Below are 133,601 nucleotides of genomic sequence, written 5' to 3' on the forward strand. Positions count from 1 at the left end.
TTGTGAACACAATATGGAAAAATCTACCAGTTTGGATATCTTTGTTCCACAGGTTTCCCTGCCAACCCTAATGCTTATGATTACCTCATGAGAGAACGCAGTTCACCAAACCAAGCTATAACTGCACCCCAGGGGCGAATTTGTTAAAGACAGGCTTGTTTTTTGAGCCAGAAGAAATAGGTTGTTTATACGATTTTGGGAAGTGACCCCAAATGCGGATGAATGCGGATCATGATTTGTATTATCTTGCAATGACTCAGTTAAGCTAATCACAATGCAACTTTCTTTAACCAGGCTTGTCTCAAGACTTGTTAACTTATGATTAAACTCCCAGTAAAACATGATGGATAACTGATAATACTTCTGTGGCCTGTTTGATTTTATTTTCCCAGGACGTCTGTTTTCTCGTCCGCAGTGGCCACGTGAGTCACAAAACGGGCGGTTTGGGCATTGCGGCGAAGCAGAAGTAAAAACAGCCAGCCACTGAATTAGTCCTAAATGTCAATTCATGGAACGATGGTGCACTTTTTATTTGGGCACATGAGTAACCATTACAAAAGTTGGTTTCCAATGGAACCGTGTCCAGCAAAAACTCATAAGCAAACCAAACTCCGCTGGGAATCCCATAGGCTTGTCATGGAGGGCTTTCACATGCATCCTGTTCTACTTTTCTCACTTAGGTCACCCTGCCCTGGCACCCAAAACCAATTCCTTGCCACTGTCATGATCCTATTTGTTCTGCCCGACTTGCCAAACATCATAAAGAGAAAGTAAGGGAGATTTGTGATGCAAATTAAGGAAGACTGCAAACACACAAAATGATGTAATGGTGGATATATTAGTTAAGCTCATCACTTTTTTGGTCTTCACAGACATTTCTCACATGTCTGTAAATATCACAGACACCGGTATTGCATTACAGGTCTCAGGCAAACAGCGCGTGTTCATTTTTCCATCTACCTATCTTAATTCTGACTCGCAGCTTAGAAGACTCAGGAATTTCCTTATTTTCCGTGTGGAAAGGTCGGCTCATGAAAGCCAATACTCCATGGAATACAACTCATTACGTCTGGCTTCTTTATACAAGCCATGTGGTCCTCTTTAACGGACAGGGTTCACTTAAAGCTGGACGGAACAGACCGGCCACCAAGTTTAAATTGTGTTTAATGCAACCCCCTTGAAATGCTGAGGGTCCAGTATTTTTCTTTCGAAATGAGCTGAAAGGTACATTCAAAATTTACAACATGTGTTAACTATACTCAGGGGGATCAGTGCTTCCTAAGATCTTTGGCACATTAACAGTCGCCGCAAAAGCAAATTGGCAGCAGTGCCATAAAAATTGGTGCTTTTTGGTAATGTTGGATTTGTTATGAATTTAGCAAATTATCTGCATCATGAGAGATCGTAAAACTTATGTTCAAATAAAGACTTTCATTTTAGACAAACTTTGAAAATTGTTCAAAATTATGCTTATGATGTTAATTAAGTTTGTATAAGACATTAGGCTAGCTGCAGTCTTTTGAGTTTGAACTTTTAGTTAAAATGAATTTCCATGCTGGTCCAGTATGGTTTATGCTGGTTAGTGCTTGTTTGGAGCTGATCTGACCACTTACCCCTGGTAAATGGTGGAACTACATATGGTTCTGAAAAGCACTTTCTCCATTGACTGCCATTCATATGAGCCATTTATTCTGATATTCAATTTACAAATATAGGTAATGTTTTCTCATTTGTACAAAATGAGCAAACGCTGCAAACTCTTGAGCATCCCTGTCACAAAATTTTTTTCTCAACTTTCTCTGGGGCAGTACTCTTTAAAAAGGACCTAATATTTAGGTACAGATATGTATACATTTGGTTACAATATCACTCTAAAAAATGTTGTGTTGTTTTAATCCATAGTTGGGTCAAATACAAACCCAACTGTTGGGTTATAAACAACTTCTTTGCTGGGTAGTGGTTGCCAAACCATGGGTTGAAACAACCCAACATTTGGGTGAAATAACCCAGCACAGGTTTATTTATAACCCAACTGTTGGATTTCTCCACCTTTGAACCAACAATACAACCGAACATTTTTTATAGTGTACGTTTTGAGGTTCTCTATAGGACTCTTTAAGTACAAAGGTGTAAGGTTTGAAAGGGTATTGCCCCAGTGACAGCAAGGGACCATTTTTTTCTGACAAAAAAACAGCATTTTATACAATGGACCAGCACCCAAATCACAAAATGTTCTGGTGATCAGCAATCCTGGTCTTTTTAACATGGATGAACGAACAATTTACTACACAAAGCTGCGTGAAACCAAGAACCTTGGCTGACAAGGGCGTTTGTGGCAATGAGGCTGGACACCAAAGAAAACAGGAGGGAATGTTGCCTGCACACAGTTGGCGTCTTTGCTATATTAACCACAAACACATTGACTCATGTTGTGTCTATAGGGGAAATGTTCTGTAATGCAAAGCCTTCAACATATGGAGAGCCGGAGATACCAGAATCTCCATATGTTCCTTAGCCATGGAATGAGAGGATGTCTTCTTGTGTCCCATGATGCTTTGTGTGAAAAATTCTTGTCTTTAAGAAGGCAACAATCCATTTTATATAAGATCCGCACCCAAAACACCCTTGCTGTATTGGTCAGCGCAATTTTCATTTATTTCTATGCATGTCTTGTAGTTTATGTAGTTTGGTGTCTTTTGTCTGGCACTGTTTGCTCTAGGTTATACACATGGACTTTATGTGGTTAAAATGTACTTTTAAATCTGTGCTTTTGGTCTTTTTCTCTAACTGTCAAAAAGATGATCTCCTGTGAATTTATGAAAAGTTTTGATGTGTTTTGGAGGCACAAAAGTACATTTCTTCATCTTACGTTTTTTTTTCAGATTTCGAGTTGGGTGTGTAAGTCACCAAATCCAAACCAAAGCCCTTTCAAAAAAATCTATTAATATGCATTGATGCATAATACAAGGATGGTTAGATGAAGGATCATGGATGGATGAATGTGTGGATATCTATCTATTATAGGCAGATATATAAACAATATCCACCTTTAGCATATAGACAGAATTTTATTGAATTATTTGTGTTTAAACCAAATTTTCTAGCAGGTGTTACAACAAACCCTTTGTTTGTTACAATTAACCCCACCTACTGTATGGGGTAAGTTGTAACGTTTGAACACCTGTCACTATTGGTGTAACTGTACAACAACATTAGGTCACACAAACAAACTTTAAGGGCCCTATCTTGCACCCAGCGCAATTGACTTTGTCAGTGACGCATGTATCATTCGTATTTTGCACCGGCGCACAGCGGGTTTTTCCCTCCACAGACGCACGTCGGCAAACTAGGGAATGAACATGCGCTCCCTGGGCGGTTCAGCGCAAAAAAGGAGGCGTGTTGCGGCGCAAACCATCCCTGATGCTATTTTGCAGTTTTAAAAAACAATTGCGCCACTGACCAAAAAAAACTAGTCTAAAGTCAGTGGCGCGTTGCGCGTGGTTCATTATGCTATTTTAAGGGCGCATGCTTGACCATAATGTCACTTTGCTTATCTAATCTACAGAGATGCAACAGTTATTTTTGCTAATCATAAATTGTTACACTAAAAAATATTAATACACGAGATAAGGGGAATCATAGTGGTGAGCATTGTGGTGATAGTTTGTATTTATTGTGTGGCTGCATTAAAAAAATTCTCATGCAAATAACAATTAAAATATTTTCATATATACCCTTATTGATTTGCGCCTGGCGCAAGAGTTATTTCTCCCGAAGGGAAAATAGCAACAGCGCCCAAGATCCACCCACAAAGTCACATGCGCATTGCGCTTCGCACTTGCGTTTCAGATCGTTAAAATAGGGCCCTAAGTGTTCATTTGTAGCGGAGATGTGTGTGTTGATTGTGTAAAAAAAATATTCATCTAACTTAAGTATTTTTTGGTTGAAATGACAATGAAGTTTCTTGACTTGACTTCTCATACATGTTTCTATTGTAACATTATAAAATGCTGTGAAACAAATAACCAGATACTACATAAAGACATATTTTGCTGTTAGGGCAGGGGGGCTCACCCAGATTCCCGTAACCAACTTCAAAATCCCAGTGCCCAGAAGTCAGCTGTGAACTGTCATCAGAAATCATTGCAAGCCTCCCCATGGGCAATCCATCACCAGTTCCTTCCCAACAGTTGCATCACTGGTTTAGACATCATGGGTCAACATAAACATTTATATTCTGTCATCATTTTTCGTGCTCATGTTTTTACAAATCTGTATACATTTCTTTATACGAAGGAAGATATTTTGAGGAATGTTTGTAACCAAACTGTTCATGAGCCGTATTCACTTGAATAGTAGGAATAAAGAATACTACCGTATGGAAGTGAATGGGGCTCACAAATATCCCTTAAAATATCTTCCCTCGTGTTTATCAGAACAAAGAAATGTTTATAGGTTTGTAAGAACATTCCAGTGAGTAAATGATGACAGAATTTTCATTTTGGGGTGTACTATCCCTTTAAATTGATTTTCATTATGTCCCACATGAGGCTTTCCAACAAAATGCTTGGAGTAAAAGTAAACTTGTACTGTTTTAACAGTGAGTCATCCATCCTTCTTTGTATCATTTTGTATCACTGTTTGACTTGTTGCTCAAACAAAATATATCAAGCAAACTTCTGTGTCAAACATAAACTTCTGTGACTGTGTTACAGAAAACAGTCTGTGACTGCCCTCTAGCGCTCAGGACCGTTTAACAAAGAGTGGGCAATAATTTGGAAGGAATTTCAAAACAAAAAACTTTATTTTTCCATTATGTCAAAGTTCACACATTTAACTCTGCTAGCAGAGTTGCAGTTATAATCTTTCTCATAAAGCTCAGCTTGTCAGAGTATATCCAGTATCTCAAATATAACTCCTGTATTCCAGCACCACCAGAGACAGCCTTAAAATCCACTAGAGCAATAATTTTACTTGTCATAAATGCGATCTGACCAGCCAGGTGCTACAGTTATGTTTCTATTAAATAGAAAAGTAGGAACTCGTGAGGGCACTTCTTCGAAAACATGCTCATGCCTTTTTATCAAATAATCCAGACTTGCTCTGTTCACTTTAATATCTCCACATAACCATTATCATCTTCATTTAACCACAATTAAGCTTGCTTGCTTTTTATTGCTCATCTTTCAGTATACACCTACTCTAACCATCTTCACATTCACGTGCCACAGTTTTTCTGTAAAGCCCTCATTTCTACAGTAGATCAATCAAAAACACAAAGAACACCAGGATCTACATGATGTTCATAAATTAAATGTAAAAAACTAAAATATGGAAGACAAGAATGGTAGATTACATTGTTCCTGACTTTGCAGCAGCCTGGATTTGACTGATCGCCCTCGTGTTGGATTGATTGGTAATTGACTGGTTTTTGGTGGACTGGTTAGAGATAGACTGACTTGCGGTTGAGTGAGATGCAACAGATTGTGACGTGATGGATTTTGTGGTCTTGGCCTGTTTGAATGTGGTGTGAATGGTTTTCTTCCTTTTGACGTTGAGGATCTCCATGGCATCGGGATTGACTTCAGGCTGCTGGAACTCCTGTGTGGTTTCTGTCTGCTCTGTGGTGGACTGCAGCTGCCGTTGCTGGTCCTGGAACTGCTGTTGTCTCTGGAGCATCTGAGGAACAAGAAATTAGGATATCGTAATTTCATGTTTCTTGAGTTAAAAATATTTTTGATCTTGCACCGTTTGACCAACTCCCATCAAATACTTTTGTGTTCTGTAATTATTGACACACCTTTCCTTATTTGGAAGTGTTGTATCAATCCAACATTTTACAAGCACTTTGGTTACACACCAGATGTGGTACGTACTATTACATAAGTAATACTTTTTGTCTCACCATTAGTTGTTGATACTGGGCGATAGCCTCGTCAGTGGTCACACCTTCAGCAAGGCCCAGTTCTGCAGCCCGGCGGGCCATTTCTACTTTATGTGAGCCTGGCGGGGTCCAGCCTGCACCTTTAATCCAGTTCAGATCTGATTTGTAGTTCACCTGTAAGTATAGACATAACGTCAAGTTTATGCTACATAAGGACAACTGTAAGCATTCCAAAGCTTTCTTACATCACTCTGAAGTTTGTACGCCTGTTTAGCGTGTTTGACATTGAGTTGATCAGGATCGCAGGTGTAGTCATGAAGATGCTGGCGATAGCTGTGGTTGCTGATCTGAGCCTGGCTCTTCTTAGCATGAAGAAATGAAGGTTGGTCAGCATGACTCTTAAACTGAGAGCGTGTCTCCTGAGACTGCTTCTTGTACTGGTTGTTGCTCTGAAGCTTCCCAACAGCCAGCGAGTGTCTCATCTTGGGGTCATCCTCAACACTAAGGAGACCCACCTGATGGCCCTTATCCTTGGCAAATGCCTCCTTATAGCGGAACTAAGAAGAAAATGCATTCATTCAAAATGCTGTACATATATGGCTATGAACTTTAGATTTCTTAAAGCTGAAAAGCTGTATTTTTATGTTAAAATGTATATATTTTTATGGACCTAAATACCTTTAAAGCTTAAACGCAGAGAGAGCTACAGGTATCAACATGATCTCACGGAAAGTCGTGTTATAGTCATGCAAAAAATTTATAATTTATTTGTCTCCATGGCACGAAATTCTGCTTTTTTCCCTGCCTTGAGCACAAATGTCTTTTTCGTGACACGTTACAAGAATTTCTGTAAATAGATTCCCATGTCTGTTGCATGACTTTCTTTTTCATTGTTTTTTTCCTATTTTTAAATCATTGTCGCTTGGGGTTGGGGCTAGATTTGGTGTTTTGGTAAGGATGTACTTTTATGTATTGGTTTCTACATGTTTTTCTTCTGCTTTTAAAACTATTCTCGTCTGGGGTTGGGGTTAGAGTTGTGGTTTGGGTTAGGATGTCTAAAAATGTAACAGAAAGTGATTCTAACCCAAACCCCAAGCGACAATGGTTAGAAAATAGGAAAAAACAATGAGAAAACAATACATAAAATAAAACGAAAAAGAAAGTCGTGCAGCGGACATGAGACACTATTTATAGAAATTCATGCGAGTGTTACAAAAAAGGCATTCATGCTCAAGGCACGGAAAAAATCTGAATTACGTGCCATGGACACGAATAAATGAATACAATTTTGCGTGACTATAACACAACTCTCCGTAAGATCAGTTTAGTTAGGTTAAAAGGATAGTTCACCCAAAAATGAATGAATTTTGTCCTCATTTACCCTCACGTTGTTACAAACCTGTATAAATGTATTTGTTTTGCTGAACACAAAGGAAGATATTTGTAATGAAGCAAGAAACAGAAGCACCATTGACTTACATAGTAAGGAAAAATACTACTAAGTATGGAAGTCAGTGTTGCTCAAAAACGGTTTGGTTACAAACACTGCTCAAAATATTTCCTTTGTGGTCAGCAGAACAAATAAATGTATACCGGTTTGTAACAACATGAGTAAATGATTACAAAATTATAATTTTTGGGTGAACCATCCTTTAAGATTCCCAAAAAAGTACACAAAATTTTTAAGCATATCGACCAGCCCGACACTGGCTCAACAAATGATGTGATATTGGGCTGGGACTATCTGTTTGCTTGACCAAGGTAATTTTTGCAATTTTGTTATTGAATTTACAGAATTCAGCTTTAAAAACATTGAAGAACATGTTATCATGTATAGAAATAATTGTATTAATATGAATATTTTGACTTACATCACTAGCAATTTCTCTAGAAGCCTTGGCTGTCTGGAAGGGAATGGCGTCTAACTTGAGGTCATAACCAGCCGATTTAACCTGCTCACCTGACATTTTATAAACTTTCTATAAAGTGAGAGAGATAAAGCAACATACATACAGTAACTGTAGAGGATGCAAAATGAGTTAACATTTACATTTTACAGTACGTAACATTAAGTGTATCTAACCACAGCAAGCTTACATCACTAATCTGCTGAGCGTTGATCCTCGCTCTGATGAAGTCTGGATGATCAGGGGGTAAAGAGCATCTGTGCATGGACTCAGAGTCTCCAGACTTATACAACCTCTGCAAGAATGACAGGTTATTACTCTCCACTCTTTAGCTACAGTAAAATAGACACTGACTGATATAAACCTGTTGAATTTTACCTCACTACACTGCATGTAGCTGTTCTTTGCATGGAGGATATCCGGTGAATCTGCCACCTGGGTGAACTTCAGACTGTCAGGATGTTGACGGTACTTTTTCTACAGAAGCAAAGCATTTGTTATCAGGCATTACGGTGTGAGCGTAATGAATTACAGTACGTAAAGTAGCCTATGTACTTACATCACTAATAAGATCTCCGGCTTTCTTGACATAGTCTAGCTGAGCTGCACCCACTGTGTCCCAAGCCACCCCTTTCATAAAGTTCAGATCTGATTTGTACACATTCTTAAAAAAAAACAAAGAGATTATTTGCTAAGTATTTATAGACAATACATTGTAAAAAGTAATGCCAATAATAGATTTAATAAAAAGTTACTTTTCTAAACTGCTTGTAAGATTCATGTGGTCTTTCTCACCTGGCTCTGTAGGTCGTATGCCTTTCTGGCCCACTGGACCTTCATGTCATCAGGTATGATGGTGTAAGAGTGCATGTGAGTCTTGTAATCCTGGTCACTGGCTAGGGCCTGGGCCTTTTTGGCATGGATCAGGTTCACCATGTCTATGGGCAGCTGATACTGGCCGCTGGTGGACATGGCGTTTTTACGGTAATTCTGGTCGCTCTGCAGACGGCCCATCTCCAAGCAATGCATCAGATGTGGGTCCTCCAGAACGCTGCGAGAGCCGATGTGCTTACCTTTCTCCAGCAGATGGTTGTGCTTGTATTGGTACTATCAAAACAAATTTGACTAGATATTAGTGAGCGTTTGTGTGTGAACTGTCTAGAACAGAAGTCCTCAGTCTTTTTCAGGCCAAGGACTCCTTATGGATAGATGGGAGGAGCAAAGACCCCCAGAACATGTATCAAATTAAAACTGGATTTACATACTTTGTTTTGATTTTTTTTACACAGATACATACTGTTAACATACTTCATTACATTTAAAATGTATTGTATAGATATAGGAACCTTCATTTCGTTTATTATCATTTCTGTTATTAGCTCATTAGTGCATTTTTGTTTGATGCCTAATTTCATTTTTACTCAAAAAAGTTATTTCGTATTGAAACAATATTTTAAGGACCCACAGTAATACCACCACAGACCCCCAAAGAGGCCCGGACCCCCTTGAAGACCCATGGTCTCTAGACAGTTAAGTCACCTCAAACATGACTGTGATATGGTTATGGATGTTAAAGGGCACCTATTATGGCCTTTTTACAAGATGTAATAGAAGTCTCATGTGTGCCCAGAATGTGCCTGTGAAGTTTCAGCTCAAAATACCCCACAGATCATTTATTATAGCATGTCTAAAATGCCCCTATTTGGGTGGGAGCAAAAACGCACTGTTTTCATGTCTGTACCTTTAAATGCAAATGAGCTACAGCTCCTTACTTTCTTACAAGCAAACAGTGAGCACTTTAGATCTGATTTATACAGTCTGAGACAATAGTATCAAGTGGATTGACTACAACTCACTGAGGGTAGAAACTATGGTAATGCAGGACTGTAAGTGGGCGGGGCTTTATCAATGTGACCTCACATTGATAAGATATGTCTAATGATACGGCTTTGGTTTAATGATTTAAAAAACAAGGAGCGGGTGGATTTTATTAACATAGGGTGGTTGTGTTCACACACTGCCAACACACATTATGTCCACACATCTTTTTGTATAATAGGTGTCCTTTAATGAAACGGCTATCAGACTTGTTTTTGCCCATAAATGTTTAGGGGTGTAAATTTAGAGAGGTTATTCTTACATCACTAGCCATGCTGGTAGATGCTTTGGCAGCCTGGAAGGGGATATCCTTCATGGTGAGTTTATAACCCTGAGCTCTGAGTACGTGCCAGGACTCCTTGTACTTTACCTGAAATAAAACAGAAATAAATGATGTTTTGAATATTTCTAAATGCACCTCATGCAATTTCCTTTTATTGCATGACTTCATTTAAAAACATATCTTTTATCTTTCTACATTAACTGCAGAATAGTTGATTTTATGATATCCATTAACACAAAAATAGGTTTCGAAGGCTCAGCTTACATCACTGAAGTTAGCAGCGTTAATCTTGGCCTGCGTGATTTCGGGTCTCTCTGCTGTAATGGTGTAGTTGTGCCTCAAGTTCTCCCCCTTTTCTTTGTACAAGCGCTAATAAAACATCAGACCACGTGATATTATAATCTTGTTTTTCACTGTGCATTAAACTACACAGTGGCAGTAGTATGCATGCCCTTTTACCTCATTAGTGACTTTGCCACTGATCTTAGCATGTACCATATCTGGAGAATCTGTTACGGATGTGTGTTTGAAAGAGTATGGTTGCTGGCGATACTTTTTCTGTAAAAGGAATGTACTATAAATATATTATTAATTATATATACTGTATAGACCACCATGCAGGATTAAGCTGTTCACCAGCCATACCTCACTGAGTAGATCTGTGGCCCGTTTGGATCCCTCGATCTGTAAAGCACCCGTGGCAATCCAGGCTGCACCACGTAAGTAGTTTAGATCAGAGCGGTAGATTTTCTGTTGCATAAACAGAGCAAGTTACTTTCATTCATTGGAGGGATGACTAAAAGTAATCAAGGTGGTGCAGTGCAGGTATATTGAGTAAGGCTTACCTCACTTTGCAGTTCATATGCTCTCTTGGCAGCCTGTACTTTGAGGTCACCGGCCACTGTTGTGTATTTGTGCAATCTCAGTCTGTAGTCCTGATCGCTGACCAGAGACTGAGCCTTCTTGGCATGCAGCACGTCCAGCATGTCCATGGGCAGATGGAACTGAGAATGCCCCTTAGAAGAATCCTTTTTGTATTTGATCTAAGTAGAATGATTATATGATCACTCGCATACTTCATCCAACTCCAAATAGTTTAGTAAATACTTAATAATTGCTTTGTTTACTGTAAGGGAATACTTACATTGCTGTGTATCTGTGTGGCATGCACAGAATGGGCGATGTTTATGTCATCCTCAAGTCCTTTTAGGCCAATCATCTTTCCTTTACTTTTCTCAAACTGTGCCTTGTACTTTTGCTAAAAGTAATACAGTTATACAGTTAGACAGACACACAGATAGATAAATAGATAGTAGTTTGTTGCCATTGTGTCCGCAATACTCACATCACTAAGGATATCGGTAGAAGATTTGGCTGCTTGGAATGGAATAGCATCCAAGCGTAACTTGTAGCCAGCTTCTTTCATCTTTGTCCAGGACCCTTTGTAATGTGACTGTACACAAGAAATCTCCTTTTAACCACTGAATGTGTAAAGTAAATTGCCTTTGTGTGTTTTAACAGCTTTTAAAATGTAAACAGCAGGAGATATGTAATGGATTCTTACATCACTGAGGTTCATAGCATTGATCTTTGCCTGCACATGCTCGGGTAGGTCTCCAGATAGCGTGTACTTGTGCATTTCGCTTTCTCCCTTCTCTCTGTACAACCTCTGTATGAAGAAGATATTATAGTGTAGTTATATTTATTGTGTTAAAAGTAGTCAATACAATAGTCAATCTCACTTTGTCAATTGTGTGCAATTCTTTAAATGCTTTCTTTTATTATAGCTACATTGTGCATTTTGTGGTGTCAGCAAAGCATTTTTATGTCTTTCTAGTATGAAACCATGTATCCTCTAAAATGAAAGAGTTTACGTACATCAAGCACCAGTTTGCTGGAGATTTTGGCTTGCACCATCTCTGGTGTATCCTCCACGCTAGTGAACTTCAGAGCACTCACGTGCTGTCTGTATTTATTCTGAAAAATACACATGGCATTACATACATTTGTAGTAAGAATGATATGTTTTAACTATTTGTTTAACCATTTTAGAATATCTGCATCTAAAAATTGTCATAGCTGTCACCCAAGGGAAATCTTTGCATTTATTAACATGCTAGTAATGAGCTTTGCCTCTTTAATATACACTTGGGTCCAACAGTCTGACACCTAAAGTGTAAATGTTTATGTTTTTTAAAACGAATGCTGTCATTATAAATTTTTATTGACCTACAGAATAGAGCAAAATAATGAATTTGACATCATCCTGTTTATTTTTAAATAAAAAAACCTTAAGACTTTGTTTCCCTCACTGTACATTAATAGGTAAAACAAATATAAAAAAAATCAACCTGATCTCACGAATTTCCGTGTAATAGTCACTGAATATTTTGCTCATTTATCCGTGTCATTTTCACGGATCTCCGCATTTTTCAGTGTCTGTCCCACGGACTTTCTTTGCCGTGTCAGTTTCACGTATTGGTTACTCAATTGTTTCTCCTATTTCGTACCATTTTCGCGTGGGTTTTGGGTTAGAATGACTTTTTTGTAACATAAAATGACATCCTAACCCAAAACCCAAATCTAACCCCAAACCCATGTGAAACTGACACGGAAAATAAAGTCTGTGATACAGACACGGAAAAATGCGGAGATCCGTGAAAATGACACAAATAAATTATCAAAATATACCACAGAACTTTGTGAGATCATGTTAAAAAAAAATTGGTCTGGATTTCACAGAAAGGTTTACACTTTGTCAGCAATATGGCAGTTACAGTATGAATGCCAATAACACAGAATAGTTCACAGAAAAATGTAAATTCTGTCATCATTTACTGATCCAAACCTGTAGTGTATACATTTCTTTCTTCTGCTAAATACAAATGAAGATTATTTTTGAAGAATGTTTGTAGGCAAATAGATCTGGTGAACCACTGACCTACATAATAAAAAATAATACTATGGAAGTGAATGGTGCCCCAGATGTGGTTATTAACATTTTTCAAAATATCTTCATTTGTGTTCTGCAGAACAAAGAAATTTAACAAGGTTTGGAACAACTTAAGGGTGAGTTAATGATGACAGAATTTTCTTTTTTTGATGAACTATATCTTTAACAACAGTATTCTATTCTATTCTTAAAATTAAATATTTAATATTAATCTCTTGTCTGTCTTTGCCGAGTAGAGGGTTCTTCTAACTATACAAGGTGCTGCTGCATTGAGGAAGTTAATTTTTATACATCCTTGTTAAATATAACCCCAGCAACTAACCTCTGAAGTTATTTATAGCATTACATAACTGCTCATCTGTTTCCTATATACCGATGCTATTGATGGTTTCTGATTTTAAAGGGGACATTTCACAAGACTTTTTTTAAGATGTCAAATAAATCTATGGTGTCCTCAGAGTATGTATGTAAAGTTCTAGCTGAAAATACCATTTATAATTTATTATAACATGTTAAAATTGCCACTTTGTACATGTAAGCAAAATGTGCTGTTTTTGTGTGTGTCCTTTTAAATTCAAACAAGCTGATCTTTGCACTAAATGGCAGCGCCTTGATTGTATAGTGCAGATTATAGGGCGGTATTATCCCCTTCTGACATCACAAGGGAAGCCAAATTTCAATGACCTATTTTTTTACATGCTTGCAGAGAATGGTTTACCAAAACTAAGTTACTAGGTTGTTCTTTCTAGGTTAATAGAAGCACTGGGCACCCAATTATAGACATTTAGTCATAAAAAGTCAGTCTGTACCTCACTGGCCAAATCTGTTGCCTTTCTGGCCTGCTGTACATCAAGGGATCCAGAGGTCTCCCAGCCGACTCCCTTCATCCAGTTCAAGTCGGAGCGATACTTTTTCTGTGAATAAAACATATCAGTTGTGATTCCCAAAACAACGTGCTTTCATTTCAATTAAGCCATGCCATTAAACTGCATTTGGGATAAATCTTATATCTAAGTCTTACATCACTCTGTAAGCCGTAAGCTTTCTTGGCCCAATCCAGTTTCATATCAGAGGGTAGGTCGGTGTACTTGTGTAGGAAGGTTTTGTAATTGGTCTCGGTGGCCAGTTCCTGGGCTTTCTTTGCATGAGTGAGATTCATCATGTCAAGTGACACACTGTTTTTGGTCTTGTTGTCCTCGTACTGTTTCCTATAATTGAGGTCACTATGGAGTTTAGTGGCCAGGGTGTTATGGGCTAACTGAGAATCACCAGACACAGCGTTCACGCCGATCATCTTCCCCTTCGTCATCTCGTATTCTTGCTTGTACTTAACCTAGACACATTAACCGGGAGCATTTACATGACAGTCTGAGTTCCATAAATGTCAATCATTGGTCATGTGTGTTAGCAGGGTGTACATTCACTCACATCGCTGGCGAGATCTCGTGTTGCTTTGGCTGATAGTATGGAAAGCGTATCCATGCCCAGTTCAAAGCCCCTCTCCCTCTGTTCCTCCCAGCTACTCTTATATGCTTTCTGTGTTGATTAAAAGCAGGAAGTGGATGTTAGTCACTGTGCAGTTTATTTGTGTACCATAGATATAGTCATGATTTGGTTCATACCCCACTAAGAAGTTCTGCATTAGCTTTGGCTTGTTTGAAGAGAGGCTCATCTTTGCTCATGGTGTATTGGTGGATTATCTGCTCTGTGCCCGCCTTGTATGCCAGCTAAGGGGCAAAAAAGGGCCAATTCATGTCGTGTGCGCTTCAACCAATGAAAAGGTAGAGATAAATATCAATATCTTACCCCGCTCTGTAGCTCCTGGCTCTTCTTGGCATGTTTGATGGAGGGGGTGTCTGCAACTTGTGTAAATTTAACACTATCCGCCTTCTGGCGATACTTTGTCTGCATAGAGGTGAAAAACACAAAATTAAAGCAATGAAAGTAAAGATCAGTACATAAAAGATGTGTAATGATGACCAACCTCGCTGACAAGTTCTCCTGCTTTTTTGGCCTGTTCCACATCCAGGCAGCCGTCCACCTCCCAACCCACTCCCTTCATCCAGGTTAGGTCTGATCGGTACTGGTTCTACAAAAAACAAGTCAATATCCCTATATTAGACGTGTGTTATGTGTTACCGTACTGTTGTAGTCCTGTATACTGATAATCTTACATCGCTCTGTAGTTGGTAGGCCTTCTTAGCTTGCTGCACTTTCATGTCATCAGGCAGGACGGTATAATCGTGTAGTTTCTTCCTGTAGTCCAAGTCACTTGCCAGGGCTTGAGCTTTTTTAGCATGGCTCAGATTCACCATATCCAAAGGCAGGTGGAACTGGGACTGAGTCTCCTTAGATCCCTTTTTATATGCAGTCTGTTAAGCAAAATGTTATGGCTTAGTCTGTATTATGAGACTTATATGGTATTTGTGTCATTGTGTCAGCAACCCCAAGGATAATGTTTAAAACAAGGGACTTACCTCACTACTCAGCTTGGCCACCTGAAGCGAGTGGAGGGTTTTGGTGTCACTGACATCCATACCAATTGCTTTGTCCTTGTTCTTCATATATGTCTCCTTGTACTTGATCTATACAACCCAAGATATTTACATGTATTAATCAGATATTTTAATTGCGCCCTGTGAGCAAAATTTGACAGTCTCTAGGTATTCCTGTAGCTCAGGCCCCAAAAAATATGGGTTCAATCCATTGGGCAACCTTCTGATCCAACATGGAAGTGACTAAAATGCAATTCATAGACTGGCCGCTAGAGATGGTCTCTAAAATGGAGTCAATCCCATAGACCCCCTATTATTAAAATGCCCAACTTTACAGCAGAAATAAATATGTTTACAGCCTGGTACAAAACGTGTTTTTGGTCTATTTTGTCGCTGCTAGGTGGCCGTTTTTTTTGTTATCTGTTAAGTGACGTACTACCAAGATATCGACTGCAGGCTCCGCCTACTTTGGGCTTCAAAAATGCTCTTCACAAACCTATGGGTGACATCACAGACACTACGTCCATATTTATTTACAGTCTATGGTTCAATTCCCAGAAAAAGCACATAGTGATAGAAAAATATACAAATTCAATCCATTGCAAGTGATGCTTTGAATGCATTGCCAGTAGGGATGCACCGATAGGATTTTTTGGGCCGATACCAATTTAAACATCAACTTCTGGCCGATACCGATATTAAACACTTGTATACAATACTACCTCCTCTTGATATTTCTGCAGAACACTCGTTGCAAATGCCAATTTTTTGGTCTTTATCCGAGATTTTGAAGAAAGCCCAGACCGCAGGCATTTTCCCGAAATACTCTAGAGCGCATGGATCACGTGAATGAGTAATCTCGCATGATTTATTACGCTATTTATTATTTTTTCCCTCATCGCACGTCTGACAAACTATAATTTATACAACTTATTTTGTTTTGGGAAGTATTTAATTATTTTGATAATTATTGTTAAAAATGCTGGATTACGCAACAGACATGCAACTCATTGCCTTTATGTGGTTAATTAATAAACAATCGGTATCGGCCTTTCTCGTGCTGTTGCCGATATGCCGATGGTTTCAAATCCATCAAAAATCGGCCAATAAATATCGGCGGCCGATACATCGGTGCATCACTAATTGCCAGTGGCGGGGGTGACTTTTTTCGAGGGCGCACGATGGGAAGTTCGTCACAACATGTATGTAGCTCGTCACGTGTGTGGTTCGTCATCTTAAAATATGTGTTCGGCACATAGAGACGCTCGCGTAATCAGAGTTTAGTGTTAAGGGAGTGTCTTGCGCTTATTTTATGAACGTGAGCATCTCTTTTATCATAAACGGTTTTGACTCGTGTGCAGCAGGCACTTATTTTGACAAAACATGTGATGCACATGCTTCACATGACGCAACAAACACATATTTTAAAAACACGAGCAACACACATGACACTCCGAACACATATTTTGAATTTGTGCCCCTCGGAAGAGCAGTCACGAGCTGCCACTGTGCGTTGCTTTAGATAAAGGTGTCTGATTAAATTTAATTAAAAATTTATACATCCAAGGACAATTCATATCAGATAAGATAAGTTATATCAGTTATCTGTCAGCCTCTAATTTCTAAAAATATCTCATTTCAATTAACTTGGACAGATTCTTACATCGCTAGCCAGATCTCCGGAGGCTTTGGCAGCTTTGAGCGTCAGTGTGTCCATGCCAATATCGCAAGCTTTAGATTTGTTTTTCTCCCAATCCTCCTTGTATTTGATCTGTAAGTGTTCACAATGCAAAGATCACAATGCAATCAACACAAAGCTATGTGTCAAGGTTCTGGTATTTGTGAGTACAGAATAGACTTACATCACTAACAAGCTCTGCATTGGCTTTGGCCTTCTTAATCTCCGGTGTATCTTGGGATAATGTATACTGCGTCTTTGTCTTCTCATAGTCAGCCTTGTAGTTCAACTGTGTGAAGAATGATATCGATTATACACGTGGCACTAACATTGCACGTTAGATTTAATGTCCTAAAACACTCTTAACTGATGCTTACATTGCTGAGTTGATGAGCATTGATTCTGGCTTGCACAATGTCAGGAGTGTCCGTAACCTGGCTGTATTTCAGTTTGTCGATATGTTGTCTGTAGTTTTTCTACGTGAAACAAAATAGATTTAGCTTATCTTAGTTATCTAAAGTTGATTATATATACTTAAATGGTCAAGTTTAAGGAAGCAATAATATGTTAAACACAATTCTTCTTTTATAAACAGTTCATGGACTGTAAACAAAATGGTAGACTTACATCTTTAAGTGGCTCCAGTTTTTTCTGTGACTGGTAGGATGGGGTAATAGTGGCAGGATAGTTGTACTCACCCTGCACATTCTTTTCATGCTCATAATCTGATTTGTAGGCAATCTAAAATCACAGAGTACCACAGTATGTACAGTAAACACTCAGCACTATGCCAGAGATTTGTAATTTAAAAAAGAAGGGCAGTCAAAAGATTAATCGTGATTAATCGTATACTAAATAAAAGTTTGTTTTTGCATAATATATGTATGTGCACTGTTTGTAATTATTTTGTAAATATAAATACACACACGCATGTATGTATTTAAGAAACAATTACATTTTATATTACAACATTTATATATATATCTTACACAGCTAAATTACCAGTGTTAAATGTACACTGCTGGTGTATATATGGGTACCACCAGGTCTGGTGGTACTCATATAAACACCAGCAGTGTTAATTAAATTATATTTAATTGTATATATAAATTTAAATATATAAATGTAAAAATATATACATAAATAACATGTTTCTTAAATTTCTTAAATATATGTGTGTGTGTGTTTATATATACATAATACCAGGGTCGGACTGGGAACAAAATTCGGCCCTGGCAATTTCCTCGTGGAACGGCCCACCACTGGACCGACGACCCCCCCCCCACTCCACACACAAGCCCACCGATACCAAAATCGCCCCTCTAACCCAATGCTTTGATTTATTAAACATTTATATTAATTTCACAGTATAGTTAAAATTCAACCACCTCAAACTCTCTTTGCCATGAACAAAGCTGACACTGTTTGTCGAAGCACCACAAAAACACTTTACTATTTTTGCACTGTTATATGAAGCAATACTTGTGTAGATGACCCCTTTTATCAAAGTGTAAAGTATATTAATGATAGACAGTGCAGGTCTATAGATTATAAATAGGTCTATAGATTATAAATGTGACCGGTGTTATAATGGTTTATGTAGCTTTCTTCACTTTATATTAGAGCAGAAGCAGTAAAAGTGCCTCTCTTTCCATTTCTCTCTTGCAGATTAAAAGATTACCATCTCTTATATCTAAAATGTTTGCTCAGAAAGCAAAGATGGTTAATTAATAATATTTATAAAAATATAAGAAAGAAAGTGCATTGTGACTTTCAAAACAAGAGCCAGTTGTTATAGCCATAGAAACTAGAGCTTTAACGCATTAGCGCCGACTGGTCGATCAGACCCAGGACCCGAAGTAGCATAATTAAACTGGGACCGACCGAGACCCAACTGCCCCTTTAAAACATAGACCCGGAACTGTACGGGTCCTCTGTGAAGACCTCTAAAGCCGAAAGTATACTCGGGACGTCCGCGTATGCGCGCCGTCCGCATGACGTCATTTTCGTCATCAGGAGGGTCCGCGGCCGGCCGCGCGGACCGTCCGCGTGCAGCCCAAAATTTGAGACCGCGCGGACAGTGCGCGTACAGTCCGCGTACGACAGCGCATGCGCATGAAAATATTTAGACAGGACACTCCACTATAAACAATTATACAAAGGAAATAGACAGCATTTGCACACACACTATCGTTTTTCTTCTTTAACTTTTACTTCTTCCAAGAACAGAAAGCTCTGGAGCATGTTTGTTTGATTCCTGTTCTTTGTTGTCTTGTTGTTTGTTCTAAACTGTGTTTGCAATGGTGGATCAGTTACTTTTCTTCACCTATCCTAATGTTATAATGTACTGTAAATGTCTCAAAATCAGTGCTGCCCTGACAGCCTGTTAGACTAATAATTTGAATAAGAAATCATTTGTATTGCGTATAGTGTCGAACGCGGCCATCCGCGTGTAGCCGCGAGGACTATACCCGGAAAGCTGCGCGGACGCGTGCGCGCGCGAGCCGGACGCGGAAAAAAAGTATACCCGGGCCTTTATGCATACAACTCTGCTCAAGTTCAGAAACATGGACACAACGTGACACTGAACTTGCCTCGGCTCACAGCCAATTCATAGAGAAACAGAGAGCACGCGAACACATACCGAACTCCTTGGAAGAGACACGTGCTCGCCTCGCACGCAAATGTCATTATCAAATAGTGTCATTATTACGGAAGAACAAAAAAAGTTATGCCAGATATATTTGGGCGGTTGTTAATATACCTGGGCGACTTTTTCTCGCGGATCTTCTCCGCTCCCCATTTCTTCTTTTTGGAGCCTCTGTTGTCCATAATGATTTTTCTTAAGTGCAAGGCTAAATGATGCGCTATCATCACTGTATATTTCCACATAAACCCAGCGGCTGCTTGGACAAATCCATTTGAGGGGTGGGGCATGGGTGCGCGATCGTAACACACACTGAACCTGTCATGAAGAAGCCGAAAATATTTTCCTATCACCCGCCCCCAAAGCCAAATGCAACTGCATTTATACATGACGGGCCGAAAATAAATAACTTAAACATTTTGGCATGAAAAAAAAAATCTCGGAGGCCACCGGCCCACATGTCGAGCGGCCCACCGGGCATTTGCCCGGTTGTACAGATTACCAGTCCGAGCCTGCATAATACACACGCAAATATATTATGCAAACAATTTTTTTTATTTTGTAAGCGATTAATCGCGATTTGTCTTTTGACAGCCCTAAAAAAAGAAGTATTTGTTTTATTATTTATTTTTTTGTTTGTTTTATAAGTCAATTTAAATGTATTTCTATAGCGCTTTCACAATTTATTTGTATTTTGTATTCACTAATTTTGTAGTACAGGGAAATATCTGACCTAGCCTGGGAAAACCCAGCTTTTTGTAGATTTGCTGTTTTCTACATAAAATCATCATATTGTAAAGAACATTCTGTGAATCATTTTAACACTCTCATGTTGTTACAAACCTGTATACATTTCTTTGTTCTGATAAACATGAAGGGAGATATTTTAAGGAATGTTTGTAACCAAACCAATCAGAGGCCCCATCGACTTCCATAGTATTCTTACATTCCTCAAAATATCTTCCTTCGTGTTCATCGGAACAAAGAAATAATATAGAGGAAACTATCCCTTTAATTTTGTCAAAGATCTCGTTTTTACAGAATTTGATTTTGAGACTTTTTGAGATGGTATTACAAAATATAAGTACATTACAGTAAAAAAATTTTATATTTATGGCCTGGAGGCCCTGTTATTATATTTTCCATAAGATGTATATATTAGCAGAACTAACTCTCTAGAATTTGTTTTCATCTTTAAGATAATATGGCCTAAAAAAGTTTTTAAATACTTACATCACTGGCCAGCTTTCTGACATTCATGGCATGCATGGTCTTCTTGTCGATGCCGCCCCCTTCATAGTGCCCTTTCATGTGATTGGTGTAATTCTCTTTATATTTATTCTGTGATCAAACCCACAAAAATAAGAAGTGAAACAATATTGCAGCACCTGCAGTATTCACATTTCTGTTAAAAGAGGTTTCGGTGACCAAGTTCTCCATTACCAAAGCAAAACTTAATGGTTTATTAAAGAATGAGTGGAAAATGTATCAAGTGAACAAGTATAAGTACCACTGTACAGTAAATATAGAGTATGCTGTCATACTTTGGATATAGTAGTCATATCACTGATGAGGCACTCACATCACTGGTATACTTGGCGATCTTCGACACATTCTTGAACTGTGGTGTCTCGCAGTAGTTGATGCTGTGCCCTTTGGTTGTCTCGAGGTCTTTTTTGTATTCAACCTGAAAAAGGAAGAAAGTCCGGGTCAGGTACGCAGTTATACCTTGTGGTGACCCCTCATGCAGAGATGCATGTGCACTTTTGGCATCTGCTTGTAAATTTTGGCAGACTGAAGATGTGGTATTATTTGTAGATACGCTGTGGCATGCAGACAGATGGGCTACTAGAATGTAATGATGTCGTCCTGTTGGCTTGTGAGCTGTTTTTTGTTTAAGTCTATGGGTGGCTGGACACAGCAAGAGGGCTCAGGGTAGAATGCAGGTGTGGAGACTGTAGGTCTGAGCCAATGACAGATGTGTTTTTTATTCTCTCTCTCTCTCGTTTGCAAAATGTCAAGAATCTCAAAATGTCAATTCAGAAAACCTCAATGCAATATACTGTAGTGCAAGTAAATCAAATAAAGACAGATTTAGAATTGGACGGATTGGACTACAACATCACCTAATGGACATTTAAGGGTCGGATCTGTAAGTTTTCCTATTTTCCAAATAGGAAGCAAGAGAAATCAGTAAGATAAACAATGTTACAGATAAACCAATAAGTCTGCTCACCTCACTCATGAGCTTGTTGATTTTACGTGCGCTTTTCAGAGTCAGGTTGTCTTCAGAGTTCAAAGTGTGGTATGCAGAAGATCCCTTCATCTTGTTCAGGTCCTTCTTATATTTCAGCTGTAGGTTAAATATGGAGAGACAGGGATAAGGTAGGTGTTATTTAAACACAAAAATACCAGAAAAACTCTGCTGTCCAGGAACTGTCAGGATGAATTCCTGTGGTGTTAAAGAACATCAATCATTTAGACACTCACTGTGCTTTTTACTGGCATGATTGTCTACATCAGTGGTTCTCAAACTTTTTTGGCGTGCGCCCCCCCTTGTATACACTGCATTCCTTCGTGGCCCCCCAAAGAAAATTTATGACATAAAACCTTCCAAAACCTAATATTTAAATTAAACAAAACATAGAAATTACAGCCTTACTGGGGATTACTGGCAACTAGCTGCCAGTCACTTACTGTAGATTTTACATTTATGTTATTTACTGGCAACAGTTCGTTCAAAGTTAAATGAACATGAAACATTTTCGGTCTTTATCTTCTACAGTAAGTTACTGGCAACCAGCTGCATAATTACAGCTAATTTTTTACAGTGTAATGTAGTGCTGTTGGTTAGTAGGCTTATATTTCTGAGATTTAATTGCACAGAATTTATGATCAATTAATTTATTAATTATATATATTATTAATTATTTTATAAAATGTCATAAATCCGCCACCAGTTTTAGAACAACTGGTCTACATAGTAGATAATACTTTATTAGGGGATAAATTGTTGGTGTAAATGAGACCAGTCAAAATGCGTCTATAAATTGCTGTAAATAATTTTATAGGATTTTTCAAGTATCAGTTTTAAATATTAATTAAATCATTTATTTATTTTTAGATTTTTTAAAATTTAATATGTTATAAAATAAATAAATAATGAATTAACATTAAATTAAAATAATAGTTTGATATTAGATTTAGCTTGCAGAAAACCTCAATGCAATATACTGGTCATATACTGTAGTACTAGTGCAAGTAAATCAAATAAAGACTGACTTAAAATTGGTACATGGGGCTATTTTTACTATGAATTGTGAAATTTCTAATATGTGAAACATTGTCTACTCCAGTGTTGGGGTTAATGCATTACAAGTAATGTGCATTACGTAATAATATTACTTTTCTGAAGTAACAAGTAAAGTAACGCATTACGTTATAAATGTATACATTCATATTTGAGTTACTTTTTTCAGTTTAATTAATTTGACTAAGAACTTCTCAGTCATAAAAAACACATGCAAGGCCTGAAAGAGATTGAGCCTCAGCCAAGTAAGAAAAAGTAATGCAAAAGTAACTTAAAAGTAACGTAAGCATTACTTTTTATAAAAAGTAACTAAGTAACGCATTAGTTACTTTTTTTGGGAGTAACTCAATATTGTAATGCATTACTTTTAAAAGTAACTTTCCCCAACACTGGTCTAATCATACTGTAAAAGGAAGGTGATGTTACTCACATCACTGGCTAAGTCATGAGCTTTTTTGGCCATCTGGTATCCAGGAGTTATCATGGCCGGAAAGCTGCCCTTGCCTTTCTGCTGTTCATATTCTTCTGTGTAGACATGCTGCAGGAATGAGACACGGATCGTTACGATGATACGACACATTGTTTCCCAAAGGGAATGCTCTTGATCATTTGATGCAGCCTGACCTGACTGAGATGGTCTGCGTGTTCTCTGGCCAGAGCGAATTCGGCAGATCCGGCATCAGTGCTGGCTTTCCCTTTAATCTCCTGCTCGTATTTCTGTTGATACTTCAACTGCAAATAAACATTGTTGGTTTCACAATCACCATACGAGTGGAGCTGACATACCTGCTTAATGCACGTTACATTCAGACACTTACTTTGCTGGCCATCTCGCCTGCTTTTTTGGCCACCTGGTATCCTGGGGTGAAGTGGGCAGGGAAACTGCCTTTGCCTCTGTGTTGTTCATACTCCTCCGTGTAGGCATACTTTATGACGGAGAGAAATGCAAAATTAGGATATGTGCTGAATGGAAATGTATTAGCTTCAGTGTGGTGCGATTGGCTTACATCACTAGCGATTTTCCCCTGGTTTTTAGCTAGAAGAACATCAGGAGAGTCTGTCACAGTGGTGTACTGTGAGACTCTTTCCTCGTGTCCTTTTTTATATTGCAGCTGAAAGAAAAGATTAGAAAATAAACGTCACAGTAAAGTTGTGTTACAGCAAACAAAGTGTTTTAGTTAATCAAAAAAGTTATGTTATAGTAAGGTTACAATGGATCTGACTGCACAGAGACTAACATTGCTAGCCAGTGTGTTTGCTTTCTTTGCCATTTCATATCCTGGAGTTATCATAGCCGGAAAACTGCCTTTTCCTTTAGACTGCTCATATTCCTCTGTGTATTTCACCTGTATAAGAACATGAAGCATCCCATGTTAAAAACACAATAGAGGAAGTTCACAATAAATGATTTGTGTTATGTTAGTATGGGGGGACAAATGCACCCTTACATCACTAGCTAATGAGGCTCCGGTCTTGGCATGTAAGATTTCAGGTGTGTCTGTCACAGAAGTAAACTGTGTCACACGCTGCTCGTGGCCTCGCTTATATTCCACCTGTAATACATAATTGTAAATTATTTATTTATTATCATTAAAGGAATAGTTCACCCAAAAAAATTAAAATTATGTCATTAATGACTCACCCTCATGTCGTTTCAAACCCATAAGACCTCTGTAATCTTCAAAACACAGTTTAAGATGTTTACAGTTTCTGACCCTCCATTAAAAACGTATGTACGGTATACTGTCCATGTCCAGAAAGGTAATAAAAACATCATCAAAGTAGTCCATGTGACATCTGTGTGTAAGTTAGAAAGTTGTTGAAGCATCGAAGATACATTTTGGTCCAAAAATTACAACTTTATTCAACATTGTCTTCTCTTCCAGGTCTGTATACCGTACATAGTTGTTCAATGGAGGGTCAGAAAGCTCTCGGACTAAATCTAAAACATCTTAAACTGTGTTCTGAAGATGAACGGAGGTCTTTATGACAAAATTTTCATTTTTGGGTGAACTATCCCTTTAAGTACCATAAAGTCTCAACCACTTTACTTACATCACTGATGGTTTTCTGGGCCTGGCTCACCCGTACAACTTCCTGGCTAGTGACGCTGCCGGAGTACCACGACTGTTGGCCCGCAAACGCAGTTTGGTAGCCTTGCTGAGTAGTGAAAGATTAAAAACCAGTCAGATGCCGCACAGACAAATTGCATTTATATAGATACCCCTGTTGTTATTTTTGGGTTACTTACCTGGCTAGCAAGCTGGCTTGCCTTACGAGCCTGCTCGATATCTTTTGATTTCATGTCATAGTGAAAAGTGGACATAAAACGCTCGCCCTCCTCTCGGTATTTATTCTAAAAAAAAAAAATTATTCTGAATGTCTTTACACAAATTCCCCAAAATAAACCCAACTCAATGTAAATGTGTGACATCATTGGCCCCTATTAATTGATATTTGGAAAGGATGGCCATTGCACATGTGAAATGTGAAGTGTCTGGACACTGTCAGTCTTGGTGAAAGCCAACATGGCTTACTGACAGACATGGACAGCTGCGATCCGTCCAAGTGAGAGACGCAGGGACTCTGAGAGGTGGTCCATGTTTATGAGGTATAAATTTAAACAGCAAATACATAAAGAAGCCCTGGGGGGTATCATGTCACAACACAGAAATAACTTGAATGAGAGATGCAGATCTCATTCCAAAGCTGTGGAGTCACAGAAGCCTTTAAGCTTTTCTAAAAACAGCCCCATAACCCAGCACATCATGCAATACCCATGGCCCGTGCTAAAGCTAGGTTTAACAAGCATTGTGACCCATATTCATTTCCTCAAATACTTCGCCTATGAGTTAGGTAGCAATATCCGGTGTTGACCAATCCTAGTTAGCACTAGAAAGCCAATCATATAGCCCATCTTTTAAAGTTTATTCGTTTAAAAAAGAAATAATTTATTTCTTTCAGAACATTTGGTATGATTGTTTCAAATATTTTAATGTTGGTCATTTTCATATTTTTGTGTTCATAGTTTTCATGCTGCTCAATATATGTGTATGTATATCATATATAAATAAATATATATATTTTTTCATAGTAAGATTTGCAAAAGTTTGTGTTTTCTGATGTTTGTTACATCATTAATACAGTAGCTCACCTCACTGACCGCCTCAGTCTGTTTCTTTGCATTGATGTTGACGGGAGTCTCATAGACACTAGTGAACGTATTATTCTTTGGATTGTGCCTAAAAAAGACATATTTACATCAATTAAATTATCAGTCAAATTATAGAGTTTAACCATTAAGTGAGTTTAACTTGTTATATAATGCATTTAAGTTATTTAAAGGGATAGTTCATAATTTAATCTGCGTCATGTTGTTCTAAACCTGTCTTGAGTTTTTTTTTATTCTTTTGAACACAAAAGAAGTTGTTTTAAAAAAATTATGTAACCACACAGTTGATGGTACCCATTGACTTCCATAGTAGGTAAAACAAATACTAAGGAAATCAATCATTTATTAAAATATTTTCTTTTGTATTCAGCAGAGTAAAGAATATGAACAAAAAAATGACATTTTTTTATTTTGGGGTAAACTATCCCTTTAAATATAGACTAGATTTTTAAGTTTTGAAAATTTATTTTAAAAAAAAGAAATAATTAAAAAGTAAAAAGTAAGTATTAAACAAAAAATGAGAAGCAATTCTCAAAAACTTACACTTTGCAGAAAGGCCTTTTCTGATAGCTCTCATAATTATTGGCTGTTAAAACCGTTTTACACACCTCACAGTGAAAACATGCTTTGTGCCAATTCTGAAAGAAACAATAACAATAAAGATTTTTTGAGTTAGCTGATCCAAAACAGTCTGCGTACAATATGGGTAACATGGCTAAACAATTATTCAAGTTGTTAGATGTACAATATCTGTACAAGCTTACCTGACCAATAAGATTGACCTTCTCTGCCGGGTACACCACAAACCCACACCTGGCACACTTTTGAACATTCATGTCTTTGTCCTATTAAAACAGCAACTCCAGAGAAAATAAAAACAACTTGTACAGACAGTCAGTACAGGAAAAGCAAGGCGTCCCAGACGGTCCCTTATTTCCACTTCAGTCTCTGTATCTGTCCTGTGTTAAAGTTAGATCTGCTCTTTGACAGGGACCCTGTCTATAACATGTCATTGGGTGCAAAATTCCCGCCCTCTTTGGGCTCTTGTCGCGCAGCTGACTGGCTGTCCAGCTGTCTGTAACTTAAAGGGGTGAGGGATGTCACTGAATAGCGATCACGGTGTTTTGAGTCGATTAGTCAGTGCCTACAGTCTTGCTCTAAATAGGTGAATGAAGTCACGGGTAGATTTGTCATTGCACGTGGAATTAAATGCATTACGTCTTTACTTTCTTTCCTGTGTATGAGCCATTATTGCTTTGTCTGTCATTTCCTCAAATAAGATATTTTGTTCAGATCTTTACTATTTTGCTAGAATTTAAAGGAGCTAGTTATAAGGCTATATCTTGGTATTCGGTTTGAGACCAATTTCACAAATGTGTAGTAATTTTATGTTTGAGTTTTAAACTTAATTAAGAATAATCCTCCGAACTAATATACGGTCGAAAGTTTATGGTCACTTTCTCCTTTTTTTATGTTTTTTTTTTTCACATTTTATAATAGTATCAAATGCATCAAAATATGAAATAACACAAATTTAAACACTCTCAGAAATAAAGGTACACTGTAAAAAAACTTTGCTGCCTTAAATTATTTTGTTGAATCAACAAAAATTCAAGTTGACTTTTTTCAACTATATTTTATAAGTTATAACAACTCATCTGTAGTTATAACAACAACTCATCTCTAGTCAAGATAAATAACAGTAAGTTGAAATGACTTGGAGGATCGGTGGAAAAAATATCACAACAACCAACCGCGCATCGTACAATGACAAGCAAAGCAGAAGTATCACAGTAACCAAAGAGCTCAGCTGAAGAAAGCTGGCAGTCGGCTGAAATAAAGCTGTCTGCCGGGCGTTTTCAGCCATGTAAAAAAGCTTTGGTGTGCACTCCCCCTTACAGTGTACTAATGTTTTAGGTACAGACATGCATAAATGTGTGCTACAAATATGTACCTGTCAGGGAAATAATATGCACTTTTTAGGTAATTGGGTCTCATTCACTAAGCATGCGTACACACAAATTTGTTGGTAAAATGTGCGTACAGATGTTTTAACTTACAAATCATGATTCAACAAAAACTTTCATAATAAATTTTATTTTAAACGTAAGAACAACTTAGACCACATGTATGCAATAATCATGAAAAATATATATAAAATATAAAACACAGATATATATTATAGCGTTCTTTTTCCTTGTTCATGATTATTGGATAGGTGTGGTCTAAGTTATTCTTACGTTTTTCTGAAACATTTAGAAGAAATGTTAGTATAAACGTTGTTGAATCATGATTTGTAAGTTAAAACGTCCGAACGCACATTTACGAACAAATTTGTGCGTACGCATGTTTAGTGAATGAGACCCCGTGTTTCTCAAACTTTTTGGCGTGCACCACACCTTGTGTAGGGTGCATATCTTTGCACCCCCACAGAAAATTCATTACATAAAAAAATCTCTAGTGCTGATGGCTAGTAGCCTTATTTTTATGAGTTTTAATTACATAGAATTTATGATAAATTAATGTATTTTATAAAATGTCATAATACTGGGGCCCCCTGGCACAATCTCGTGCCCCCCCCCCCCAAGGGGGTCCTGCCGCTAGTTTGAGAACCACTGCTTTAGGTACAAATTTGTACTTATGTACTTTTTCCTGAGAGTTTATGTAATTTCATTAATAGATATATAAAATAAACTGTATAGTGCACTGTTAAGCGACTGTGCTCCTTGTATAGGATTGCATTAGCAGTGCTAAACGTCATCGGTTCAAACCCAAATGACACACATACTGATAAAAATTTACCCCTTGTAATGCACTATGGGCGCTTTAAATTAAAATGATGTAAATGTGAATGTGACTTCAAAGTAGTATATTCTAGTCTCTTATTGGCTGTTTATATATTTTGTATATATTTTATTTTGTCTTATAATAAAGGAAATAATAGTTTAAAAACTATCATTGTAGTTCTGTTAAAATTGCAATATTGTTTAATAGTAAAAATATGAATATGTTTTAATACAAAAATAATTGCAGAAATTTTTAACATTAGTTTCCTACATATTTGTGGGTTACAGCACGTTTCCGTTGTTTAAAAAGCTTTTCTATTGTATTTAATTAATAAACAGGAAGATTCCTCCTACTGTAAGTGTTACGTTTCTGTTTCTTAAAAAAAAAAAAGAGCAGGAAAGTTTGGAAGTGGTTTCGTTTTCTATGTGGCGATCTACAACAGCGTAGATCTTGCCTGGAAGAACTTTTAACAGAATTAAAGCTAATCCGGCAGAAATGTAAGTAATTTATGGACAATAAAGTTACAGTCATGTTATGAAAACATCTAGCTACGCTAAATTTTAATCTTTGTTTAACAGCAGTAGCTACGGATGTTTGCGTTACATTGCTACAATACGCGTTGAAACTTAGGAATTTGACACTTTATTTCCATATAAATATGTTTATATTTATACATTACTGTAATACGTATTTACGTTTATAAACATGTTCGATCGGGTTTCTCAAACGTGAGGAAATAACAAATAAAATTGCGTTAACAGGTTCAACATACTGTATGTTACATCAATGCATACATAATGCTATCGGGTTTAGGTGGATCTTTTCACATCATCGCGAATCATTTTAACGTTTACAACACATTACATAATGTATCGCTAATGTGTTTTATAAGAATTGTAGCATTAATAATAATAGCTACAAACTGAAAATGTGTTTAATTTTTAGCGGCTCGTGTCGCGTTTGTGGGTGTGAATGAGGAAGTGGCAAACCTCTTTTCTGTCATCCTGAAACACCTCGTCACTCCTTAACATTAAAGTTAACAAATCACAGTAACACAGAGGATTTATTTACAATATGAGCTTAAAATAAACAGAGAATTCAGGAAAAAGCTGAATACATCCAATACGTCTTTACAAAGTGAAAGTAAAAGTGAGGATCTGGTTGCAGAGGGAGACACTTCTATTTAAGTTAATATATATAAAAGTTATAAACTGTAAAGACACTTTATGACTATATTTACAATGGTAACAGTAGTTTCTTTTAAAATAACATATTTGCTACAGTTATTATTATGGGTGAATCATTCTAAACATGAAGGCTAACATGAATTAGGTTTGTTTATGCTCAAGTGTATCCATTTTCTTTCTTATCCTTCAGAATGGATCAAGAAACTCTTGAAGCTGAGAATGATGTGACAGAGGACCAAGAGAGCTATGAGGAAGAAGATGAAACTGATGCAAAACCTGACAGGAAAGGAAGATTTTTCCTGTTTGGCGGGTGAGATTTACAGAAGATATAAAGTTTTAAAGGGACAGTTCACTAAAAATTAAAATTTTGTCACCATTTACTTATCTTCATGCTGTTCCAAACCTGCATAATATTCTCTGTTCTGCTAAACACAAAGTTCAAAAATATTTTAAAAGAATGTTTGTAACCAAGCAGATCTGGGGCACCATTGACTTCCATAGAAGGAAACAATAATACTGCTCTTTATCTTAATATCTTCTTTTGTGTTTAACAGAAGAAAGAAATTTATATAGGTTTGGAACAACTTTAGGGTAAGTAAATGATGACAGAATATTCGATTTGGGGTGAACTATTCCTTTAAGACTTAACCTTGACCTTTACTCTAACTTTGAGGCCTGTGAACAACAACACAAGAAAACAGGTATATAATTTAAAAATGTTTCTCTCAAAATCGACACTGAATTGAATAGAATGAAATCTCTCATGCATTTTTGCTTAAAAGAAATCTGTAGACATAACACTTTGTAATAGATATATAAGAAACACGTTGTTCTGTAACGGTACATTTACATGAGGTGTAATGGGTTACATGTGTTGCCAAACTGAATTGTCGGCGCCTCGTCACTGCCTTTGCTTGTGGCAGCAGTTGAACATTTTTCAAGCGCCAATTCATGGGTCAGCCAATCAGATCGCCTAATGCAAATAGCCTAGTGCAGAGCAAGCAAATTATGTTTATGCAAGACCATGCGGCCACTGTGATTGGCTGTTGGCCACGCTTCAGACATGCCTTCCGTCAAGCATTAACGTGTGAATGTACCATAGAGGATAAGTAAAACAAACCTGCAGCATGTGGAAATTCCTTAAAGGGAATTTAAGAATTGAAACACTACTTAAAGTTCACCCAAAAATTTTCTGATGAACAGAAAAGAAGATATTTTGAGAAATGATGGCAAGCAGACAGCTGATTGTAACCATTGACTTCCATAGTAGGAAAAACAAATACGATGAAATTCAATGGGTACCGGAAACTGTGTGCTCACCATCATTTATTAAAAATATCTTCTTCATCATTTATCACAATACTCCCATATTTTTTCCTAAAATGGAATTCAATGGTTACAATCAGCCATGTGTTTACCATCATTTATCAAAATATCTTATTTTGTGTTCAACCAAAAATAGAAACTTATACAGGTTTATAACAACATGAGGATGAGAAAATTATGACAAAGTTTTAATTTTTGGGTGAACTATCCCTTTAAAACTTGACTTGGATGAGGCCCTTAAAGATTTGAGACTTGACATGGACTTGTGACAAAATAAATATGTTTATTCATTCATGAGGTGTCAGGATGGACCACAAATGCAGGCATTAGATATTACAGTTTGTTATAAAATACACTGTTTCTTTAGTGGCCATTATTAGTTTAAACGTAGTCTCCAAACATAAAGTCTATGTCCCACACTAGGTGGCGCCACAGGCTGCTATATAAATGACAGCCATGCAACTTTTTATTTATTAGAGTTCAGGATCTGAGTTTCTCTGTACTTAAAACCTCTGTAGGGTCATTACTTATAGAGATTTTCAAATGGTAATATCAGAATCAAATCTTTTTTTATTTTGATGCTCTAATAGTTTTACTATTACCATTCACTAACCATTTCTTGTCACTTTTTGAGCTTGACTGCCCTGTGTGACTTGACTGGTGTGTCACTTCATTGTTTGTTTGACAGTATAGGGTCTGTCAATGTCCCACATGACCCTTGTGATTTGAATAGGCCTTTCGAAAGCTCTGGTGGGTGGCGTTGGTGCTGACTCAGGTAGCGTGCACCGCCCCTGCCCAGCGGAGCCACCACTACTCTCTTTATAGAGTATAGAGCATGCCAGGATCCTAGCACACATCACATCACCCCACAAGGAAAAAATCCATCCAAAGAGACTAAATTTGGAACAAATTCAGCCGAGATAGAAACAAGCAATACGTTTCAATGCAGAGTGGCGTACCTTTAAATGAAGAGCCCAGGTAGGAGAGCGCTCAGATGGGGTATGAGGTAGGGAGGGACTAGGGTCTAAAGCGGGGGGAACTGTTAGGCTTCTGCCCCAGATCACATGGGACATCTGTGGAACAATGATTCGCTCCACTATGTTGGTGTGTAAGGTAGAGAGTGTGTATAGAGAGGAGCCCATTGTTGTGTTTAGGTAACGTGATGAGTAAGCTCTTCTGGAATACAGGCACATATTCTACATCCAGTAGCCACTATGGGCTACTCAATCTGAACGGTTCTCCTGGAAATTTTACAATGGAGATATGAGACATCTTTGAGAATTTTATTTTCAGGCATGTGGAATATAATCGTATGTAGTTTATATTATGATTAATAATAGAAAATGGCAAACGGTAATAGATTTACGAGGTTTGATAACCTGGTTGGTATTAACTGACATGCAGGGTTATGAGTTGCTTGAGGTTTTGTTGATCATTTACATGTATCAGTGTTTCTTTTTTTTTGTTACTTTACTAAATATATTTTTGTCTATATTTGATAATTGTGCTATCTTAACACCACAGTTTCTCATGTGGTTGAGATGTCAGGTAACAGATGAATTAACAGACTCTTTCTTTCACTCACTCAGTAAGAAGAAGGATGGCAAGTTTCAGAATAAGGAGCAATCTGCTGAAAGCCATTACAGGATTGTTTCACCACCAGCATTCCAGTATAAGATGAGCCATCGGCGTGTGGGCAAGTGCATCATCATCAACAACAAGAATTTTGATGAGAGAACAGGTGTGTTTGTCTGCCTGTATTGAATTAATAAAATAGATTAGCATATCACAAATTTCTTGTTACATTGATAACATACAGGGTGCATATTATGTGCATATTCACAAAAGAAAATATGTATTAATAACTGCTGGTTTAATGGAGTAGTGAAAGAGGTTTATTGAATATTCATTTTATTTACTAATTGATCCCTGCTTCATTTAAGGGATGAATGTGCGCAATGGAACAGATCGGGATGCGGGAGAGCTGCACAAGTGCTTTAAAAGCTTGGGTTTTGACGTTAAAGTCTACAATGACCAGACCTGTAATAATATGGAACGGGTCCTTAGAAATGGTGAGTGTTCAACCAAATAAACTTGAATAAATAAATCTGAAACGAGATATTGAATTTGATTTACGAATACGGCTTAAAGGGACATTCCACTATTTAAAAAAATTTGCTCATTTTCCAGCTCCCCTAGAGTTAATCAATTGAGTTTTACAGTTTTGGAATCCATTCAGCTGATCTCAGGGTCTGGCGCTAGCACTTTTAGCATAGCTTAGCACAATCCATTGAATATGATTAGACCATTAGCATCACGCTAAAAAATAACCACTGAGTTCTGATATTTTTCCTATTTAAAACTGGACTCTTCTGTAGTTACATTGTGTACTAAGACCTACAGAAAATTAAAAGTTGCGATTTTTTAGGCCAATATGGCTAGGAACTATACTCTCATTCTGGCGTAATAATCAAGGACTTTGCTAATATAACATGGCGGCAGCTGGCGTAGTGATATTACGCACTGCCCGAAAATAGTCCCCTGCCTTTGAAAGTAACCAAGGGGGACTATTTTCGGGCAGTGCGTAATATCACTACGCCTGCAGACATGTTACATTAGCAAAGTCACTGATTATTATGCCAGTTTAATATCTGCCTAGAAAATCACAGCTTTAAATTTTCTGTCGGTCTTAGTAAACAATGTAACTACAGAAGAGTGAAGTTTTAAATTGGAAAAATATTTATTATTATTTTTAGCGCAATGCTAATGGTCTAATCAGATTCAATGGATTACGCTAAGCTATGCTAAAAGTGCTAGCACCAGACTTGAGATCAGCTGAATGGATTTCAAAACGGTAATAATCAAATGTTTAACTCTAGTCTAGGGGAGCTGGAAAATTAGCATATTAAAAAAAAAGTGGAATGTCCCTTTAAAGAATTGTGCTACTGGAAAACATTGAAAGCATCAGTCAGTAGAGTAAAAAAAAATCTAAAACCATGTCATGGAAATTTTGCGGAATGTGGTTGAGGTGGTAGATGTTTAAAGGATTGCGTAATGGTGTTTGTTTTTGAAGATAAAAATACAAGAGGGCAGACTAAAGACAGCTAAAGTTAAATAATAGTAAGTATTTACCTTTTTTTTTTTACATATGTGTGGCAGCCTCGGAAGAGGACCACAGTGACAGCTCCTGTTTTGCCTGCGTTTTGCTGAGCCATGGCGAGGAGGGAATGATTTACGGCACGGATGGAGCAATGCCCATAAAGAACGTTACCACGCTCTTCAGAGGAGACATGTGCAAGAGCCTTGTGGGGAAACCCAAACTCTTTTTCATCCAGGTAAGAGAAGCAGAGCCACAGGAGGATTGTGGGAGGAGAAGGCGGTAGAGGAGAAAAAGGAGGACCTATATACAATGGTGTCTATTGTTTCAAAGCTATTTAATTGCTCCTACATAACTCTGTGGTAGAGCATTGCATAAGCAACACAAAGGGCATGGGTTTGATCCTAATAAAAGTATATACCTTATGATGCACAGCAAGTCGTTTTAATGTGTGCTTCAGGTGGATGTTTACATGGTCATGTGTTTTTACTTGCAGGCATGTCGGGGTTCAGAGTTTGATGAAGGCATACAGACAGACTCGGGGCCGTCCAATGACACAACAGAGACTGATGCCAACCCAAGCCAAAGAATTCCCGTAGAGGCAGACTTCCTGTTCGCATACTCTACTGTACCTGGTAATATACTGTAGAAGCTTCTGTAATTTTTCATCTGACCGTAACTTAAACCGTAGGCCTAATTATGGTACAGTAAGTCCCTAAGAGATTTCTGTAATCTTAAACTCACTGTAAGCGAAAGTGTACTCTGCGTGTGAGCTTTAATCCGGACGGCATGCAACACATTGGACTCGATTTACAATAATAATAATTATAATAATAATTTCTCTTACCTTGTCCGCCATCTTGGTTTTTATCTTGTCATTGATCTTTTTGCAGTGAATTCTGAGATTGCTATTGTTGTCTTGGTTAAAATTACGTATCTTAGGGCATGCAGGGAGAAATTGTTACATGTGTGCTCTTTTACTTTAGGATATTATTCCTGGAGGAATCCGGGCCGAGGATCCTGGTTCGTTCAGGCCCTTTGTGATGTTTTTAATGAGTTCGGCAAGCAACTTGAGATCATGCAGATCCTCACACGGGTCAACTACATGGTGGCCACCAGCTTCGAGTCCTGGTCAGAAGATCCCCGTTTCAGCGAGAAGAAACAAATACCGTGTATGGTCTCCATGTTGACTAAAGAGCTCTACTTCAAATGATCTGAGCAGACCACATTCACATGCTGTGCTTCCTCAGACTTGTCTTACCATAGACTTTTAATTTGTTATTTTTAAAGTAAATACTAACCAAAATGTAATCCTTTGTCCGTTTCTTGATCTGCCATATAGAGGAAAACCTCAGTCTGATACTTGAGCAATATATCTATTTTTAACATACATTTAAGCAACATATCAAAGGAATAATCAGAAGGTGGACATTTCTGGACGAGCAGTGAAGACACAATGAATGTGCCAGAACTAACCGGCGAATGAACGACTCACTTCACTCGACCAAGCGGTCACAACATTCAGGGAAGCTGTGTTGTTTGTGTGTGAAACCAATGTTTACGTTGTGCTGGACATTTGGATGCAGAATAGCTCTTCCTCTGTGCTGCTTAATGTTTGAGTTTAAGTGATATCATTTCATATTTTATAAATGACGATATTGCATACAGTATCTGACCTTTGTCAATTGGCAGTGTGAAATATCCATGTTGCTTTGCCGATTTTTAAAGATTGCTGCCACTTTTACTATATGAGATATAAACATTGATAATCTTAATAAAATACAAGTCATTTCCATGGCTCAAAGGCATTGGCTCTTCGAGGTTGAATCTTAAAGCAACACTAAAGAACTCTGGCTCTTTGCTCCCCCTACAGGTTAGAAGCGTAATTGTTCATTACCACTGTCATAAATACTGAGGCATAGCTGGCTCTGATTGGATTGTAGGTCTGCCGTAAAGCAAGTTTTTGTAGTATTCACTCGGACTACAGGACCACTACCCGACGTTTGGAAACTTCTTTAGTGCGGTTTTGGTCGATAGAGGGCTGCAAAGCGAATGTGAAAGTGCTGTTCACCCTGTTTAGAGTGGATGAACGACTGAAACTGTTTTGGAAGCGTTATTTTAAGGTAAAAAAAACTCTTTGGTGTTGCTTTAATTTCTTGTCCACATTTCGAAGATCAGCTATTCATTTCTGTATGTATAAATACAGCTCATTTTAATTAATGTCATCTTTTTGCTTGTATTTATTTGACCAGTTCTTAAGGTTGGCTATAACATTACTTTAATCATAAATGAATGAGCCTAAATTATTACTGTACTACTGAGCCACAGACACAGAGAATAAACTTTTGTTTTTCATTTGTTTCATCTTCTAAATGCTGATTTAAACAGCCTCAAACTATTGTTTTTGCTTTGGATCTCCATTCAACAAATCACTGACTACCTCAGCATCTCTTTCTACAAAGTCCACCAGGTCAGGAAACCTTCCACGGTATGTTCATGAATTTCAAAGGCTTTACTTCTCCACTTCTTCATTTTACAATAAATGTAATGAGTACTGAGAAGACCCGTGGATCCAATGTTTGTTGAAATATAAATTTTGTCAATATTATACATTTTTTTCCACTGCATTTCGATATCCAGTTTGGTAAAGCGTATATTCAGAGTTTGGCTTCTTAAGTGTACTGTTTCGAGCACTATAATGTGACCGTATCTGAAACCTTTTCTGTTTATACACTATTCCATACATTACTTCAATAATAGTCCAGTTGAAGAAGTGAATGAAACAAAGTGAATTCAGCTGCCAAAATACCTGCAGTGCGAGCGCCATCTTGTGCCGCATTCGGGGAATTCAGTCACCGGTCAAGATCAAGCTGGATTTCCTTGTAAGTTTTTAAAACTGTATCTTCTTCAATTCTTCTATTTCATAATGAACGTGCGTCTATAAAAACGCATACTAATCGTAAAATCCGTTAAAACGTACGACTGTCCTTTTCTTCTCATTTTGAAAACTTAACGGATTTATGAACGGCCTTTCATTCGCGTGGCCTTTTTACCTCACCACGACGAGTCACGAGCGTTTGTATGACGCGATAAACTCTTATTCGGGTGGTCATGTCCTCATTTAAAAAAAAAAAAAAAAAACATTATTTCTCTCATGTTTATTTTTTTGTTTCCAACAGAAAAAAAACATTTTTAATTTTATAGTGCAACAAAATATGTAACGACGCACTAGAGTCACAACATAAGGATATGACGTAGCGTTAGATACATGACCTCTCTTACAGGACAAAATAACAGCATTCTTACTTTTTATAGCAGTTAATTGCATTAAAGTTATAATTTACATTTTAAATATAATAATAATTGCCATTATTTCAATTACATTATGTGCTGTTTTTGTAACAGTAAACTTCTCGCAGTCTTTAATGTTTGATCCACCAGGTCAAAGTTTACCCTGTTGTAATGCATCTGAGTAATTCTAAACCTAAAGGTATAGTTCACCCAAAAATGAAAATTCTGTCATCATTTTCTCACACTCATGTTTTTACAAACCTGTAATAAATTCTTCGTTCTGATGAACACGAAGGAAGATATTTTGAGGAATGTTTGTAAAAAAAATTCACTTGCATAGAATTATTTTTCCTACTATGGAAGTAAATGGGGCTCATGGAAGGTTTGTTTTATAGCTTTTTAGTTTAGTTTGACCCTTGGTCCCGAATGCTCTTTAAACCAGATCAAAGAAAAGACATGAATGGAAATGGACGCACAGGGACTTAATGCTGACACATGCCTGTTTTTTAAAAACTATTCATTATACCCTCACATGTTAGTTTACATTCACAGTGCATAACTATTCTCAGGTGCTATTTTCAGCACACTGTAGCGTTTACAAAGTTATAGGCCATTTCTGATGTTTTGTTTTGCACAGAGGCAGCTATTGTATTACTTGTGATACAGTAGGTTTAACCATCTATTACCCATCTGTCCCCATGCATCTATTGTAAAAATGGCCCAGATAAGTTAAAACAAATAATTTCTTGAAATAAGTCTCAGTTAAATATGACTTTTATATGCTTCCCTTTGATAAGGTCAGAAACCAAGCTCATCTGACCCTTTTCCTTATTGGATGTACATCACAAAACAGGGGCAAATCTTGAAGCATCACAAATTAACAATGGTTTCCAGTTTGTTCCCTGGTTGTCATGGCCAGGACAGACAGCCTGGTAGAGGGAATCTGTGAAGGTGCCTGCACAAAAGCTGTATAGGGGTGTCATGGTGTCTGCCCCTAGGAAACAAACCAAACCTCCCTTCGAGCTGGAAAAGATACCTATACGTTGAAAGGTTCTCCCGGTTACGTTGGTGAGCTCATGGGGAACACCGTTGTGCCAGGCTGTGTAGTCACCATTGAAAAACTCGACACACCAGGATGTGGGGCCTCGGCCCATCCAGCAGTCCTCCTCTCTTCCTTTCCTAGGAATGTTGGGGTATGTGAGTCCCAGTTCCCAGTATGTCTTGTCAGCGACCTGCACCTCCCAGTAGTTGCGGACATCCTTGAAGCCTTGTCGGCTAATCGCATTAAGGGTAGTGTCAAAGCGAGAAGGGTTTTCATGTACTTCCTGCCAGGTTTCAGTATACGTGACTGAGTCACCCTCGGGGGAAATAAGAAGTTTCGGATGAGCGGAGTCAGGGTTTAGAATGACTTGCTGGGCATCTGAGAGAAGGAAAAGAATAAACAGAATTCCTGTAGTTAAAGTGGCACAGAATATCACGAGCAGCACTAAGGTCATGTGTTCATATTCCCAGAATGCACAAACCGATACAGGATGCAGATCAAGTTGCAAATGAAAGTGTCTACTAAATGCATAAACATGTTGACATGATATTTTGGCACACACTAAGTGCAACATAATCTTCACAACACAATGGTGCAATTTGATGCTCACAGCTTTGGAAGAGTTTCTTGGTGACAGGAACCTGAGAGCGTATGAACAACAACAGGTTGATGGTTAAACTAAGTAGCTGTTTATTCTTAAACTCATCCATCTGTATGAATTCTGGATCGGTCATCTTTAGGGTCTCCATTATCCTATAAACAAAAAAGCAGATGTAAGGACATAGCATTCGAAAAGCAGGGAGTAACTGAATAGCTTAAATGCAAAACCCTCTATAGTCTGACATTTTTGACAAAGATGGCATTTAGAGGCTTTTGCATCTGAGCTCCTCAAATATTTTACGATTGTTTTAAGTGAAGTGCCCAAAGTATGTATTTGTGATTTAACACCAGGCTTATTAATTACATTTTCCTGTCCTTCTCTTAAATGAAACCAACGTGAAGTTGTTTAAACCAATTACAGGGATAGTTTACACAGAAATGAAAATTCTGTCATCATTTACTCACCCTCATGTTGTACACCTGTATGAGTTTCTTTATTCTGCCAAATACAAAAAAAAAAACTTGATATAAATGATGGTAACCGCACAGTTGACGGTGCCCATTGACTTCCATAGTATTTGTTTTTCCTACTATAAAAGTCAATGGGTACCGTTAACTGTGTGGTTACTATCATTTATCAAAAAAGTCTTCAATTGTGTTCAGCAGAATAATAAAATCTCATACATGTTTAGAACAACTTGACGGTGAGTAAATGATGACAGAATTTTCATTTTTGGTTTAACTATCACTTTTTAACTCATTCCCCGCCAGCCTTTTTTTAAAGTTGCCAGATTTTCACAAAAGTTTCACAAAATGCCTTCCAGGAAAATTCTGCTTTCAAACAAACAACACCATGGAAAAAAAGTTTTTTCTCTAGTAACTCTTAAATATGGGTATTTTTCTTCAAAAAAAATTTTTTGCAAAAAGATTAAATAATTGCATTTTTGTGAAGTCATTTTGATAAAGTTTAGATTCAGAATGATTATCAAACATACACAGAGTGTAAAATCAATAAAATACATAAATAATTTGTATAAATAATTATAAAAAAATAATTTTTATAAATTGGGTAAGTGCGGTATAACAGAACATGTTTTTCATGCATATGTTTACTTAACTGACGAGATAACTCGACAATGGCGGGGAAAGAGTTAAGTTGCTTCCGTCAAAGCTATGCAAGATGTTCACTTCTTTAATCCATATGTTCTCAAACTGCCATAATTGACACAAACCCTTAAAGGCACTTCATCCAAATATAAGTCCAGCACCCCTGTGTACCTTTCTTCCACTTCTGCCATCTGTATGCAAAGGAGAGGGAGATACGAGTCATGGGTGCAGGAGAGCTTCACTGTAAAAAAAATGCTGCAATGCTGCGTGCAAGTCAATTGAACCTACTATTTAAATTATATAGTTTATATAGTATACCATATAGTTGACACAACATATAAACAAGTTGGAATTATTTAACTTCAATTTTAAGTTAAAGTAAAAAAAACATGAATTTTTGTGTATAGAGCAATAACTTATACATAATTGTGAAAAAACAGATAATTTGTAGTAATTAATAAAATTCGTTTTTTACATAAAATTATCCTACATGATGTAAAGAACATTCTGTGAAAATATAACCTTAATATCTTTAATATTGACTGAGTAAGGCCATGTCACAGATTAAAATCAATGATTAAAATCAAGTTTGATGCTTCTAATTTCATAATCATTACTTAGTCATGATATGAACTAAATGTGCACCTTGTTTTGATGTTTCTCCAAATGTGTAGAGAGTTCAGACAGCTGTTGTTCGATTTCCTGGGTGAGGCGGTAACACTTTTCAATGTTGTCCTCAATAGTTTTCTCAATGGCTTCAGCCTCGGCGTCCAACTGGCAAAGTGTTATTTTCAAATCTTCATCCAAAACCCTCTTCATGTTGTCATATTTCTTCTTTATTCTCTCTTTAAGAGTGGCAGTCTTGCTCTGTGTGAAATAAGAAAATCTGTAAGTTAAGGATTTTTGTACTTACAGACATAAGCGGGTGTTCGCCAACTTACATTGAAGTCGTTTTGCTTCGTTGACAGCTTTCGCATTCGGAAAGCCAAAATGTCTTTTTGTCTCTTCAGGTTCTGCTGATGTTTCTTTGTGGTGTCCTTCAATGTGATGTTTTTATAGAGTCAAATATGTATTGTTAATAATAATAATAATAATGTAGAATCAAATTGAATCATTACCTGAGCTTTTATAGTTGAAGTAGTGCCAGTTCTTAACTTCAACTTGATTCGATCTAAGGTCTGGTTTTCAGTTTCCATCCTTTCGGCTCTCTTTCTTCACCAGCAAAGGACTACTTGCCTAGACTCCAAACATTAGGCTTTATACGGTACCCATAAGATGCCAAGGATGGGGCGGGGGCAAGAGGTGAAGTGGTGCATATTTGGCCCATCTGTTGATCCAGTGGCCTGGGAAGCATTCGCATTGTATAACCATAAATCTGGCTGGGGTGATCAGGCATAAGTCCTGAGGACTAAAGGAGCTGTTCTGGACCTGAGTAGTACATTGTGGGGAAACACTTTAATGCCTCTATCACACTCTCAGTTTGATGCAGTTGACCCAACAGCTGAAGTTTGGTTGTTTAGGTCTGGATGCCCAGTTTGATAATGTGTGTGTGGGACCAATTCCAAATAGTCCAGAAACAATTATGGTGCAAGTAGCACCAAAAATAGCCATGACCCTATTGTAATGACTGATTCTATGATTGACATGCATGGGAATTTTTGGATTGAGGCCCATGCCAAACCACCTGCAGCTGCTACTTGTCTCTCTACAGCCGCACCTTTAGAAAAGACAGACAATAACAACCTGAAAGCCAAAATGCCATTGAGCAACAACTCTCCGGCTTGACATTAATGGATGAGGTGCTGTGTCAGGGGACTGTTGTAATAAGCAAGCAGTTTAATGGCTTTTTGATTGATACTGGACATTTAAGGATTGTTTAAAATTAGGGCAGAGGTTTATTAGACCAAGCAGGTTCAATGTTACACTCTCTCGTCTTGCCCAAGAGTTTCATGAAGCTTCTGGGAATGCATCAGCCTACACACGCAATTGCATGACTAGACTGACAGTGCAGTTGATAAGTTGACAAGTTGAGGGTGATACTTTGGTACTTTCACATGAGCGTATAATTACCGGACGGATGCAGGTAAAAATTATTTTCTATAAATTTTTCTAGGTAAGTTACTGGATGCAGTACTTGTGCGCTGTCATTCTGGTAAGCACATATCTTTCTGTCATGAAATCGTAACAATGGTGATGATAAACAACAAACAATTTTAGATTTTGATAAAAACAAAAACTAACAAGAAATTACATTTGACAACAATAAAAAAATATTTTTGCAAGTTGAATTTGCTTTAGTTATGTTAATACATTTAGTTAATACATTTAGGGATCTATCATACACCCGGCGCAATGCAGCGCAATGCGCGACGAAATTGTCTTTTGCTAGTTTCAACCCTTCGCAATTATCATTTTCACGTTTAGCGCCACGTTGTTTAAATAGCAAATGCATTTGCGCTCAATTTTGCGCCCATGGGCGTTCTGGTCTGAAAACGAGGTGTGTTCAGGCGCATTGTTGGCGCGTTGCTAATTTGAGGCAACTTAACCAACAAAAACCTGGTCTAAATTCAATGGCGCAATAATGTTTTTGTTATTTAATAAGCTCGTTAGTAATATGCGCCTATAAACTGGACGACAACGCAGGTTTGCTAAACACACCTGGATGCGCAGGAGCACAAAAACGCTTTTAAAGGGATAGTTTGGCCAAAAATTATATTAAACCCATGATTTACTCACCCCCAAGCTGTCCGAGTTGGATATGTCCATCGTTTTTCAGACAAACACATTTTCGGATATTTTATAAAATGTTTTAGATCTTTCAGTTGATTAAATGAAATGTTACGAGGTCCACCCATAGTCCACAACCTTCAAGTCCAAAAAAAGTGCCTCCATTCTTCACAAATTAAATCCAAACGGCTCCAGGATGATAAACAAAGGTCTTTTGAGGGTAATCCGTGTGGTGTTGTTGTGGAAATATCCATATTTAAAACTTTATAAACTTAAATAACTACCTTCCGGTAGCGCCGCCATCTTAGTCGCGTCCGCATTCAGGATGAGAGCTTACGCAACCTACGGAGGCTACTCTGCTGCTGCTCTGTGTCCCCGCCCTCCGAATTTGTCATACGTCACTAAGAAAAGTGCTTACACTACTCTAATACTCTCTCCTGAATACAGAGGAGTCTTAGATGGCGGCAATACCGTAAGGTATTTATTTTCATTAATAAAGTTTTAAATATGGATATTTCTACAACAACACCGCGTGGATTACCCTCAGAAGACCTTTGTTTATCATCCTGGAGCCATTTGGATTTAATTTGTGAAGGATGGATGCACTTTTTTTGGACTTGAAGGTCGTGGACTATGGGTGGACCCCGTAACATTACATTTAATCAACTGAAAGATCTAAAACATTTGATAAAATATCCGAAAATGTGTTTGTCTGAAAAACGAGGGACATATGCAACTCGGACAGCGTGGGGGTGAGTAAATCATGGGCTTAATATCATTTTTGGCCGAACTATCCCTTTAAATATGAAAAATGTATGGATTAAAATGTAAGATTATTATTGAGTCTCCTGGACATAAATGAGGACCGATTATGAGACGTTAGAAGGTGTAAAGAGCTCCTTCATTTCTAGCCTGTTAAGTAAATAAATGCTTTGCTTTAAACAAATGCATCTATTTTAAAATGTTTTTTTTAAATGCCATCCCATGGATTTATTGTATTTTTTTTTTTCTGTCATTTACAGTGTGAATAAAAATGTGATCTGTTTGTGACATTGGCTCGGTCTTCACATCTTTATGCTTCTATTTGCTTTGTTTTTATTACTTCTAGTAGAGGATTTAGTCTATAAGTGCATAGCAAAAACTTAAACCTCCGCCTTTCTTGTGACATCACTTCAAAGGATTCTCACCTGTTGTATAAGCTAGTCACATACTTTTAACCACAATTTGTATCCTTAAAGACAGGGACACAACAGGTACAGTAGCTGTGTATTTATTTCATCTGAATTGTCATTTTTACGTTTATATTTTTATTTCATTTTTTAATTAATTGTTGCAGTAGTAAAAGGTAAGGATGTTTGTGTTCCATAATACAATAACAGGGTCAGTGATGGTTACTGTTTATTAGCTTGTTAAATAAGGGTCGAAGGGTTAATGGGTGGGATTTATTAGGGGCGTACAGTACAAGTCAAGCTAAGAGCAGTGCAGGATAAAATGTCTTGACATGCAGCAGCGATTTCTTTCATTGCAGAATCAGAGACAAATGTCACTTATCCTCAAGTTTTAATTCAATTTCTTTATCTATATTTAAATTCACAGTGTTTAAAACAAAAATATAATGAATTTTGGCAATTTTGAATCTTTGGCAATATGAATTATAAATAATTGGCTCTGTTTTCAGTATACTGGTCTTTTTAAAATCTTCCTATTTCCTTGTCTAAGATCCTCATAATGGTATCCATTGTTTGGTACTGTAAACGCATACTTCAACACACACTGGTGTGTCTCTGTTGTAGCAGTTTGTAAAATGACTTGATTTGTTCTCATGTTCAGATAAAGTGTTTCATAGGTCACCACAACTATATCATGGCAGGTAGGTCTTTATAATATTTTATTATCTATTAAGTCTTTAGACTAATGCAGATATATCAAAAATGGTCCCTGAGATACATTACTGAAGATAACAACAAACCCTGTGTCTTTGCAGATTCAGAATATGTCTTTTACATAGACGGGCCCAAGCAGGAAGTGTGTGCAGGATATCTTTACAAATCTCCTCCTGAGAATCAATTCAAGACTCTTGTAGGTTTCAGCGTATGACAATTCATAACACATTAATGAATGCTCATTTCTCACTTGTTGCATTATTCTGCAGAAATCATGGAAGCGAAGGTACTTTGTCCTTTCTAAGTGCAACGACCACACATGCCAGCTAAAGTACTACAAAAGTCCAGAGGACAGCAAACCACTCGGGAGCATAGACCTGTCTAAGTATGTAAACTAAATGGACATAAATAATAAAGTGTTTGCTGTTACGTAAGCAGTATTTTTTCTGTCTTGTCTATTTAAGGGTCACATACATGTTCTTGCACCCTGAGATGCAAGCAATGTGGACTTGGATTCAAAAAAATTTCAGATGTTCGTCTTCTTGTGTTATGTTTATGAAAGTGCCAGAAAGAGACTACTTCCTTATCGGAGAGAACAGGTTCGTCCTGTAATTGCTTGCGTTATTTAGTGTTGTTTTTTCAATGCAGCTATAAGTAAAAATAATAGCACTTACTATTTACTAAAGTTGAATTAAAAGTGTTTCTACATAAAGTCATTCATTCTTAAATGCTAATTTAACTGTAGGTGTTATACAGACTTTATAAGTTGTTTCAGGCATTGTTATATATTTAATAAAACATTTATCCTATGCAGTTGGGAGATGGAAAAATGGTTTAATGCTTTATTTGAAACCTTAAATAATCGTCCACACAGACTACTCAATCCCAAGGTATAGTTTTAATATTTCTTTCTTTATGATGTGTCTCAGAAATTGTTTATTTTCAATAAGTGCATGTTTGTGTTCTGATTAATTAACCTAAGTATCTATTGTGCAGGTATTTGGCACTTTTCAAAACATCAGTGAACTTCCACAGTCGACAATTGAAAATAACCAGGTGTGTTGGGTGGAAGGAGCTGTCTGGTTGTAAAATAAGTTTAATTGAATAGAGTTAAATACCAAGTCTGTGCACCCATTGCACTTTTTGGCACCTGTATTGATTTGATCAAACGTGCCGCCTGTTCTCTCTTGAGGAAAAACAGGTTTGCTTATTTTAGAAACATTGCTTGCTATTTCTGTTTTTTAAACCTTGCACTGAGCTCTACACTGTAGGGCAAAATGGGTTGCATCACTAGAGCTGGGTCCTATGTACCATTTAGGACCAGATGTGTATACTTTTGGTACCAATATGTACCTTTGAGTTACTTATATGCAGTCTTTGGTAATAATATGAACTCTTTAGGTGCAAAGGTCTATAGAGCCCCATTGACAGCTAGGGACCATTTTATTTTACTATTTTTATTGTAGCAAAACCATTTTATTTAGATTTGTGAAGTGTAACACTTCATTGGAGTAACACTAAAATTTATTTTTATTTGTGAAGCTCTTTTCACATAATTCATTAATGTTTCTAAAGCAGAACTCTATTAAACTTCATTTGTAGCTGTGCAATGAGTTAATAGGATGACATCAACTACTTTGTGCTAATGACAGGACACTGATCTGGGATTCATAAAATATAATACACATGAGCTGCCAATGCTCCCATCTCTGATCCACGAGCCGGTCTATGACAGTCCTGTAGATTACAAAAGCGATCAGGTAGATTTACATACAGTATAAACAGCATAAGAGGTATGCAAACTTCCACACATCACACTTAGTTTTTTTGTGTGTCCCTTTTGCTCACATGACAGAACTGATAGCAGAAACATGAAGAAGATTCTGTGACACTGCCTGCATTGTCCGTATGAATAAGAACTTTCAGGCTTTGTCCTGAACTCCAAAGTACCTTTTGTTGCTTATTGAAAAGTGAATGTCAACAAACAGTTTGAAAAGACTGAATTTTTTTACTTTGTATATGTATTAAATGTTTTATACTTTTTATGCAGTCTTATTTCTTTGCTCATAATCAAATATGCATCTGCTAAATCTGTTGCAAACAAAATGCTTACTTCAGCACAAATAAAGTGAACGTGACAATAAAATGAACCACAAAAGCTGAATTTACTTATCAATACAATTCACACAGATATGATGACGTGTACATGACCAGCAGACTATAATTTCAGAAAATGTAGCCTTTTTTGTACAACAATACAAAAAAATGGAAATACTGTAACAGATGTATATTTCGTGTTTCATAAAGAAATGCTTTTCATTTTCTTATGTTGCTTTGATATGAAAAGAAAATGTGAAACTGTAAAATCTATTATAACCTGTACATGTTTGTTTAGAACTGTATTGTATAAATTATGTACTTTTTTGTGCTATCAAGTGTTTGAACAAGATGGTTTTATAGACTTTGATTGAAATCTCCCATGTGTGTTTTGTATCTTAAGGCAATACAATGTAATTTCCCATATATTTTTTTAGGACGAAAAATTTGACTTTCACAATAATCAGATGACAGATTATATGTTTTAATGCCTTTATGTTCCCAGCATCCAAATACAAACTAGACGTCTATTTAAAACAAAGCAAAATTTGGGCTGTAAATGAAAATGTAATAGACGTCAACCATAGCCCAAAATACAATAAAATAAGTAAATAAATGAAACCAAACATCTTGTAATCACTGTTGACTTTGCTTACATGTAAATGACATGTAACCAAATTCAAGTTTATTTTGGCTATAAGTGAGTTACTCCTAGCTGGACTATATCAGGTATATAGTTAACAGTGAAATGATGGCTATTGCTTGCTGGGTTATGTTTACAGAATTGTAATCGTTATAATCATTTTTTTCAAATAAAAGTGAATACTTGTTTTCCATTGTAATTTGCTTGTATAGTTTCCTGTCGTTGTGCACACTAATACTGTAACTCCTTAAAGGGGAGATATCATGAAAATCTGACTTGTTCCATGTTTAAGTCCTATGATTGGGTCCCCAGTGCTTCTATCAACCTAGAAAATGTGATAAAGATCAACCCAGTAATTTAGTTTTGGTAAACCATTCTCTGCAACCATTTGAAAAAAATAGGTCACTGAAATTTGGTTTCTCCTTGTGATGTCAGACCGGTATAATACCGCCCCTTAATCAGAACTATCCAACCACAGCACTGCCATTTAGTGCAGAGATCTGCTCATTTGCATTTAAAAGGACACACCCAAAAACTGCACATTTTTGCTGACACCTAGAAAGTTGCAATTTTAACATGTTATAATAAATTATCTATATGATATTTTGAGCTAAAACTTCACATACGTACTCTGGGGACACCAACGATTTATTTGACATCTTAAAAAGTCTTGTGAAAAACACAAACATCTATTATTATATCTATTATTTTATGTAACTATGAGATTAGGAAACAAAGCCAAATGCCAGTTTATGTAACAATGCATTGTACTCTAAAGAATTTGCATATGCAAACATAAAAGTATGTGTTCAAACAAAGAATTCAAACAAAATTCAAACAAAGAATTGGGAGAGGACAATTTTTATTGAATAGTATTAGCTGAAATGACGTTAAAAGAAAACCCCTAAAAGTCCCAGTTGCATGTAGAGAGAAAAAGGCATGGTAGCCAATTAACACACCTCTTTAGTTTCTGACAGAAACTAGTTGCCTTTGAAACATAAACGTGTGCAATCTGAAAAATGCGAAAGCGACGCCACCTATAAAATCATATGTAAGCTAAATTAGAAAGCTAAATCAATTTGTGATAAGGTTTACACAATACTGTAGGCAGGGCCGCCTTAACCTAATGTGAGGCCCTGGGACTGAAAGGTTTTGTAGGCCGACCATCCCCTCAATTTATAGTCTGAATTTTTTTTAAGTGTAATATCTAAGTAATCTACATCACAAAATGCATTCGTTTCTTTCGAGACATATTCAACAGTGAGTTTTCCCTCTTTGACACAGAAAACACCATAATTTCGTTATTAACATTTTACTGAGCCCACTTGAGCATAAACACAAGACACCTTATTTAACAACCACACACAGATAATAAAACCAAAATGTGTGAAAATATTTTTATAGTTTTTGGAATATACAAATTTGCAGAAAATTGCTACTCACTAACTAAATGCTCACAAATAGTTTTACAAATATAAGAAGTTAAAGTTAGTTTAAAAGTGAAAATGCATTAATGATAACAAAAGATAAGTCTTTATAGACAGAATTTTTTTTAAATCAGTTATTTATTTTGTAGGGTATTGAAGATAGTATGCATTGTATTTAGTATTTATGCATACATAAGCATAACGAACAAGTATGAATAAGCACAACACAGACAGGGAACATACCTGTATATAAGATATTTAGATAAGGAGATTATAAATATGAATGGTGCTATCAGGGGATGATCATTTGAGATGGTCTTGTCGCTCTTAACTTTCTTAGACTTGCACCTTTTGCACCTCTTTCTCGTCTTTCTAAGATGTGTGTACTGTGAGCTAACGTTGCATCAAACTACATCGCTCCAGCTGCGGACGAGTAGCTGATATAAACGCGAGTAAACTTAAACTTTATAACAATTAACAGCATTATGTGCGGGAACTTCTTTCTTTATTTGGCGGCACAGTTTTTTGCGCACGTTTGGAGAGACTTCTGCATGCCAAAGAGAGAGAGACCTGGACCTCAGTACTCATTATGAAATTTTAGAAATTACTCTTTCATTTGTTGGTGGATTATTTCCTGTTTCTCTGTCACACTCAGTCTACCATGCAGGAATGCCAAGTTGACAACGCGCACTTAATAACATTACGCGGAATAGAAAAATATGTTACGTCTGAAATTTTATTTCACGGTAAGTTACCACGGACCAATCAGCAGCCATGTAACGTGCAATAGGCTTTATGCCCAGCTGCACTACTTCCTGAACTTCAGCCAGCTCCTTGTTTCCTGTCTGGCATAATTGGACAAACTGATTAATCCAGGTGTGTCTGATTATTGTTGTTGTGACTACTGAGGTCAGGCACACCTGGATTAATCAGTTTGTTTGTGACTACTGAGGTCAGGCACACCTGGATTAATCAGTTTGTCCAATAATGGCAGACAGGAAACAAGGAGCTGGCTGAAGTTCCGCAAGTAGTGCAGCTGGGCATAAAGCCAATTAGAGTGACTGACAGAAAACCTTACAAGTTACAAAACAATATGACCATTTCAGCTCATCATGAACCATAGATATGTACATCATGAACGCGAACATGGTTCATGAACAACTCTGAACTTGGGAGACCCCTGGGCTTCAGCCCAGGTAAGCCCGTGCATTAAGGCGGCCTTGACTGTAAAGTGGCAACATGCATGTGCTAGTTTTTCTTTTATATTACTTTTGCTGTGTCAGTGTGATTTACTTACTGGTAAAGGCATTATTATCAACATTTGATTGGTAATTTCCACAAACTGCCTAAACAAACAAATGGGGAGGAACCTTAACTTGACCTTGCAAATAGCCAGAAACTCCACCTCCTCTTATTGTCATAGCTTTCTAATAGAAACAAAAAAGCTGAAACTTCCTTGTAGGCTACATTGTGAGTGCAGGACACTTTACAGAAGACACTTTACTGTCACATCTGCTAAGGTAATACAGTACAGTTATGATGAAATATATTACTATAGTTCTGATGACTCTGTTCTGTTATTTTTTGAAAAATTATTTTCATGTCTTTTTCTATTTTTGTTAAAAATATTTTTACTGATACAAAATGGTAAAATAGCATTCATAAAGATGGTAAAATGCAAAATTATTATATAATTGCAACGGTTTGGTATGTTATTTTTTTTAATTTGTTTACATCTGATGTACTGTAGCTAAGTAAATTGATAGTAAACAATCCTACTCACAATTCATTTATTTCGCGTCTGTTTTAGCACTAAAGTGACAGCATTCAAATGTTCAGCAGAAATAAATCATGTAAGTCTGATAGCTATTGTGAAATTGTATTAAAATCTTGTACTCAGCGTAATCTCTCTATGTTTAATATTAATCGGTCTCATTTACTTCTCAGCAGCAACTGCACCAAAGGTGCAAGTGTTGTATGCTGGATACCTGTACAAGTCCCCTAACCTTTCTAAGCCTGCAAAACTCATGGTACGTCTCCTATTGCATTTCAGCGTGAAAATGAAATAGACTGCGTCTTTCGAAGATAATCCCTCTTTAATTGGTTTATATTTTATCCTTGCAGAAATCATGGAGGCATCGCTTCTTTGTACTTTCCAAGGCGGATGAGGACAACTATCAGCTGGCATATTATAAAAATAGAGAAAAAATGGAGAAGCCTTTGGGAAAAATAGACCTTTCTATGTAAGGAAAAGACCAACAAATACTTCTTGAATAAATACATTAAACAACATTACAATACACTGAGAGTGTTTTCCTATTTTAAAGGGTCAGGTTGATTTGTACTGCTCCTGAGAAACATCAAATGTGGGAATGGATTCGCAAAAACTTTAAGTGCCTCCCGTCCTCTGTACTGTTTCTGAGAGTGGAGGACTTCATGACAAAATATGCAAGAGATTATTTCCTCATCGGAGAAAACAGGTTTGCTATTGTGACTCCATAACTTTCATTGCAATCATAATGTGTCATAAGACGTTACATGGCAGAATTTTTTTTTAAAGTATTTGTTTAATTTGTGTCATATTCCTGTGTTTTCAGTGAAGACGTGAAGTGCTGGCAGAATGAGTTACTGAAAGTTATAAAGACTCAAACATCACAGAATAAAGAAACAGACTATGACCTTCAACAGGTAAAAACATTGTAATGCTCTTTTGGCAGACACTTGGTTTTATATTTTGTAACAATTAAATTATATTTAGTTTTCAAAAGGATCCACTGTATTTATTTATACAGCTTACTGTATTCATACATACTGTTATCTTTATTACAGGACAGATTAAGAGCAGAATCTGAACCTATACCCAAGTCTCCACATTGTTATGAAAATATAGTAGGTGAAACCCTGCATATTTATTTATGCATTTTAGCTTAAATTCAAAATATTTGAGATCTTTTAGTCAACGCAGGAAAACGCAGGGTCCAACTGATTTAATAATATGGTACATCATCCATTTTTGCAGAGTCCAACTTCCATGTGCAGGCAGTCTCTACCTGAAGGTACACTTTTCTATCAAGTGCCTGATAACACTCGAAAGGAGTTGAGTTCTGTATGTACTGCAATGTTTTACAATATTTTGCACACACAATTTTTTACATAATATGTTTCATTCATATGAACATGAACAACTAAACTCAAATCTTTGTTTGACATGGATTGTTTGACAGGTTTACTTTACTGATGATGATGATGATGATACAGAGGAACAGCCTGAAACTCCAGATGACAACAATGAATACATGGATATGACATTAGCGTAAGATACCTATTCGTACAATAATATTTTAAAAGTAATGGTGCACTGATGCAATACAATGTCAGAAGACAAATCGTCATTTATTTTCATTTCTTTTTCTGATTTTTCTAATTAGACGTGTGGTGTTGCAACAGAACCAACAGGAGGAGGATGCATTCTTTCAGAAAAAGTAAATTTGAAGTCTTTACACTGAAACACTGCTGTTTACCTCACTAGACTGCACTGTTGTGTTAGTTGTGTAACACTGTTTCTACAATCTCAAAAAAGTATAAAAGCTGTCACGGGACGGTGCCTTTTCAAAGGTACCTTTGAGGTACCAACATGCACCTTTTTCCAGTAGGAACTTTTGACAACTTTTGTACCTTCTTTTTTATTCTGAAAGTGATCAGCACATGAATCAGTGTTTTTTGTTTGTGTACTGTTACAAAATGTTTAACACTTGACATTGATAGCCTGTTTGAAACACTACTGATGATAAAGTCAAAGTTTATTGCTTTTTTTGAGGGCGATCCATGCGAAGTTCGTCACAACATGTTTGTGGTTCGTAATTTAAAAATATGTGTCCTGCCCATCAAGTGATCCTATGTGCATCACATGTCTTGTCAAAATAAGTGCCTGCTGCCGACGCGTCTGAAGGGTTTACGATAAAAGAGAAGCTCGCGTTTGCCAGATACTCGCATAATTTCAGAGTTTACCGTTAAGGGAGTGTCTTGTGTGTATTTTGTGACGCATGTGCAGCAGGCACTTATTTTGACAAGACACGTGATGCACATGGTTCACATGACGCAACAAACACATATTTTGAATTTGCGCCCTTCGGATGAGCAGTCACGAGCCGCCACTGGTTTACTGACAGGGATTATGTATTAGTATAATGATAGGTGCACCCTGATGCCCCTAATGATGGTTTATTTAAAGATTACAAACAAATCTGTTTTTAAAACTTACAGTAGCATTACTAAACAAACTGCTGTTTGCAGAAACGATAACCTTTCAAGTCTTGCTAAACAGGTCTGGTTTTGAATGAAAGCAAATGCTTGGCATTGTTTTAGTATCTTGATAATCAACGTAAGTTTTGAAGGTTGTGTTCTGAAGTGTTTTACAAGATCTTTTTCTGTATTTTTTTAGTATGTCCACCAACGGTCTTGATTCTTCACAGGACTTGTGTGATGGTGCAGAAAATCCAATGAAACGGTAAAACAATTTTCTGTATTCATACAGCATGTCAGACATTATTTCAGTTTTAAACCACAGGCCTGTTGAATGCTTTATTCTGATAGGTTGAGAAATGTTTCACGGGTGTTGATTGATTTTTCTGTAAAACACACACCTAACCTGTCAAAAATAACTTCACAGTCTTAAAATATCCACCAGAACAATGTTTGTGTTGGTGTGTCACCAGAGCAATGTTCGCGTGTCAGTCCTTTTTATCTGTCATGATCATCTGTGAATATGTAAGAAATAATTGACTTGGGTCCTTTGAATTATTAGAAAATATTTTCGTATAATTAAACGCCCTGTCGTCAATTATTCCTTTCTTATTTCCTATTATGTATTTACAGGTGATAGATGACAGATAAGCAGGACTTTCACAAACCCTGTTTGACTTTCTTCCCTTCTTTATCTTAGAAACAGTGCAGAGCTGGGATGCTCTATGGGGTCTCTTCCAGACTTTAATGGAAATTGTGCCTCTACTGAGATGAATACGGGATTTCCAAACAAGAGGTGATTTTTATTATTTCAGACTTTAACCATCACAATCTGAGTGGTTGACATACATATTACTTACTTAATCAAAAGAAAGATTCTTATTAAATCTATAAAAATGTTGTTTGGTTTTTTTCTTTAGTGAAACACACAAACCGGTTCAGAAGGAGATCTGCATTAATCGAAATGATCTTTGTAAAAGTTTAATATTCACACAGAAAGAAGGAAAACCATGGTACAACTCTCACAGATGACCATTAACATGAGAAATACTTACAATAATGAAGTTTATCATTCTTCTTCATCTCTCATCTTCTTCCTCTCCAGTGTGTACGAGTGTAAGGCTGAGACCTCACATTTGTTTCATAAGGGGGATCAGATCCTGGCCCTCAATGACCTTCAAATAGAGACAGTAGATGAGATACAGACATACATAAGAAGGCTTACAAAAGATGAGGTAAGACCAAGAACCATGCACTTTGTTATATTACTAGAGAACTTTACAAAATGTTCATTTTATTCCTTAATTTATTTTTTCCAGGTAAAACTGACTATTCTACGACATCCTGGATCCCAGCCTTTTTATGCTGAACTCTTGAGGAGATGAAACAAGATGAGACACTTCATTAAGTCTTTAATTCATTAGAAATGTGAAAGGTTCATTGGCACCCCAATAAGTAGTTTGTTCTTGTAGTAATTTATTTAATCAGGAAGGCATACTGTAAGAGTGGGCAAGGTTATGTGCAAGCACCCAGTTTTTTTGTGTGTGTGTGTGCAGAGAATGTGCAGAAGATGTTCAAAACATGTAGCCCTGGGGCAGTACCCCAATAAAGGTCCTAATATGTACCATTTAGTATACATTTGGTACCAATATGCACATCTGAGGTACTAATATGAACACTTCAGGTGTATTTTTTGAAAGGGTACTGCCTCAGTGACAGCTGGGTAACATGTTTTGAATTATTTATTTTTTGACAGTGTGTACGTACATTAATTAGTAACACGAAACTGTATATTATTTATTCTTTCTTTATTCTTTATTTTCAAGGATGAACCATCTCATTTTCGAGGGGTTATTCTGTATATACTGTAAAGTATGTAGATAAGAGTATATGAGATTGGTGTTGGGTATATAATGTTATGTTGTATATAAGGTTTATGTTACCATCAGGCACAAAATAAGATGTATTGTTTAGAAGTATTATGCTGACATATGAAGGAACTTCTTTAAAACTGCACTTTTCTTTTTCTAATTTTTACACTGATGCACTTTAATACTGTTTCAATATTACAACCTTTTGTAATTCTTTATTTTGTTTAAAAAAAGAAACAATGGAATATTGCAGATAATTTTTATAATCACTTATTTATGTGAACAATGTGAAACATTGTTATACCTTAAAGTGTTATTAAAGTTTCATAATGCTAAATATTTGATTGTGTGTTTTACTAAAAACCTCATGACCTGGTTTCATTAATTCAAAGAGAACATATTATCATATTATCATGTCTAGACTGAATATGCTAAAATATAACATAGCTTTAATATATTTTTTAGTCACAATAAAAAATTACAATAGAAACTATTATTACAAAATGTGGAAAAAATACAGTTGCAATCAAAAGTTTACATAAACCTTGCAGAATTGTGAAGTTTTTATTTATTTTCACAACGCAGAATAATAACAGACTTTCCAAAAATAACCCAGTTGAAAAGTTTACACCTGATTGTAAATACTGCACAATGTTACCTGGAAAATCAATGGCAGATTTTATGTTTTGTGATTGTTTCTGTCATGGTAAGGTTTTTACAATACCCACTGTAGATGGGGGCAACATGCATGTGTTATCACAAGGATCCCTTCTTCTTAATTAAAGAAAAAAAATTACTTAATAATATGTATATGTATATAATATCATCTGACATGTCTGCTCAATAAAATAAATGGCTGAAGTGCATGTGGCCTTTTGTTTGGTGGTGGAACAGTCCTTTAGGAATAAAAGTTATGGGACATTATGCCATCCATTGGTAAGATATATATAATTTTTAACAAGTTTAAATGGAAATAATAAATAAAAGAGTTTTATGAATTTTGAATTTTGAATTTCAGTCTAAAAAAAAATCATAGTTAAGTTTTCACAATAAAAAGTGGCAATATAGGTACATGTGTGTGATTCATTTATATTTAGGATTCAAAATTTCTTTAAATGATGTCATTACACTTTTAAAGTGTAGGCAAACTATATTTTAATTTGCATATTGACATCAGCATTAGTTTGGGTTTTTGATAATGCACCAACTTCTATTTTAAACAAAAAAATCCATTAAGAATTCTCATCTGCATGTTGGGGAAAAGGCATAGTAACCTATTAACACACCTTCCTGACAGTAACAGGTTGGCTTAGAAACATGAGCCTGTGCAATCTAAAAAATGCAAAAGCTATACAAAGAATTTCAAAGTATAAATATACATTTACATAGTTTGTTTTTCATGTACAGAAAGCTGAAAAAATCCTGTCCTCGTAAAGTTTTTACATCTTAAGGGGGCAACATGCATGTGTTCACTTTAAAACCAAGTTTTAAAGTAGTCAACATTATTTTTACAACAAAACACTTTTATAATGTTGGCAAATTATGTATATGGACAGAGCCATTACTACCAACATTTGTTTTGGGATTTTTAAAAACTGATATTTAAAAAGAAGGGAGGGATCTGAGCTTGTAAATAACCAGAAACTCCACCTCCTCTTACTGTCATAGCTTTCTGAAAGAAACAAAAGTGCTCAAGCTTCCTCTTAAGCTACCATCATGACATGTACATTGTAAGTGAAGGATATCCTTACAGAAGATTTACTGTATTTACTGTCACATCTGCTAAGGTAATACAGTTATGATGAAATATATGATTTAATGACTCAGCTCTGGAATTTGAGGATTATGTAAAACAACGATGATGACACTGTTTAATTGAACAAACCTAACTTTCATAAAGACATTAACATTATTGTATTATTATTAATTTATTAATTAACAATGAGATTAGGGATAATTGTCACATAGGTAAGTTAATACTCAAAAATGTATGTTATATTTAAAATTTTTGCTGTTTAATAAATCGGGTTGTATTTTATTAATGTTTTGCTGTTATGTTAATGCTTAATGCTGTCATAAAAGCTTTTAGAGTTTTAAAGAGAGAGAGAAAAAAAACATTGTTATTCTTGCATTAAAAGGAATGTTCATCCAAAAATAAAAATGTTGTCAATATTTATTCACCCTTATGTCAATTGATCCCCAATCTCGTTCTTTGTTCTTCAGAACCAAATGCAGATTTTTTTTTAAGTGTTGCCTTTCTTTCACATGCTCTGTGTCTGATCTGTTGCTTTTGCAGTATTAGGATGTTTACTTTTCAATAATGTGTAACAACTGAAACAATAGCAATATCCAAAAAGTAAATGAGTAAACTTTTGGGTCATTTTGATGCTTGAAGGGTTTTGTAGTTGGGTTGTTCTAGTTGCGAGTGGATTGTGACAGAGTTTAAAAAAATTTTTGAATAAACTATCCATTTTATCATTGTTGTGTATATTTGTTCACATCAAATCAAATATGTAAATGGCTTACAATTAAACAGTCAGACTAATCATTTCATCTATTTCAGCACTACAAAAACAGCATCCAAATGTTCAACAAAAATAAATCAAGTAAGTCTGAAAGCTTTTGGGAAAACATATCATATTCTTTAAAGAGCACGCTGAAGATTTTAAATGGTATCTATGTGTTTAATGTTAAGTCTTGTTATTTTCCTTTTCAGCAGCAACTTCAAAGTTTTATAATGAACTACCAAAGGAGGAGTTGTACAGTGGATACCTGCAAAAGTCCCCCGTTCGTTCTGGCCTTACAAATGGCATAGTATGTCCCCTATTAAATTTCAACAATTGCATGAAATACCTCAATCTTTCAAATATAACCCATCAGTTTTTATTTTTCCGCTGCAGAAATCATGGAGGCGTCGTTTCTTTGTACTTTCCAAGGAGGGTGAGGACAACTATCAGCTGGCATACTTTAAAACCAATAAAAAGAGAGAGAAGCCTTTGGGAGAAATAGACCTTTCTAAGTAAGGAAAAGACCATCAAACACTTTTTGCATGAATAAATTAAATACTGTAGCGTTACAATAAACCCTGAGTTTGTTCCTATTTTTAAAGGGTCAGTATAATTTATACTTCCCCTGAGAAACATCCGATGTGGGAATGGATTCAGAAAAACTTCAAGTGCCTCCCGTCCTCTGTACTGCTTCTGAGAGTCGAAGACTACATGCCAAAATATGCAAGAGATTATTTCCTCATTGGTGAAAACAGGTTTGCCATTATTACTCTCATTGCAATCACATTGTGTCATAATACAGCCAAATAATATTTAACCAGTTGTTTATTCTGCATTATTAGAAAAATTATTGAATTTGTGTTTTCAGTGAGAACGTGAATGGCTGGCACAATGAGATACTGAAAGTTTTGAAGACTCAACCATCACAAAATAAAGTAACAGATGATGACCTTCAACAGGTAAACGAACATTGTAATCTCTCACTGCATGTGTGCTTGCGTGTGTGTGTGCTGCGTGTGTGCACATATGCGTGTATGTGTGTACCACCACCTTGACACCAATAATGTAAAATAATGCACAAGAAATAATGTAGTTAAACTCTCTGGAAAAAAGGTACAAAAGTTATGCATAAGTACCTTTTAAAAAGGTCAGAATATGCACCATTTATGTACAGATATGTATGTTTGAGTTACAAAAGTCTACTTTTTGAAAAGGTACCGCTATAGTGACAACTTTTCTGAGAGTGTACAATAAAAACACTTATACCACTGTATATATTTGACTGTAAGTAAAGTGATTTACTTTATCTTTCAACAGGACAAGAGATTCAGAGCAAAAACTGAACCTGTGCGCTCTCTAGATTGCAATGAAGAGCCGGTAGGTCAAACCCTGCATTTTGCATATCCATTCATATATTTCAGATTCATTTTAGAATATTTGAGATCTTTTTGTTAATACATATTATTAATATCTGTCTATTTTTCAGAGTCAATCTGCTCTATTTCGAAAGTCTGCACCTATATATACATTCATTTCCCCTCCATTGCCGGATGGCTACTACGATATTCCTCGCAAGTTCAGTAATGTATGTGTTATGCATTATCACTGTTATGCACACACTGTTTTTAACATGCTTGTAACAAGTTTGAATTTCATGAAAATAAAAACCCTGAAACATCTGACAGATTGCAATTAGTGATGATGAAGAAGATGACACAGAGGAACAGCCTGAAACTCCAGAGGACAATGTCGACAGTGCATACATGCCTATGTTTTCAGTGTAAGATACCAACTGTGTAATGTACAGCAAGTTACTCTACATTTACCTCACATTAAAGGAATAGTCCATTTTCTTAAAAGAAAAATCCAGATAATTTACTCACCTCCATGTCATTCAAATGTTGATGTCTTTCTTTGTTCAGTCGAGAAGAAATTATGTTTTTTGAGGAAAACATTGCAGGATTTTTCTCATTTTAATGGACTTTAATAGAGCCCAACATTTAATACTTAACTCAACACTTAACAGTTTTTTTCAACAGAGTTTCAAAGGACTATAAACGATCCCAAATGAGGCATAAGGGTCTTATCTAGTGAAACGATTGTCAAATCGTTGTCACTTTTAAACCACAACTTCTCGTCTAGATCCGGTCGTGATGCGCCAGCGTGACCCCACGCAATACGTCATGACGTCAAGAGGTCACAGAGGACGAACGCGAAACTCCGCCCCAGTGTTTACAAGTGTGTTGAAAGAGGACCGTTCCTATGTTGTTGTATGTGGAATGATACTAATTCATGTCTTTGTGTCAGTTTATTGTTTACAATGGTCCGCAAATGTGCGTTTTATATATGTAACACGTGACCTCCCTACGTCACTACGCATTTACGTTAGGTCACGCTGGACCGGACCTAGACGAAAAGTTGTGGTTTAAAAGAGCTTTTTTTTGTCAAAAATGACAATTGTTTCGCTAGATAAGACCCTTATGCCTCATTTGGGATCGTTTAGAGTCCTAGAAACTCCGTTGAAAATAACTGTTAAGTGTTGAGTTAAGTATTAAATGTTGGGCTCTTTTAAAGTCCATTAAAATGAGAAAAATCCTGCAATGTTTTCCTCAAAAAACATAATTTCTTCTGGACTGAACAAAGAAAGACATCAACATTTTGGATGACATGGTGGTGAGTAAATTATCTGGATTTTTCTTTTAAGAAAATGGAATATTCCTTTAATGTAATTCTGACTAAACATGAATGCAACCTAAAATTTGACATGCATTGACAAAATGCTATTTCCTAAGACACGTTGATAATAATTTCTTGTATTTTTTCTAATTAGAAATGCAGTGTTGCAACAGAGCCAACAGGAGGAGGATGCATGCTTTCAGAAAAAGTAAATTTGAAGTCTTTACACTGATACACTGCGGTTTACTTCATTAGACAGCACTGTTGTGGTAGTTGTGTAACACAGTTTCTGCACTCTCAGAAAAAAATGAACAAAGTTGTTACTGGGACAGTACCATTTTGTTACAGATAATTAACTTTGAGGTACCAATATGCACATTTTTCCAGAAGGTACAACCCAAGTGAAAACTTTTTGATCAGCACATGGCTCATTGTGTGTTTGCGTACTATTATACTAAACTATTGTGTTAGACTTGACATTGAAAACCTTTTTTAAACACTACTGAGGATAAAGTCAGAGTTTATTGACAGGGATTATATAGGTGCACCCTGCATGCCCCTTGTGTCCCTATATTATTGTTTATTTAAAGATTACAAAACAAATCTGTTTTTAAAACTTACAGTAAAATTTCTAAACAAACTGCTGTTTGCAGAAATGATAACCTTTCAAGTCTTGCTAAACAGGTTTGGTTTTGATTGAAAGCAAATGCTTGGCATTGTTTTAGTATCTTGATGTAGGTTTTGAAGGTTGTGTTCTGTAGTGGTTCACCCTACACAAATGATTTTGATGCACTTTTACAAGATCTTTTTCTGTATTTTTTAGTATGTCGTGACAGATAAACAGGACTAACTTTCTTGTTTTTCTTAGGAACAGTGCAGAGATGAGGTGCTCTTCAGACTTTAATGGAAATTGTGCATCTACTGAGATGAATAAGGGACCCCCAAACAAGAGGTGAATTTTCAGACTGTAACCATCACATTCTGAGCGGTTGACATACAGGTTACATCCTAATCAAATGGGTTTTCAATGAAATATTCCTATTAAAACTATAAAAATGTTGTTTGGCATCTGTTTAATAATGTTTACATGTATGTCTTTTCTTTAGTGAAACACACAAACCCGTTGAGAAGGAGATCTGCATTAACCGAAATGATCTTAGTAAAACTTTGATATTTACACAGAAAGAAGGAAAACCATGGTACAACTCTCACAGACAACCATCAACAACATATGGACATGAGAAATACTTACAATAAATGAAGTTTATCATTGTTCTTCATCTCGCATCTTCTTCCTCTCCAGTGTGTCTGAATGTAAGCAGACTGAGACCTCACATTTGTTTCATAAGGGGGATCAGATCCTGGCCTTCAACGACCTGGAAATCGAGACAGTAGATGAGATACATACATTCCTAAGAAGGTTTAGCAAGGATGAGGTAAGTTCAAAAACCAGAGTAAACATTTTTTATACAGGGTGATATAGCCAGAGACTTGTACATAACGGTATTTAAATTATTTGCAGGTAAAACTGACAATTCTACGAAGTCCGGGATCCCAGCCTTTTCACGCTAAGCCCTGTTCATCACTTTGAGGACGTCAAACAAAATGAGGACACTTCATTACGTCATACATTCATTAAAAGTTGTGCATTAAGTCCATTGGCTCTACAATGATTATCTTGTAGTGATTTATAAATATTTGCATTGTGTGACATTAAAACTCATTTTTTAGAAGCAGGACTTGTAAAGTAGATATCAACTAATAGAAGAGGCGAGCAGGTTATCGGAAAGTATGACGTCATCTTCTGTTTGTACAGTAATAGTTGAAATGTGCAGTGCAATATGATTTGCAGTGCAATTCATAGATCTTAAATAGTTACGGATTCAGCGAAATTAGTAACATGAGAGTGTATATACAATGTGTAGATAAGACTATATGAGACTGGTGATGGATATATATGCTACTGTATGTTTAGGTGACCATAAGACACAAAATAAGACAAAGACAAGTATTACATTGACATAAATGAAGGTTAATCCACTGTGAACTATTTTAACTTTTTTAAACCAGCATTTAGTTTTTTATTGTATACTGAGGCACTTTATTGTACTGTTTTATACACTTTTTCATTATTCTGTTTTGTTTTACCATTAAAAAAAAGTCAGTTATTGCTTATAACTGAGCAAATATGTATGTGAAAAACGTGTAACATATTATATTGTAAAGTGTTACAATATAAAGTTTGTACATTGTTAAATATTTAATTGTGTGCATGGCTAACTGAAAATAAAGGGTGGTTTAAGCCAGGGTACTAATACAAAATTAACAAAAGTTTCATAGCTGCACATAGAGAAAGAACATCATTTCCATAATTTACTGTTGTTTGGTATTTTAGGGTTCCTGGTCAAATTTAAATCTAGTTCAGATAGCTTGAACATTTCCGTATTAAGGGATTGATAACTGATTCGGTATATCAGTCATGAATGAACATGATTCTCCAAATCAAACAACATTTCTGACATGTACTTTTACTATTTTAGAGAGAAATACAGGGTTGAACAGGGTCAGTCTTTAACAAACCGAGCATTAATCACATGAATGGTGACTTCACAGAAAACTATTATTTACAATAAAACAAAATCAAGAGATTAAACTTCTATGACCTTATAAACCTATGAAGTATTTGTAGCAAAACTAAAAAATACATCGTAAAATTATCGATTTTTTTTAAATGCTCAAAATCAGGATATTAAGTAAAGATCATGTTCCATGAAGATATTTTGAAGTAAATATATCAAAACTTTGTTTTTGTGAGTGAATGCCATTGGTAATGAATTAATTTGGACAACTTTAAAGGCGAATTTCTCAATATTTTTATTTCATTTGCACACTCAGATTTAGTTTATCTCGGCCAAATATATATAATCAAACCATACATCAGTGAAAAGCTTATTTATTCATTAAATAAAAAAAATCGACTCTTATGGTTTTGTGGTCCAGGGTCACATATTAACTTCTTACACTCTAAAAAAATGCTGGGTTGTTTTAACCCAACTGCTGGGTTATTGTTAATCAACCATGTTAACCATTATGTTGGTCATTTTAATCCAGCAATGTGACCCTGCCCTGGGTTAAAAACAACCAAGCATTTTTTTAGAGTGTATTCTTTAAAGGTGCAGTGTGTAGATTTTAGTGGTATCTAGTGTTGAGGTTGCGTATTGCACCCCTCCCTTTCGAAAGCACATAGAGAAGCTATGGTAGCCGTCACAGGACAAACATGTCATTGTTTGAGACAACAAAGTGACAAACGCGCTCTATAGAAAAGTTTGTCCGTTTAGGGCTACTGTAGAAACATGAAGGCACAAAATGGCGGCTTCCATGTAAGGGGACCCGCGATGTGTGTAGATAAAAACATCTTATTCTAAGGTAATAAAAACAATACAGTTTATTTTGTAAGGTCTTTATAGAACACTCAAAACACAGTTATCTATATTAAATTGCATTGCTGTCTAAAGATCCTTCTAAATTTTACAGACTGCACCTTTAACTATTTCAATTTATTAATGGGTATTTCTCACAGCACTTTGAAGTAATAATTTCAAGTCTATGACACTTGCATTTTTTATAAGGAGTACCCATCAATGTTTATAAGTTAAAATGCTAAATCTTTGAGATTAGGACACAAATGCATTGCCATAAGTTGTGTTAACAAGCTACAGTATGCATTTTATTCTAAATATATTCAAAACATAATAAAACAAAAGTAAAAGTGTTGATACAGACAATTAATCGGTGGAAGACCATTTTCTTTGAAGAAAAATCCCTTAAAATTCCCAGGTGCATGTGGGGGGAAAGACATGGTAACTTATTAACACACCTTCCTGATAGCAATAGGTTGGCTTTAGAAACACGAGCCTGTGCAATCTAAAAAATGCAAAAGCTACACAAAGCATTTCAAAGTATATATGTATGTTTACACAGTTTGTACTCTTAATTTTAACCCAGCTGCTGGGCTGCATTTTTATAGTGTACAGAAAGCTCAATCAATTTCTGTCCTGGTAAAGTTTTCACAATAAAAAGTGGCATCATGCATGTATTCACTTTTTAAACCCGTTTTTAAATTATGCAAATGCATTTTTATGTTATCGGACAAAACATCTGTATTGGGATTTCCAAGAATTGCTTTTTAAAATACAATCAAAGCGAAGGAAGGGATCTTAAACAGTGCTTGAAAATAACCAGAAACTCCTCCTCTTCTTACTCTCATGAGTTTCTGGAAGAAACAAAAAAGCACAAACTTCCTCTTAAGCTACCATCATGACATGCACATTGTGAGTGAAGGATATCTGTACCTGAAGACACTAAATTTACGGTTGCATCTGCTAAGGTAATACAATTGAAATATATGACTACAGATTTATTTATAAAGACGGTAACATGCAAAATTATATTATTGAAACATAGGGCTAGTGGTCCCACAGGGAAGTATTGGAAACAGTAAACTCCAATACAAATATGAGTTTGTAGTGAACTTTAAAATGTTTTCTATTTTTATGAATAGGGCTGTATTTCATTGTTGTTTTGCTGTTCAAACTCGGCTGGTATGTTAATGTTGCGGTCTTTGATCTCACTGGAGTAATAAGTGTAACAAGTAGCATTGGTCTCGCCATTTGCTTCAGTTTAAAATAAATTATTAGAAGTGTGTGCTTCCATTGTATTTGTATTATCATTCCTGACATTGCATAAGCATCAGTCACTGTTCATTACAACCGTTTATGTATGATATGTGTAAATGGATTACATTAAAACAACCTTACTCACGAATCATTTCACATCTATTTCAGCACTAAAGCGACAGCATCCAAATGTTCAACAAAACTAAATCAAGTAAGTCTGCAATTTGGAAAAATATAATAGAGCAAAACACCTTAAAGTGTGAACTGTAGGAAGATTTTAACAGTTTTACATTGATCAGTCTTATTTACTGTTCAGTAGCATCACCTGTAAAGTTTTACAATGAACTGCCAAAGTTGGAAGAGTTGTACACTGGATACATGCACAAGTCCCCTAACCTTACTGGTGTTACAAAAGGCATGGTACGTCTCCTTTTGCATTTCAGAATGAAACACCTCTTTCAAAAATAACTTCCTGTAATGCGTTTTTATTTTACCACTGCAGAAAGCATGGAGGCGACGTTTCTTTGTACTTTCCAAGGAGGGTGAAGACAACTATCATCTGGCATACTACACAGATGAAAAGAGAGGCAAGCTTTCCGGAGAAATAGATCTTACTAAGTAAAATACCCTCGCCTACTGAATAAATAAATAAATAAATAAAATGGCACTCCAATACACTAAGAGTGTTTTCCTATTTTAAAGGGTGAGTTTGATTTGTTCTTCTCCTGAGAAACATCAGATATGGGACTGGATTCAGAAAACCTTCAAGTGTTCATCTTCGTCTGTGCTGCTTCTGAGAGTGGAGGACGTCGTGCAAAAATATGCAAGAGACTATTTCCTCGTTGGAGAAAACAGGTTTGCCATTATTATTATTATTATGAACTATAACTTTCACAACAGTCACATATGTAATAAAATATATGGTATGTTGTATAATAAGTGTTAAGGGTGTCATTAGAAATATAGTTATGTAGTTTAGTATTGTTAGATGTATTCCTGTGTTTTCAGTGAGGAGATGGAAACCATGCATAATGCATTATTGCAAGCTCTGAATAGCCTAACATCAGATAATAAAGTGCGTGTGACAGATGACAATCTTCAACAGGTAAACAAACACTGTAATCTATCTACACTGTTAGAATTTTTTTTTTTAAACATGTACCTCAGCTGTTACTGGGGCAGTATCCTTTAAAAAGGACCTAATACCTTAGGTACAGATATGCATTGTTACCAGTATGTACCTGGAACTCTGAGGTACTAATATGAACTCTTTTTGTGTACTTTCTTAAAAGGTACAGCCCCATTGACAGCTAATATTTTTGTGAAATAATTTTGAGCCAACGTATATACTCTACGTAAATATCTCTATCTTTTCATCACAGGACAGCAGATGTCGATCAATATCTGAGCCTATGCTCTGTCAAGAGCCGGTAGGTAAAACCCTGCTTGCATTCACAAATTTTAGATAATTTTTAAATAACTTCATTTTCAATAATGCATATTCACTATTAAGTTTATTAATATGGTACATGTCTTTGCAGAAAGACAGAGCTGATCGTCAGCTTTTTCGGCAGTCTGTACCTATATGTATATTCACTAACCAACCAATGTCGAATAGCCACTATTGCGAGGCTCACAAGGTCCTTGATACAATGTCAGCGGGGGCATTGATTGACAGTGATGATGATGATGAAGAAGATATAGAGGAAAAGAGTAAAGATATAGAGGAACAGCACGAAACTGAAGGAGACGACAGTGAATACATGACTATGGAATCAGTGTAAGATACCCACTGTTTGTACAACTACGCTTTTGAGAGTGATACTACATTCATTTCACATCAGAGCTTCTATCATTTCTTTTTTCTAAAACATTTTCTAAAACACAATTACATATAAAGGTGAATTACAATAGTAATTTACTGTCATCAAAAACAAAACTCATACAGAGATCTATTTTGATGTTAGCAGAAATAAATTATGTTTGAGTCTGAGGACTTAATAAAGATAATATTACAGTAATCCTGAGTGAATGTAAACACCACATAAAATGTGACATGCATTATCAAAATACTCATTCTTAAAGTAAGTTGTAATTTTTTAAAATCTGGTATTTCCCAATTAGCCATGAGGTGTTAGAACAGAACCAACTGGAAGGGGATGCATACTTTCAGACAAAGTAGGTAAAAGTGAAAAGTCTTTACATTGCTGTTTCCCTTGTCAAGCAAGAAGTATAATCGCATTTTTATGTATACACAAGGGTCCTCACACAGTCCGCGTGATGCAAATTTTTGTAACAAAGCATACTTTCTATGCGTAGGTCGCACATGCGCATACAAGAGAATGTATGTAGCCCAGGAGATGCATTACATTTTGTCGCAATACATATGTTTTGAAAGTGTAAGCATTTTGCATTTTGAAGTAGACGCTATCTGACTAAGCTCACGCTATTTAATGTGCACCTCCGCTGTACGATACCTCCAAGTTGTCCTAGCACGGCACGGCGGGGTGTGCGACCCCCTTGAGTAGTCGAATTCATAGCTTTGCACAGCATAGTTCTTTTTACTCATATACATGCGCACTGCGACAAATTGCAATACCCCGTGTAGCAAACATACTACATTCTCATATGCGCGCATGCGTGACCTACGTGTATAATGTCCAAATTGGCTCGTTTGAGATGAGTAAATTCTGCGGTCGGGCGCAGTTGCTCTCCACCAACTGTGTTGGTGAAAAACATGATGGGGAAAGACTTGCTGACGACACAAATTCATTTATAAATTTACACAGTAGCCTTTTCCAGTTCACATTTGTTGATTCTCCTTAGACTCATCTTCATATAAATGCATTTGTTGGTATTTCAGTTGCATCAATTTAATCCGCAATAAAATATTTGAGCGCCATCTGTGCCTCTGCTGACGTTTGTGGTTGAATGACTGTCCGCCTGCTCTCGTCTAAATTTAAGGCGAAGCGAGCAGGATCTCAAACAAGCCTATTGTACAAAAACTGCGCCATGCGCACTGTACGCGGAACCTTGCATATGTGTAAAAAATGGACTATACTTTGGCCCTAACACTGTTTCTGCAAATGAATGTGTTCATCTATGTGTTTGCTTAATATCATATTCAGCATTTGAAATGTAATATATTTTTGCTTTCGTGTTAGTCTTGACATTGATTTTGACTGCATACAGTATGATCAGACTCTACACTACTGAGATAAAGCTAAAGTTTATCTACAGGGTTTATGCAGTGTACAGGTGCTGGTCATATAAATAGAATATCATCAAAAAGTTGATTTATGTTGCTGATTTCATTTAAAAAGTGAAACTTGTATAGTATTTTCATTAATTACACTTCTTTTAATTTTGATGATTATAACTGACAACTAAGGAAAATCCCAAATTCAGTATCTCAGAAAATTAGAACATTACCTAAGACCAATACAAAGAAAGGATTTTAAAAAATGTTGACCAACTGAAAAGTATTAAACATGAAAAGTATGAGCATGTACAGCACTCAATACTTAGTTGGGGCTACTTTTGCTGAATTACTGCAGCAATGCGCCGTGGCATGGAGTCGATCAGTCTGTGGCACTGCTCAGGTGTATGAGAGCCTAGGTTTCTTTGATAGTGGCCTTGAGCTCTTCTGCATTGTTGGGTCTGGCATATCGCATCTTTGTCTTCACAAAAAAATTACCTTGGACCTCAGAAAACGCAGTGGACCAACACGAGCAGATCACATGGCACCTTAAACCATCACTGCCTGTGAAAACTTTACACTGGACCTCAAGCAACGTGGATTGTGTGACTCTCCTCTCTTCCTTCAGACTCTGGGACCCTGATTGAAATGCAAAATTTACTTTCATCAGATAACATAACTTTGGACCACTCAGCAGCCGCCCAGTCCTTTTCGTCTTTGAGACACTTTTGACGCTGTCTGTTGTTGAAAAGTGACTTTACACAAGAAATGCCACAGCTGAAATCCATGTCGTGTGTAGTGGTTCTTGAAGCACTGACTCAAGCTGCATATTTGTGAATCTCCCCCAAATTTTGGAATGGGTTTTGTTTCACAATACTCTCCAGAGTGCAGTTATCCCTATCCCCACTTTTTTTCTACCACATCTTTTCCTTCCCTTCGCCTTTCTATTAATGTGCTTGGAGACAGAGCTCTGTGAACAGCCAGCCTCTTTTGCAATGACCTTTTGTGTCTTGCTCTCCTTGTGCAAGGTGTCAATGGACATCTTTTGGACAACTGTCAAGTCAGCACTTTTTCCCCCATGATTGTGTAGCCTACAGAACTAGACTGAGATACCATTTTAAGGTCTTTGCAGGTGTTTTTAGTTAAGTAGCTGATTAGAGTGTGGCACCAGGTGTCTTCAATATTGAACCTTTTCACAATATTCTAATTTTCTGAGATACTGAATTTGGGATTTTGTGTCCTTGATGCCTCTTATGTTCCAAAACATCTCTTGTTGTAAGAAATATTGTTTTAATTGCTAATCATTTTGATGCAAATTTTAAAAAAATCTGTCCTTTTCAGTACTTCCCAAGACTTGTATACTGCTGCAGACGATACTGACAGTCCAGTAAAACAGTAAGTCTTGCAATCAACTATATCAACAGTTTGCTGTAATTTACTTTTTTTTTTACTGAATACCATTACAGCAGACTGACACAAACCCTGTTTGTTTGTCTTTCTTACTTTTGTTCCTTCAAAACAGTAGAAAACAGAAAAGCATGCACTCTCCTCCTGAAATGAATGGACATTGTACGTCTGCTGAGACTAATAAGAGGTGATTTTAATCTTTTCAGCAAGGACTGTAAATCAGTCAGCAAATTTGATCCCCTTCAATATTAGTTACACCTTTTATATCTGTGTTTTCAGCATTAGTAAGAAATTGTGCTAGAGTATTCTTGACCTTATTAAAACTGCCATGTTATTTAATCTATTATTAGCTAAATTTGGCATCTGTTGGAAGTTTGAAAATGTTTATATTTTTCTTTAGTGAGACATTAAAATCCATTGAGAAGGAGATCTGCATTAGCAAAAATGACTTTCAAAAAAATTTGATCTTGACACAGAAAGAAGGAAAACCATGGTACTGTACAACTCTCATAAATGTTTAAGAACTTTACCATCTAATGTGTGTAGATGTCTTAACCATAAACATGCTTTTCTAGCTAAAAAATATTGACATGAGAAATACTTACAATAATAGAAGTTAATCACTGTTCTTCATCTCTTATCTTCTTCCTCTCCAGTGTGTCTGAGTGTAAGCAGATTGAGATCTCACAGTTGTTTCATAAGGAGGATCAGATCCTAACCTTCAATGACATGGAAGTAGAGACAGTGGGGGAAATACAGATGTTTTTTAAAAAACTTAACAAAGATGAGGTAAGATTAAGAACCAGACCAAACATGTTTTTGAACAGGGTGATATCCAGAGAGTCCTAATGTTACCTAAACTATCTGCAGGTAAAACTGACTATTTTACGACATCCCGGATCTGAGCCGTTTGTACACTGAACCCTGTTCATCACACTGAGGACATCACACAAAATGAGACACTTCATCAGTCATTCATTTATTAAAAGTGTGCATTAAGTTCAATGGCTCTCCAATGAGTAGTTTGTTTTTGTATAATGATTTCTAAAATATGAAATTGTGACTGTAGAGAAGCATAAAGCAGGACATGAACAGTAGATACCAAGTAAAATAAGAAGGATTGCAATTATAGGAAAGTACTCAGTCCTTTTCTGTATGTACAGTAATCATTGAAATGTGCTATGCAATATGAAGTAAGATGTATTGATCCTAAAATGTTACTATGAGATTAGTAATGGGTAGTGTTTATTTATGTAATCATAAAACACAAAATACTGTAACATGTAGGCAAGTATTATAGTGACATGCATGAATGTCAATCCACTGTGAAAATCTATTTTAACTTCTTTCACTTCTTTAAAGGTGCAGTGTGTAATTTTTAGAAAGATCTCTTGACAGAAATGCAAAATAATATACAAACCTATATTATCAGGGGTGTATAAAGACCTTTTTATAATGAACCGTTATGTTTTTGTTACCTTAGAATGAGACGTTTTTATCTACATACACGAGGGTCCCCTTACATGGAAGTCGCCATTTTGTGCCGCCATGTTTCTACAGAAACCCTTAACGGACAAACTTTTTTATTTAGTTTTACTAAGCCGACCAAGACATGTTTTTCCAGGGTGGCTACCGTAGCTTCTCTGTGAGTTTCAAAAGTGAGGGGGTGAGCAGTGGACTGAGCCATTGGTTGCAATTCGCAACCTCACCACGAGATGCCTCACACTGCACCTTTAAGGCGCACACTGGGGCAATTGTATGTAATGTTTGCATACAACTTTTGTCATTCTGTATTTTGTTTAACAAAAAATGTAACCAATGACATATTGCCCTTGATAATTGCATTTATACTAATTTTATATTAATGTGCAGTTATACTGTGTTATTAAACTTTTATAACACTAAATATTTTCACTAAAATAAACGAAGAAAGTCAAAAACTTTCCATTAAAATATCTTTACACACAAATGTCTTTATGATTAGTTTATTATTATTATTATTATTATTATTACTACTATTATTATTAAAACAAGTTATTGTAACATGAATCAAACAAGTTCACGAATCAATGAGTTTAGCGATTACCCGAAAGCTCTACGTTCTCAGCCAGTAGGGCTGGGAGATGTATATCGGGGGATATTGGGGTCATGCGTGTTTCATGTTAGAGCGGCATTTACTACACAAAGCCGTAGATCACTGACCATCTGTACAATTATGCATTAATTATCGAGGATGTATCGCCTGCGATATGGCCCAGCTTGTCAGTGAACTACTGCTCTGTGTAGTAAATGCCGCTGCATCTGAAAGCAGCTGATGCCGATTTACTACTAATCAAGGAACCGGCTTTACTGATGAAACACGCATGAGAATCCATCGATATAGGGCCCAGCCCTAATAACCAGGAATAAAAATTATCTTATATGGTCATGCTGTACTACAGTTAGAATGTAGTGTGAAGTATTCACTTTGTAGTGTGAATTCTTTCTAAAGGAATGTGAACCTAGACAACAGCTAAGATTGTTTCCTCATTAAAGAAAACAAGTTTGTCTGGACTTATGTGCGTCACATCCAAGAAACTTGACTGAGGTGAAATAAATTATGCAGTGTTTTCACAGTGTCGTATAATTTCATTTTACAAAAATGTATGCACTCTAAAAAATGCTGGGTTATTGTCAACCCAGGGTTGGGTCAAAAAGGCACAAGCTCAGCCCTTTGGGTTGTAATTTTACCTACTGTATGCTGGGTCATTTCAACCCAAAATGCTGGGCTTGTCCTTTTTTGACCCAACACTGGGTTCTTTTTTAAGCCATGTTGGGTAAATATTTGAACACACTGCTGGGTTAAAATTAACCCAATGTTGGGTTGTTTTAACCCAACTGCTGGGTTATTATAACCCATGGATGCACAACAACAACACAACATTCAGTCATATTTATTATTTACCCTAGAATGTGTTCTGTCCAATATTTACCCATTATACCACGGGTCTGTTGAATGCTTTATTCTGATTGGCTGAAAAATGTTCCATGGGATATAATTCAACGACACGCCATCAATTATTCCTTACTTATGGGTTGAAAATAACCCAGCCATTTTTAGAGTGTAAGTTTCCTTTAGAGATGTCAAAAAAAGATATCACACTTTGCTTTAAGATTAAGTGGAACTGCAAAGTGTTTCTTCCACCTTTCCTTGGACTTCAAAACGTAAATATTTTCCAAATACTTTTTATTTAGGAGACTTATTTCATATTATATTTTAATCAGAACATCTTGCATACAAATTTTCCTTCATTATTACTAGACATTACATCGACAGAAGCAACACACATACACACAAACAAAAGTAAAGACGAATGGAATACAAATTATTTAAAAAATGTGTCTGGCATATGCAAATTTGCAATTGGCAGCGCACATTTCAATTTGTCACGTTTTGTGGTGTTCTCATGTACAGTATGTTTCAATGGGTGTATATTGCTCTGTTGGAACCAGAAGATAAAATTACACACTATATGCATTATGCCCTTTGTAGTAACTTATCACCCATCACAGCTTTGTTGTTCAGTCAAATTGTTTGTATTTATGATTCAGCAGTCTTACAGTAGCTTGTCTTGCTCGACTAGTTTTGATTGAAGGCCCAGATTACTCTTGCTGATGACAGACATTTGGCACAATTTTTTGCATCCTGATACCAGAGGAGTGCCATCGTACATGACCTGATGATTCATCTCTAGTCTTTTTGTTTAGTTGGTTTTGGTTAGATGTTGCTTTCATTTGGTTTTCTATTACATTGTATATTTCAATACAGTAAATAGATCTCTCTAGCAACGTTGAAACCGCACTGGTAGTAACATAGGTTTCTTCCAAACAAGACATTTTCTAGTGAGTTATCTTGCTCGTAACTATGACGTCTGCTCGCAAAAGGTCTATAGACCCTTTTACAGCCCACGTGATCAAATAGCCTGTGCGCGCATTTTGGCAACAGAAGTGGTGTTGTTCCCCAGTGGTTCTAACGTGTTAGCAATGTTTCCCAGCATCAAAATGTCTAGATGTTGCGTTTAATACACTTATATGCGTATATATGTATCTGGCCACTTTATATTTGGCCATCTGCTAACGTCTATCCACTCAACTATAGTACACGGAACTGGTAGCTGTGTTGAAAAAGTTGATAAAGTTTTTTAAAATAACTTTCTCAGTTTGTGTTGCTTCACTGCTGATTCTTGCCATACTTCCGTTGGCAATATGCGCGCGCATACGTTGCCACGTTTTTTATTGTGTACAAACTACAATAATAAACTAAAAAAGTAAAAGAGTCTATTGAGTGAAAATAAGGACTAAACTAAAATCAGGCTTAAAGGTGACATAGAATGATTGAACGGGGTATTTATCCTTGTTCTGTGATGTGACATGTAGACAAAAAATTTTTTGTTTGGGTCTGTACTGCCTTAGAAGCTTCCTAAAACCTCTCTCAGATATCTCTATGTGGGGGATTTTAAACAAGTGGTTTTGCACCTATTTGGCTCCCCCTACTGGCTTAACTTGCAATCTCATTACTGATTGGCTGACTTTGCTGCCACTCAAAAAATGTAGCCAATTATTTTAAAGTGGAGGGGCAGTGAGATGCCTGTGATGTCATAAGCATCAGTTTTTCAGATTGGGCTGTTTTCTGGCTGACAATTCTAAAAGAGGAATTTCTATGAGACTGAGATGTTTAGCAGGTCTAGCACTTTTTGTATGTTCGTGAATGCGGGTAGACTACCATTATTCAACAAAGACAAGGTAAAAATGGTTTTTCATTCTCTGTCCCCTTTAATGCTTTCTTTAAACCGGAAAATGCACTGAAAGAGAAAAACATGCTTAGAGATACCTCAAGTGCACTATATAATACATTGAAAATAAGACTTAATTTGTTTCCTCATATCTATGGGTTTTTCTCTATACTGGAATGTTATGTTCCCAGAAGTCCACACGTGTACCTGCGCACACACACACAAATGTTACAGGTAATCAGGTTTAATCTGATTTTTACTGAGAAATGTGCAAAACAAATTTTTACAGTAAATGCTAACTTGAAAGGTGCAAGATCAGAGTACCTCTAATCTTAGATTGTATGATTGTAAAGAATTATCTGCAATCTAAGGTGCATGATGAAGATGACTTATTGTTGCAAAATACATGTTCTTATATGTGATTGGTCTTCACATGGACTCGAGTCAAAGCTATTGGAAATTGAGCCAGTGACATAGTGGAGAAGAGAAAATAATTTTATATAATTTTGTTTCGGTTACCTGTATCCTAGTCCCAGACTAAAATGCGTGTTTGAGCTGCCTTGATTTAAAAACACCTTACACTGACATTTCATAACATATTGTTGTGTCTCAAGATGCACACCAGTATTGTTTTTGCAAGGGTTTGTTTGTAAAAACTACAAATGTCCTAATTGATCTAAATTGTAGTCCTGGATCAATCTAAACCCTGTCCGGGAAACTGACCCATACTGTACTATTTCCTGTAACGAAATGCGAAATGTTCAGTATAAACATTTAAACAAACAGAAATGAATGATATTTTTAAAACAAAGGAAGGAATCTTTAACCAGAAACTCCACCTCCTTTAAAGCTCTTAAAAATAGCTTCCTTTAAAACTAACATCATGACATGTACATTCTGAGTGCACGATATTACAGAGGACACTATATTTTTACTTAAGGTAATGTATTTTTAATATATAGCACTGTAAGTCTAGCATAAATTTGATCACTCACTGTTTGTTTTAACATTTAAAGACAAAAGCTAATATTTTGCTACAATGTGCGTAATATTAAACAGCACTCGGTGCATAGACAAATGTGAGACTGTCTGTAAAATCCAGGCGCAAGTCTCAAAATCTAATTATGAGCTTTGGAGCATGAAAGTTTGATTGATTGATTTCATTTTAATTTTTGACATGACCTTACTCAGTCAATTCAAGGGTATGTTTTCACCAAATGTTCTTTACATTAGACTTTAGCTTTTTTTAGAAAATTAATAAATGTTATGTAAATGTAAAAGAAAAGTTTTTTTTACCTTAAGCAAACTTTATTTTGATTCATGGTGACTATAAATATAATGCCTAACTTTAATACATTAGTATGCATCATTTGTTAAAATGTATGGTGTATGAAATGGAATGCAGTAAGACAATATATCAATCAATGTACAGTAATATATAAAGTTAGTTAGTTTCTGTTTATGCACAAAGGAACCATTCACCAAAATGTGCAGCAAAAATGCAGGTATGTCTGGAATCTTTTGCCTATTGAATAACCAAATGAGAAACATTTATCGATTTTTATAAATAAAAAATAAAGAAATCATTACATAATGTTACGTTCTGGCTAACCGTCATTTCTTCATGTTCCCCTAAAGCAGCCAATGTGGAGGAAATGCACACAGGTTACCTGTACAAGTCCCCCCCTGCTGTTTTTATAAAAAATATGGTATAATATTTAAATCCCCAAATGTAAATTTAAAGTAGATATGTGTAAAATGTCTATCTTATCTCATCCAATCAGTTTGCTGTTGTTGCAGATATCATGGAAGCGTCGCCTTTTTGTGCTTGCCAAGACAGGTGACAGCAACTATGAGCTAAGATATTACAGAAATAATAAGAAAGACAAACCTATAAAATCCATAGATGTTTCCAGGTAAGGAGAACAATTCCATTCACTTTTCACATAAACAATAAATAAATCATGTGTAATGATACATATTCTTTTCCTATCTAGCATTACAGAACTTGATTGCCCTAAAGAGCATTCTTTTATTGAATGGATCTGTAAAGCCTTCAAGTGTACACCATCCTCTGTGCTGTTCATGAAGGCAGAAAATCCTAAAGACAAGGTTCAAAGAGAGTATTTCTTCATAGGAGAAACCAGGTATACTGGGACTACTACACTACAGTATAATTATAGACGAGAAAGAAATAAGGAGACTTCATGTCATTCTCTTTCTACTTTAAAGGGTTCCCAAACTACAACCCCAAATCAGAAAAAGTTGGGACACTGTAGAAATTGTGAGTAAAAAAGGAATGGAATAATTTACTAATCTCATAAACTTATATTTTATTTACAATAGAACATAGATAACATATCAAATGTAGAAAGTGAGACATTTTGAAATGTCATGCCAAATATTGACTCATTTTGGATTTCATAAGAGCTACACATTCCAAAAAAAGTTGGGACAGGTAGCGGTAAGAGGCCGGAAAATGTAAATGTACATATAAGGAACAGCTTAAGGAGTAATTCTCAACTTATTAGGTCAATTGGCAACATGATTGGGTATAAAAAAGCCTGTCAGAGTGGCAGTGTCTGTCAGAGGTCAAGATGGGCAGAGAATCACCAATTCCCCCAATGCTGCTGCGGAAAATAGTTTTTTTTGAGTTTCTCAGAGAAAAATTGCAAAGAGATTGAAGTTATCATCATCTACAGTGCATAATATCATCCAAAGATTCAGAGAATCTGGAGCAATCTCTGTGTGTAAGGGTCAAGGCTGGAAAACCATACTTGATGCCCATGATCTTCGGGTTCTTAGACGGCACTGCATCACATACAGGAATGCTACAGTAATGGAAATCATAACATGGGCTCTGGAATACTTCAAGAAAACATTGTCTGTGAACACAATCCACCGTGCCATTTGCTGTTGCCGGCTAAAACTCTATAGGTCAAAAAAGAAGCCATATCTAAACATGATCCAGAAGCGCAGGCGTTTTCTCTGGGCCAAGGCTTATTTAAAATGAACTTTGGCAAAGTGGAAAACTGTTCTGTGGTCCAACGAATAAAAATTTGAGTTCTTTTTGGAAAACTGGGACGCCATTTCATCCGGACTAAAGAGGACAAGGACATCCCAAGTTGTTATTAGTGCTCATTTCAGAAACCTGCATCTCTGATGGTTTGGGGTTGCATGAGTGCGTGTTGCATGCAGCTTACACATCTGGAAAGGCACCATCAATGCTGAAAGGTTTATCCAAGTTTTAGAGCAACATATGCTCCCATTCAGACGTCGTCTCTCAGGGAAGACCTTGCATTTTCCAACATGACAATGCCAGACAACATACTGCATCAATTACAACGTCAAGACTGCGTAGAAGAAGGATCTGAGTACTGAAATGGCCAGCCTGCAGTCCAGATCTGTCACCCACAGAAAACATTCAGAGCATCATAAAGAGGAAGATGCGACAAAGAAGACCTAAGACAGTTGAGCAACTAGAAGCCTGTTTTAGACAAGAATGGGACAACATTCCTATTCCTAAACATTGGTCCTCCTCCAGCTGTTCCTTATATGTACATTTAAATTTTCTGGCCTCTTATTGCTACCTGTCCCAACTTTTTTTGGAATGTGTAGCTCTCATGAAATCAAAAATGAGTCAATATTTGGCATGACATTTCAAAATGTCTCACTTTTTACATTTGATATGTTATCTATGTTCTATTGTGAATAAAATATAAGTTTATGAGATTAGAAAACGTTTCCATTCCTTTTTTACTCACAATTTCTACAGTGTCCCAACTTTTTCTGATTTGGGGTTGTATAAACACATATAAATTTGAAAAACAAAATCACCATTCACCATTTTGTTCACATCACAATACATGATGTGCAAAGGTTGCAAAACCTTTGTTCTATTAACGCAACAGTGAGGTAAACATTGTAAACAAGTCTTCAATCTGTAGGCTAGATTGTTTCATGATGTGTGAAACAGCAGATGAGTTATAAATGCACACAGACAATAGGTATGTGGTCTGGATGTGCATGTTATTAAAAATACAACAATATTAACATCTTCTGTTCAGCCCTTTCAATATGAACCGGAGAGTACCATAAATGATGAACAATACAGAAGTGAAAGATTATTAAAATAAAAACGACCTGCGAGGTAAGAAGGTGGGAGTGATTAAAGCTTTTTACATAAAAAACTATAGTAGATAGTATTTACTATAGTAAACTGTAGTAATATTCACGCAACCATTGCACATCTTCAAGCCAGAATGCCCTAGACTGAAACATAATGGCACGTCCTCCACAGCTTAAAACCAGTATTAAGGGGGTCGCACACCGGCCGCACAGCTCACCGTCGCGCCGCATCGAGTCGCGTCTAGCACAACTCGGAGGTATTGTAAACCGGAAGTGCACATTAAATAGCGCAAGCTTCGTCAGATAGCGTCTACTTCAAAATGCAAAATATACGTTAGCAGCCAATGTTAATCGTTAATGATTTGGGACAAATATGATGTTATTTAATGTTAAACTATGTGAGTGGCGCTCTGTGGCGCGACAGGGATTTGAGCAACTTCCTGAGTCGTAGCTGGGCGGCGGGGAAAGGTGCCACCTGTCCGTGCCGGTGTGTGTATACTCATAAAAAGCAATATGTTCGAGTTTTTTAGAACGGCGCAACGCTGCGCGGCACTGAGCTGCGCGGTCCGTGTGCAACCCCCTTTACATGTTGGGACTTTTTTAAGGTAATGAAAACATTTAATGTGTTTTAGAAGAAGGCTATCCTAAATGTTTTTAAACAATGTTAGAATTCAAAATGTTAAGTCAAAACATATCGTTATAAAAAAAACTTTATTTTATTACATCATCTATAAACGTGATTTGGGAGTTCTGTCAAATCGACAGTGAAAGTGAAGACGACTACTCCCATCATTCCACACTCCTTCACAACATCATCAAGTTACATCTTGTTTTGCAACCTTTAGCAGCGAATATTGCATATTGTGCCTTAAAGACATTTTATTTAGTATAAATTATTTTTACAATGATGGTTGTATCAACTATAATGTCACATTTACCCTTACAAAAATTAACCATGCTTTGTAGTAAAATTTATAAACATTTAATTAATTTTCGTAAGGGTATTTGTAAACACTTTACATCTTAACGGTTTTCAAAAGGTGCCCCTTTAAAAACAATTAAGTCATGTTTAAAAGTATTGTATGTGCATGTTTGTAAATAGATTTAGTTATATTTGTATTCTGATGTTTTCAGTAAAGAGGCAGATGGATGGTTCAATGCCTTACTTCAGGTGCTGAAGGTATAACATTCCTCTTTCTAATGTAAACACTTTTAAATCATCATAAAAATTTTTTTATATAATTTCTGAAAAATCTGTAAACTTTTCTTACAGCATAATAAATACAGCTCTGATTCTGTACCATGGAACATGACTGAATTAAATTCTAGACAGGTATCACATCAACAAAAAATAACATAATGATCAGTTTGCTTTCTTTATGTTTAAAAAATTGTATAGCACAAATAATTGAATAAAATCCTCTTTCTATGTGTACCATAATAACTCACTTACATCAAGGTTTCATTTGGTTTTCCCACCAGATCAGTTCTACATCCAAACCTGTACCACTGAACATTAATGAACCCAAGTCTACTGATGACAACTCAGACGATAGTGATCAGGTACCTCATCAACATTCTAGTATGTCCATACTTTGGGGCATTAGGTATACAGGAAGACTTATGATATTTATGTAATAATACTCAAGTCTAAATCTGATCCCATGATTTTTTTCTGTATCATAATAATAAATGTAGAGTGGAGGTGATTGTGTACCACCACTGCCCCCCAAAAGGATATCAGTACATGAATATGGTAAAACTGAGAACCATAGATGTGACCAACAACACAGGAGGCAACCATCCACATTAGAGGTTTGGCATAGTCAAATCTACAAACTCACATAGAGAAATTATTATTTCAATAATAATTAAAGTTACAAGTTATAAAACATAAAAAACTGGTTTTATGGATTTAGGAAGTGGATCATACTGCAGGGGAAAGCGGCAAAAATATCAAATTATCATCAGGGTATAACAAATTTTACATTTACCAACCCTATAACTAAATATCTCCTTTTATCCAGCAACTAACCTATCATTATTTAATGACATTGGACTGTGTTATTTCCTAAGATTTTATTTACAGATGTTTTTTACTCATTATTACAATATTGACTGTATATAGACTTGCTTTGACTGACTGAATAAAACTGTTATGCACTTAGGAGTTATGACTGGAACAAATACTGTAGTAAAGATATTATTTTTATTTATAGGGAAAGGAATAGTCTTCTGGATTGTGTCACGAAAGTTTTTAATGATATGCAGACATACCAAAAATCTGATGAGGGGAAAGAAACCCCGAGGTAATGATCACATACATACTATGTTTAATGAATGATGCATGATGTTATTTATCACATTCCAAATGTAAATTAATTTGAATTTTTTTTGTAATTTCATCCAAAAAAACAGACGCATCTGCAACCAAGAGACGGCTGCAAATTTTTTTGTAGAGTCCAGATTGCTGCTAGATGACAGAAACATATGAGCTCAGTTAATTTGCAATCTTAGCATTATATCACACTGTACAGTAATTTCTCATATTGTAACTTGTTATAATTAAAATACCAGTCAGCTTTTCTGCTGAATACACGAGCGAGATAAAGGAGATTTTAATCTCATATCAATTTGACTTGAAAACTGAAAACTGTGCCTTTACTAAGATAAATGGCAAGGGATTTTCATGTTATCAGTATGTTGGAATGAACTTAAATGAATGTACTTTATTTAATACACTGTACTAAGCTTGCACTTCATTTTTTTAATTATAGTTGTCATTTTAACTTACATTATTTTTATCTTGACTAGTGATGAGTGGCTGTAACTTATAAAATAAAATTGTATTAGCTTTTTTTTATAAGTTACAAGAACTTATCACTAGACAAGATAAAAAATAAAAGTCAAAATGACTTAAGGGAACATATCATGAAAATCTGACTTTTTCCATGTTTAAGTGCTATAACTGAGTCCCCAGTGCTTCTATCAACCAAGAAAATGTGAAACAAAATCAACCCAGTAACTTAGTTTTGGTAAACCATTCTCTGCAACCATGTGAAAAAATAGGTCATTGAAATTTGGCTCCCCTTGTGATGTCAGAAGGGGATAATACCGCCCCTTAATCTGCACTTTCCAACCACGGCACTGCCATTTAGTGATCAATTCATTTCCATTTTAAAGCAATTTTTTGTGCAAAGTGGCAATTTTAAACTATAATAAATTATCTATATGATATTTTGAGCTAAATCTTCACATATGATACTCTGGGGACACCAAAGATTTATTTGACATCTTGAAAAAGTCTTGAAAATGTGAAATGTCCCCTTTAAATTTTTAAGTATGAACTTGAAATGACAAGTAGAAAATTTTTTTTTACAGTGTAACAGATCCATCAAATTGTATCTTTGATCTAAACAAAAGTGTCATCTGTTTGTTAATAAACTTACAATACTTAACAGCAAAGTCATGGTTTGGCAAAATTTTGACACTGATTTTTTTCTCCAGTGAAACACAGACCACTAAGGAGATCTGTTTACGTCTTGATGATCTCTCCGGCTTGAATTTAACAGAGGAAGCAGGAAAACCATGGTACACTTCTCACAGATAAATATATGAACAATGGTCAAAAATACCAGCACACCAGTATTCAAAACGCAACATGGAGTGGTCTTTTTGAATGTTGAGTTTGGGATTTGCAGGAAAAATATTTTATGAGTAATAATTGTTATTGTTTCTTACCATGTTTCATGTCCTTCCTCTCCAGTGTATCTGAATGTGAGCAGACTGAGGTCACATGTCTACTCCATAAGGGGGATCAGATCGTGGCTGTCAATGGCCTGCGAACAGACACAGTGGAGGACGTAAAGTCATATCTGGGAAAGATTAACGGACATGAGGTATTTGCAAATGTTTTAGAGTAAAAAAAATTTGCCAATGTAATCAAAGAGACACATTATTAAGAGTAAACTTATTATTTTCCATTATAGGTAAAACTGACAATTCTACAACACCCAAATTCTAACCCTTTGCACTCTGAAGAAACCGAGGACATAGTTTAAATGACCTGATCTTATTTCAGGGTACACATCTGCTCTGCCATAATAATTTTTTATGAAAATGTTTATGTTAAGCTATTATGTATTAGATACATTTTAAGTGGGTATTTTGTGAGGTCCTTCTATGAATGTGGACAATCTTTGTTTTTGTTTGTTAAATGGACATCCTTGTCTCTGTGCCCTTAAATCACATTGCTGTTAATGAATTTACACAAGAATACTATAACAATTTGGATAAAAAAAATATTACGGATTACTTATAACAATAAATAAATGCTGGAATAGCATTACAGAAATACTGAACTAAATACAGTACCACTGTAGACATTAACAGTGATTGTGAGAAAGTTTTGTGAGCCATTGCACTAGTTCAACCACATGGTGGCGCTTTGATCTTATTGCAGTTAGTTTTGTTTTTTACGCATAGTAAATTCTTACCAGTGATTCTACAATTACATGTCTTTTCATGATTTCTATTTTTGGGAGGGTGTAGGATATTCTGTTTAATACTGTATGTTTTTATAAACTGACTTTCTGCATAATACTGAGTTTGATATTTTGATACAAAATGTGCTTTGTTGAATTAATAAACAACACTAACAAAATTATTCTTTGTCTAAGAGGAATAATATTAAAAATTGGTCAAAACAACCAGGGCTAAACGTGTCATCTTTCTTAATGACAAAAATAAGAATGTGGACAAAAACAATAAAATATGAAAAAAGTGTGTTAAGCAAAGAGAATTTATTTTATTTACAAATATGTATTTAAATATATAAAACATTCACTTAGCTGGGTAAAAAAAAACTTTAAAACAAGTAACATGGTGTTGGTAAAGTAGAAACAGACAGGGAAGCCATTAGTAATGGCAACAATATAAAACCATACTACAATCATCATTTAATAAGGTTGGATTATCTTTTTTACCACCTTCTCAAAAGGTCTTTACACTTTGGGGCTGTTTCCCAGACAGGGCTCGTCCTAGTCCTAGACTAAAGTGCAATCTGCCTTAATTTTGAAAACATCTTGCGCTGACATATCTTAACATGTATTTTCCCATTGTATTGTGTCAAGATGCAAAACCGTAATGTTTTTCTAGTCCTGGATTAATCTAAACCCTGTCCAGGAAACTGCCCCATAGTGTGCTAAAATGGTCACAGAGTAATACTGGTCCAGCTGATGAGCACACAGCTTGACTGCTTGGTCAAAAGTTTAATTGCGGAGGTCAGTTTTCATTATTGCCTCGTTTCAGAGCTTGGGTTTCTCTAGGCTGAGGTTTCTTGGTTCTGTCTGCCACTCATGGAAGTAGCTTTCCATTGCTTTCCTGCTCTTCCAATTGCCCACGTTCACTGTAGGGATGATCTTTCTCGGTCGCAGCCATTGCACAAAACGCTTTAACTCTAAAAAACTGCTGTGCTCGCTGTAGGGAATACCTGCAACAGATAAACAGAGTATTTAGAGATATGGTGAAATAGACATAAATACAATATTTTGCACTGGTTGGCACTAATACATTTATGGACTGGGGCCATATAATACCCTTTCGTAGTATATTATATTTTGTATATATTATTTTTATTATGTGACCAACCCTGGACCACAAAACCAGTCTCAAGTAGAATGGGTATATTTGTAGCAATAGCCAAAAAACAATTTAAATACGTATATCAAAACATTTACTTGTGAGTGAATGCAGAGCTAAGGACTTAAATTTGACAACTTTCAATACTTTGATATTTTGCAGCATTAGATTCCAGATTTTCGAATAGTTGCATCACGGCTAAATATTATCCTATCCTAACGGACCATACATCAATGGAAAACATTTTTACATTTCTAAATGTGTCCCTTATGACTGGTTTTGTGGTCCAGTGTCACATATTTTACAATCTCTGATCCTTACAAGGTTTTGCTAATAGTCCTTTAGGACTTCAACCATGAATGAATCAGCAGTTCTCACTGTCATTTTTAATTGACTCGACTAATGGCGCTTTTCCATTGCATAGTACCACACTGTTTGGTTTGGGTCAGCTTACTTTTGGGGGCTTTTCCACTGGGTGCAGTACATAGTACCCAAAACTTTTTAGTACCACCTGCGACCCGAGCTGATACAAAAAGGTGACACGAAAACACTGTAGATCACTGATTGGTCTGAGAGAATCGTCATTTACCAGCGTCATCGCTATAATCTAAAAGATTCGCTTTACCTTCATGCTAGCTTGCGCTGTCTTGAGCAAACATGTTGTCATCTGTGCTCTGCTATAAGTTCCCAAACTCCCTTTAAGCGATGAAAAACATCCACAGGTTGAGAATCAGGAACACCATAACAGTTTTTTTCCAGAATTGCAGTTTGTGGTGGCACATTTGCAACGCGAACGTCCGCATATATGCTTAAATGCAACTTAAATGACGCTTAGCGGAGCGCACCGACTGACACCACCAGTGTTTGTGCAGAAACTGTCATGTTGTAATGTCTCGCACCTATTTGTGGTGGCCAATTTTAATTTTGTTGCACACTGAGAAATAACATTAAACGAATGTATGGGGATGTATTCCAACAACACGCTCACTTGTATGATGTCACAGCAGTAGGCAGCGCAAATATAACGACACGCCTATAATCCTTGCCACTCCGAAGTGTTACTAAACTCGATGGAAAAGCTAACAAGTTGCTCTTTACTAAATGAATGTAGAAATACATAAATAAAAAATTTAAGATCAGGAAAGTCTTATCTTGAAGGTCATATGTTAAAAATCTTGATTCCATGATATGGGCCCTTTACAACAACCAACCGCAAAACGCTTATTTCTAACAAGCATAAATTCCCAATTAATTCCCATGCTGGATGTCTTCGATTTCAATAGAGCATGTGAAATGAGATGCACTATTGCCTGAGGCAGCACCTGACCGTGCTGCAGATCGCTGATATTTGGAAATGAAAACCCTTGCAAAACCTGACAATTTGAGTTTTTCTTTGGGTGAAATCACATCTGCTGATTCTGTTTAAGGCACGCTGTGCTTCCCTGAAATGACTTTCAGCGTTACTAACAACTGCAAGAAGGGGAAGAAAAATCAATGTAATGTAATTATATTCCATGTATAAACTAAGCTATTCTGTATAATCAGACCAGTGGCACGAATTGACAAGGCTATGTTGTCTACACTAATTTAATTTAATTTAATTTAATGAAAAGTAATCAGCTCAGAGATCTTATTAAGAAAGAGAAGGTGTGGTGGAAATCAATAAAAAATGTCTTCTGCATTTTGCATTTATTGGTACAGGACCAACCATTAAGCAAAAACCTATTAAATTGCCATTAAAGCGTCTGTCATAAACACGAGTAAATGGCGCACAACTATAATGTGTTTTTTATTTGCTTTTAATGTCTTATTTCCATTTTAATTTAAAAGCATAACAAAACACTTTGCCCGGTGCTGCTGACGTCACCAGACAAAACAGTGCGTGTATTTTTAGACTCCTGTAAAATCAAAATGCAAAAACAATATAATTTGGTGTGCGTCCATTTCCCTTGATTGTGTTTGATATTTGGATTCGCAGGCTACGTTTAGTTTTAAAGTGAAAATTTTCATTCACTTTCAACTTTTGCAAGGACCATCAGATATCCATCAGTAAAAAACTAAATTATTTTCTAAAAATATTAGAGGATAATGCAGACCTACATGTAAGCATTTGCCTGCTTTTTTAGATCTGTACTTAAAACTTTAAAGTCGCAATGAAATTGAAATGAAAAACTATATATGTATTTTTAATAGTGTGGTATTATTAACAAATGACTTATCTGTGAGCTTCATTATTTTTTAAAAATTCATGTGTGCTCATAATCTTTAATCAAAAATGCAAATCTCCTCCCCTCCTCAAAACGATCTCTCTTCACTTCCGGTCAAAAGTATGGCAGGCGGGCGGGGTCCGGGAGAAGATCGCAGTGATTAGCAATTAGCAACACGACCCAACTTCAAACGATCCAATCAGATCTCGATGGACAAATTCAAATCCAGCCCTGCCTTATTTCATCTCAAAAGCCGTTTCATTCGGATATACGTCACCACGGGGAAAATAAGGCAATCGCTACTTCCGTTTCATGGCGACTTTAAATACATGTTTTTAATTGCATGCTCTGCAATACATGCAATTAAAAGCATGCTATACTTATGATTGAATTACTTGGAAGAGTTTGTTTGAAAGATGGGATGTACCGTAGATACTGATGTTCCCCTGGGCTTGAGGCTGAATGTCTTCCACTTTCACACTGTGGTCGAAGGTCCATCCCGTGGGCTTGAAGGCCACAAGCTGATCATACTTCTGTGAGAACTTTTTCAAGTGTGCCCGCAAGTTCTGTATAGTTAACAATGGGTAGTTGAAGCATGAATGGGTAGTGAAAACAAGAATGAAAGAGATGATAAATGATAAAAAGCCCAAGGCAACATTCTAAGTCACACAAACATATTCAGAAAGAATCGCTTGCTTTGCAGCTCACTTATAAGCAGCTAGGATAAGACTTAAAAATATAAATGCAAATGTATTGGGGGAAAACATTTTGTGAATAAAGGCAATAATAATGTCAAAGTTTCACAAACAACAAAATGTCTATTATTGTGATAACCAAATGTTTTTTCATAATATTGAACATCTTTCACCTAACATATTTCTACATACGCATTTAATCATTTAACCTCCTAATTTTAATCTCCAGTATTTTTGTAACATTGCCATGATTTTATTCTCGAAATAGTACGTTTTTTTATCTTACTGTGGCACTTAAATATCATTGAAGATGCTACAATCAATGTAATTACTGTAATCAACTTCTTTCTAAAAATTTACATAATGGCTTCTCAATGTCGTGGGACAATCAAAACATGGTGTAATCTACAATTAACCTAGCACTTTTTTGTTCCACCTTGTCATAGCCATTTAAACACATTGCTCATTGGGAACCGCTCCAAAACTGGCATAAATCAACACTGGCATGAGTGAAAAAGTAGTTTGTAATGGTTCAGTGCGCAGTCATGTACCTAATCTTTATTATCTGCATCTGTCTCATTACAATTTATTTTCAGTCGGTCTCAATCAGCTCGGCCGCTGCCAGAACTGCTGCATTGGCACTCGGTCTTGGTAATTAGAATCTTAATTTTTCCTCCGGCATTAGCATAAATGCGCTGTCAAGGAAATTAAAAGGTAAGAGGGAACGCCACATGAATTTTAAATCCAAAACCAGTGTAAACAGCCTTATTGATTGTGCTTAAAATAACCAGCTCTTTTATACACGGAAACAGCAAAGCAGCACAAAAATGTCAATGTTAAAAAAAACTAATTTGAGCCACAGTTGTTTTTTGTTTTACTTCAGTTGTTATATCACTTTTCACAGTGTAATGTGATTTAAATTGGGCTACTAGTATTTTTTAATATCAGGTTTGATAGTTTTATTTACCATGCAAGGCCAGCAAATGAACTCGACTCACTTTGAAATTAAGCTGCATCATAGGCAGCACATGCACTTGTGCCGCATGCCAGTCTGTTGTAATGCGCTGGCCAATCAGCTCGGACTCCAGGCAGCACATGGTGTTATACTTGTCCCTGGACAAACACACCTTAGATCCCAACACGTCCGCCACACCTAGAGTAACAGAGGGGAGAGGTAAAGAAATATTTTTATGGGGAAAGGGTGACATATACAGCCTTTAGTGATTGAGAGGTGTATTAGGAAAAAAACTGATTACACCAAAAAAAAAAATTCTACATCCAGATATATTTTCAGCTTGATGCGTATATAACTTTTAGGATTTATTTAGGATAAGACAGACAGAGGTGCAGCATTATCAAGTAAATAGGTGATTTATGAATGGATCTTATAAAATAGCCATTGAGAAAAACTGTGAAAAAGCATTTCCATGTAAGGACAGCATTCATGAGTTTCATGGTCATCTTATAGAGGAGTAAAACATGTTTTTTTTTAAGATCAATAAAGCCGCACAGAGCGTATGAGGGGTCTGGCAAAGTAAAGCAACATTACTCACCCAGAAAGACTTTCTCTTTCCCTACTGCATAGGTGCCACACACTATGAGCGTACGGGGGTTCAACGTGACCCATTCAAAGGCTGTGTTAACCGCAAAAGTGATGACTTCCTGTTGAGTGGGAAAGGTGTATTCTGGACTGCAATACCTAAGAAAGAAAGTGTTTTTATTGTACACATAAGTTATATACAGTTGTGTCCAGATATCTGAGATTTGATAATCTGAGACCAAGTAGCAAAAGTTTGCCACTCTTCATCTTTCTTTCTTTTCTTTTAAACGCCATGCCAGCTTTTAAGCCTATACATGGTGAGAATAAAGTCTAATTATATAAAGTAAGACTAGAAGATGTTTAAAATTAATTTAATCTAAAAAAAATCATAAAACTAAATTTGTATTCCACGCTTTATCTATTTTAAAAGCAAGTTAAAAAGATTACATTCTTAGTATGTGTTTCTTATGCCATGGTCACACTAGACTTTGACATGCTTACACTGTTAGTGTTGCTTTTATTATTATTATTATTGTAAAAAATAGGATTGTGCGATACTCAAAAAAAGAATGAATTTAAAGGGAACATTTCATAAGACTTTAAGATGTCAAATAAATCTTTGTCCACAGAGTACGCATGTGAAGTTATAGCTCAAAATATCATATAGATAATTTATTATAGCATGTTAAAATTGCCACTTTGCATGTGTGAAAATGTGCCATGTTTGGGTGTGTCCTTCTAAATGCAAATGAGTTGATCTCTGCACTAAATGGCAGTGCCGTGGTTGGATAGTGCAGATTAAGGGGTGGTATTATCCCCTTCTGACATCACAAGGGGAGCTAAATTTCAATGACCTTTTTTTCACATGCTTGCTGCGAATGGTTTATCCAAACTTAAGTTACTAGGTTGTTCTCTATCACTTTTTTAGGTTGATAGAAGCACTGGGGACCCAATTATAGCACTTTAACATAAAAAAGTCCCGTTTAAAAGTGAGAGTTAACCTAACTTTGGAACGTGCCAAACAAAACAGAGCATAACAGAGACCTTTGTATATTCCCATATAATGAAGTCCAAGGGCAAAGCAGCTTTGTTAAAAATATAGAAGTCCTCAGAGTACAGCCGAATAAAGCAAGTCTTGCAGAACTCACGTTGTGTCTAGATAAAGACTCTGGATCCTGAGACCCTGCAGCTCAGGGTAGCGCTCCATGGACGGATCAGCCCGGAAGTCACCTGTGTGTAGAACAGTCTGGCCATCTGGCAGCACAAAGAGCAACATGGCTGCCCCAGGACAGCTGGAGGGTAAAACAGTCACAGTAATTAAAAACTTAATTATATTAAAGATGCAATTCATTATAAAACGCTGTGTACGTGTTGTTCCAAAAAAAGTAAAGCAACTGCAAGCCAGAGAAAAAACAAACTCATATACTCACTGATTAGCATCCAAAAGAGTGACCTTCACCCCTTGCACTGTACACTGTGTGTTCATTGGGAGAACATGAACATATTGCTCATCTACCTTCAGCTTGCTCTTCACCAGGTTACCGGTTACCTGCCAAGATTTATATAAGTTAGCTATGAAATTTAAAATTCAGTCAAGCCAAATCAATCAATAAAATACAATACAATATTGAGAATTGAGTTCATATCAGCAACAAAAACATTGTTTTTAATGATAAGTCTTCTTTTTTTGTGCAGCCGACATACAACGCAGAGCTATTATAATATAGACAGCATATAGAGCAAACCAGAATAATATGAGATGAGACAGGCATACTTTGTTGCAGTAGATAGGGAAAACTGAAGTTTTCTTCAAGCCAATATAGTGGTCTGAGTGGAAGTGGGTAAGAAAGTAGGCTGTGACACCTTCAACAACCCCATACTGAAAAGCATCCACAGCAAAACCAGTTCCTGAACAGAGAAAATTTATATTATAATTACTTAACACTTTAGACCTAGCAAAGAAATACTGCTATTATTATAGATAAAATTAACATTTTAGTATTGAAAGTTGATAGACAAATAAAATTTCTGCAACAGTGGTTTAAATAAAAAAAAATATGGGCAAATCAAAAGCATGTAGCTCTGTTTTGAAGTAATTCACAAACCAGGAATTTTCTTGTAGAACGGACAGCGCTTGGGCACCTCAGGATCTCCATCTGTCGCTCTTCCCCTGCTCCATCTTTTATGCCCCGCTGCCCTGCCTCCTCTTCCTCCTTCTGTTTGCGTGGGCTGAGTTGTGCCATCTTCTCCGGCAGAGACATTAGACGCTTCAGATGCCGCTTCGTTATTTTTCCGTCGTCTACCCGGATGTTTTGCCTCTTGCCCATTAGCTTCCGCAATTTTCGCCCGCCTAAATCCTATCTGTTTGGTTTCCCCAGTTGTATCATTCGCATCCTCTTCAGCCTTTTTTACAATCAATGGCTTAAGGCCAAAAAACACCCCAATGTCTGTTTGTTTCAATCCAGGGGGACCTCCCTTAGTCTGGGTTCTCCTAGGAGTCATGGAAAGTGTTTTCTGGGTAAGGGATAAAGCTGTCTTACTGGAAGACGACTCTTGGTTTATATAAGCAGCAGAGGTAGTTTCCAAACAAGTTGATCCTAAACCGTTGACGTCGGCAGGACTAGAAATACGTTCTCGAAGGCGCTCTAATACCAAACTTTGTGGCGACTGTAATTGGGTTGTTGTAGACTGCAAAAGAGGTCCATCAGAAACACCTGTGAAACTGGAAGTGATCAAGTGATTATCTGGTGTTAATGAAGTCTGGGATTTCACACAGGTGTCTCTGTTTGACTCATGTTCCTGGCTGTTAGTCTCATATTGGTCCAGCATGTCAACGAACATCTCATCATCTTCATCATCAAATAATTGCAGAGAATCATTATCATCCTCAACTTCTTTTTTATCAACATGTAATACAGTATTGTGAAACATTAGCTTTTTATTTGTTTTTTGGGCCACATGTTCCACGTCTACATCTGGAAGCTCAGATAGTGGAGAGTAGGAGATATAATCATCATCACTAAACTCCTGTTTAACTTCATCTGACTGTTTCTGATCATGATGTGGATTAACTGGAGTTGAGACCTTCATTCTGGTCTCCTGTGATGAACTCTGGGATTGTGATCTGTTGGTGGAAGGAGACCAGCCTTTCTTTTTCTTAATATCTTCAGCGTTAGGAGAGCGCAAGAAGAGCAGGGCGTTAGTTCCCTTTAATTCTTCACCAGGAGAAGAACTTTGGCTGGAAAAGGTGGATATGTTCACAGCGCTGTCCACAGAGCTCTCCGTACTAAAGGCAGGAGCAACATTACTAACAGACTTAAAGCCCAAGTCTGAGGAATCCCTGACCGGGAAACTTTGGGTACGCTGGGCCCTAACATTGTGGTTCAGAGCTCGACTGTGAGCAAGCAAAGAGTGGCTGTACCTCTTGTAGTGTTTGGGGATGGAGGATGTGCACTGTAGACCATCTGGACATTCTGGAACATCAGAAGGAAAATTAATGGGAAGAATTCAAGGGATGGAGTATAAAGCAAGAGCACTGGTTAGTTAAGTTCACCAAAAAATAAAAAATCCTGCTTTATTTACTCAACTTTGTGGCTTTGAAACCCATGTGTCTTTCTTCTATACAGTATTTATATTAGAGCTTTTAAGGTGTACTTTTTCATACAATACTTGATGTTTACAATACATAAGGCTGCATTTTGTTTAGGAAAATGTTCATGAAAATGAATTAAATCTTTCCCAGTATAGTAAGAATATTCAATATAAAAACCAAAACAATACCTCTACATTCTTCTCCTGGGGTGTCTAAGCATTCTGCAACATGCCATTGTTGAGACTGAACCACCAGGATGGAGAATGGCATTTGGCACACAGGACAGAAGCCTCCAGACTCCTGTTGTTTATCCTGAGCACCCTGAGGTGTCTCGTGATGCACAGCCCGAGTGTTTGAGGTTGGTTCTTGGTTTGATCTCCCATTTATTCCTGAGTTACTGATGCAACTGTTTATATTTTGGCCTAAATCATTGTGTTTTTGAACACTGTTGACTTCTTCGTTTATGTTTTGCACTGATGATTTGTCCTTTTTCCTTTTTGTCCCACGTTCGCCGGAGACGTTGGATTTTCTTTTAGTCTTTTTAAGTGGTTTATAGTCCCATATGTCACTCTCAGATCCGCTCTGTGACATTTGTAAACACGAACAAATCCCACGGTTTTGTTTTGAAAGCAGCAGTTTTGAAAACACACATTCATCTCTTTACAATAAAATTATTCACTGATTCACACAGACGACCGTATCTCCCACAAAAGTACAAAAACGTTAAAAGGCAATAAAACTAATTCTGCCGTGTTATTTACACAATACATTCACATTATGTGAAAAAAAAACAAATCGACGATTATCTCTCTCCGCTACAATTCTTACCGCCAATGTTGAAAGCATATCTATTTCCCATTGGTTTCGACACTTTCCACATTTTAGGTTACTTTAAACACTCCCTTAATGCTTAAAACAAATGCCTCCAGAACATTAAATATACATTTTATGAATCTAATAAGTTTTTTGAGAGCAGCTAATATAAACAAATATCCAATGTAGATTATTACTTTGTCGAAAGTACTGCGCCTAAATGTGTAGCTCATTCACTGTGTGTGTTGTCGTGGGAGTCATGGCGTCTTACAGTAAGCTGTCAGCTCTGTTTCCCATTCAGAGCCAGTTAGATTACGCTTTGGACGACGCGACGACTCAAGAAGAAAAAGAAAATCTCATATATCAGTATTTGCACAAAATAGACGAGAAAGATGATTTAATTATACCGGATTTTGAAGAAGGTAAAGAACTCAGTGGTGGTCGCCGACTGTATGTAGTTCATCTGAAGTCTGGGAGGGGCTTTGAAACTTGAAATCAATTCGAAATAAGTTATTGGTATTATATACTTAATATATAACAGAGATCATGTCAGTCTGTGATCAAATAAACTACCCCACATGAAAAATACTATAGTCTGTCTGTAGTATTTACTATAGTAAACTGAAGTAAACTTCCTAGATACTGTTACCATAGTAAATATTAAAGTGTACTAACGTTACAGTATTTACTTATAGTTTATCAATTCAGTATAGTTAACATTATTGTAGTATATTGATAAACAAAATGTAGTAATTACTTTAATAGACTACAGTTTAATCGTTTTTCAGCTGTTTGTGAGTTGGCTGCTCTATAACATTGATCAAGTGCAGTTGTGGTCGGTGGCTATCGTATACAAACTCACATCTTGTTTAATTATGGTTTTATTAATGCTTAAATTATTATTCTGCAGGACTGGAATGGCTGAACACAGATGGTCCTCTGTCTTTCAGGAAGGAGTTGTTAGGCAAAGTGGTGATGCTTGACTTCTTCACATACTGCTGCATAAACTGCATGCACATACTTCCTGATCTTCACCAGCTGGAGCAAAGTTACTCTGTAGAAGGTACACATTTCTAAATGAAATCAGAGGCAGAAGACATTGCAGCTTTCCCTCGCATACACACTAATAAAAAAATTCATAGCGGATAAACATGGATGCCATATTTGTGAAAAGGGCTGTCGTGGAATTTTAGCCGCATCAAATAACACTCACTAAGAGTGAAAGTCAAGGTTCACACAGACACACTGTCAACAGAATTTTTTTTTCTGAATTTAATATATTCTATAGAATAGGCTCTCACCCCCTGGTGCCAGAAGTTTAAACCGAGAGCCCCATTTACAAGGTTGAGCACACATTTATAGTAAGAGACTGAAAAACACAGTCATCCCATCTCCGCCCATGAACCAAAGATCGTCATCTTAGTTCCAGCATCACTTAGAAAATAAACCTTCAATTTATCAATGACTAAGAAACATATCAGTTGAAGCGCATCTGGTAAAATAGAAGTAATTGTTTTGTTCTCAGTGAAATTCTTCCGTTTACTGAGTTTTTTCACAGTTCATCATTTGTTACTTATCTCATTCACTAGCCCCCCTTTATCTTATCTGGTAGGACTTTGCATAATGTCCTAGTCTTTGGACATTTTACTACTGAACAGATGGAAAGAACAGAAATCTTTCAATAGAACTGAAGAACAGGATTTTGCATTTAAGTTCATAAACTATAATTAAAATAAAAAATCTTCCACTACAGGGATTTGAATGAGAAGTGTACAGACCAATCTATTGGATATACTCTCCTAATATTTCAGATGACATGCTTGGCACTAAACACATTACTTTTTGAACTGCCTTGATTTTTATACATAAAAAATGAAATTCTCTCCCTGCATCTGAAAAGATGAGAAACTGAGAAAATCTGAGAAATCTCAATGAATGCAGTTTCATCTGGGTATTTTTCGTATACTGTATTTTCCATACTTGGGTTTCGGACCTACTAGTCATTTTGCATGCATGCATTTGGTGGCAAAAGGGGGAGCTAAACAATATTAGGGATGTGGTGATGATAATGTTATGGCTGATCGGTGTATATTAGGGTGGTCCTTATTTTTAACTTTTAAAAGTTCATGCTCTCACCCCACCAATATGTTCGAATACATTTTTTTTAAATTGGGCAACATTTTTTCAATATTAATTAATATTTAGAGGTAATACTTTGTGCTAGCATGTATAATTGTTTAATAATATATACTTATGACAGCAATGGACTTATTTGACCATGCTCCGTGCAATTAAAACTCCTTTTTTAGTTGTGATATGTCTTTCAAAGCAAGATAGCTTCAATGTGAATAAAGCACAATAGACAATATACACTGAGACAATGGCTGAAGCAAGTCCACTATATGGTTACTCGGATCAGAAGAGACTTAAAATAACTGGAACAAAGTTATCCTCCAAGAAGCAAGTTTTATGTGTGTGTTTTTAAATGGTACAGTTTTGCAGAAATGTGTTATTTTGGAAATATTCAAAGGCTTTGAGCAACCTCTAGATTCAAAATTTTGCACAGTGTGTTTTAATTGATATCCTTACACATTTAGGGGGTGAGAGTTGAACATTTAAAAAAAAAATTTTTGACCCATTATAAGGACCAACCTAGTGTATATGTAATATGGAAGTAGGCGATTTGACCTGACTAATGTCTATACAATGTGCTATTCAGTGTATAAAGTCAGCAAAATGCCAATATGTGGCTACCTACAATATCCAATCCAGTTGAAGTTTTCCTGGTTGTTTCAGTTTAAACACTTGTAACACTTGTAAAATGGATCATGCCGAAGGTTCACTAATGCAGTACTGGGACAAGTCTCTTTAGCTTGTAACTTTTTCGTCTATACCACCAACACATTCTTATTATCTTTGAACTTTAACATATATGAGACTAAAATAAACCAGAGACCAGGTCTGGAGCTCAGAGATTTGCTGAGATACACCATTATGCTGACCTGTGGCTTATTATAGCAGCTCTGTGAACGTTATTATCAGCCTCAGCTTTCAGTAGCCCATCGGTAGCCACTTCTGTAGGATCATCCGGGGGAAACTGGCCAGTCAGCCATCAACTCACTCTCTGGTATATCTCACACATTCACGCATACCTCCTCTCTGGCACTTCATTTAGGACATTCTGTACTGGACATGAGCAGAACAGACCTCCTCACCGCCCCATATCAAACGCTGGTCTCACTGTAAAATCTTTTTGTTTATTCGGGTGACATACTGTGCTGTTTGTTGAGTTCAAGGGTAATATATATTGATACTTTACTAATGTTTTTATGTTATTAATTGTTTTGAAAATTTGGGGGGGGGGTAAGTGGATATTGTAAGCAGGTCTGTAAGAAGGTAAAGCATACTGCAGTATTATGCACAATCAATTACTTGTTTTTGAGATCTACACTGTCACAAAAAAGAATCCATAGCTGTCAGTGAGACAATACCCGTTAAAAAGGTCCTAATATTTACCATTTAGTACCAAAATATATACCTTTTAAGGTACTAATATGCAGTCTTTATTACCAATATGTACCTCTGAGGTAGATTAATCGGCACCGATTCATTGGTGAAACAATCGGCTATCAGCAAAAAATCTGTCTAGGTGGTTTTTCAGAGTGCCTCCATTGCCATCATTATGAAGTAATTAATTTGCTGAATAGATGCTGCATTAGCAGAGAAACCACAGCAGGAACCTACATTTGTTGTTAAAGGAGTAGTCCACTTTATAGATGGGGCCCATTGACTTACCATAGTATTTTTTTCCTACTATAAAAAGTCAATGGACCCCATCTTTAAAGTGGACTACTCCTTTAAGGCTGACAGGACAAAAACATTAGTAGTACATCAAACAGTTACACAAAAATACACGCAGATAAATCCAAAAGTTTAATGTCATGATTATTACAATCGATTTGCATTTGTTTATTTCCAGCTGGTTACTTTTATCCATATTTTAAGTTAATAACAGGGTTCCTACAGGTCCATGAAATCCTTCAAGGTTTGTTAATCGGGGGGGGGGATTCAAGGCCCTGGAAAGCTTTTGAAAAAGACATACATGGATACAAGTCATTGAAAGTGCTGGAATCTATTTTATTCAAGAAGTTTTCTGAAAAAAAATGTATTCCCTGTGTAGTGTAGGAAAATATAATAAAAATTCTAGACTTTTTAAGCACACGTGCTTAAATGTTCGCTTTAAATGCTTATATCTTCTGTATGCAAATGTTGATTCAAAATGCTTTTTTGCATAGTTGTGTGAAAACGTCCCTGGTTACATATTTAACTGTTGTTCCCTGAGAAGGGAACAAGATGCTGCGTCTCCCTTGCCATACTTCCTGCATCCCTGTAACGCCGTCTTTGGCAATATTTCAGATAGCGATATACTTCCTGGCTCTCCCGTCACCCTGTCTTTGTCATTAAGCCTCACCATTGGTTGAATTTGATATACACATTCAGACGCACTTACCCCTGAAGGCGTCCCCAAAGTGTCACCGCAGTGGCGCAGCGCGAGTTCACGAAAGGGAACTGTAACAATGTATTTTAAAATGTAACACGATGTAACCTTGCTCTCACTTGAAATGTGCCCCACATTTAGTCCTTGAATTTGAGGGTATTGGAACTGGAAAGTCCTTGAAAGGTCCTTGAATTTGATGTTAACTAAGGTGAGGGAACCCTATAATAATGAGAAAAGGCGAACTGTATGCAGCTGTCGGCTATGTTATATCCAACTAATCGAAATCTGATTTTAGTTCTTTTTTTATCATCACTGCAATACAACTTTTGTTATTTTGATACGATAATCATTGAATGTGAAAACAGAAGCAAATAACGTACAAGACTACACATAATATGTAATTTCAGTTTTACCAGTGGGAGTATTTTACAGAAGTATTTACTTTAGTACCGGTACTTATTAACTTAATTTATATATTTTTATTTATACATTTATTTTGTTTAACACATTTTTATGGTTCAGTACTGTTGTTTTATAACTTTTGTAATACATTTCAGCACTGTTTCACTTTTAGTTTTATGTTTGTTTGTTTTTATCCAGTATCCATTTAAAAAACTATCGTCCGATTAATCGGTTATCTGCAAGTAGGGACAAACTTAGTTATCGGTATATTTTTGACCTGTTATTTTCACAGTGTAGATGTGCCAGGTCTAATTTAGGAAAATAGACACAGTATGTTGATCACAAATTTACAGCTTTACACTAAACAGTGTAGGAATCACAACAATATAATTACCCCAGACTGTAAAAAAAGTTGAGTAAACTTAAAATTTCAAGTCAACCTATCCCACACACATTTAGCTGGGAACCATTCAGAACATTGTTTTTATTATGTTTGTTCAGATTACTCCAGTTAGACAAAAACGTACATATTTAAGTCCGGTCAGCAAAATAATATTTGTTAGCTGGATGATTATGCTTATTTTATTCAGTAAACACATAATAATTAATTGAACCCTTCAACAAAAAAAAATCTTTGTTCAATTTACTTAATTATCTTTGTTGAAAGAACAATTTTGAAGTTGGATTTTTTTACAGTGCTATATATCATGTGTATGGTTGTATGAAGGGTAGTTATCAGTACATGTCACATGTTTGAAGCGAATGTGGATTGTTGTAAGCCATTCTGCTCTAAGTATGCGCACAGCTCACTGCACCAAAGCTCTGACTTTCTACTCTTTTAATATGATGAAAATAAGAAAACTGCTGTTCATGCTTTTTATACTCCGCACCCATACATAACACCCATACTTCTTGACATAAGTAGCCATGCAGGTTAAAATACATGCTTGTTGCTATCAGGGGAGATGAAAATGCGATTGATGTTATCTGTAGTTCTCCACTGTTGTTTACACCGGGTTGTGTTGGCAAAGGGGAAGCGTCGTTTAAACATAGAGAAATGGGATAGCGGTCCATGTGATTCCCGTCTCTGCTGCTGAGCCTGTGAATTTTAATCTTCTGATGGACGGCTTATACCGGAATTTAAAAACCATCATTCGTCTGCTTCATTCATCAATAGCTGCGTCGCACACCCCAGGGATAGAGAACGGGGGAATGTCACTTTTCTTGACAAGGCAGAGAAGTTCAGCTGACATTTTTGCTAAATTAGACGAAGTGAGACGAAGCGTACGCCGACTGTAGCGCAGTGCAAGAGACTGGAACAAACAGTGAAACTGAGTGCATTGGGTATAATGGGATGCCTGGGGGCTGCATGAGCTCTCATTCGAGTCCTCTGTGTTTTCTTGATGGGTTTTGACACACTGCATTCAGTAGACCATGTTAGGATCTGTACCTATGGGATTGTTATACATTTTTTAATCTATTTCTATATTTTTCTGCATTTTCTCCTGTCTGTGTGTATCTGTTTTGTCCGTTTGCTTTGTGTTATTGCATTATGCATTATATATTTAATTCAGAAGGACATTTTCTAAAGTGCATAAGGTTTGCGATGTCTTTGTTCTTGAGCTTTTTTATAATCAGGAAGCTGTGACTTATTTAATATAAGGTTTATCTCTATTGAAAAATATAAACAATGAATATTCAAGAAGCCGACACAAAAGACGGTTCTTTCAGATTTTCAGTGTTTAAGAAGAACAAAGTGTGTCAGACACTTTAATAACACAAACACTAACTCAATATTTGGCCATGTATTGTTGGTACACTGTTGGAAAAGATTTGTGCGACCAAAATTGATTTTCTTCAAACAAAAACATAAATGAACAAAATAAATGACCTTAAAAACATTGAAGTTAAAGCCGTTTCCTTTTTATCATTACATTTTGGATTAGGGCTGGAAATGGATAAAATGAAACATTTATAATTTCATCAAAGTTCCCACTAAAGGACGTTTTTAGCATAACTTTCGCCTCAGGGCTTTTTAATAAAGTTCTTCTAAAGGCCGAAACGTTTTGATGGATAAAACTTTATTTCTTATCATCTACATTACAGGTTGGTTCGGTTCAAAGAATGCTTAAGCGCTATCTATCAGAGCGATCTGATTTGTTATAATTACCTAATTATTTCATAATGGATGTGTGTACAATAAGAACTTAAATCTTTCTTTGAATGTCAACTCAGAATACTTACCGCATTAATTGGTATTTTCCAATAAACCTGCCCCTAAACAGCACATAACAGGGTTCGTACGGTCCTGGAAAACCTGGAAAAGTTATGAATTTTTTTTCCAAAGAATACATTTAAAGTACAGTAAAATATAAAATAGTACAGTCAAATATAAAATGTTAATCTTAATCAGGCGATCTTGCGATCAGACACGTTGAGGGAGTGCTCGCTCAGGGCTCCAAAAGCAAAATGCATCTCCACCGTGCTTGTCGGGATATCTTGACTTATAGGGAGAAAAAAAAATATATTTAAATGCTTTTGCATTCTCTCACAGATTTAGTTGGATAATCATGGTGTATGTTATCCGGGTATCGGCAGGGCTCAACGCAAATAATTTTTTATACTGGCCCGTTCAGGTTTTCACTTGCCCTGCCAAAATTTTCACTGGCCCCAATAAAAAAATAATAATTCAAAAGTCATATATAATTGTATACATATACAACAGACTATAAAGGTTCCCAACTTTTCTGCTTTACCTGTAAACTGACGGCAAACTGTGCAAAATATTGCATCGTTTCTTTCGTCGTGTTTTACCAAATTAAATGTCTTCCAAGATCTTAAATAATATACATTGATGAAAATATATTTTAGTGACAGAGGGTAAAGCACTGGCCCAATCGGGCAAGTTTCAATTTTTACTGGCCCGAACGTCTCTCACACTTGCCCCAGGCCACCGAGTCGCGTTTTAACGCGTGCAAATCTTATATTTCAGAAGACAGTTTGTCTTTATCACTGTAGCCTTTTTAAGGTAGTGTCAGTGTTGCTGGATATTTTATAAATTGTATGTATTAATACGGCTGCCTCCCATTTATTTACTGTAGGTAAGTAAACCTTCGCACTGGTAACCATCTTACTTGTTCATGTAAGAAAACAAATGGCCTGTCATTGTATTTAGTTTAGGTGTGGTCCATTTAGTAGATGCTTTTATTCTTTATTATGTATACGTGGAATTTTGTGGGTCATGATTTTTACCTTGAAAGTAATGGAAAAGTCATGGAAAGTACCGGTAAAAATGTGTACGAACCCTGACATAACACTTTGATTGGTCACTTTACATGACATGTTTTGACAGTAGGGCTGAATTATATTCATGAAAAATGATCTTTCTACATAATGTCCATTCGAACTATATTAAAATAGTTATAACAATTAAATTTTTATAACAATTAAAAATTAAAATTTATATAACAACATAAATGTTTCATAATGTCTCTCTGCTATCTGAATCAATCACCTATGTAGTAGTAATAAAAACATTCAGTTATTGCAAGCCATTGCAAAATGCACATCTGTGATATTTTGAATATATTGTGTGGCTGTTCTAGAGTCTGTTCCTATTGTTTTTGGCCAATGAATAATCTTCATTGTGGAACGAACCATATGCCATGTCAGACCACCAATATATTCTCTTCCATCCCTACAGATGGTCTGGTGGTTATAGGTGTGCACTCTGCTAAATTTCCCAATGAGAAAGTCTTGGAAAACGTACGTAGTGCGGTTTTGCGATATGACATCACCCATCCTGTGGTGAACGACAGCGATGCTCGTCTGTGGCAGGAACTGGAAGTGTCCTGTTGGCCCACACTGGTGCTGTTGGGACCCCGGGGTAACCTGCTTTTCTCCCTGGTGGGTGAAGGCCATCGTGAACGCATTTTCCTTTTCACTGCTGCTGCTCTCAAGCACTACAGAGAAAAAGGTCTGTTGAAGAACCACAGCGTGGGAATCAAACTGTATAAAGACTCCCTGCCCCCCTCCATCCTCTCCTTTCCTGGGAAAATAGCCATGGATCCCAGCAGCAAGCGGTTGGTGATTGCAGACACAGGACACCATAGGGTACTGGTGGTCTCCAATACTGGACAGGTGCTACATGCTGTTGGGGGTAAGAGCACACGAGGCGTTTCTTGAAGGGGATATTTTTTGTTTCTGTTTACATCTGGTATATAGATCTATCTCCAGTTGCAAACGTGTGTGCTTTAACCACCTGTGATTGGATTTTAGTGGAGAGTCTCTTATTTCATCACTGCATAGATGACTTACTACATCAGATTGTTTTGGCATCTGTTTTTAGTATTGTGCACCAACAGTTCTAGTACCAGGTGTTAACATGACTATAATAAAGCTGCTACTTTTGGCTTTGGAGAATGTTCCAGGCTATTTTAGGCTGCTTTGGACAGTTTTATCTTTGCTTTGTTTCTTTTTATAGGCCCCTCAAGTGGAAGGCGAGATGGAAATTTGTCCGAAGCCCAGTTTAGTTCGCCACAAGGGGTTTGCATAAAGGGAGACACGGTTTACGTGGCTGACACTGAAAACCACCTTATTAGAAAGGTAAATCAGTAAAATCAGGTCAAGACAGACATTCTGCTGGCAGCGCTTGACCTACATTCGTACCGATTGGTGCTTCAGACACAAGAAACCCATCACACATTTGCATCTGTCCTTGAAAAATCATACACTCTTAAGTACACATTAGCATAACATTAATGCATTTGGCAAATGCTTTTATCCAAAGCGATTTAAGGTATACAGTAGTGGCCAACTGTCATCTTTGCTCTTTATTCAAACATTTTATTAAAGATGCAGTTAAAACTTTGTATGCATGTCACGTTGGTGTGTTCGGAGTATAAACTGAATCTCAGCTTTGAGAAGAATTCAAGGAGTCAAAATGACAAAATATTACTACAAAAGTGTTTAAAATAAAGTTAAAGTTTATTGTTTTGTCCATTCAGCACCTTATATTGTAATGGTTTAATCTAATCTGAGTGGGCATTAAAAACAAATATTTTTGTTTATTATTGTCTCTTTTTTCCAGATTGATCTTTTAGAGGGAAATGTCACAACTTTAGCTGGCATTGGCGTGCAAGGCACCGATAAAGAAGGCGGAGCACCAGGACCACAACAGCCTATCAGCTCTCCCTGGGACGTTACCCTTGGCAACGCAGGTACTGACCTCCACCTAGTGTTGTAGTACTCGAGACTGGTCTTGGACTTGACTGTCTTTGGTCTCAATTATGGCTGTCACAACGATTAAATAATCATCTCTTAGCGATTGTTTGACCTCATCGCAAATGATTTCAGATCACCACAATGATTGCACATCTCTTTAAAAAACACAAGGGGGACCGTATCAGATGGTGCTCCTTAACTGACAGTGTAACAGCAATTCCAAATTTAGGGAAGTGAAGGATGCCATTCTTAAGGATCTGTAAGGAATTATTCTTTTTTGCTGCAACTACAGACATGTGGTCTAGTAGGATTGGCTACTATTTAAGACCTGTTCTGGTTTAGTCAGTTTATTTTCAGGTATTTTTCAGACACTTTATTGTGTTTATTTCTTATTAAGTTTTTGAAAGATATATATTTATTAAATAATAACTTTCAAATTTATGTTATGTGTATTAATATATATACACTGCCAAGTAAACCTTGCAAAATATTTAATTAAAATAATCACAACAATGTGTGAAAATTATTTCTAAAACCAAAAAAATTATAAGAATTAAATGTCAAAGCAATAAAACAGAAAAGTCCTAAAACAGGGCAATTAATCGTCATAATCGTCAAAATTTATTAGGCAATTAATGGTCAGCCAAATTTCATAATCATGACAGCCCTAGTCTCAATCTCATCTTAGTCTTACCGTGGGTTCACACCAGCCGCGTTTGAGGCGTCAAATTTGCATCTAGTTTGCCGCTTGAACATTTTGAGTTTACTCTGTTTATTTGCGACTAGACTACTAGAGCAAGCTCCTGATTGGTTAACGCCGTGCCTTTTTTTGCCAAAGTTCACATTTTTCAACTCGTAATTTGCCCCATTCGCGCAAACTAAATGCACGAATGGGGCGGAATCGCATCTACCACGCTATGCTAAACGCCTCATTCATGCCGCGAGGACTTTTGACTTGACTTAACATTAAAATTACTCGTGCTTGACGCCTCTGCCGCGGCTGGTCTGAACGCAGCATAAGACTTCATGGTCTCTGGATTTTCTTTCAAGACCACAACTGTGGGAATTGCACTAAATTGCTAGTGCATTGTCTGATTTGCGTGTTAATATCAATACTTAGTCCCTCCAGAAAAACACGATTATGCAATCGCATGATTGAATGCATAATCAGCCAAAGTCTGCATATTTATGTGGGGGCCACATTTTTTCAAATACGGCGCACTTTCGCCACATAAATGACAGATTTCTGGGCAAAAAATATGTCGGGCTTGCATGATTTCATAATTGCCGCATTTTTGTAGCAAAAAGTCCCTTATATCTTAGCACAAAGTTGCAAAATTTTGCATTTATTTTACACAAGCGCAGCCATTTCCCCTGTTGCCATGGGAACATTATGAAGTGATGTGATTATGTGACGTGAACATCATTGAAAAGCTGCAAACAGTTTTTGCAAGTTCCCGCGATTTTTGCAAGTTTCCACGATTTTGCAAGTTCCCCGCAATTTCATTGCATAAAATTGCATAAATATCTCGCATATTTCATCGCATTTTTTAAGAAAACATGCCGCAAGATCAAGGATTTTTGAAAAAAAGTTTTTCTGGAAGGACTGATTAATGTGATTGGATGTAAAACTTCTGCCTTTAAAAGCAATCAATGATTTATTTTGTATTTGATTTCTTTTGTTACTGTTGTGCCGTTAAGAGATGAATGGGTGATTGTCCAAAATAAATCTGTCCACAAATTAATACAAAGGCCTACAATAGTTTCATTCATTTTCTTGGCCTTGGTCTTGTCTCTGTCTCGACTGTCTTGGTCTCGGCCCCTCGAAGTCTCGTTTTAGGTGAACTGATGTTCTGCTCCTAACCTTAAAATTAATGTCACACCATCTTCCTCTTTCAACCTCACTTATAAAATGTAATATTTGAATCTGTTTTATTATTCTCCCGGGAGCATTTCTATAGCCTTTTTATTTCTCCTTTTCTCGCTTATTCTTCACATCTTTTGCCTATCTGCCCTGTCCATCTTGCAATCTTTCATCAAAACGTTCTCAGAAGTCCTCTCTTTGTAGATACCACACTCGCCTTTGATTTTCACAAGTGTTGGGTTAAAAAACAGCTTTGTTCTGCTAAAATAGCCTCTTGTTGTGTGGGGCGGCCCTGAAGTAAATTGTGTGGTCTGATGGTTGCTGGCCAGATACACAGAGCTGAATGTTTTGGTGTTGCCTAAGTACAACCTAAACAAAACCAAAGAAAAGGAAGGTGAAGTGATCATAGGCACTCATGTGGCTGTGGCTTAAAACAAACTTTGCCATCAACAAATTGTTTCGGCTCTTTGTCTTTAAAAGCCAATTTTTGTAAATGAAACTGCCCAAAATGAGATTCAAGTCCAACAAGTCTATAAAATGTAATTTAACATGCTTCGTAAATGTAATTAAAAATGTTTTATTTCAAGCCATTAGTAATTTAGTATGCATGTATAGCTCAACTGGTAGAGCATTGCATTAGCGGCACAAAGGTCAAAGGTTTGATTCCCGTGAACACGCTTGCTAATAAAAATGTAAATTATAAATGCGCTCTAAGTCGCTTTGCCTAAAAGCGTCTGCCAAATGCATAAATGCAATGTAAATGTAGATATATTGTTAACATCACAGCAGTAGCTGAAGAAATACGCATGGTTAGCATTAGCAGAGAGAGATGTTTAATGTGGTCTGTGCCGGAGCTGCGGTGTTTGTTTGATTTAAGAAGAGTGTGTTTGGAGCAAATTCACTGATATCCCTGCTGTGTATTTCATCTCTTCTTAGAAAAGCCAGAATAGGCTATGTTTTACTATGTAAATGAAATTTTATGGCATCCTGTGCCTTTGGGCATCGCCTCATGTCCCTGATTTAATTTAGTGTATTTATTACTTTATTCTTGCTTTAATATATAATGAAAAATCAAATTTCACAAAAAGCACATAAGTGACCCTGTCTGTGAAATCCAGGCTGAAGTCTCATAATCTAATGATGAGATGCGGAGCATCAAAAATTGATTTCAATCATTGATTTCACTTTATTGTCAATGTATGACCTTACTCAGTCAATACTAAAGATATCAAGGTTATTTACAGAATGTTCTTTGGATTATATAGGATGATTTTATGTGGAAAATTTGTGGTAAATCACAAAAGTGGCTTTTTCACAGACTGGGTCACATTTAATAGCACATTAAGAATATGGTAATACGACCTCGACAGGTACCTTTAAAATCGAGTGCCTAACATTAAAAAGAAATAAGGTTGCTTTCCATTTCGTTCTTATTTTAGTGTATGTGTTGAATATTTCAGCACAGATTGTTTTGTGATCCCATTACAGTGTAGCGCAGACTTTGCAGAAGCCTGTTATTGATGGATGGGGCAACAACAACTGTTCGACCTGATGGCAAACCTGCAGCTTGTAAACACTGTTTTATAGCAGATGGTGTTTACATGAAAAGCAGCAAAGACTGCTTATTGTATGGTTATTTTTAAGAGAGAGGCCAGAGTTTTTTAAAATTAATTTTTAAAACTAAATCATGACTTTTTTATGCAGGACACCTGGACAAACTAGTATTGTAGTTCTCCACTTTTTAAAGGTCTTGGTCTCGTCTTGGAATCGACCGCATTTTTACTCGGTCTCGTCTCGGTCTCAGACAAAGAGGACTCTGAATTTTATTTCAAGACCACAACTGATGGCACACTGCAAAAAATGATTTTCAAGAAAAAAATTCTTAGAATTTTTGTCTTGTTTTCAGTAAAAATATCTAAAAATTCTTAAATGAAGATGCTGTTTCTTGATGAACAAAACGACCCAATAAATTTAGTCTAGTTTATAGAGCAAAAATATCAAATTGTGCATAAAACAAGCAAAACAATCAGCCAATGGGGTAAGCAAATTTTTCTTGAATTTAGTGTTTAAGTAAAAGGTTCAAGATTTTTTTTCTTAGCCCATTGGCAGATTTTTTTGCTTGTTTTATTAACAAAATCCCTTAAATTTTATATTTTTGGTCTAAAAACTAGACTTATTTTCTTGGGTAGTTTTGCTCATCAAGAAAAAGCATCTTAATTTAAGAATGTTTATAGCCTAGAAATCTAGACGCACCCTAGCGGCCGCAAAATATATTTGCTGCAAGGGTTTAGTCTAGGCACTCACAATACACTTAACAGCTCCAAAAACCAAAATTTGGTCAGGCCAATCACATCGTGTGTAGCGTCTGTGGGGCGGGCTTAACATGATGACGACAGCTGCGACGGTTCCTACTTGAAAACTTCGTTCTTCGTTGCTCTGATTGGTCATAGCGCTATCCTATTGCGTGCAGAGGCATTTTGAGGGACAACCTTATATCCCGCCCCTTGCATTGAGCCGTTTGTGTGAAGAGTTAACAGACCTTACATCTTGATGTAGGTCTGGCTAACCAGGCTAGAATGTTTAGATATTTTTACTGAAACGAGACAAAAATACTAAGAATTTTTTTTCTCGAAAAACATTTTTTGCAGTGCACATCAGTGTTTTAATGGAGAGATTTGCAATAGTCTTGGTCTTGACTCGGTCTCGACCTGTCTTGGTCATGACTTGGTCTCAGTTTAGGTGGTCTTGACTACAACACTAGGACAAACATTAGTGCACCCTAAAGACAAAATCACCTCCTGAATGTTTCTGAAGTTTCTTTTAGCTTTTTATTACCAACCAATGTGTATTATAAAACTTTCTGTTCATTTCTAGAGGTTCTTTTGGCTGTTTATTATCAACCAATATTTTCTTCTTCATCATTTAGATGGGTTTTTAATGTTACATTAACCTCCCAGCTAAACAAGTCTGCTCCATCTTTGCCCATTTGACTTCTTTTGTTTATTCCAATCAAAATTTAATTGTCTTGCGGAAATCCTGCGCCAGCGCTTTTGGCCATTTATCACCGATTTCATCTACTTTGTGGACCACTTTCGGTTTTTACCTTCCAATCCATCTCGGGTCCCTTTGAAATTCTCTGCTCCCCTCCTCTCCATCTCAGCCATTATTTTCTCCCTCTCTCTCTCTTTTTTTCCCGCTCTGTCTCGCTCTTTCATGAATGCATGTGGTTAGGTTCCAGCCTAAAAGAGAAATTGTCTCTGATAAGCGCTGTACCATTAGGCAGCTGTTGGTAGATGCAAGTACGGAGACCCTTATTTCGAATTCCTCGTCGAGGAAACGCAAAGCAATGCTTTTAAGTATCAGGGGCTACTTAAACTGATTTGAAATGTAAATGTAAACACTAAAGCTTTAATAAGGTTCGAATTAATGGTGGTGAAAATTTTCAATACGTCAGAAAAAGGGAAATGAGAAAGTCATGCTTTTGAAACAGCATGAGGGCGAGTAAATGACAGTGTAGTCGGAGTAGCTCTTGTGACAAGTGGTCGAGTCGGACACCTACCCCTTATGACATCAAATCCCTTATGTTACATTATATAGATGCAAGCAGACTGCTTTACTGAATACTGATTAGCGGGTTAAAATAAATGTCTGTGCAATGTGCATGCATCAGTGATCTCTAATAATGAGATCGGTCAGGCAGTTCACTAAGGTATGATGAAATACGATGATCGTCCATACCATATTAGAGGCTCAATGTCATCGTGTTTAACCTTAAGAAGCTTGTTTAAGCCTTGCACGACGTTTGCTTCATACACATTCAACCGAGAATTCATTCTGTTATGTTTAGCAAGATAACCAACATTAATATCTCTTAGAAAGCCCAGAATGTTTACTTATTTTGTATTTGTTTATGCAGGCGGTGATGTATTGTGGGTAGCCATGGCAGGAACGCATCAGATCTGGGCTCTCTTCCTGGAGGACGGGAAGCTTCCCAAAGGGAGGTGAGCTTGTCTCCGTTTAGGACAGACGAGGCAATGTACATGCAAAGTAACAGTGAGACTCCCCGAATGATGTCACTTTCTGGGCAGCCACACAAACGCGCTGTTGGCAGAAACGGATCAGATCGTCCCGAAACAAAATGATTTCTTCACTTTGTGTGCTGTTGTAACATTTTTTTCTGTTGTGCACAGACGACACATGAGACTTTATTTGGCTCCGACTTTTTCTCAAAGTCTGATAAGCTCTTACGCTATTAGATGTTAATGGTAGATATTAAATGCGTTTTATCACGAATCCGGCTCTCGTTTAAAAGTCAGCCAAATGAAGAGGTAATGTTCAGCCATTCCATGTAATCACGCTAATCAGACTCAACCATCTTTATCTCATCTCCTCCAGCGACTGCAGAAAAGGAACGTGTGTGCGCTTCGCGGGCAGTGGGAACGAGGAGAACAGAAATAACGCGTACCCTCATAAAGCGGGTCTGGCTCAACCGTCTGGCTTGGCTTTGGCTCCAAAAGAGCCTTGGGAGTGCCTGTTCATCGCGGATAGTGAGAGCAGCACCATCCGTAGCCTTTCCCTGAAAGATGGAGCAGTCAAACACGTGGTGGGGGGAGAGAGAGACCCTTTGGTAAGCTGCACCTGCTGCGATCGCAGTTGCGTAACACGTTATAGGTGCCTCCAAACAGCTGGGTTTTATGCAATGAATTACAGTGACTATAAAAAGTATTTTTATTAAAAGAGTGACACTCCACTTTTTTTTTTAAATATGCTCATTTTCCAGCTCCCCCTAGAGTTACATTTGATTTTACCATTTTTGAATCCATTCAGCTGATCTCCGGGTCTGGCGCTACCACTTTTAGCATAGCTTAGCACAATTCATTAAATTTGATTAGACCATTAGCATCGCGTTCAAAATTAACCATATTTTCGAAATATAGAGTTTCGATCTTTTTCCTATTTAAAACTTGACTCTTTTGTAGTTACATCGTTTACTAAGGCTGACAGAAAATTAAAAGTTGCGATTTTCCAGGCAGATATGGCTAGGAACTATACTCTCATTCTGGCGTAATAATCAAGGACTTTGCTGCCGTAACATGGCTTCAGGAGGTGCAGCAGCCGAAAATAGTCCCCTTAGTATCTTTCAATAGCAGGGGACTATTTTTGGGCACCACGTTATATCATTGCGCCTGTTGCAGTCAGTCTTAGTAGACGATGTAACTACAGATGACTTTTTAAGCGCAATGCTAATGGTCTAATCCGATTCAATGGATTATGCTAAGCTATGCTAAAAGTGGTACTGCCAGACCCGGAGATCAGCTAAATGGATTCCAAAATGGTAAAAATCAAATGTTTGACTCTTTAATAAATGTTGAAAGTACATTTCAGTGTGATCCATCTCAGTTGGAGGCTCCAAAATAATTGTTTTTTTTTTGTATAAGAATTAAGGATTTCCACATTTATTTGTAATTCATCAGACCCCTGATCTACACTATATGCTATTGAATCAGACACTATAAAAATATAAGATGAATCTTATAAAATTATAAAATTTGCTGCTGGTGAATATTTTGTTGCCCCACACATGATTTATAATGGTTATCCAGTTCATTTTAAGAGAAAAGCACCACATGTAGAGATTTGAATTTTTATGAGATCATAAATTATTACAAATGATTGCACTTCAGATTTGTAAGCATCGCATGCTGTGTGAAGCATCTTTCTTTGGCAGTACGAGATCCCAAAGCCTTAAGTAATGCAAGGAGACGTTTAATAAATTAAGTCGTGGGGCAATTTTTATCATTAAATGAAGCTAGTCGATTTTTCTTCATTCCTTGGAGCAGTTCTTCAGACAGCTAGATTTCTGTCGGACAGACTTTTGTTACGGCAGGGAATGGATTGGATTTTGGCATGTTTAGCTTTTGGATTAAGGAGATTTCTCCTTTCCTTTGAGACAATTGGGAAATCAGTTTGTACATTGAGCTGTGATGAGTAAATATACAGAAAAACCTAATAAAAATGTTCATAACTTGTACGCATCAGAGCAATATCTTGTGTGTGCACGGCTTTTAAAGTTGTTTCGTTTTGCACAGAACCTGTTTGCCTTTGGAGACATTGATGGCAAGGGTATAGACGCCAAACTGCAGCATCCATTGGGAGTTTGCTGGGATGAGGGCAACAGCCTTCTTTACGTGGCTGATTCTTACAACCACAAGGTCAGTCTGCTGACAACTAAAACAAAAATATTTTGTTTTTATTTGTATTTCCCTGCAAATGCAGCTTATTTGTGTCTTTTTAAGAATGAATTACTTAAGATTTTTTTCTGGCAGGCAAAAACAACAGATGCAAATGAAACAATAACACTGCATTGCATTATTTAATAAACCACATGGCATCTTAAATAAATAAATAAATAATTATTTACTCACCCTTAAAATAATACTACAGCCAACTATATCAAAATTACCCCATGATCTCCTCCAAGCTTTATAATGGGAGAAAACAGGGATCAGGGAACAACTTCTGACTTTAAAGGGATAGTTCGGCCAAAAATGATATTAAACCCACGATTTACTCAACCCCAAGCTGTCCGAGTTGCATATGTCCATCGTTTTTCAGACAAACACATTTTCGGATATTTTAGAAAATGTTTTAGATCTTTCAGTTGATTAAATGTAATGTTACGGGGTCCACCCATAGTCCACAACCTTCAAGTCCAAAAAAAGTGCGTCCATCCTTCACAAATTAAATCCAAACGGCTCCAGGATGATAAACAAAGGTCTTCTGAGGGTAATCCGCGGGGTTTTTGTAGAAATATCCATATTTAAAACTTTATTAACGAAAATAAATACCTTCCGGTAGCGCCGGCATCTTAGTCGCATCCGCATTCAGGATGAGAGCTTACACAGCATACGGAGGCTACTCTGCGGCTGCTCTGTGCCCCCGCCCTCCGAATTTGTCATACGTCACTAAGAAAAGTGCGTACACTACGCTAAAAGTCTCTCCTGAATGCGGACGCGACTAAGATGGCGGCACTACCGGAAGGTATTTATTTTCGATAATAAAGTTAATAAATGATCAATGATGCTCCAATACTGTGACGTTACTTTAACATCAGGATGGTTTTGCACGGTTAAACTACCAATGGCCTACAAAAATAAATAAAGAGCTTTTTTGCAGATCAAAGTGGTGGATCCAAAGACAAAGCAGTGCAGGGGTTTGGCAGGCACAGGAGAGGCTGGAAATAAGCTTGGTCCAAATTTCTTGGAGTCCAGTTTCAATGAACCTGGAGGCCTGTGTGTGGACGAGCAGAAGAAGCTTTTGTATGTAGCAGACACCAACAACCATCGCATCAAAGTTTTGGACCTGGAAACTAAAGCGGTCTCTGTGGTGAGTTTCATATTCGGGTTGCTTGCATATATGCAGTTGTCATTTTGAAAGTTACTGACTGGCATTTGGCTTTCTCTGTTAGTTTTCTATTGTAGTGAAATCAGAGGTCGACTCCAGCAGACCTGTGGTAAAAAAGGTTCCCAAGCTTCCCAAATCAGCCCCGATCCTTACAATGCCATCCATCACTGTATCTGCAGGGCATTCTGTCACTCTTTTACTAAAACTGGCTTTACCAGCCGGGACCAAACTGACTGAAGAAGCTCCTAGTTTTTGGAGCCTATCTGCAGAAGGTAAAAAAATTACTGATTTAAACTTCTGTCAGTTTCTCACCCAAAGTTTCTTACTGTACTTAAAAAAAATAATAAAAGCAACTGTGTGGGTGTAGTTACAACATTTTGCCTTTGTGGGGCAGTGTAGCGTTCCTTACTGGATTGTTGTATTCACACATTTTCAGCAGGTTTTTAGGGACCAGCTGGCTGTACTGTAAGACGATCCAAGGATATATAAACAATTCATTTATGCTTCCTGACACACAGTCAACCCCTCATTCTAGTTTACTCTTCCCATCTCTGGCATCCATTTTCATCATTATTTCTGCCTCGTTCTCTGTCCGTCTGCTGCAACATTTGTCTCGGTGTTTCTTCCCTCCAATCCCACCCAAACGCTTCCAGGATTAATAATCAGTCCAGGCATCAGAGACTGCTGCTCATCGCAACCTGGTTGTTTGTCTGAGCTTCATATCTGAACGCTGTACCATCCAATAAACAAACACATAATTAGTTCACGCAGGTGACCGCAGTTACAGTGACAAAAAGGGGTTATTCTGCATAATTGGAACAAAGATGCCCATTAGATTTTATATAATAAATAGACATCAGTGGGCGTTGAAGGCTCTGTAACCTCGATTAATAGTCCTGTCTGACTTTGATTGATCGACTGTAGTTAAGCGCTGTACTGTAAGTGCTTGTTTGTGGGTGGCTTTCTGTGAATTTTGTTAATGTGTTTCTGTGTTATATTGAAAATGAGTGTGAGGTTTCTATATTTTGACCCCTTTAAAGGTATTATGTTTATGTAATTCATATACATCACTTTACTTATCTTTGTGGAACAATGGGTGGGAAAAGAAAAAAAATCATCCAAATGTGACCCTATCTGTGAAGTCCAGGCTACAGTGTCATAATCTTATTATGATATTTGGAGCATTGAAGTTTCAATATCTATTGATTTCAATATTTAAGTCAATATTAAAGATATCAAGGTTATAATAGGGATGGCAGTATGAACAAAATCTTATATCACGGTTTGCGAACTGTTTGCATCACGGTAGAGTTTTCTTTTAATAAGGTTTTTATGTTATTCAAATTTTAAATGCCATAGAATTTTCATAATTTTTATTAGTGACGCACCGATGTATCGGCCGCCGATATTTATCGGCCGATTTTTGATGAATTTGAAACCATTGGCAATAGCACGAGAAAGGCCGATACCGATTCTTTATTAATTAACTGCATAAAGAAATCCATTATATGTAAAAAAATGAGTTAATGTTGTTAATAAAATAAATACTGAATAGCAAAAACCACCTTTGAAGGTTGTCATGCTGTCTTATTATATTTGTTTTAGCTTAATTTGTGCCTCTCTTATTATGTTGGTCAGTTGAATGTTAATTAGATCCAATCCATGTTCAGTAAAAATAATTTGATGCAGAAATAAACTAGCTAATAGACCAACTGTATAGTATTGTATACAAGTGTTTAATATCGGTATCGGCCAGAAGTTGTCTGTTTAAATCGGTATCGGCCCAAAAAAATCCTATCGGTGCATCCCTAATTTTTATTAAAGGTAGAAAAGTGATTTAGTCAAGAGCATATTCTCTCAATGCTGTCTGACAGGAGCAAAATTAGGTAACTTCCCCTTTAAGACCAAAGTCCGGATCCAGTATACTGTTACACATGCATTTTCTTTTTCAGCTGTTTACTTTCTCTTAAGACCTAAAAAGTCATGTTTATGAGGATACTTGCAAAAGCAGCAAAAATGCTCACGAGCTCAATGAGCACCGGATATGTGGATTGCACGCTCCTCTCACACAGAAACAGTGTGCGCATTTAGCACTGCTGTTTGTGTTTCAGTGGCTTACTGTGCGTTCATACCAGATCAAGGACTTTGCTGCTGTAACATGGCTGCAGCAGGTGCAATGATATTACGCAGCGCCTGAAAATAGTCCCCTGCTATTGAAAGTAACCAAGGGGACTATTTTCTGGCAATGCGTAATATCACTATGCCTGCTGCAGTCATGTTACATCAGCAACGTCCTTGATTATTACACCATGAGAATATAGATCCTAGCCATATCTGCCCAGAAAATCGCAACTTTTAATTTTCTGTCTGTCTTAGTACACGATGTTACTAGAGAAGAGTCAGGTTTTAAATAGGAAAAAGATCAAAACTGTTTGGTTATTTTTTAGCGTGATGCTAATGGTCTAATCAGATTCAATGGATTATGCTAAGCTATGCTAAAAGTGGTAGCGTCAGACCCAGAGATCAGCTGAATGGATTCCAAAATGGTTAAAATGTTTAACTCTAGGGGAGCTGGATATGAGCATATTTTCAAAAAAAGTGGAGTGTCCCTTTAACACGTGTCATTCGCCGGTGAAATTTGCACCATTTGTGCGTGAAAATTTCCCGGCTTTAGTTGTTTGTGTGTGTGTATGTTTTATTCCTGTTTCTATAAAAGTACAAAGCTGTGTCGTACTGCTCCGGATGTCCACATACAGCAACAATGATTTTGTCCTCCATTGTTGTGTAATATTTCTGCCATCTGCTCGCTATGTCGTAATCACGTTACTATTAGAGCAAGCCCCTGATTGGGTGTATTTACCAAAGTTTAGATTTTTTGCGCCGCAGGATGTCTACCGCATCTTTTCATTGACTTATAGGTGCCATAGCAAAAAAAAACTGTATTTACCTAGGCATACATGAATAAGAGTTTTGTACATGGTAATGAAATATCGTGTGCCTTAAATGTATTTGTTTCCTCATTTTTATGTAAACCTCGTGCATGCAAAAGACTGCTGGAAAACAGGCCAATCTCAACATAACACCGACTAGTTTATATGTTAAAGGTGCCAAACAAATGGTTATATTGTTCTGTACATTATTTAGAATGATTTTATGTAGAAACAGTACAGTAAATAATAAAAAAAGCCTTTAGCTGCATGGCTTTTCACAATTGCTGGGTCACAAATTTGTTCTTACAAATGCATATTACTTTGTTTTTTTAGTTAGTTGGATTACTTAAATAATGAATGTATGTGTATTTTCTAAATATATAGATATATAGTGCATATAGAAAGATAACTTGACAGCATTTTAATATAAAATTATTTGTGTTAAACGAACTGAAAAAAGAAAGTTGCGTACATCTGGAATTACATTTTTTATATTTGGGTGAATTCTTTTTTTTTTCAAAAGCAGTCTAAATTGGTCTTATTTATACATATTGCTTAGACTAGGTTGATGTTAAAATATTTTGTGTGGTCCGTGTTTAACCTAAAATGATGAGACATAATATGTTTCTAGATGGTTAAATAAAGAAATCCCTGCATAAAGGGCCCTGGGATAAATAACCTCTTCATGAAAAGTAAATGTATGTCTGTAGTGTTTACACGGTTGTTCTGTTTCATCCCCATAGATCTTTTCTCTCTTCCTCTGCTGTCTTTTGCCTGACTGGGGATCGTTTGATTGGACACTGTCCTAATTCTATCTGGCATTTGTCTTTGTAGTCTGCCCTTGATTCAAGGCCATTGACACACACCTGGTACACACTGCAGTGCAGAAACATTGCATAAAGGCGTGTTTTTTGCCCCACTAAAGCACGCCAATTTCTTGTGCATGATTGTATCAGGACCTCAAAAATAGTTATGTGTAGTATGCAAAGCAAGTAGGGCATGCATTAAATGTCCGGTGAGGGACAGAACCGTCTGAAACATACAGGAGTGCTTAAGTGGTTTTGGCGTACGATTGTGTTGTTGTTGTTGTTATGATTATGCATTCTTTGCCTACACCACCCAACACAAATCTTCAAAAGTATTGGGCGGTGGTGTACTAGTATTGTTTTGCACCCAAGCACCAGGTGCTACAAGACCCAATTGGTCTGCCAGAAAAACCAAAAGCATTACAGGAAATGCTTTTGACCGCACACTGAAATGTTTATTCCCCTGCAGGTAATGAATGGCTCCTGGAAGGTCAGGATGTGACGGGGAACATCCGCCATCTCTCAGAACCCATCGTCATCGCCTCCTCAATCCCGGCAGTCCCTCTCTCCCCAAACCCCACGTTGACGCTCGATGCCTGGATCTACTGCTGCCTTAGTGAGGGTGGGGCTTGCATGATGAAGGCGGTGTCCTTCAGACAACCTCTCCTGATTGGCTCCACCCACAAGGAAGGAACTGTTTCAGTGACACTTGAACATGCTTTTTAGAACAGGCTCAAATCATCCTCCAGTTTATTTCAGACAGACTATTAAATAAGCTTGTGTGCGTCATGATTTGACGGGTAAATATTGACAAAGTGCCTCTTTCTCATCAGCAATATTTTGTACCCAGTGGTTCTGTTTTGTGTCACATGATAAAGCCTTCTTAATAATATCTTGTTAGCATTACTAACCATTTTTATTCACTCCAATAATGACTGAAATTTTGAATTGTAGTTTTAAAATGTAGCCAGTGTCAGCATTTAAATTATAGTGAATTGTATATTTATTTTTTCTCACTGTATAATATCATAAGGAAATCTTCTAGATAAGTTAAGTCAGGCTTAATGCTGTTTAATGGACATTATTTATTGTTTTTGTACCAGGCTTGAGTGCCTTTCTGATGAGCAATCGCTTTATAAGGAATGAATTATGGGTTGGAAATCAAGCGGTGGCATTCCTATGTGACCCATTTACATCAAGCCATTAATGTTTCTTAAAATAATAGCCTGTCAGAATGGTTAGGCATTAACAAGGGGAATTGCAAAGCAAGCTGATGCATCATACAGTAGATGTGCGCGAAGATCATGCATGAAATATAAATTAGACCAGGTTTTCAGATACAGTGATGGTCACTAAACTTGTTCTGTTTTTCTTTTTTGGCTGCTTTTTTCTATGGCTATAAACTATTTAATAAACAACAAAAACTGTATCTCTCTCTCTCTCTCTCTCCCCCTGCTGAGGGCAGCTCTTTTATACAGGCTTTAAATTCTGCACTTTAACAGATTAATTGGATGCTGTGGTCTAATAAAGATTATTTTCCCAGCGTTTATGTGTCTAGCATTTTATTTTCCTAACTATACACTGATGAGCAATGCATTTATTGGAAATGACAACAGAAGAGATGTTTAATATTTGAAAAGTTAATAATATTAGCAGTCGACCATTGGAAAGACGGTAAACAAGCGGCATTCGTGGTCAACACGTCACTTCCGGTAAACTCTGCAAAGAATAAATAACAACAAAGTCCTTTTAAATTAGTTTATTTATATAACAAGCAAAATCAACAACACGTAGATTACCTAGGAAACCAAAATATTTGACATTTTTGACAAGGTATGAGTTCAGTTACGCAACTAGTCAGACCATTAAAAAAAACTGAAACCGGAAGTAAAATTCTGACGCGTGACCGCACGTGCGTCCGATTAAACCGACTGGAGTCCTCCAAATTTATTTGAAAAAATGAAGTTGGCCATTAAACAAAAATACATGTTAATACTTGAGTAAAATTAACAGCATAACAATACCATGATTAAATTTATTCAGTTAAAATTTTATGTATAGGCTATAAACGGTTTCATCGGACGCGCGTGATACACGTCTGGCTCCGAACTTTACTTCCGGTTTCGTTTTTTTTAATGGTCTGACTAGTTGCTAAACTGATCTCTTGAACAAATGCCTCCTCGAAAATAACAAATGTTTTGGTTTCCTATATAATCTATGTGTTGTTTTTTGCTTGTTATATAAATAAACTACGATTAAAGAACTTTGTTGTTATTTATTCTTAGCGGAGCTTACCGGAAGTTACGTGCGGACCGCGACAGCCGCTTGTTTATGTTGTTACTGCTGAAACGGTCTGCCAATTTGTTGATATCTTTGTAATGATACCACCATGAAAGTATGTAAATTACATATTTATTTGATATATGTACTGGAGGTCCCTCCTCCTCTCTAGCCAAAACATTATTATACAATTTATATATATATATATATATATATATATATATATATATATATATATATATATATATATATATATATATATATATATATATATATATATATATATATATATATATATATATATATATATATATATATATATATATATATATATATATATATATATGAAAGTGAAGTAAAATTATTTAAAAAAATCATAACAAAGTACATCCAATATTAATTTGATTATGTAGGGAGTCCCTGCTCCTTATCTCTACTCAAAAAACATTATTGTAAAAAAATTAAATATATATACAAAAATTAAAAAATGTTATTGTTTGTAACGTGAAAAGACTGTGCAAAAGGCCACCATGCTACAGATTTGTTGTTTTGCCATTGTATAGTGATCATATATAATTATATCTCAGTTTCTTTTATTAGAAAACAACCAGAAAATACAAGAAATGTGTATGTAGTATTAAAAACAGTATAAAGTATAAGCTGAAGTGTCAAATATTTAGGGTAAACTCCCCTTCCACTTAAGCAATAGCAGGCACCTGCAGGATCTCTTGAACCTAAATGAAATTAAATCCTTATTCTAATCGAATGACTTCAGGATTTCAATAAAGCTCAAGATGTGTTTAGTGCCAAGAGAGATCACACTAAATACTGACTGATGCCTGAAAACGACATTTAGTTCTGAAAAACTGTTATTTAATTTTTTCTACATATTTCCTGTATTTCTGTTTGTATCTTAATAAAAGAGTAAAAAATAAATATGGATGGACATTAAAATTTTGCCAAAAAAACAAAGCTGTGATGGTGGCCTAAGACTTTTGCACAGTACTGTTAATCATAACAAAGTAAATCCAGACTTAATTTGATACATACTGGGGGTCCCTTATGTAATTTTTACATAAAAATAAAACATTTGTTTAATTTTCCAAGTATTAAAAGTTGTATGCATTATTAATCGGTAAGGCTGTTGGTAGATTTAGAAACTATTCAAGTTGGCCCTGATATTTAATAGCCAAACATAAGCAGATTAACTGGATATATCATTACGGGGCGGTTTTCCGGACAGGGATTAGACTAGTCCTAGACTAAAATAAATGTAAGAGCTGTCCAAACGGAAAACAGCTTGCACTGACATATCTTAAAATACATCAGTGCCCTTTGATTTGCTTCAAAATGCACACAAGTAATGTTTTTCGCAAGGCATGGTTAGGAAAACTAGTTATATTTCATAATGAAACTCCTTAAGTCCTGTCTTAAAATGATGGGAAACCACCCCTGCATCACTAAAGCGTTTAAGACACATTTAGGTTTCATATTGATCCAGAACATAAACATCACAATAAAGATTTGGTGTTTGTTTATGAGACCTGAACTACAGGTTTGAGTTTGGCACTGATCCCTGACCACGCGCACATTTCAATAACAGTTCACACACACATACACCTGCTCGCCATATGCTCTCCCGCTCAGCTGTCTTAAACCAGCACTGCCACCACGCTCCATTTCCTTGGCATTATTCGCTCAGCATTCCTGTAAAGCTGAGCTGTGATAATATACGCTGTTTGTGCTGAAAGTGATCTTCAGAATCTCACAAACACTGAATGCCATCAAAATGTTTATTTGCACAAAGAAACTGCAGTGCCAATTACTGTGCAACAGGTTAATATTTAACTGGAAAGAGCCTTGCATGGGTCAATATGTAAGATTAGTGGGAGAGATAAGAAAATGCAAGAATGAATGCAAGAAACAGAGAATAGGATGGCTACTCTTTTCATGCACACCTTGTATTCAGTTAGCAATAGACTCCAGGGCGGATTGCTATCTAGGTATTTTAATACTCAAATATAGCCAGTATTTCTTTTATGCCACTCCTTAAAGGACTCCTATTATGCAAAATCAACTTTTACAAGGTGTTTGGACTTGTTTGTTGGCAGTGTGTGAACAAAACCACCCTACAATAAAAAAAAAAATCCACCCGCTCCTTGTTTTTTAATCCCCGTGAAACCAAAGCAGTATCATTAGACATTCCGTTTTGATTCTCTTTTCAAAGTGAGGTCACAATGATAAAGCCCTGCCCACTTACAGTCCTGCATTACCATAGTTTCCACCCTCAGTGAGTTGTATTGTTTGCACTAGATACTATTGTCTCAGACTGTATGAATCAGATCTATTTTAACTGAAAGCACTCACTGTCTGTTTGTAAGGAAGTGAGGAGCTGTAGCTCATTTGCTTTTAAAGTTACAGACATTAAAACAGCGCGTTTTTGCACCCACCCAAATAGGGGTATTTTGGATATGCTATAATAATTGATTTGTGGGGTATTTTGAGCTGAAACTTCACAAACACATTTTGGGTACACTTATATTACATCTTGTTAAAAGGCCATAATAGGTGCCCTCTTTAAAATGTTCAAATGCAATTAAAGAGCATCTATTTCATTGCTAAAAACCGTTATTTTGTGTATTTGGTATAATACAATATGTTTGCGTGGTTTATGGTTAAAAACACTTTTAAATTTTCCACATACCATACATTTTTGTAGTTCCAGATATCCTGCCTTCCTCAAACGCACTGATTTTGTACAAAACTCATTGAAAAGCGCTGTGTCCCTGATTGGCCAGCTAATCTGTACGTTGTGATTGGAATACCTCTGATGTCAGCTGGAAATATATGACGCTCGCGCTCCTTACCATGTTTGTAAGATTCGCTCACAATGCAATGCAATGCTTATTTAGACGATAACCCGCGTCATTGTTTACCTTGGGGTTTGTACCTTTTGCATATCGTTAACATGTACACACTTACACACCAAAGGAATTGTAAAATTGTGAGTTGGACAATAGTTGCCACCACAAATTCACTTTTGTCCTTAATTTGTTTTTTGGCTGGGTTAATGCAAAACAGCATGAAATCTGCTAAAGGTGTGTGCTTTATTACAATTGTATCTAGGGATGGGACGATTAGCGGTTTCGCGATTAACCACGATAAAATGTCCTGACTGTTAGTATTATCGTTTAGAAAAATAAATATCATTACAACCGTATTTGATTAGCGTGATTTTAAAAACTCGTGGTAAATCCTGTCCAGCCAGAATCAGTTTAACATGCAACATAGTTTTTGCACAACAAGGAATTTAAGGGATAATGTATTGGATTCATACACGGTTAACTTATTAGACAGATTTATTTATTTAGCACAGAAATAATTTCAGGAACATGAAATATTAAATTGTGATTTTTAAAAATACAACTTGTTCAAATGTTTTCAGTGCGTGTATCAGTTCTTTTTGAACATTTCCATCTCATTTTAACAAAACCATGATAATATTGATAACCGTGATTGGTCACTATAATCATGATATGAAATTTTCATACCATCCCATCCCTAATTGTATCATTTTACTCCAATTTCCTTTTATAACTGTTCTTTAAATTAGTTATGCACTTGGGTCCCATTGAAAGTGCAGATTTGAATGTGTCTCCTATTTATGCATGAATAAGTGCAATCTATATAAAAATTTCAAAATATTCACTGTAAAAAGTGAAGCTGCTCAACTAAGAAAAATTACTTCAGTTGGTAACACCTAAAAAATTAAAGGTTTACTCCACTCCACTTTCTTAAAAAATCATGATAATTTACTCGCCCCCATGTCATCTAAAATGTTGATGTCTTTCTTTGTTCAGTTCAGAAGAAATTAAGTTTTTTGAGGAAAACATTCCAGGATTTTTCCCAATTAAATAGACTTTATTGGATCCCATTATTTTACAGTTTAAAATTGCAGCTTCAAAGGGCTATAAACGATCCCAAATGAGGCATATCTGAGTCTTATCTACCAAAATGATAGTCATTTTTATTGTGGTTTAGAAGTATATTTTTATTGCAGAAACTGACAATTGTTCCGACCCTTATGCCTCGTTTAAGATCATTTATAGCCCTTTGAAGCTGCGTTGAAACTGCTAGTTTAAACTGCATTTAAACTGTAAACTGTTGGGGTCCAATCAAATTGAGAAAAATCCTGGAATTATTTTTTTTAAGAAAATTGAGTAATCCTTTAAGTTTTATAAACTTACATTTTATAAGTGTTTCTCAAACTTTTTCAGCCCAAGGACCACTTTATCTTCCTTTTTTTTTCTGAGGACCACCTAACAGAATCCCACTCTAACACTCCCCGAAAAAACAACAAACAAGGAAGGATAAACTAAGTTTAAGTTTAATATGCAACTGTTTCAAGTCAAAAACTAATTTTAAAAACAAATGAAATTCTATGTTCAGAAATTATAATATGAATTTTATTTCATTTGAAAAAGTAAATGTGAAATGAGTTGCAGCTTAATATGAACAACAAACTGCACATGTGAAGAAAAATGCAATTAAACATAGTATAACAGCTAGGTCCCACTTAATGTCATTCCAAAGAGCCATTAGTTTAAAACTGAGGTGGTGGGTATATGAAGTCTATGGTTGTAAATATGGTAACAATAAAATACTGAAAAAAAAATGTTCCCTTTAATGTCCAAAATCACTGAAATTACAGGGATTTAACACATGAAACAAAAACGATTACATTACAAAACTAATAGATCTGTGGATTTTAGCTGTTTTCAGTTGATGCTTGATCTTTTATTTTGACTCTCTTTGGTTTAGCCAACCAATCCATTTTGACGTTATTAAAACAGAAAGGCAAAAACTGATATCACAGTTTCGCAAGTGCATTAAAAATCTACTTAAATAAGAGACGATTGTATAAACACTTGCCTAGTTTAGGTCATCTTTTGGCGGACCACTGGGGGGGTTTGGCAGACCACTAGTGGTCCGCGGACCACACTTTGAGAATTACTGCTCTACATTTAAGTTGAACATTTAAAATTTCTGGTAAAAACTAAAATATTTAAGCATTTTCAACTTAAAATTTTCACTTAAAGTGAGAAAACTTCAGATTTGTTACCAACTCAAGTAATTTTTTAAGTTGATCCAACTTTCCCTTTTAACAGTGTTGGCAAGGATTCAACATTTAGATATTTCAAAGTAGGCCTACTGTCTTTCTTCTGATGATACCATTTCTTCACGATTGACCTATCGAGCAAATACAGTTTTTCCTTTAATGAGGCTGACAAAAAAATTAAGTAATTGAAAGTGGAAAAATATGAATATATAATATTTTATGACAGTTTTTGTGCTCTATGGACTTAAGTGTGAGTTTTTTTTCTGAAACTGTTCCTTAACAAATAATAATGGATCAAAATTTTGTTGTTAATTACTAACATAACAGGACTGTATTAAAATATTATATTAAAATCTTTTTAGCATTTACTATAAAATATATACTATTTTTAATTTTTTTTCATAAAATGTGAAATTATAAGAACAAACAGATGCTTAAATGGTTAACATTTTGAAAATGAACAAATGTTTAGTAGTTATGGTCAAGTTTAGGCTGGCAAAAAATGTGGAAAAATTTATAATATTTATACACTCAAAAAAATGAACTTTGTTGGAGTCAGTTTTACTAAATAATTTCTTGTTCACTTTACTTAACAAACACAAGTAACGGCATATGATTAATTTAACTTAGTAATTTCAACAAAAGACTGTGTCTTGTCAGCTTTACTTCAAAATTATTTGTTCAGCCAATAAAACATTGTTGCGTAAAAGTAACAGATTAATAAAACCAATACAGAATTGCATCTCATTGGCTGATGATGCTGCAGTGTATTATGGGTAAATTGTTGTTCTGGCAGAATTGTTGTACCCTCTTGCAAAAGTGTAGCACGATTAGATGGGTACCTGAGTAATAAGTGGCCAAATATTAGTTAATTAACTTGTTCTGATATATTTTAGAACAAAACAAACCCACAAACGGTTTGAAATGTTACATTGCATTTCAAGTATGTTTGTGGTATGTTTGATAAACTGTAATTAAATAAAGGTTGTATTGAGCAGCTGCACTCTGATTGATTGATTCGTTGTAATGGAGTTATTAAATCTTTTTTTTTCATCAATTAAATGTTTCATAATAGTGACTTTACTAGGATTTCTTTAGTCCATGTAACATTTAAATTGTCAATTTTACACAAACTTTTTTAGTAAATACAACTTACATTTTATTTGTTGACATTACTTAACAAAGCTATGTGGAACCCACTTGACGAAGTTTTTTTAAGTAAATCCAACTTTTTATTTTTTTGAGTGTATGACACGGACATTTTTCTCCATTTTGGACCTACTGTATGTGTAATCAATTCAAATGGATGTAGGGTTAAAACAAGATGAACTAAATTAAAGTCAAGTGTTTTCATTTGGTGATACTGAAGGTTGACAAAAATGTTCAATCTTGTTTCTCTGACAGAATTATAAAACCTGTTTTTTACTCAGTCACTTTTACAGACAAGAACACTCCAGCCAGACGAAGATGTTTACAATCTCCTGATCAATCTAAACTAAAGCATCACAAACCTTGTAAGGCAAGTCTAAATATTTTCCCTGAACCATATCTTGTGAACAGAATGTCCAGAATGTGGGTTCCTTAAACTTTAAAAGCACACAGAAGCCACTGTGAATATCCTAGCAACATCCAGAGCAACCATAGCATGAACACGTTTTGGACAGACAAGCATCACTCAGTATTGTGTTTAATGAAGTCTGCTAAAAATCAATCAAGAGAGTGTCAATGCAAACAGATTCAGAGTTCACAAGGTTCAGAGTTCCATCATTAAAACTTTGATGAATTTCATTCAGCTGTCCGTCAGGCTTAACAAAACCCATTCATATTTGTAAAATCATGTTTAGTTCAGCTTAAAGTTGTTATTGGAGGGTAGACCTTATCATAATAATCCTAACAGCTGATGTGTTAACTGCAATCTAATTGTTTTAGCTACTGTATTAGAGAGGTAGAATGAAATAGCCAGAGGTTAATCAAGATCCGTTTAAGGAAAGGCCAGCGGCCCAACTCTATACATCAAGATCCACATGTAGGCACAAATGCTTTATGTTTGCATAGGTGAAGGCCGCATAGAACGAACAAACATGTTTTTAAGGAGGTTAACAGCCAGGGCTGCTGTTTTTTCACATAATGACCCTTTGAACCTCCTGTCCATTAGGAAAGGAAGACAGATGCTGTTTTTGATCTGTGAAAGACAGCCATAGGTTGACATTTGCCAGGAGTGTAAAATGTATGGAATGTATGAAACATATGGGGTGTGAAGCATATGGACTGACAGACAGATGTTTACCAGTTTATAATAATCATGCAGGGTTTATGAAAATATAGAGCATTTATTTTAATGAAACGCTTCAAAAGGCTCATAATCCAAAATATAACTTTTAACTTTAGTATTTTTATTATGTTTTTCTTTTTGTCACTTTAAAGCTAGCACAAACATGCATTTGAAGGTCATCAAAGTAAATCTTTAATAAAAATGGTTTTGGATAAATATACAAAAAAAAGTTCATTAGAAGAACTGTATTGATTTTTATATGAATATTCTGCTGTAACTCCATTGCGGTGGGATTAAATGTCATTAAAAGACATAAAGCTAAAGATAATTAAACTGCTATAGATAAAAAATATAATATTTACCTGTGATTCACTTATATAATCTGCACAGTACTTTACGCCCACATTATGGGAATTTAGCTTATTCACTGTATCCCCCAGAATTAGATAAGTCCATACATACCTTTCTCATCTCCATGCGTGCTGTAACTCTGTCTGACGCAGCCCCCGCTAGCTTAGCTTAGCACAAAGACTAGAAGTGAATGGCTCCAGCTAGCAAACTGCTCCTAATAATTGACAAAATAATGCAAACTTTTTTATTTAAGGTCATATGAGACACAGCCATCTTTTAACCGTATACTGGGAACTATATTCTCAGAAGGTGAAGCACTGCTACTTGGGCGTAGTGATTTGCACAACTCTGATCGAACTCTCTGCTCCTCACCAGGAGGCTTTTCGGGTGCTGCGAGCAAATCACTCCACCCAAGTAGCAGTGCTATATTCTGAGAATATAGTTCCCAGTATGTACTGTTAAAAGATGGCTGTGTCTCATATGACCTTAAATAAAAAAAAGGTTGCGTTATTTTGTCAATTATTAGGAGCAGTTTGCTAGCTGGAGCCATACACTTCCAGTCTTTGTGCTAAGCTAAGCTAGCGGGGGCTGCTCAGACAGAGTTACAGCACGCACAGAGATGAGAAAGGTATGTATGGACTTATCTAACTCTGGGGGATACAGTGAATAAGCAAAATTCCCAAAATTTGGGGGCGTGTTCCTTTAATTATTCTGGGGTGGTACCCTCAGAAGTTCATTTTAGTCCCTTTATGGTTATCCAACACATTGAAATGTTGTACCTATTGAGGTACAATATTTAATCCTAAGGACCTATTGTGTACCTTAAGAAACAATTTTGTACCCGTTAAATTTTAGGGGTACAAAACCTTAAAGAATTACTCCACTTTCATAAAAAACTCATAAATTAATCACCCCCATGTCATCCAAGATGTTTATGTCTTTCTTGCTTCAGTGGAAAAAAAAGTTTTTTGAGGAAAATATTCCAGGATTTTTCTCCATATAGTGGACTTTAGTGGACCTCAATTGTTTACAGTTTAAAATTGCAGTTTTAATGCACCTTCAAAAGGCCCTAAACGATCCAAACCGAGGCTTATGGGTCTTATCTAGCAAAACAATCGTCATGTTCACAAAACACAACTTCTCGTCTTGCACTAGCAGTGTGACGCGTCGGTGCATATGTGAAACACACACTTGTGGACCATTTTAAACAATAAATTGACAAAAAGACATTAATTAGTATCATACAACAACTTCAGGACAGTCTTCTTTTTCCACACTTGTAAACACTGGAGTGGTAGTTTTGCATTTATCATGTGTGACCTGTTGACAAAATTACGTAATATGTAATGTCACGCTGGTGCATCACAAGGCTATCGCAAAACGAGCTGTTGTGGTTAAAAAGTTATTATTTTTAATTAATTTTTTGTTGAAAATGACGGTTGTTTCGCTAGATAAGACCCATATGCCTCGGTTAAGATTTTTTTAAAGGGGACAAGTCTGATTTTTCCACATTTAAGTGCTATAACTGGGTCCCTGTGCTTCTATCAACATAGAAAATATGAAAAAGATCAATAAATAGTAATGTAGTTTTGGTAAACAATTCTTTGCAGGCATCTTAAAAAAATAGGTCATTGAAATTTGGCTCCCCCTGCGATATCAGAAGGGGATAATACCGTCCCTTAATTGGCACTATGCAATGACGACAATGCCAGTTAGGGGCTGTTTACACTTGGTATTAAGATGTGTTTTCATCGATCGGATCACAAGTGGACGAGAGAGACACATTACGTTTACACCTGGTATTTAAATCCGTCTCTTTTGTCCACTTTTGACCACTTCTGTCCTGAATACTGTGAGGGGGTGGTCTGTGAGACGGTGGGCGAGTCTCTCTGCTGTCATTTAAACCCGAGCGGGAGTAATTATGAGTTTATATGGACGCAAACTAATATTATGTCAGAGTCCACTGCTTGTTTAGCAAGTAAACATGCTGCACAGAGTTTTGTACGTTTGTATGTTAGAGCTTTCTCTGAATTTTCAGCGCAATTGATGAAATAGGATCGCGCAACTTTCACACGCTTTCAAAATGAAATTATGGAGAACACCCGCAGTAGTTTTATCAATGAAAGGCTAAAAATAGCGCTGTTCACCGTATGTTCACGCCAGATGTCAAAAAAAGACGTAAAATTTGTGTTTAGTACCTCAGATTAGATAAATGGGCGGAGAGAAGGCGGTCGCGTGTGGCTGTTCGAACACATTCAACCACATTGCGTTACGCAACTCCAAAGCGATCCGATCGAAAGTGGTTTCGACTACCTCTGGATGTGGTTGAAAGTGGTCGAAAGTGGACGCGTTCAAAACGTTTTGAACACCGTTTACACCTGGCATTAACGTCGTCTACTTGTGATCCGATCGATGAAAACGCACGATAATGCCAAGTGTAAACAGCCACTTAGTGCAGAGATCAGCTCATTTGCATGTTAAAGGACACATCCAAAATGGCACATTTTTCCTCACGCTCACAAAGTGGCAATGTTAACATGCTATAATAAATTATCTATATAATATTTTATCTAAAACTTCACATATGTACTCTGGAGACACCAAAGATTTATTTTACACCTAAAAAAAGTATTGTAATATGTCCCCTATAAAGCTGTATTGAAACTGAAATTTTAAACTGTATTAAAAATGTAAACTGTTGAGGTCCACTTAATTCCATTATATGGGGAAAAAATCCTTGAAAGTTTTCCTCAAAAAACCTTTTTTCTTCTCACCTGAACAAAGAAAGACGCAAACATCTTGGATGACAAGGGGGTGAGTAAATTATCAGAAAGTGGAATATTCCTTTAAGGTACAGTAATGTACTCCAAAAGGTACAACATTATATCATGTTTAGTATACCTGTAAAAGTACAAAACGGAACTGGTATCACCCCAGAGAAAGAAAAGGTCATTTTTTCTGACAGTGTGTTAGCACTGGCTTACTTAAATCTACATTGCATTCAAATTCCTTTAAGATGTGTTCTACCAAGCAGAAATTCATAATGATAATTACATTTGTATAAATTATCAGCTTCTTGCTCAAATCCTCATTTGCACCATTAGTGCCAACGAAAGATGAGATCATTGTCTCATTCAACACTAATTCAAATGATTTGTGCTCCAAAATTCACTAGCATGAAGTTTGGATGATGTTGCCCCAAATGACCAGTCCCGTTCTTATGACTTCATTGGCTGGCTCTACAGTAAATACATGTCATTTCGGTCATCACCACCAGACTGCATTCCCTACAACTGGTACCTGAATAAGACTTAGGATACATAAATTGCAGAACCCCATACACAATATTACTTATGCATCGTTTAACAGAGCTTGCCGCCATGCAGGCAACATGAGTAGACTTCCTTTGGCTTGCCTAGAAAGAGTGAGATCATTCCGTTCACAAGAGTCCCAGGACTTTATCTGATAGGTCAAACAATGGGGTTGACCGTATAGAAGTGTCGGCACATTATAACAAGTCTGTGCAATAATAAGCAACTGTTTATTTTTGAGTTACTATTACCTATTGGCTTTTCGAAACAATAAAAGAAGAAAAGATTAGATTGCTCTTCTACATTGCAGGAATGCAAATGAAAAAGGAGAAATCCTGCGACTGCAGCATTAGTCTAATGTTCCTGCCTGCGTCTCTGTTATAAGGAGCTGCAATTATGATCTTATCAACAATAACAGCTTCCTACTGCTAGAAAAACATCTCTCGCCCAGGCTGTTTAGGTTTCTTAGCAAGTGGCGCACTGTTGGTTCTTTTTATAGCTGGGCTGGTGGTGATTTGTCCCAGGAAAGTCCTGGGACATGGTGGAAATTATGGAACAACTGAATTGGGCATTGTGTGTTTGCAGACATGCACCGTATCTGTACAGGGGCCTCTTTAATTGCTTCGTGCTGTCAGGCGGTGTTGTTGTTGTGTTTTGCTCCAGATGTTAGGAAAGTTGGCACTGTGTAGTTTAAAGAAATAAAGTACACTATAGAATTATACACTTTTTCCAATGGCTTTAGTATCTTAGCCCTTATGTGTCATCAGATAAAACAGCATGGGAATGGTTCCTTTAAGCATGATTAAAGTTTTAAATAATATGACAAAGGCTAAAGGGCTTAATTGCACAGAGGTAAGGGGATTGTATTCTGCAGAAAGCATCGTAGCTCATGACAGGGAAGAGATTTGGGATGGCACAACGTACCAAAATTATATATATTAAACTTTTGTGCAAAACTTGATGCATTTTGTATGTTACAAAGAATCTTTTGTTCTTAACAAAACAAACAAAGAAATTCTTGGTGTGTCATAACTTTGTTGTTTTATGTTTCAAACCCCCAAAGCGTTCTGTTTCATTCATGGACTAAGTAAAGAAACCCCAGATTTTTATCTCAGACTCTTGGAACCCACTGTGTATGTGTGATTTGCCAAGAACACCGTGCGTAAAAGCGCGGCACGTTTTAGGAGGAAAAATTGTAGGGTGCCCGTGTATTAGATAGTAAAGGACCTGTAATTTAGACACGCTGTGCCATTGGTCGCGAAGTCAGTGATGTCACCGTTTTATTAGTCGCGCTGTTTGTTCTTGGTCTAAGCGCGGGTGGGCGCTGGGCTTGAGAGCAGAGCGCGGATGGATGCGCTTACTGCTGCTGCGCTCCACACGGGACGTGAAGTTCGGATAGCTGTCTGAATGAACGCGTTTCATTCCTCCGCACCATGGGAGACGGTTTACCGTCCGTAAACTACAGTAATGAATCTAAACGCGCCACAGTGGACCTAAACTCTCCGGGCGTGTCGGAACAGTGGGTCGCCGGAATGGGAATCGTCATGGGTCTGATAGTGTTTATTATTGTAGTGGGAAATATATTGGTTATAGTTGCCATAGCGCGGAACCAGAGACTTCAGACGCTGACCAACGTTTTTATCGTCTCTCTGGCGTGCGCGGACCTCATCATGGGTTTACTTGTGGTGCCATTTGGCGCAGCGTTGGAGGTCAGAGGCACATGGATGTATGGATCGTTCTTCTGTGAATTTTGGATATCTGTTGATGTACTTTGCGTAACGGCGAGCATAGAGACGCTGTGCGTAATCGCCATCGATCGGTACATCGCCATCATCTCTCCATTCCGTTACCAGAGCCTGTTGACAAAAGCAAGGGCCAAGGGGGTGGTCTGTGGAGTTTGGGCTATCTCAGCCCTCGTCTCCTTCCCACCCATCCTTATGCACTGGTCCCGGGACAGCGAGGAGACGTCCTGCTACGACAATCCTGAATGTTGCGACTTTGTCACCAACCGCGCATACGCCATCTCCTCATCCGTCATATCTTTTTACATCCCTTTAGTGGTTATGATATTCGTCTACGCAAGAGTGTACAGAGAAGCCAAACAGCAACTAAACAAAATTAATAAATGCGAGGGAAGGTTTTATAACCACGGCTGCAAAGCCAACAGGAAAAGGACGACAAAAATCCTTGCTTTAAAAGAGCAGAAGGCGCTGAAAACGCTGGGAATAATCATGGGTACGTTCACGCTCTGTTGGCTGCCGTTTTTTATCGTGAACGTGGCGCGCGTGTTTTGCGCACGAGTGGTGGATAAGGAGCTCTTCGTCTTTCTTAACTGGCTCGGGTACGTGAACTCCGCCTTTAACCCGATCATATACTGCCGGAGTCCGGACTTCAGGAAAGCCTTCAAGAGACTGCTATGTTGCCCGAAGCAGGCGGACCGCAGGCTGCACGTGAGCTCGTGCGACCTGTCGCGCTGCACCGGCGGCTTGATGGACCAGAGTATGTTGCCCACGTGGTCCGAGTGTAACGGCGCGGACAGCGACTGCAGCCTCGAGCGCAATGCCAAATTGTCCCGTTCCGAGTCACAACTGTAATAAACAATACTTCTGTCAGGTCTTTTCGTTTAAAAAAAACTTTTCATTTTAGACACAACCAGTTGTTCAGATCTGAAATTGAGTATTTGGGGAAAATTAGAAATAAATATGGTTTGAAATGTTTTGGAAGACTGTATAGTTTTACTAGAAATACCATGGTTAAACTATAGAAAATTTGTGATTTGATTTTTACTGCGGGTTACCACAGACAAAACCAAATTAAAACATAGTTACACTGTTAAACATTTCTGTAGAAATTACAGTATTACTGGCAGCTGTATTACTGCCAGTATTTTACTGTAGATTAAAATTTATGTTATTTACTGGCAACAGTTTCTTCAAAGTTAAATGAACATTAAACATAAACAAGTTTTTATCTCCACAGAAAAACATTCTTTTCAGAATAAAACTATAAAATAACAGCCTCATACAAAGCATCTAAAGAAAATAAATAGAAAACGGTTGATGAAGATTTTTGGTTGCCAGAATGCTTTGCATGATTCTGTTATTTTATAATTTTATTCTGTTAAGACAAACACTTGTTAATGTTTAATTTTCATTTAACTTTTTTCAGTAAATAACATTATTTACAATATTTATAAATCTAGAGTTAAGTTACTGGCAAATAGCCGCATAACTACAGCAACTTTTTACGGTGTAATTTTAAAGGTTTTATAGGAAAATTAATCACGTTTTGTTATATTTAAAGTGTCATAAAATGTTTCTGGCAGATTGATTATTACGTTTATATTTTTATTACAAATTAAAATATGGTTATTACAAATACTTACTATAGTTTTACAACAAATATCATTGTTAAACTATATGGTTACCTTGGTAAAACCATGGCTCATTTAGAATGAAAACCTTATTGAAATTATCCATGGTTTTATAACAGCAAAAATCTACTAACCATGTTTTTTGGAGAGTTTGTGCCATTTTTATTACAAAAAAAAATGTTTTACTACAAATTTCATGGTTTTAGTGATAACTTATTAAATGTATTTACTATGGTTTGATTACAAATACCATAATCAAACCATGGTTACCTTTTTGTAAGGGTTGAGCCTACATAGTTTATAATGTTTAATTCACAAATGTGTAATTTTGCATCTTATTTTACCTCATACTTGTATAATGCACACATTGTACAAGGATGAA

At 36.4% G+C, this 133,601-nt stretch overlaps 10 protein-coding genes across 20 annotated transcripts in view; 7 read left to right on the forward strand and 3 right to left on the reverse strand.

Moving 5' to 3' along the window:
* Positions 1–4,782: 4,782 nt before the first annotated feature.
* On the reverse strand, positions 4,783–27,189 carry nrap (nebulin-related anchoring protein). 2 transcript variants are annotated; one of them, XM_065262543.2, is made up of 43 exons: positions 26,972–27,189; positions 26,751–26,845; positions 26,190–26,277; positions 25,287–25,391; positions 25,091–25,195; positions 24,484–24,588; positions 24,274–24,381; positions 24,043–24,147; positions 23,854–23,961; positions 23,660–23,767; positions 23,466–23,573; positions 21,962–22,078; positions 21,308–21,412; positions 20,959–21,066; positions 17,706–17,819; positions 17,456–17,554; positions 17,263–17,367; positions 17,064–17,171; positions 15,383–15,490; positions 15,080–15,277; positions 14,890–14,994; positions 14,712–14,810; positions 14,528–14,632; positions 14,334–14,441; positions 13,927–14,238; positions 13,715–13,819; positions 11,831–11,929; positions 11,517–11,621; positions 11,298–11,405; positions 11,097–11,210; positions 10,798–10,995; positions 10,598–10,702; positions 10,412–10,510; positions 10,217–10,321; positions 9,932–10,039; positions 8,587–8,898; positions 8,351–8,455; positions 8,170–8,268; positions 7,982–8,086; positions 7,756–7,863; positions 6,130–6,441; positions 5,906–6,058; positions 4,783–5,679 (listed from the first exon to the last, which is right to left on the reverse strand). In XM_065262543.2, the coding sequence occupies exons 1-43, from the start codon at positions 27,041–27,043 to the stop codon at positions 5,353–5,355; spliced, it is 5,565 nt and encodes a 1,854-aa protein (XP_065118615.2). In that variant the 5' UTR covers positions 27,044–27,189; the 3' UTR covers positions 4,783–5,352. The 2 variants fall into 2 exon arrangements, with proteins under 2 accessions (XP_065118615.2, XP_065118616.2); XM_065262544.2 differs by lacking the exon at positions 24,484–24,588.
* Positions 27,190–29,384: 2,195 nt separating this feature from the next.
* On the forward strand, positions 29,385–36,966 carry casp7 (caspase 7, apoptosis-related cysteine peptidase). Its single transcript, XM_065262592.2, has 7 exons — positions 29,385–29,491; positions 30,372–30,491; positions 33,097–33,248; positions 33,451–33,579; positions 34,667–34,842; positions 35,101–35,239; positions 35,591–36,966. Exons 2-7 carry the CDS (start codon positions 30,373–30,375, stop codon positions 35,815–35,817), a joined length of 942 nt encoding a protein of 313 aa, XP_065118664.2. The 5' UTR covers positions 29,385–29,491; position 30,372; the 3' UTR covers positions 35,818–36,966.
* A 1,687-nt stretch (positions 36,967–38,653) lies between these two features.
* Positions 38,654–41,914, reverse strand: LOC135744501 (probable E3 ubiquitin-protein ligase TRIML1). 2 transcript variants are annotated; one of them, XM_065262667.2, is made up of 6 exons: positions 41,763–41,914; positions 41,586–41,681; positions 41,290–41,511; positions 40,816–40,835; positions 39,548–39,690; positions 38,654–39,315 (listed from the first exon to the last, which is right to left on the reverse strand). In XM_065262667.2, exons 1-6 carry the CDS (start codon positions 41,838–41,840, stop codon positions 38,738–38,740), a joined length of 1,137 nt encoding a protein of 378 aa, XP_065118739.2. In that variant the 5' UTR covers positions 41,841–41,914; the 3' UTR covers positions 38,654–38,737. The 2 variants fall into 2 exon arrangements, with proteins under 2 accessions (XP_065118739.2, XP_065118738.2); XM_065262666.2 differs by having other exon boundaries at positions 40,816–40,907.
* Positions 41,915–42,296: 382 nt separating this feature from the next.
* On the forward strand, positions 42,297–55,852 carry LOC135744465 (pleckstrin homology domain-containing family S member 1-like). Its single transcript, XM_073814426.1, has 22 exons — positions 42,297–42,727; positions 45,202–45,241; positions 45,356–45,450; positions 45,524–45,639; positions 45,719–45,853; positions 46,069–46,144; positions 46,251–46,310; positions 46,907–47,014; positions 51,238–51,274; positions 51,369–51,451; positions 51,546–51,664; positions 51,749–51,901; positions 52,019–52,109; positions 52,251–52,310; positions 52,441–52,527; positions 52,646–52,734; positions 52,850–52,903; positions 53,863–53,928; positions 54,364–54,459; positions 54,584–54,676; positions 54,769–54,898; positions 54,983–55,852. The coding sequence occupies exons 1-22, from the start codon at positions 42,722–42,724 to the stop codon at positions 55,046–55,048; spliced, it is 1,860 nt and encodes a 619-aa protein (XP_073670527.1). The 5' UTR covers positions 42,297–42,721; the 3' UTR covers positions 55,049–55,852.
* Positions 55,853–57,205: 1,353 nt separating this feature from the next.
* On the forward strand, positions 57,206–62,987 carry LOC135744498 (pleckstrin homology domain-containing family S member 1-like). Of its 3 annotated transcripts, none has more exons than XM_073815333.1 (14): positions 57,206–57,321; positions 58,098–58,140; positions 58,251–58,348; positions 58,435–58,553; positions 58,644–58,796; positions 58,910–59,000; positions 59,359–59,418; positions 59,528–59,626; positions 59,727–59,821; positions 60,872–60,925; positions 61,592–61,669; positions 61,824–61,916; positions 62,021–62,153; positions 62,240–62,987. In XM_073815333.1, the coding sequence occupies exons 1-14, from the start codon at positions 57,256–57,258 to the stop codon at positions 62,306–62,308; spliced, it is 1,251 nt and encodes a 416-aa protein (XP_073671434.1). In that variant the 5' UTR covers positions 57,206–57,255; the 3' UTR covers positions 62,309–62,987. The 3 variants fall into 3 exon arrangements, with proteins under 3 accessions (XP_073671434.1, XP_073671431.1, XP_065118733.2); XM_073815330.1 differs by having other exon boundaries at positions 61,586–61,669; positions 62,240–62,983; XM_065262661.2 differs by having other exon boundaries at positions 57,241–57,321; positions 58,254–58,348; positions 61,586–61,669; positions 62,240–62,985.
* On the reverse strand, positions 61,973–93,464 carry dclre1a (DNA cross-link repair 1A (PSO2 homolog, S. cerevisiae)). Of its 3 annotated transcripts, XR_012337098.1 has the most exons (11): positions 92,762–93,461; positions 91,087–92,454; positions 90,756–90,889; positions 90,412–90,530; positions 90,130–90,273; positions 88,995–89,140; positions 88,440–88,594; positions 87,174–87,312; positions 82,641–82,738; positions 70,605–70,718; positions 61,973–62,093 (listed from the first exon to the last, which is right to left on the reverse strand). XR_012337098.1 is itself a non-coding variant. In XM_065262658.2 (9 exons), exons 1-9 carry the CDS (start codon positions 93,162–93,164, stop codon positions 84,206–84,208), a joined length of 2,793 nt encoding a protein of 930 aa, XP_065118730.2. In that variant the 5' UTR covers positions 93,165–93,451; the 3' UTR covers positions 83,750–84,205. The 3 variants fall into 3 exon arrangements, 1 of the variants encoding a protein (XP_065118730.2); XR_012337099.1 differs by lacking the exon at positions 87,174–87,312 and having other exon boundaries at positions 92,762–93,464; XM_065262658.2 differs by lacking the exons at positions 61,973–62,093; positions 70,605–70,718; positions 82,641–82,738 and adding an exon at positions 83,750–84,390 and having other exon boundaries at positions 92,762–93,451.
* LOC135744499 (pleckstrin homology domain-containing family S member 1-like) lies at positions 65,014–71,753 on the forward strand. 4 transcript variants are annotated; one of them, XM_073815337.1, is made up of 14 exons: positions 65,014–65,104; positions 65,562–65,604; positions 65,713–65,813; positions 65,896–66,011; positions 66,096–66,248; positions 66,402–66,498; positions 66,776–66,823; positions 66,935–67,173; positions 67,518–67,571; positions 69,934–69,987; positions 70,115–70,186; positions 70,400–70,492; positions 70,656–70,788; positions 70,870–71,753. In XM_073815337.1, exons 2-14 carry the CDS (start codon positions 65,583–65,585, stop codon positions 70,918–70,920), a joined length of 1,233 nt encoding a protein of 410 aa, XP_073671438.1. In that variant the 5' UTR covers positions 65,014–65,104; positions 65,562–65,582; the 3' UTR covers positions 70,921–71,753. The 4 variants fall into 4 exon arrangements, with proteins under 4 accessions (XP_073671438.1, XP_073671435.1, XP_065118735.2 ...); XM_073815334.1 differs by having other exon boundaries at positions 65,029–65,104; positions 65,710–65,813; XM_065262663.2 differs by having other exon boundaries at positions 65,029–65,104; positions 65,710–65,813; positions 70,118–70,186.
* plekhs1.1 (pleckstrin homology domain containing S1, tandem duplicate 1) lies at positions 75,648–83,667 on the forward strand. 2 transcript variants are annotated; one of them, XM_073815347.1, is made up of 14 exons: positions 75,648–75,711; positions 76,243–76,276; positions 76,410–76,480; positions 76,572–76,687; positions 76,769–76,918; positions 80,034–80,079; positions 80,173–80,232; positions 80,382–80,462; positions 80,598–80,714; positions 80,819–80,871; positions 81,119–81,208; positions 82,407–82,490; positions 82,666–82,798; positions 82,889–83,667. In XM_073815347.1, exons 2-14 carry the CDS (start codon positions 76,258–76,260, stop codon positions 82,958–82,960), a joined length of 1,092 nt encoding a protein of 363 aa, XP_073671448.1. In that variant the 5' UTR covers positions 75,648–75,711; positions 76,243–76,257; the 3' UTR covers positions 82,961–83,667. The 2 variants fall into 2 exon arrangements, with proteins under 2 accessions (XP_073671448.1, XP_065118742.2); XM_065262670.2 differs by having other exon boundaries at positions 75,666–75,711; positions 76,413–76,480.
* Positions 93,465–93,609: 145 nt separating the features above from the next.
* Positions 93,610–118,058, forward strand: nhlrc2 (NHL repeat containing 2). The gene is made up of 11 exons (XM_065262659.2): positions 93,610–93,808; positions 94,297–94,449; positions 101,990–102,445; positions 102,770–102,891; positions 103,376–103,505; positions 109,290–109,374; positions 109,769–110,000; positions 111,463–111,585; positions 112,550–112,759; positions 112,842–113,049; positions 116,983–118,058. Exons 1-11 carry the CDS (start codon positions 93,646–93,648, stop codon positions 117,237–117,239), a joined length of 2,139 nt encoding a protein of 712 aa, XP_065118731.2. The 5' UTR covers positions 93,610–93,645; the 3' UTR covers positions 117,240–118,058.
* A 13,175-nt stretch (positions 118,059–131,233) lies between these two features.
* The window catches only part of adrb1 (adrenoceptor beta 1), a 4,275-nt gene continuing 1,907 nt past the window's right edge, over positions 131,234–133,601 (forward strand). The window contains exon 1 of the mRNA XM_065262837.2: positions 131,234–133,601. This exon is cut by the window's right edge and continues 1,907 nt beyond it. Within this exon, the coding sequence (XP_065118909.1) occupies positions 131,280–132,440 (1,161 nt within the window). The 5' untranslated portion in view covers positions 131,234–131,279 and the 3' untranslated portion in view covers positions 132,441–133,601.

The sequence above is a fragment of the Paramisgurnus dabryanus genome, chromosome 1 (assembly GCF_030506205.2).
Source record: "Paramisgurnus dabryanus chromosome 1, PD_genome_1.1, whole genome shotgun sequence".
NCBI classification, from domain to species: domain Eukaryota; kingdom Metazoa; phylum Chordata; class Actinopteri; order Cypriniformes; family Cobitidae; genus Paramisgurnus; species Paramisgurnus dabryanus.

Excerpts from the sequence above, each read along its gene's own strand:
- nrap (XM_065262543.2), bottom strand. The coding sequence starts at position 27,043 with ATGAATGTTCAAAAGTGTGCCAGGTGTGGGTTTGTGGTGTACCCGGCA. Across the intron at positions 10,322-10,411 it reads GTGGCAAAGTCACTAATGAG|CGCTTGTACAAAGAAAAGGG; the intron begins GTAAAAGGGCAT and ends ATGTTTTATTAG. Across the intron at positions 8,456-8,586 it reads CATACGACCTACAGAGCCAG|AATGTGTACAAATCAGATCT; the intron begins GTGAGAAAGACC and ends TTTTTTTTTAAG.
- casp7 (XM_065262592.2), top strand. The coding sequence starts at position 30,373 with ATGGATCAAGAAACTCTTGAAGCTGAGAATGATGTGACAGAGGACCAA. Across the intron at positions 30,492-33,096 it reads AGATTTTTCCTGTTTGGCGG|TAAGAAGAAGGATGGCAAGT; the intron begins GTGAGATTTACA and ends TCACTCACTCAG. Across the intron at positions 35,240-35,590 it reads CGCATACTCTACTGTACCTG|GATATTATTCCTGGAGGAAT; the intron begins GTAATATACTGT and ends CTTTTACTTTAG.
- LOC135744501 (XM_065262666.2), bottom strand. The coding sequence starts at position 41,840 with ATGGAAACTGAAAACCAGACCTTAGATCGAATCAAGTTGAAGTTAAGA. Across the intron at positions 41,682-41,762 it reads CTTCAACTATAAAAGCTCAG|GACACCACAAAGAAACATCA; the intron begins GTAATGATTCAA and ends ATCACATTGAAG. Across the intron at positions 41,512-41,585 it reads CGAAGCAAAACGACTTCAAT|AGCAAGACTGCCACTCTTAA; the intron begins GTAAGTTGGCGA and ends TATTTCACACAG.
- LOC135744465 (XM_073814426.1), top strand. Across the intron at positions 45,854-46,068 it reads TTCCTTATCGGAGAGAACAG|TTGGGAGATGGAAAAATGGT; the intron begins GTTCGTCCTGTA and ends TATCCTATGCAG. Across the intron at positions 54,460-54,583 it reads ACGGGATTTCCAAACAAGAG|TGAAACACACAAACCGGTTC; the intron begins GTGATTTTTATT and ends TTTTTTCTTTAG.
- LOC135744498 (XM_073815330.1), top strand. The coding sequence starts at position 57,256 with ATGTACATTGTAAGTGAAGGATATCCTTACAGAAGATTTACTGTATTT. Across the intron at positions 58,554-58,643 it reads GGAGAAATAGACCTTTCTAA|GGTCAGTATAATTTATACTT; the intron begins GTAAGGAAAAGA and ends CTATTTTTAAAG. Across the intron at positions 60,926-61,585 it reads GATGCATGCTTTCAGAAAAA|GAACAGTGCAGAGATGAGGT; the intron begins GTAAATTTGAAG and ends TGTTTTTCTTAG.
- LOC135744499 (XM_073815334.1), top strand. The coding sequence starts at position 65,583 with ATGTTCAACAAAACTAAATCAA. Across the intron at positions 67,572-69,933 it reads GATGCATACTTTCAGACAAA|TACTTCCCAAGACTTGTATA; the intron begins GTAGGTAAAAGT and ends TGTCCTTTTCAG. Across the intron at positions 69,988-70,114 it reads ACTGACAGTCCAGTAAAACA|TAGAAAACAGAAAAGCATGC; the intron begins GTAAGTCTTGCA and ends CCTTCAAAACAG.
- plekhs1.1 (XM_073815347.1), top strand. Across the intron at positions 80,233-80,381 it reads CTGAATTAAATTCTAGACAG|ATCAGTTCTACATCCAAACC; the intron begins GTATCACATCAA and ends TTTTCCCACCAG. Across the intron at positions 80,872-81,118 it reads AATATCAAATTATCATCAGG|GGAAAGGAATAGTCTTCTGG; the intron begins GTATAACAAATT and ends TTTTATTTATAG.
- dclre1a (XM_065262658.2), bottom strand. The coding sequence starts at position 93,164 with ATGTCACAGAGCGGATCTGAGAGTGACATATGGGACTATAAACCACTT. Across the intron at positions 92,455-92,761 it reads CCCAGGAGAAGAATGTAGAG|AATGTCCAGATGGTCTACAG; the intron begins GTATTGTTTTGG and ends CTGATGTTCCAG. Across the intron at positions 87,313-88,439 it reads TGATGCAGCTTAATTTCAAA|AACTTGCGGGCACACTTGAA; the intron begins GTGAGTCGAGTT and ends TTAACTATACAG.
- nhlrc2 (XM_065262659.2), top strand. The coding sequence starts at position 93,646 with ATGGCGTCTTACAGTAAGCTGTCAGCTCTGTTTCCCATTCAGAGCCAG. Across the intron at positions 110,001-111,462 it reads GGGGAGAGAGAGACCCTTTG|AACCTGTTTGCCTTTGGAGA; the intron begins GTAAGCTGCACC and ends CGTTTTGCACAG. Across the intron at positions 111,586-112,549 it reads CTGATTCTTACAACCACAAG|ATCAAAGTGGTGGATCCAAA; the intron begins GTCAGTCTGCTG and ends GCTTTTTTGCAG.